At 34.1% G+C, this 142,560-nt stretch overlaps 14 protein-coding genes and 1 non-coding gene across 25 annotated transcripts; 11 read left to right on the forward strand and 4 right to left on the reverse strand.

Moving 5' to 3' along the window:
• Positions 1-24,140: 24,140 nt before the first annotated feature.
• On the forward strand, positions 24,141-25,118 carry LOC110665852 (ethylene-responsive transcription factor WIN1-like). The gene is made up of 2 exons (XM_021826128.2): positions 24,141-24,308; positions 24,400-25,118. The coding sequence occupies exons 1-2, from the start codon at positions 24,229-24,231 to the stop codon at positions 24,911-24,913; spliced, it is 594 nt and encodes a 197-aa protein (XP_021681820.2). The 5' UTR covers positions 24,141-24,228; the 3' UTR covers positions 24,914-25,118.
• A 2,775-nt stretch (positions 25,119-27,893) lies between these two features.
• LOC110665842 (uncharacterized) lies at positions 27,894-31,989 on the forward strand. The gene is made up of 5 exons (XM_021826117.2): positions 27,894-28,065; positions 28,881-28,994; positions 29,670-29,749; positions 30,843-30,967; positions 31,645-31,989. Exons 1-5 carry the CDS (start codon positions 28,013-28,015, stop codon positions 31,714-31,716), a joined length of 444 nt encoding a protein of 147 aa, XP_021681809.1. The 5' UTR covers positions 27,894-28,012; the 3' UTR covers positions 31,717-31,989.
• A 943-nt stretch (positions 31,990-32,932) lies between these two features.
• LOC110665831 (SPX domain-containing protein 1-like) lies at positions 32,933-34,812 on the forward strand. The gene is made up of 3 exons (XM_021826103.2): positions 32,933-33,439; positions 33,549-33,672; positions 34,487-34,812. Exons 1-3 carry the CDS (start codon positions 33,152-33,154, stop codon positions 34,654-34,656), a joined length of 582 nt encoding a protein of 193 aa, XP_021681795.2. The 5' UTR covers positions 32,933-33,151; the 3' UTR covers positions 34,657-34,812.
• Positions 34,813-49,680: 14,868 nt separating this feature from the next.
• LOC110665840 (uncharacterized) lies at positions 49,681-51,319 on the forward strand. The gene is made up of 2 exons (XM_021826115.2): positions 49,681-49,929; positions 50,415-51,319. The coding sequence occupies exon 2, from the start codon at positions 50,417-50,419 to the stop codon at positions 51,125-51,127; it is 711 nt and encodes a 236-aa protein (XP_021681807.1). The 5' UTR covers positions 49,681-49,929; positions 50,415-50,416; the 3' UTR covers positions 51,128-51,319.
• A 589-nt stretch (positions 51,320-51,908) lies between these two features.
• On the forward strand, positions 51,909-53,371 carry LOC110665841 (embryo-specific protein ATS3B). The gene is made up of 3 exons (XM_021826116.2): positions 51,909-52,285; positions 52,675-52,782; positions 52,964-53,371. Exons 1-3 carry the CDS (start codon positions 52,148-52,150, stop codon positions 53,225-53,227), a joined length of 510 nt encoding a protein of 169 aa, XP_021681808.1. The 5' UTR covers positions 51,909-52,147; the 3' UTR covers positions 53,228-53,371.
• A 2,182-nt stretch (positions 53,372-55,553) lies between these two features.
• Positions 55,554-61,930, forward strand: LOC110665839 (DEAD-box ATP-dependent RNA helicase 15). Its single transcript, XM_021826112.2, has 12 exons — positions 55,554-55,703; positions 55,815-55,935; positions 56,817-56,917; positions 57,268-57,440; positions 57,592-57,823; positions 57,937-58,055; positions 60,151-60,207; positions 60,294-60,478; positions 60,780-60,924; positions 61,054-61,137; positions 61,274-61,337; positions 61,586-61,930. Exons 2-12 carry the CDS (start codon positions 55,820-55,822, stop codon positions 61,594-61,596), a joined length of 1,287 nt encoding a protein of 428 aa, XP_021681804.1. The 5' UTR covers positions 55,554-55,703; positions 55,815-55,819; the 3' UTR covers positions 61,597-61,930.
• Positions 61,931-63,401: 1,471 nt separating this feature from the next.
• On the forward strand, positions 63,402-68,657 carry LOC110665850 (probable polygalacturonase At3g15720). Of its 2 annotated transcripts, none has more exons than XM_058149139.1 (10): positions 63,402-64,492; positions 64,840-64,943; positions 65,763-66,000; positions 66,628-66,747; positions 66,929-67,063; positions 67,177-67,561; positions 67,647-67,728; positions 67,833-67,941; positions 68,132-68,245; positions 68,354-68,657. In XM_058149139.1, exons 4-10 carry the CDS (start codon positions 66,658-66,660, stop codon positions 68,582-68,584), a joined length of 1,146 nt encoding a protein of 381 aa, XP_058005122.1. In that variant the 5' UTR covers positions 63,402-64,492; positions 64,840-64,943; positions 65,763-66,000; positions 66,628-66,657; the 3' UTR covers positions 68,585-68,657. The 2 variants fall into 2 exon arrangements, with proteins under 2 accessions (XP_058005122.1, XP_058005083.1); XM_058149100.1 differs by having other exon boundaries at positions 65,763-65,980.
• Positions 68,658-69,654: 997 nt separating this feature from the next.
• LOC110665848 (aspartic proteinase CDR1-like) lies at positions 69,655-71,090 on the reverse strand. Its single transcript, XM_021826125.2, has one exon. The coding sequence runs from the start codon at positions 71,003-71,005 to the stop codon at positions 69,656-69,658; it is 1,350 nt and encodes a 449-aa protein (XP_021681817.2). The 5' UTR covers positions 71,006-71,090; the 3' UTR covers position 69,655.
• Positions 71,091-89,567: 18,477 nt separating this feature from the next.
• LOC131169698 (small nucleolar RNA R71) lies at positions 89,568-89,674 on the forward strand. Its single transcript, XR_009140598.1, has one exon. It is a non-coding gene; the product is annotated as a small nucleolar RNA R71 (small nucleolar RNA).
• A 19,421-nt stretch (positions 89,675-109,095) lies between these two features.
• LOC110643849 (RHOMBOID-like protein 5) lies at positions 109,096-111,264 on the forward strand. 2 transcript variants are annotated; one of them, XR_002492718.2, is made up of 6 exons: positions 109,096-109,391; positions 109,795-109,958; positions 110,052-110,215; positions 110,308-110,564; positions 110,661-110,804; positions 111,125-111,264. XR_002492718.2 is itself a non-coding variant. In XM_021796363.2 (5 exons), the coding sequence occupies exons 1-5, from the start codon at positions 109,117-109,119 to the stop codon at positions 110,728-110,730; spliced, it is 930 nt and encodes a 309-aa protein (XP_021652055.2). In that variant the 5' UTR covers positions 109,096-109,116; the 3' UTR covers positions 110,731-110,889. The 2 variants fall into 2 exon arrangements, 1 of the variants encoding a protein (XP_021652055.2); XM_021796363.2 differs by lacking the exon at positions 111,125-111,264 and having other exon boundaries at positions 110,661-110,889.
• LOC110643850 (DCC family protein At1g52590, chloroplastic) lies at positions 109,617-120,214 on the reverse strand. 5 transcript variants are annotated; one of them, XR_009149568.1, is made up of 8 exons: positions 119,927-120,212; positions 119,788-119,845; positions 119,411-119,518; positions 118,807-118,899; positions 118,614-118,689; positions 110,665-110,744; positions 110,343-110,476; positions 109,617-110,202 (listed from the first exon to the last, which is right to left on the reverse strand). XR_009149568.1 is itself a non-coding variant. In XM_058149047.1 (6 exons), the coding sequence occupies exons 1-6, from the start codon at positions 120,102-120,104 to the stop codon at positions 110,739-110,741; spliced, it is 519 nt and encodes a 172-aa protein (XP_058005030.1). In that variant the 5' UTR covers positions 120,105-120,212; the 3' UTR covers positions 109,617-110,738. The 5 variants fall into 5 exon arrangements, 3 of the variants coding, with proteins under 3 accessions (XP_058005030.1, XP_058005022.1, XP_058005016.1); XR_009149566.1 differs by having other exon boundaries at positions 110,343-110,744; XM_058149047.1 differs by having other exon boundaries at positions 109,617-110,744.
• A 1,120-nt stretch (positions 120,215-121,334) lies between these two features.
• On the forward strand, positions 121,335-125,511 carry LOC110643848 (uncharacterized). Of its 3 annotated transcripts, XM_021796360.2 has the most exons (10): positions 121,386-121,524; positions 121,808-121,869; positions 122,059-122,144; positions 122,315-122,427; positions 123,564-123,635; positions 124,124-124,159; positions 124,524-124,569; positions 124,740-124,827; positions 124,967-125,024; positions 125,195-125,511. In XM_021796360.2, the coding sequence occupies exons 2-10, from the start codon at positions 121,829-121,831 to the stop codon at positions 125,243-125,245; spliced, it is 591 nt and encodes a 196-aa protein (XP_021652052.2). In that variant the 5' UTR covers positions 121,386-121,524; positions 121,808-121,828; the 3' UTR covers positions 125,246-125,511. The 3 variants fall into 3 exon arrangements, with proteins under 3 accessions (XP_021652054.2, XP_021652052.2, XP_021652053.2); XM_021796361.2 differs by lacking the exon at positions 121,808-121,869 and having other exon boundaries at positions 121,387-121,524; XM_021796362.2 differs by lacking the exons at positions 121,808-121,869; positions 122,059-122,144 and having other exon boundaries at positions 121,335-121,524.
• Positions 125,512-128,623: 3,112 nt separating this feature from the next.
• Positions 128,624-133,588, forward strand: LOC110643847 (pentatricopeptide repeat-containing protein At1g80150, mitochondrial). The gene is made up of 3 exons (XM_021796359.2): positions 128,624-130,604; positions 130,968-131,046; positions 133,069-133,588. Exon 1 carries the CDS (start codon positions 129,178-129,180, stop codon positions 130,378-130,380), a length of 1,203 nt encoding a protein of 400 aa, XP_021652051.2. The 5' UTR covers positions 128,624-129,177; the 3' UTR covers positions 130,381-130,604; positions 130,968-131,046; positions 133,069-133,588.
• Positions 133,589-134,173: 585 nt separating this feature from the next.
• LOC110643854 (O-fucosyltransferase 13) lies at positions 134,174-138,007 on the reverse strand. 2 transcript variants are annotated; one of them, XM_021796369.2, is made up of 6 exons: positions 137,664-138,007; positions 137,476-137,555; positions 136,356-136,426; positions 136,177-136,265; positions 135,163-135,384; positions 134,174-135,005 (listed from the first exon to the last, which is right to left on the reverse strand). In XM_021796369.2, the coding sequence occupies exons 1-6, from the start codon at positions 137,789-137,791 to the stop codon at positions 134,273-134,275; spliced, it is 1,323 nt and encodes a 440-aa protein (XP_021652061.2). In that variant the 5' UTR covers positions 137,792-138,007; the 3' UTR covers positions 134,174-134,272. The 2 variants fall into 2 exon arrangements, with proteins under 2 accessions (XP_021652061.2, XP_021652062.2); XM_021796370.2 differs by having other exon boundaries at positions 136,356-136,461; positions 137,664-137,719.
• Positions 138,008-138,948: 941 nt separating this feature from the next.
• On the reverse strand, positions 138,949-142,230 carry LOC110643851 (probable disease resistance protein At5g63020). 2 transcript variants are annotated; one of them, XM_058149072.1, is made up of 2 exons: positions 140,434-142,230; positions 139,755-139,975 (listed from the first exon to the last, which is right to left on the reverse strand). In XM_058149072.1, exons 1-2 carry the CDS (start codon positions 142,064-142,066, stop codon positions 139,905-139,907), a joined length of 1,704 nt encoding a protein of 567 aa, XP_058005055.1. In that variant the 5' UTR covers positions 142,067-142,230; the 3' UTR covers positions 139,755-139,904. The 2 variants fall into 2 exon arrangements, with proteins under 2 accessions (XP_021652057.2, XP_058005055.1); XM_021796365.2 differs by having other exon boundaries at positions 138,949-142,226.
• Between the last annotated feature and the right edge of the window lie 330 nt (positions 142,231-142,560).

Here is a 142,560-nt window from a genome sequence, read left to right on the forward strand (position 1 = left end):
TATCGTGATAGTTTAGCTTAGGATCTAATTTTCTAAAAGCCACAGGTTCCCAAATTGCCCCTACTGTAAACAGTAGAGCCCCATTCTATAACCATGATATTATCGGGAAAATTCCACGAGTGTCACAGTGGATAGAACAAGTTTCAATTTGAGCAGAAGCCTTCACGGATACTAACGGGGTAGAACCCACGGGTACCGCTACACGACTCCCTCATACTTTCCTAAAAGGGTAAGAAAGCCCGGGTGTAGGGCCAAAGTGTGTGAGGACATCGTGTGAGTGTTCAGTGTGTGAAGGGACACCTTTACCTCTTCCCAATTCAGGGGCATTTTATTTTTCCGTTTTTCCCTTTTTTTTCCTTTTTTTGAAACGAAGAGCACTGTAGGAAATAAAACAGGCAAAACAAGCAAAATAGTTAGCCGCAATAACAATAATTAACGTATAAAACATCGCTGAATGAGCCCATCTAACTATAATTTGATCAGACAAAATTAAATCTACTTTTGGACCACTAGACCGGGGTTAAGTCAGTCTTTGTACTTCCCCAGTGGAGTCGCCAAGCTGTCGCAAGGGATTTTGCGGTCGCCTGGACGATCACTCACCGAAGTGGGAAAGAGTGAGAAGTCACCACCTTAGTTTTGAGGGAAACTAAAGAAAACCATTTGTGAAAATAAATTGAAATGAAACCACTTCAAGACAGAGATTCTAGGTTCAGGGTCCGTAAACGGGTGGAGAAGGTGTTAGGCACCCCACCTCGTCCCTTAATAAGGGTAAGTAGATTTAATTTTGTATTAGTTAGGAGGGCTTAAATGGACATGTTAATCCTTTTGTCAAAAGGAGATTTTAATTTTTCACTAAATGCGGATCACCCAGATACATAAGTAAATGAGACAACCTTAGTGAATTGACGTCGCATATCATTTTTGGTTTTGGGTTTGTTTTGCGTGTAGGTTAAAATTAGGTGTGAGAATCGGATAAGAACTCTCCTCCGATCTCTCTTAAATTCTGAGAGGAGATCGGATAAGAATCCTCCTCCGGTCTCTTTTGGGGTATTTAAAATTTAGGATTGAGGATCGGATAAGAACTCTCCTCCGATCTCTTTTAAGTATTCATTAAAATTTTAGCTCAGGGATCGGATAAGAATTTTCCTCCAATTTCTATTTAATGTTTATTAAAATTTTGAGTTGAGACCGGATAAGAACTCTCCTCCGATCTCTATTTAATATTTATTAAAATTTTGAGTTGAGACCGGATAAGAACTCTCCTCCGATCTCTATTTATTTTGAATTTTGAGTTGAGAATCGGATAAGAACTCTCTTAGATCTCTATTAAGTATTTATTTAAATTTTGATTTGAGACCGGATAAGAACTCTCCTACGATCTCTATTTAATTAAAGTTTTGACTTGAGAATCGGATAATAAACATCTTCAGATCTCCTTTTAAATTAACAGGAACCTTAATGGGATCTTTCCGATCTCCCAAATTTTAATTTCAGCTACATGTCATAACGTCCTAAAGCTAAGGATTCTGACGTTCTAAGGTGTTGGGGGGTAAGGCTTCTAATTGATATTTTGTGACTAAATAAGAGAAAATTGGACTGAATTTTCTTGACTTCCCTAAAGTCACTTCACGGTACCTATTAATGTCCGATCTATTATGTTTCGTTTACTTTGGTTTTATTCCACTTTATGGCATCTTGCCGAATTGCCGTTTACGTCAGCCTAATAGTTTGGCTATTTTCTGGCGTGTTATTGAACTCTCTCTCTTAAAGAGACCCTCAAGTTGCAGTTATCTACATTTTACCCAACCACTTACACGCTACTAGGAACTAGAAAATTTGCATTCAGAAACGACGAAGGTTAATAAAATGATGGACTGATCACTAAAGAAATAAACTCGAGAGTAACATTCTTTAAGGTTCTTTGGCACTAAATGAACTTGGAGAAAATCACATGCATAAAAAAAGAAGCAAAGAAAATGCGAAAAGTAAACGTAAACACTTAACAAAACGGCAATATGAGCTCTTACATGAGAGCCAAATCTATTGAAATAACTATGGGGTGACAAATAGTAATAAGACAATGATGATTAGCTTGAGGGTGATGTTAGTTGTGAAGGGTGCTTAGCTAAAATGCAATCAGATTAAGATAAAAACCGAGTGAAATGAAATTGAGCTTGGATAATGGGAATGAAGACAGAGATAATAAAAGGCTGAAAGTGAGAGTGTGACCAGATAATGAACAAACTGAAAATGTAGAGTTTCAGTATTCAGAATCCTTTTCAAGAAAACACTTCAGAAAACTAGTTTCAAAAGTCTTTCTAATCAAAACTTCAAAGTAGCAGAGTAACAAACTGAATCAAGTTTCAGAGTTCTTCCGCTATAATAACTACCTCTCTTTTTTTGCCCTTCCCTTGAACAGTTTTTCATGCAGGTATTTATAGGAACCGGGTGCTCCCCATGAAGGGTCAGGATTTATTTTGAGGGAGATGGAGGGTCAAGATTTCGAAGGACATGATCGGATATTCAGGAATTAAAGAGAATCAAAATGAATGGCCGAGATCACTCTTTCAGAATATTTGTCCTTTTCTTCTTTCAATCTGACGGTCTCAAATCCTCTTGTCCGGAGCGATCTGAGGGCTAAGAGCGAAAGGCGCTGGTCTTGTCGTCTCCTCTCTTGATCCAAGGGCTCCGGGTTCGTCCTTACAAGTGAAATCAACGGTGGAGATTGGGATGTACAGGACTGTCATGACATACCCTGGCACCTGTCAGCATTGCGGGCGATTCTTAGGCGTGCGGTGGAGATCTCGTCTGCCACGCTTTAACTACCTCGGCTCTGATTCTGACGACGGTTATTTGGGGATTTGTCTTATTCTTTTTGCCTTCCAATCCCTCCCATGCTCCTATCCCGATCTCTCTTGCTGATCCCCCATTTTCCGATCTCTATTCTTCAGATCCCTTAATCAGCCCTGGTCCGGTCGAAGCATTAATTCCTCTCGATTCCCAAAACGTCTGCTTCGTTTTTTGCTTAGCAATAAATGCCCGATTTTCCCCTATATATACCCCTGACAGAAGGAAACCCCCCTCATTCGATTTTCCTTTCTTGCTTTTTCTTTCTTGTTTTAACTATTCCGGCAGTAATTCCGGCTACGACTGTGGCTTTTGATCTTTTTCCGATGGACTTCTTTATCCACCGACTGAAAATTTACGATCCCGGTGATCGAATAATCGTGAAAACCTTAACTGATGATGGTGAGAGAACTGAATCGATTGACCGATTTGGGTTGCGGACTTCAATCGTGCCGATCTCGAGTCGCTCAACTGGAATAATCAGCGAACCGATTTCGGGTGAGCTGATTACTAATGTTTGGCCGATCCCTGGCGATCGCTCTTTCGAGCTTATTCGGCTTCTCACCACATTGGGTGTTAAACGATTTCCCTCCACATTGGGTGTTAAACGGAGTTAAGCTACGATCGGCGACACCCTGTGGATCAGTCACAATGTTGGCTATTGACATAGGCTTCTTTAGATAGGATGTTCCGCTGATCTTTAGAGGTCGGCCTTTTGATGTAATCAGATGTAATCCGATCTTGAGATCGCCCAAATGATGTAATCTGATTTTTGGAAGTGTACTCCGATCTCTTGAGATCGCCCAAATGATGTAATCCGATCTTTTGGAAATAAAGATTTTATTTTGTCAATTATTATCTTATTAATTATTTTCCAAGCTCTAATATGATTATCCGATCTGTAATTCGAAACACCTGGATCTACCGCTCTATAATTAACCGATCTCTTTATGGAATCTTGGGAATATTCGTGAGACGTGTCAGAACAGCTGGTGAGTCCCGCTAACCGATGCGCCGCCTTGAACCTCTTGAGCATTAAATGCTCGGACGAGTATAAATAGGGGTAGGGGTTAGCCAGTTTCTCACTTTATGCCATTTTCTGTCTCTCGCAAGCAATTCCAAAACTCTCCCGATTTTTCAAGCTCTTCCGACTCCGTTCAAGCTCCGGTAAGGGTTTTAATCCTCCTTTTAGCTTTAAGTTCTTTGTTTTTCTTAAAAATGAGCGGCGCCGAAGGTCAGAGAGCAGCAAGCCCACCTTCCGTCCACGTTTCATGGTCGTCTGATGAAGAAGAGGTGGTCGGGCCGAGCGCACAACCAGAACCTCTTAGGGTCTCCGCTCCAGCCCGGGGGCGGATCGCACCATCCAGGCATGCACCTCCTTCGGGGAGGGAGAATCTTCCTATGGACGAGCTGCCGTCGATCTTGTAAGAAACCGATCTGCAGTCGTTTAGCCAGGAGTACAATATTCGTCCTGATTCGTACGAACTTATCCGGTGTCACGGCGATCACCGAGCCGATCACTTCTTTGAAGAGAATGACATGGTTATGGTATACGAGGAACAGTTAAAGGCCGGCCTTCGGTTCCCTCTGGATGACTTCTTCAAGGAGGTCCTAAAACTTCACCGAGTGTGCATTGCTCAAGTTCACCCTAACTCGTGGCGGATCTTAGTAGCCTTCCGAGGCCTATGCCGAGCTAAGGGAATCAGACCTACGGCTAAGGTGTTCGCCGAACTGCACAGGCTAACTGGCCGAAAGGACGACGAGCCTTTGGTTCTTTCGGTGAAGCCTCATTGCGAGCTCTTCACCGATCGCCCTCCTCCCTTAAAAATTGGAAGAACCGCTTCTTTATTACGAGGAGCAAAACCCGACTGCTTTGAGGACTTCCCCGTGTTGGTGGCACGGGGCCCTTGCTTCAAGCGCATTACCACGAACCGGGAGGAAAGCTTAATAGTGATGGATCTGAAGAATCAGCTGCCACTCAAAAGTATTCCTATTTAGATCACGGTGGCCGAAATGCACCATTGGACCATCTGGTGCTCACCGGCCAAGATCGCGAACTTCCGCTCTCTGACCTCGGCACTGGTATTTTCTACATCTCAGATCTTAGGACCTTAGCGATCTCACTGACCTCTTCTTTGTGCAGGTATGGCGGGTGATGAGGGTTTTAGGAAGCGGAAGAAAGAAAGAGAGATCTCCCGGAAAGTAAAGGAGATGAAACGTTCGGAAATGCTTCGAACTCCCGGCCATGAACCAGAGGAGACGCAAGGAGGCCCGTCCCGACCTTCGGGGCCGCCGATCACTGAAGCTGTCCGATCTCCTCCTCAACAGGAAGAGCCGGCTCCACCTCCTCCAGTTGCTCTAAGCACAGAAAGGGGTCCTTCTCAATCTTCTGTGAGAGCCTCTTCTCGTGGCGCTCAAACGTTGATCGAGTCCCTGAAGAATAACCTGACTGTTCGGGAGAACCCCGGTTTTGCCAAAGTCTTGGGGTCTTCCATCTGCCTTCGGGAGGATCGGGACAGGCTATCCCCGGACAGCCTTGACGATAACTTGACTCGCTCCATGAGCCTGAACGTGGAGTGTCTGGTGAACCAGACCATAGTTCGGGAAAAGGCTCATCGCCTGGGCAAGGAGATCGAGAAGAAGAATCAGGAAGTGACTTCCCTCCGATCCCAACTCGCATCCGCTCAGGATTACATATCTCAAGTTGAGGGGCGGGCAAAGTTCTATGAAGACAGGCTGGCCAAACAGAATCATGTTCTGGCTGAAAGGGATCGTGCTCTCGGGGAAGTCCAGGCGCTCCGGGCCAACGAAGCTTCTCAGGTTGCTCAACTTATCGAGGAGCTTAAGGCGAAAGACGAAGAAATGGTGACAGGGATAGCTGGTGCCTATGTGAATGCTCACAAGGACCTCTTGGCCGAACTCCAGAAGCGTTACCCAGAAGAGGACTTCTCTTGGATGGCCGACCTGGCTCCCGAGGGCGAGGGTGAGGATAGTGAAGAGGAAGGAGAGGATGAGCGAAATGTAGATCAAGCTGGGGGTGATCCCCCAGCCGAATAACTTGTACAAATTTTGCGATGAAATAGAATGCCTTTTTGTTCGATGAATGGTTGTGATCGGAAAATTTCTAAACACTTGATTGTCTGAGTATATTGAAACAACTGAAAACTTTTATTATCCTAAGTGTGAGAGATCGAAAAATACAGCATGCATGAGATTGCTAAACGGAACTCAATTGAAAATTTTGGCTTGAACATCTAAGATCGGGATCTTCATTAAACCAGATTAGAACCTTAGCTTGGTTATTTCTAAACTTTTAAAAGAGAGGTCGATCGTAAATATTGGCAGCAAGGTTCTAGTGTTAGTTCAATTTCGTCTGACAAGAGAGATCGGGAATGTAGTTAACTGGTCAGGATATTTGACAATGGGCTTGAGAGATCGGTGAATGATTTGAAAGACCGGTAAAGCTTTGACTGATATGAGGACTTAGCATTGACTCAACTTTCTGTGAAGAGAGATCGGAACCGTGGTTAGATGGCAAGGAGAGACTTAGTGCTAGGGATCGGTTTCGAAGTTTATTGATTCTGGGGATCGGCCAAAATATGGTGTCGACAGCTCGTAAACACCATTAATTCGGAATGCAACCTTAACTTTATTAAATGATTTTCTATAATATTTATAAGGGAGAGATCGGAAATAAGACCGAATGACACGGAGACCTGATGTTGGTTTGATTTCCTTTGACGAAAGATCGGAAATGTGATTGAATGGCGTGGGACTTGATATTGGTTTGAGAGATCGGAACTGAGGTTGAACGACATAGAGACTTGGCATTGGTTTGATCTCTTTGAAGAGAGATCGGTAATGAATCGAATGACATGGAGACTTGGTGTTGGTTCGACCTCCTTTAACGAGAGGTTTAGAATGAGATTGGATGGCATGGAGACTTAATCTTGGTGTGGTCTCTTTTGTCGAGAGATCAGAAATGAGATTGGATGACATGGAGACTTAACATTGGCGTGGTCTCTCATGTCGAGAGATCGGAAATGAGTTTGACTAGATGTGGAATCGGTTTATTGCCTGATCGAGTCTCTTGTAACCGAAGAGTGTTAGGGGGTCAATTTCAAAGTTTATTGACTTCGGTGATCGGCCAAAATATGGTGTCGACACATTAATAGAGAATGGAGAAAATTTCAATATGCGATTTCTCTTTCAGATATGAAAAGTGTAAGAAGCTTTATGATCTTTCTTTAATTAATTGTTAAATTATAAAAATTTTAATTAAAGAAATTAATTGAAAATAACAACTTCATAATGGGTTTGTTTGCTCAATGAAAATCATAATAAGTTTGTTTGCTCAATCACCGAAGTTCAATGAAAAAAAAAAAATGGAGGAGGGAAACACCAATTTTTGCCTCCAAAACTGATAAGTGGTATTAAGGACATTTTATATTCTTAAAAACCTTTTAATCGACGTTAAATGCAGATCAACTTGTTCTAATAACCTTTATTGTTAAAAAAAATAAAAAGGTCGCCGTCGAGTCACTGCCCACAAGGCACCACGTTTATCATATTCTATGTCAGAATGGGTCCGAGGAGATAATTGCCCAGCCCGGCAGGAAGTAGTGGTATAGATGAAAGAAAGAGTTTCATCTTGGCCGTTGACTAAATTAAAAGAAAGGATAAGGATGGCCCACCTCAAAAATCCATTATCCGCGGTGTAACATGTCTTTCGACCGAGAGATTATTATAGCAAAGTGCTGTCAATACCAGTGTTAAACATATCAGAATTGCAAATTTTTAGTGTATTGCATTATAAAATAGGCATTTATTTTATTATATTAAATTAAGATCATGATATATATATATTCTGTTGAATTTAGAAAAATTTTCGTTAAATACATATTTTCAAATAATATTAAAAATTAATTGAAAATATTTCAATTATGAAAAATTTAAAATAATTAATGAAAATTTCAAACTCCTTTTAATGCAATATTTTCAAAAAATGTATGGCCTTTCCAGCCCATTTGTTAAAGGAAATGATCGAAGTTACGTACGTGGCTGAGTCCACCGCATAGCCGTTCAATTATTGTACAAAAACCAAACTCAAGAAGAATGATTTGGTCCAACACATACAGTTGAGGCTTAATTAGATAACTCAATCTACATTAAAAACTTTTTCAATGTTTTAACTTTTGAGTGGCAGAAACAGCGCATTAGCTATGAATCGTGGCCTTGACTACCGGATCTTGCTTTCAATGCCACCACAATATTATAGTTAACTAGCTTCATTATTATATAATGTCAATTCTATGCTCTTCAATTCGATCTTCATCACGTTCACGCATCGATCTGTTATCATGTGAGTGTATTAAAAAAAAGAATTAATCAAAGAAGAATAAATTTAAAAATATTTATAAAAAGAAGTGAATTTTACTGAATTGTCTTGAGTAGAATAAAAAATGTTAATTAATAAAGTTATAACGTCATTTTAAATAACATCTTGTATTTAATTTACGTTATTATATTGAGACGTTACTAATATTGGCGTTTTTACGTTGGTATCCTATTAATACTAATATTTTAGTGATTGGGTTTGTAATGCTAATAATATTAGTGTTTTGATGTTTTATCATATGGTACATAAAGTTCAATTTTGCTTGGATGCCATTTTGCATTCAAGCTTAACACTGAAATTTATCTTTTTGATTATTTATTATTATTATTATTATTATTATTATTATTATTATTATTATTATTATATTCTTTTGGTTCTTTTTGTTACGACCCAACTTATGGGACGGACCGGCACAAAGACTTGGGCTAGCCTAAAGCCCCTGAGGCCCGTAGTAAGCCTAACTATTCCTCAACCCAACTCTAAGGCCCATTTGGGCCCAATTTCAAGAATTCAACCAGACAAAGTTCGGCTATAAAATGGACCATTCAACGGGGAGTTTTTGACTCGTCCAACCTGTAAACACAATATATAATAAATTGGAGAGCTCAGCTCACTCTCCACATAATCAAAATGTCATAACTCAAATGGGAGCTCAGCTCCCTTATCCAATCCCATCATGCATACAGTTAATAATTTTACAGGTCCAACATAACTTTTATAATGCAGGCCCAAAATAAAAATAAGTGTTTCTAACACATGCGGAGTCTAAAATTTAACTCAATTGTACAAAATACATTAAATACTATTAATGGACCTGCGAAGAAGAAGAGCGGGTTAGCCACAATAAATAATCCTCCTGTAGCTTGAAAAAATAGATGAAAAGGAGTGAGCGTTCGACTCAGAGAGTAAAATACTAATTTTAATCATAATCTCTATAACTATCTAAAGTTAATGCACCCTGTGGAGTGAAATGCAACATCGTCATAATTTTCATATCATAATAACAAAAAGGTAATTTGGAGCACTCACACACCTAACACTGTCAAGCAATACATATATGGGAGCTGATCCCCTATACAGCCCTCTTAATCCAACCTCTACCAGCGAGTGTCTCTCAAGCCGAACTTTCGCTTAATAAATCAAATGCAGAGTCCCAGCGAGTGACTCTCAAGCCGTGTCTACACCGAAGGACCGGGTCCCAGTGAGTATCTCTCAAGTCGTGTCTACCCATCTTATCTATATCCAATACCATACCACACGCACGCCACGCACGCACACTGCTCCAAATTACCACAAACAACATCCATGGCACTTCAACAATTATGAATGAAATGTAAAATTTGCCTAGTGTTTAACTACATAGATACATATTTATAAGTGATGCATGGGCATGTTTGAACATATAATAATGTTGAAATTATAATTAAAATTGATATTTTACTCATAGACTTAACCGAAGTCACTGTGGCAGCTAGGCGGAGGAGGAAGGCTGTCCCGGCTCACCTTACAATTTTATAGCAATTATTTAATATATTTGACTCAATACAAGCTTGGAAAAGACCAAAGACACCCTAGGTCGTGCCGAAAATCCGACAGAGTCTCCCCTATACCTAGGACCTACCCAACCTGCAAAAGGGTTCAAAATACACTTCTATATCCACAAATCATATATCCACAACTCAATCACATCACATGGCCCCTCCTGGGCCCATCCAAACAGTCAACAATCACAATGTGAAAAATTACAGTTTAGTCATTATAATTAATCCTTTTCGCAAAAACTACCCAAATGAACTCTAAAAATTCTAAAACTTTGCCCCGAGGTCCTTAGCATTATTACTAAGCTAATGCAAAAGGAATTATAATTTTCTAAGCTACCACAAATATTTTATAGATTTTTAATCAAATTCAAGCACTAGATAATTAAGAAAAAGTAAGGTTTGGGTTTACCTATGCTGATTCTAACCCTAGAAACGCGCTCGGGACGTCTGACAATAGTGGGGTAGCCAAAATCTCGACCCAATTTTGAGACTTTTTCGGTAGCCTGTCTGCTCGGCGCGAAATTTACAGACCTAGACAATCATTGAATTTTCTCAAATTGAAGATACTTACACGAAGCTCACAACAAGGGGGTTAGTAAATAATTTTTACGAAGTTTTCTAAGCTCATTTAGTACTCGAAAAAACACTACAAAATTTTGTGAGACCCACCGAAAAACGATATCGGAAAATTTTGAAATTGATATTGCCGCGAAGCTCTCGACGAGTGGAGCACTCTGGTATTCTCGGTCTTCTCGTGGGGTTCACAGTTTGCGAGAAATTTAGCCCAAAAGTTGAAATGAGCTAAAATTTTTCGGATAAAAATTGGGCAAGCCACTCGATGGATTTTGGTGTTCTTAATGTGTATAGAAAGCTCTCGAAGTGTAGATGGGTTTTGACACAAGACTCGGTCCGATAGGTGGCCAGATTGGCCGGATTTTAACCGGGAAGGCGAAATGGGGCGCGCGCACTGGGTGGGTTTCGCGTGACTTTTCCGGTGGCCTAGAGGCTTGAAGGCAGTGGGGGAGGTGCGCCGGAGTGTGGGGGAGGGCTGGGTGGCGGCTGGCGGGCGAAGGGCGAAGGGAGGAGAGAGAAAACGAGAGAGAGAGGAGACGTCGAGGACACGCGAAGAGGAAAGAAAAAGAGGAAGAGGGCAGGTCCAATTTGGTCAGGTTCGATTCAGTCGGTCTGATTCAGGACACAAAAATTTGAATTTTTACTCTGCCTTGGGACCGAAAACGTGGCCCAAAAATTTTGAAAAAATTTTAGAAACTCAGAAAAATTCGTAGAGTCTAAATATATTTTTAGTTTTGTCATGTGGTCTTTAAATTAATTTTTAAAAATCATCAAAGTTTTATATTTTTGGAAAATTGAACCCGATTTCTAAAATCTGAAAAATTTCAAATAATTTCCTAAAATTTAAATAAAATAAAATATAAATAATTACCCATAAAATAATAAATTTAAATTTAGGGGTGTTACATTCTTCCCCCCTTACAGAATATTCGTTCTCGAATTTTACACAAGGTAGAATAAAAGATCAGAATTACACATTAAATAAATAAGAGTACTTGTTACGTATGTCCCGCTCTGACTCCAAGGTGCACTTTTCCACTGACTGGCTCTTCCACAAAACTTTAACCATAGGGATCTGTTTATGTAACACCCTCCCTGTAGCAACTTCGTGCATTCTATTGTCCCGGTGACCAGTGTCGGTCCGGACAGCTAGAACGTCTGGAAAAATATTTAAACTAAAGTGAGGAACCATAATTAACTCAAATATTAATAAGAAAAATTTAGGAAAAATTTTAGAAATAAAATATAACCAAGTTAAATGAGCCGGTGCCCTAGCGATGGGTAACCTAGTGAGAAGTTGCGGTTCTCGCAACTAGGAGCCCTAGACCCAGGAAAAAAATTCATAAAATAATTTTTGGGACTCCAGAGAAGGGTCATTGAGGTTCCTATGGCATTAGAATGCCAAGAAAATATTTAGAAAAATTTTTCAATCGGTACAGACAATTTTGACCCGTTAAGCCAAACGGAGGGCATTTTGGTTATTTCGTCTTCAGAGATGATTTTTGGCCGACTTGTCCAGTTAAGCAAATAATTATTATGATATAAAATGTGAATAAATATTACTAAAAATTGAATTGAAAATGAGTAGAAAAGAGAAGAAAAAAAATGAATTAAATGGGAATTTATGACATCACATGATGTCATTAGTGTGCCTTCACCCAATTACATGATGACACGTGGCATAAACTAACTTAAAAGAGACCAAATGGGCTGGAAAACAAAGAGAAAAATTCCAGCAACCATTTTCTTTCCAAACCAACGGGAAATTAGAGAAAGAGAAAGGGAAAGAGAAGAGAAACCTCCATGGAAGCTTAGGAAAGCTTGAGATAACTCATCTTGGTCTTCACAAAAAATTATTTCTACACTTTGGGAAAGCTAAATACAGTAAAAGGAAGAAGAAAGGAGGAGCTTTGATAAGTTTGAAATTCATTCCATTAGAGGTTAGTGACTTAAATTCATGTCTCTCTTAAAATTTATGTTGAAAAGGTATAATTGAGTGCAAAATTGCAAAGAAATTTGTTAAATATCTTGTGTATGCCCATCCCAAAGTTTTGGGCAGTCTTGAACCTAGTAGAGTTTTGAAGATTTCTTAGAGTTAAATTGCAAATTTGGCTGCCTTTAACATCAATACAATGCTTAGGACATTGGAAGATATGTAAATGCATGACTTGAAATATTAGGGTTAGGGTTTGGGCATAAATTGGAGACCTTAATCTTTTAATGGTGAAAGTATGTTTTAATGGTCAAATACTGACCATTTGGCTGTGTGTAACTTAGAAATGAAGTGGTTTATGTAGTGGGAATTGAGATTGGAGTGGCTGCCTTAGGTGACCTGCAGGTTTGGATCTGAGTCCAGCATGTTTGGACTGCCATAACTTAAATTGTAGAGGTTCAATTGGTGTTTGGCCAATTGGACATGAAACTAGACACAAAATGGCACAACTTTGGTGAAGAAACCATGCCCATAAAACCAAACCAAGTGGACCAAAAACTTGCTCAAATCCGGGTGACCTGCAGGCTGTTTCTGCAGAGTGACCAAATGAACAGTGATTGTTCATTTGGCCATAACTCAATGTAGAAAGGTCAATTGACCTGAAATTTTACCAGCAACAAGCTGAGATATAGACCAACAACTTTCATGAAGAAACCTACCCCAAATTATGACAAGAACCTATTCAACAATTGAGTTGCAGTCACTGTTCACTGCACTGTAGATATGGTCAGCCCTGAAAATTTTTAATCCGGCCAGTTGTGGTTTTTGGATCATAACTTGAGCTACAAAACTCCAAATAGAGTGATTAAAAAAAAATAAATTCAACTAGACAAAATAAGGAACAACTTTCATGTTTATCATTTTTCCAAATTCCCACTGCAACAGTAACTAATGGAACAGTAAAAATAAGGTATCAAAACTGAAAATTCTGCCCCATTAACTTTAAACTTAGAAATGGTATCGGCAACCAATACCAACAAATTTTGAATGCAAAATGTGGTATGTTGGGAGTATTAAAACCAATGTACCTATTTTCTATGCAAAAGTCAACATTTTGGTTGACCAATGAAATGAATGGTAATCATAAAAATTCAATTTCAAAGAATTACATAAATGAAAGTGTGAAATGCCCTAGTAGGCCTAATGTGATTGGTTTGGATAGGTTGGCATGCCAATAGGGTTCTGTTAGCAGTACTGCATATGGCTTCATGCTATTCTGTATTTCATGGCTTCCCATGCCATTCTGTGACATAATAGCCTTTGGCTATGATATTGAGTTGTTATACTCGGGTTTAATCCCCAATAATTATCACAGCTTATTAGCTGTTCTGTTGCACACCGGGAGACACAATATGACTGATGGTGTGATGGTCCAAGGTACTTAGTACCCAGTACCAGTTTACCCGTTTATCCAGTCCAGTCAACTAGTATAGGTTACTCGGGCAGTATTAATAAATCTTACCAAACTTCAATTGAATAATATTGCAATAAACATTTGAGACTTAGTTCACCCAAAAATGTAAACATACATTATGTATACATGTTTTTATTTTATTTTATATGGTCACCACTAAGCAGAATTGCTTAGCGTGTCACTTTTGCCACGCGCAGGTACTAGAGACATAGCTGGGGAGTCCAGCAGACCTCACACAGGGTGAGCCTTCATATCTGCACTCAGAGTTCAGAGTCACCTCACATTGCAGTGCATTTGGTAGGACCTTAGGCCATTTTGATATTTTGATATTTTGTATTTTGTAACCTTCTGAAATGTATATTATAAATTCATGTAATTATGCTTTTGATGTAAATATCTATGAAACATGTTCAGTAATAAATTGAGCATTTTTTTTTTGAATTGATTGTGGTTTGAATTTAATTGAATTTTGAGATATTGAAGTGAATTGAGAAATTGTTGAGAACATATTGGAGGTTGATTGAGAATAAGGTGATGATATTATTGGGAGTGTTTTTAACAGGTTCAGAAGAACTGTTTTTCCAATTTATAGCAGGCACTCTGCCGGATTTTCTATAAAATTTGCGGAAAAATTTAGATTTATCAAAAATTACAAATAAATGAATTAAAAGAGATTAATTGAAATTGAAATATGAATTGGTGTTCCGACACACTGAGTGGCATAACTTGCTCGGCTACACTGTAGAAGGGTAAGGGGTGTCACAGTTTATATCTTAGCTGCCTCACTTGGTAGTCCACTATGGCTACAGGTTGCTCCTCAAACATCAAGTCTTCCTTCAGCTCTATTATATCCGGCTATAGCATATGAGAAGGATCAGGTATGTATTTCCTGAGCATGAGATGTGAAATACAGGATGAACATGAGAAATGTTAGGTGGTAACTCCAACCGATAGGCAACTGCTCCAACTCTATCAGTAACCTCAAAAGGTCCGATATATCAAGGTGTCAACTTGCCCTTCTTCCCAAATCTCTTGACTCCCTTCATCGGAGAAACCTTCAGGAATACGTAATCGCCTACTGCAAACTCCACATCCCTCCGTCTGGGATCTGCATAACTCTTCTGCCTACTGAAAGCTGTTTTCAATCGTTCCCTGATTAAAAGAATCATCTCTGAAGTGTACTGCACTAGGTCTACATCATGCACCTTAGCTTCTCCCATTTCCATCCAACACAAAGGAGACCTAGACTTTCTATCATATAGCTCCTTATAGGGTGTCATCCCTATGCTGGAATGATAACTGTTGTTATAGGCAAACTCCACCAAGGGTAGCTGATCATCCCATTAACCTCCAAAATCCAAAACACATATGCGAAACATGTTTTCTAATGTTTGAATTGTCTTTTCGGACTGCCTGTCTATCTGAGGGTAGAAGGCAGTACTGAAGTTTAACTGTGTGCGAAGTGCCTCCTGCAACTTTCTCCAAAATCGAGAAGTGAACTGGGGCCCTCTGTCAGATATTATGGAAGCAGAAACTCCATGCAATCTGACTATTTCTCGAACATAGAGCCGAGCATACTGTGTAACAGAATATGTGGTTTTCACAGGCAAGAAATGAGCTGATTTGGTTAGATGATCTATAATTACCCATATCGAATCATATCCCCGCGTGGTACGAGGCAACCCAATTACAAAATTTATAGTGATCATTTCCCACTTCCATTATGGGATAGGGAGCTCTTGCAGCTTCCCTGATGGCCTCTGGTATTCAAACTTCCTTCTGACAAGTCAAGCACTTGGACATAAAGTCTGCTATGTCTTTCTTCATGTCATTCCACCAGTAGCTATCTTTCACATCATGGTACATCTTAGTGGAGCCTGGGTGGACATTGTATAGTGTATAGTGTGCCTCTCGCATGATTTCATTTCTAAGATTGTCCATGTCGGGCACACATATCTTGGAACCTTGCATAAGGGTGCCATCATTGGCAAATCCAAACTCACCACCTTCACCCTGCTGTACGCTTTCTATGATCTTCATCAATTGCTAGTCTTTGTGCTGGGAAACTCTGACTCTGTCTCGCAGGTTTGGTCTCATTGAAAAATGGGCCAACAATACCCCCTTATCTAAAAGATCTAAGATCAGACCTTGATCCATCAACTCATGCACTTCCTGAATCAACGGTCTCTTCTCCGCTGATATGTGGGCCAAGCTGCCAAAAGATTTTCTGATCAAAGCATCTGCTACTACATTGGCCTTCCCAGGGTGGTACTGGATGGTACAATCATAGTCCTTCAGAAGCTCCATCCATCTCCTCTGTCTCAAATTTAAATCCCTCTGTTGGAAGATGTACTTCAAACTCTTGTGGTCGGTGTATATCTCGCACACTTCACTATACAGGTAGTGTCTCCAGATCTTTAGTGCAAAGACTACAGCCGCCATTTCCAAATCATGGGTGGGGTAGTTCTGCTTATGCCTATTTAGCTGCCTTGAAGAATAAGCCACTACTTTTCCATTCTGCATTAAAACACACCCTAAGCTAACTCTGAAGGCATCACAGTACATGGTATATGCTTCACCACTCATCGGTAATGTCAATACAGGGGTGGTGGTTAGACACTCCTTAAGCTTCTGGAAGGTCTCCTCACAATCATTTGTCCAAATGAATGGAACATTCTTTCGAGTTAACTTAGTTAGGGGAGTTGCTATCTTGGAAAAATCCTGCACAAACTGCCTATAGTAGCTAGCTAGGCCTAAAAAAATTCGCACCTCAGTGACTGTTGTAGGCCTAAGTCAATCAGTTATAGTATCAATTTTCTTGGGATCCACTTGAATGCCTTCACTAGAAACCACATGTCCCAAGAATGAGATGCTTTCTAGGCAAAATTCACATTTTGAAAATTTGGTATATAGCTGGTGCTCCCTCAAAATCTGCAACACCATCCTCAAATGCTACACGTGTTCTTTCTTGGTTTGAGAGTATACCAAAATGTCATCTATGAATATGATAACAAAATGGTCCAGGAATGGCCTGAACACCCTGTTTATCAAGTCCATAAAGGCCGCTGGTGCATTAGTGAGTCAAAAAGACATTACTAAGAACTCATAATAACCATATCTTGTCCTGAATATTGTCTTGGACATATCCTCATTCCTGATTCTCAACTGATGGTAGCCTGATCATAGGTCTATTTTGGAAAAGAATCTAGCCCCTTGGAGCTGATCAAACAGATCATCGATCCGAGGAAGTGGGTACTTGTTCTTCACATTCACCTTGTTCAACTGTCTATAATCAATACACAACCTCAAGGACCCATCTTTCTTTCTTACAAATAGAACAAGAGCGCCCCAGGGTGAAGTGCTCGGACATATGAAACCCTTGTCCAAAAGCTCCAGTAGTTGCTCCTTTAGCTCTTTCAATTCTACTGGTGCCATCCTGTAATACGGCATTGATATGGGGTTTGTACCCGGCACAACATCAATGCAGAACTCTATTTCCCTTCCTGGTGGCAACCCTGGAAGCTTCTCAGGGAAGACATCCATGAATTCTCTAACAACAGGAATATTTTCCATGTTAACACCTTCCACAGATGAATCTCTCACCAATGCCAAATACCCTTGACATCCTCAATATTTTTCTAGCACTAATTGCTGACACCAAATTATATGGAGCCACGCTCCTGTCACCATCAAAGCTAAACTCCTCTACACCAGGTATGTGGAAATACACCTTTTTATTCCTATAGTCTAAAGTGGCATAATGAGTTGCCAATCAATCCATTCCCAAAATTACATCGAAATCCATTACTGGTAGAGGAACCAAGTCTGCTAGGAGGATCCTTCTATCCACTACTACTGGGCTACCCGAAAAAACCATATCCACATCTATGTTGTCACTAAGCGTGGTAGTTACAGACAAAAGGCATTCTAAAGTTGTAGGATTCCTACCCAATCTCATGGTAAAAACAGGGGAGACAAATGAGTGCGTAGCACTTGGATCTATCAAAACACAAGCCTCATAGGAACAAACTAGAAGAATACCTGCCACAACTGCATTGGAAGCTTAAGCATCCTAGTGGGTCAAGGTAAAAACTCAAGCTTGACCCCTACCCTGCATTGCAGAAATCCTGAAATTGACTTCTACCTCCTGGCCTTCCTCCAAATCCACGTCCTCCTTGTCCTCGGCCCTGTTGGCCACTGAACTGACTGCCTGCCATGTTGGAATCTCCAGGATACAACTAACGAGGAACATTTGCAACATAACCCTGTGACCCCATGTGTGGCTCGCTAAACACTGGACATTCTCTAGTAAAGTGACCCTGCTGGCCACATCGGAAACATACTCCTGAACCCATCATACAAGGTCCTGAATGTCCTCTTCCACACTGTGTGCAAGGTGCCAAGGAGGATCCTGAACCAGACCCAGAATTGCTATAATTGGAACTGTGACCATTGTTGGATCCGTACCCTGGTCTAAATTCTTGAGATTTGTGTTTAAAACCACCATCTTGTTGCTTCTACCTCTTCCTCTGTAATGACTTTGGCTGCCACTATCCGTGGTACCTGTGTAGGGAACACCTGAAGAACCTTCTGCTTTATTCTTCTTTGCCCTTCCACTGTCATCTCTTGTATAGCTAATCTCAATCTGTCGGGCTCGATCAACTACCCTATCAAAAGACTGATCAAACATCATGGCCAGGTTTGCATACCTCATGTCCAGCCCCTTTAGGAACCTCTTTACCTTCATACTTTCTGTAGCCACTGTTGTAGGGACATACCTGCTCAGTTTTAGAAATTCTGTAGCATATTCATCTATGGATCTGCCATTCTGTCTTAAGGCCTCAAAGGCCCACTGCTTTTGGTCTCTGAAGCTTTCTGGCACAAACCTGCTGATAAACAGTTCCAAAAACTGAGTCCAAGACAAACCTTCAATCTGAGGTAATGTAACACCCTAGGCAAATCCCACATCGGCAAAACACGGAAGAGATGCTGGGTTTATAAGTTGGTGGTTCATAACCCCTAGCGACGCGTTTTAAAACCCTGAGGGCTTCCGCCCAGAGCGGACAATATCACTAGTGGGACCGGCCATTACATTTTGTGGTATTAGAGCCACTCCACGTGCGACCTTGAGCGATGGTGGGGCAAACCTCAGCGAGGACGCTGAGTCCCATAAGGGGGGTGGATTGTAACACCCTAGGAAAATCTCACATCGGAAAAACATGGGAGAGATGCTGGGTTTATAGGTTGGTGGTTCGTAACCCCTAGCGACGCGTTCTAAAACCGTGAGGGCTTCGGCCCAGAGTGGACAATATCACTAGTGAGCCGGGCCATTATAGGTAATATGTAGTCATTCATCCATTGCCTAGGCATAGGCCCCATGACATGCTACACACACTCTATAAGCCTCCTATCAGTCAACTACAACTCCATCCCTGCCTGTATGCAGGAATCCAAAAACTGATAAGCATCGTCTGACACATCATTAGTACCAGGCATCAACTTCTTGAAATTTATTATTTGTTTGTAAGGTTCCCCTCTTGATGCGGTGGACTGCTGCTGTTGGGGAGGATGGACCATTTACTGTGCCATCATATCGATGGTTCTCTGCAATCCTGCTAAGGTAGCTGCCATTGGGTCCATGGGACCTTGGGCCTAAAAGACTATTCCTGAACTGATGGCGGCTGCTCTTTTACTTAAACAGCTCTAGGCCTCCTATCCTGCCTCCTCGGGGTAGGCACCTCATCTTGTGCCGACACCTAGTCTAGCACATCCTGTTCTAGGGCAGTGGCAGCTCTCTTGCTTCTACGCATTTTCCTGAAATTCAGCAGCCACAAAAATTCAAAACGGCATATTACATAGATCTATAGACTCATATTTACACACAATTATACAAAGCAGAAACTAGAAGCAAAGATGATAATGCAAGGACGAATGTGGACCCTATTCTCCGCATGTAACTCATATTAGACTTTTCCCAATACTTTAGACATATATTCCCTATGAATCAAGAGCCTAAGCTTTGATACTACATTTTTCATGATCCAATCTATGGGCCGGACCAGCACTGGGACCTGGGCTAGCCTAAAGCCCCCGAGGCCCATAGTAAGCCTAACTATTCCTTAACCCAACTCTAAGGCCCATTTGGGCCCAATTTCAAAAATTTAACCGGACAGAGTCCGGCCATAAAATGGACCATTTAACGGAGAGTTTTTGACTCGGCCGACCTGTAAACACAATATATAATAAATTGGGGCACTCAGCTTACCCTCCACATAATCAAAATGTCATAACTCAAATGGGAGCTCAGCTCCCTCATCCAATCCCATCATGCATACAGTTAATAATTTTACAAGTCCAACATAAATTTTATAATACATGCCCAAAATGAAAATAAGTGCTTCTAACACATGCAGAGTTTAAAATTTAACTCAATTGTATAAAATACATTAAATACTATTAATGGACCTGCGAAGAAGAATAGCAGGTTAGCCATAACAAATAATCCTCCTGTAGCCTGGAAAAATAGATGAACAGGAGTGAGCGTTCGACTCAGAGAGTAAAATACTAATTTTAATCATAATCTCTATAACTATCTAAAGCTAATGCACCATGTGGAGTGAAATGCAACATCGTCATAATTTTCATATCATAACAGTAAAAAGGCAATTTGGAGTACTCACACACCCAACACTGTCAAGCAATACATATATGGGAGCTGATCCCCTATACAGCCCTCTTAATCCAACCTCTGCCAGCGAGTGTCTCTCAAGCTGGACTTTCACTTAATAAACCAAATGCGAGGTCCCAGCGAGTGTCTCTCAAGCCGTGTCTACCCCGAAGGACCGGGTCCTAGCGAGTGTCTCTCAACCCGTGTCTACTCGTCCTGTCCATGTCCAATACCATACCACACGCACGCCACGCACGCACACTGCTCCAAATTACCACAAACAATATCCATGGCATTTCAACAATTATGATTGCAATATAAAACGTGCATAATGTTTAACTACATAGATACATATTTATAAGTGATGCATGGGCATGCTTGAACATATAATAATATTAAAATTATAATTAAAATTAATATTTTACTCGCAGACTTAACCGAAGTCACTGTGGCGGCTGGGTGAAGGAGGAAGGCTGTCCCGACTCACCTGACAATTTCATAGCAATTATTTAATATATTTGACTCGATACAAGCTTGAAAAAGATCAAAGACACCCTAGGTCGTGCCGAAAATCCGGCAGAGTCTCTCCTATACCTAGAACCTACCCAACCTGTAAAAGGGTTCAAAATACACTTTTATATCTACAAATCATATATCCACAACTTAATCACATCACATGGCCCCTCCTGGGCCCATCCAAATAGTCAACAATCACAATGTAAAAAATTACAGTTTAATCCTTATAATTAATCATTTTTGCAAAAACTATCCAAATGAACTCTAAAAATTCTAAAACTTTGCCCCGCGGTCCTTAGCATTATTACTAAAACTCAACTCAACTCAACTCAACTAAGCCTTTATCCCAAAAATTTGGGGTCGGCTATATGGATTCACTTTTTCCACTCTGAACGATTTTGGGTTAAATCCTCAGAAATGTGTAATACTTCTAAGTCATGTTGTACTACTCTCCTCCAAGTCAATTTAGGTCTACCCCTTTTTTTCTTTCTATCCTCTAACCTAATGTGCTCTACTTGTCTAACTGGAGCCTCCGTATGTCTATGCTTCACATGACCAAACCACCTTAATCTCCCTTCTCTCAACTTATCTTCAATTGGCACCACTCCTACCTTTTCTCTAATACTTTCATTATGGATTTTATCTAGTCTAGTATGGCCACTCATCCACCTTAACATTCTCATCTCTGCAACTCTTAACTTAGATGCATACGACTCTTTCAGTGCCCAACACTCACTACCATATAACATAGCCGGTCGTATGGCTGTACGGTAAAATTTTCCTTTTAATTTATTGGGAATCTTACGATCACATAAAACTCCTGTGGCACGTCTCCACTTCAACCATCCGGCTTTAATCCTATGACTAACATCCTTCTCACATCCCCCATCTACTTGAAGGACTGAGCCTAGATATTTAAAGTGATTACTTTGGAACAGTACCACTCCATTCAAACTAACTCCTTCCCTATCACCAGTTTGGCCTTCACTTAACTTGCAATGCATGTATTCTGTCTTCGTTCTACTTAACTTAAAACCCTTTGACTCTAGAGTACTTCTCCAAAGTTATAGCTTCCTATTGACTCCTTCTCGTGTCTCATCTATCAGAACAATATCATCCGCAAACATCATGCACCAAGGAATACTCTATTGTATATGTTTCGTCAGTTCATCTAAAACTAATGTAAAAAGGTAAGGGCTTATGGCTGATCCTTGGTATAATCCAATTGAGATCGGAAAATCTCTTGTGTCCCCTCCCACTGTGCGCACAATAGTAGTTGCTCCTTCATACATATCTTTCAATACTTGTATGTACCTAATAGATACCCTCTTTTGTTCTAACACATTCCATAAGACCTCTCTTGGAACACTATCATAAGCCTTCTCCAAATCAATAAAAACCATGTGTAGATCTTTCTTCACATCTCTATATTTCTCCATCAAGCTTCTAATGAGAAAGATCGCTTCCATAGTTGAACGACCGGGCATGAAACCAAGCTAATGCAAAATGAATTATAATTTTCTAAGCTACCATGAATATTTTATAGATTTTTAATCAAATTCAAGCTCTAGATAATTAAGAAAAAATAAGGTTTAGGTTTACCTATGCCGATTCCGACCCCGGGAACACGCTCGGGACGTCTGACAACGGTGAGGTAGCCAAAATCTCGACTCAATTCCGAGACTTTTTTGATAGCATGTCTGCCCGGCCCAAAATTTATAGATCCGGACAATCGTTGAATATATTAAAATAAATAAAAATAAGAAAATAATAATAAATATTAAATTAATTAAGTAAAAGAGATGTAGACCAAGAAAATCATACCGTTTTTTTTACAAATTAAAATAATAGACTAAACATCATACAAACTTAATTTTTCTAATATAACAAAATAAATCAATATAATATTAAGCTTCATAATAATACACTATCATTTATAAAAACAATTCAGTTATTATTACAACTGAAACATAACATAAAACAATTAAAATTTTTTATAACTTCTATTCTGCATTCTCTCCATTGTTTTTTTAGCTGCTATAAATTTTCTATAAGGCCTCAGCTTCTTCACAAGGTCAGGTATGTTAAATTCATTACCAATTGCAACAGTTGATTCATTTAAAAATTCTGCACATGGTCAGGTAGGTTTTTATTGCTACGTGGACGTTATTTTTACTAGAGTCCATGCAAAAAAAATCAAAAGGTATAATAATAATAAAATATAAATATATAAGATATAATAATAAATAATATATAATATATACTAAAAAAATTAAAATATTATAATAATAAAAATATAATAAAATAAGATATAATAGAATTATCGACATAATTAATATGTATATATATTTAAAATAGAATAATCTATATAATAATATAATATATTATAAAATTTAAATAAATAACTTCTAAAATTAAAATTAAAATTAAAATTAAAATAATATAAAATTATAATAATATAATAATAATAAACAATAAGAAAAAAATAAATTTCTATAATAAGCTTGGATGTTATTCAAAATGGCATCTGAGCAAAATTGAATTTTATGATCCATACGGCAAAGCGTTATGCCAAAGCAAATTACCTAAATACTAGTATTAGTAGCGTCTTAATGTCAATACACTAGAATTGATAGCGTCCCAATATAAAAATATAAATTAAATAGCATTTTTAACTCTGTTAACTATCATTTTTTATTCTACCTACACAACTCAGTAAAGTTCACCCATTTGTAAATTCTCCCAAACTCATCTCTCTTTGGTTAATTCTTTCCCATTACTTTGCCACCTCAAAGTAAATATATATGCACGATCTGCTATTCTTTGCATTAAACAACTTGCTTAATATATATGCATGATCTGCTATTCTTTGCATTAAACAACTTGCTCTTTCTGTCTGCTATATATGGATTTTCAGCTTTCCAATATTTATCAATCGGAAAATTTTAATTAAATCTCATGAAATCAATATATTTACTTATGTGAATTCCACTGTACAATCAGCTCCGACTAAAACTTTCTGAAAAAATGAGATGTAAAATGGCCAAAATTCAAATCTTAGTAACTCTTTCTCTTTTAAAAAATTTGCACACTAGAAAATAAAAAGATAGATAGCCTTTTGAGCATGTTTGATGAATTTCTCAACACAGGATATGTTATATATAACATGAGCAGTGTAGCTGTGGTTTTTTTGTACCACTAGTTCCTCATTAACTTCTCTCTCTCTCTCTCTCTCTCTCTCTCTCTCTCTCTCAAGATATAGCAGTCAGAGACAGCAAAATGGTACAATCTAAGAAGTTCAGAGGTGTTAGGCAGCGCCACTGGGGCTCATGGGTCTCTGAGATTCGTCACCCGTTATTGTACCTTTCAAGAACTATATATTCATCTTCTAATAAATAATTAATTTCCTTGATTAATTAACTGTTGTTCTTGTTGTGGTTTGTTATATAGGAAAAAAAGGGTGTGGCTGGGAACTTTTGGGACTGCTGAAGAGGCAGCGAGAGCCTACGACGAAGCAGCAGTTTTAATGTGTGGTCATAATGCCAAAACGAACTTCCCTGTGGTCACAGATCAACAAGGCAATCACAAGTTTTCCTTCTCATCTTCTCCTGTTCCTCCTTCCACTGCCCCTATTACTACTCCACTGTCTTCCTCGCTTGGAGCAAAACTCAGCAAATCTTGGAAATCTTCATCTTCTCTCACTTGTCTAAGGCTTGATAATGAGACATGCCGAATTGGAGTATGGCAAAAGCGTGCAGGGCCACATTCTGATTCGAATTGGGTTATGATTGTTGAGCTTGGAAAGAAGGATGGACAAGCATCAGAGTCTAAATTGCCTGGCTGGCAGACATGTACGCCAGAGAAAAGGGTAGGGGAAGAAGGTGATGGTGGTGGTGGCAGTGATGTAGGTGAGGAAAACAGGGTTTCATTGCAGATGATAGAGGAACTACTCAACTGGAACTAAACTATAGATTGCCATTTGAGGAATTCTTCACGGGGCTCAAGCGACATCGGAGCTGATTAATTAGCCAGCTTGCCATATTATTCCATGTGAAAATTCTGTTCGATTACATAGTGTAATTTGCTTGTTCAAAGTTGGAACCAGTTGCTTTAAGTTCATGAGTAGTTAGGAGATAGTAATATTGTCTGCATATGATTTTTTTTTTCTTGGATTTAGTCCATCATAGACTGGAGACAAAATATATATGGAGATACATTTATTAAATATATAAGTTTCATATATTTACGGCTTAGATTCATAATTAACATAGTTTATATGGATTTTTCTTACATTAAATGTCAATTTAAGAGACAAGATATATGATACCATGAATTTTTTTTACATTAAATATTAATTCAAGAGACAAGATATATGATATGACTCATCTATTAAATATATTGATCCCACATAATGATATCGTAGATTTAGTGGATCAAACAAGAATTTCTTCACACACAAAGGTTTCATAAATATAAGAACATTACAAGTGAACTTTTTTTCTTTCCCCAGAGAGGAATTAATAATATAGATTTGATAACAAGACAACCATTTTTGATACCTTTTACTCAGAGAAAGAAAAAAGAAACTATCTTTCCAGTTAAAACAAATTGTGATATCCTTTACCACAAAAATGTAATAATTCCATGTGGTGATGGAGATTTGAAGAGAATTGTTAAAGGCAACAACATAAGTACTTGCAAGGAAATAATGATAAGGGCAACACATTGGAGAAGAAGTGGGGACATGTCCTGGCTGGTGGCCTATAGGTATCATCAATTCCCATTGTGCAGTGGTGTTCCTTCTGATCTCTGATTCATATGTAATGAAGATGCTACTCTTTTCTTCTATGCAAAAACTGTGAAAGTACGTGATAATGGTGATCTTAATTATTCGGCTATCTATATGAAGAAGAGTTAGGTATCTTTATCTTTCATATTTCTCTTTTGGCTGGGGCAAAACTATTCAGTTTAATTAGCACTAATAATAATTGCCCTAGCTACCTAGAGAGTACATACCAAAATTTATAATAATAATAATAATTTATTATAAAAAAAATCCAAACATATTAATAATTTTAAAAAAATTAAATATGAAAAAAGTATAGTAGATAGAATGGACAAATCATGTTTATTGTAAGTGTTTTTCAAAATTAAATAATATTACTTAGAGTTTAAAAATAATTTAGATAAGTTGAGTAAATATTAAAAGGATATATTATATTTATTAATTAATTTATTATACTGATATTAATATGTTACTATAAGAAATATTAAATTTAATTGCAATGATTTTTACTGTTAAATGTAGAAAATTTATTACTATAAATTTATGGTAGCAATATATAAATTGTTAATATAAAATTGTGACAATAAATATTTTATAACAAAATTATACTTGTTATAAAAAAATTATTAACAGTAATAATTATTATTATAAAAAAATTTTAATGATAGCAATAATAATTTTTATATTTTTTTATGTACTATTAGTAATAATTGGTCATATTTATGTTATATGTTAGTTTTATATACAACAAAATTAATATTATTGTAATATTTTTATCGTTAATTCTAATATTTGTTGTAGTATAATATTAAATTAGAAATTATTAATTATATAATATAAATTTAATATTTGTTAAATAATATATAATAAAATAGTATGTAATACAATTTAATATACTAACATTAAAAAATTAAATATCAATATATAAAAGTTACTAATTACATAACATAAGTTTAATATTCATTAAATAACATTTAAAGATAAATAGTATACCATTTATTTAGAACTGATTAAACTTTAAATTCTTAATTTTCTATGTCTATCACGGCTTAAATCGGATTGGATCCAGAGAAAAAGCTTTCGAAAATAAGGAACAAGAATATATATTCTTGCAGGGAGAAGAGGAAAAATTCTTAGATAAGACTACAAAGGATTCAAACTAAAATCAATTGAATTTTTTTAAAATTTTCAGTTTAATTTATAAAATTTTCGGTTTTGAAGATAAAAAAAAATTAAATAGTGATTTATATAGTCAAATCGAACCGAATCGATTTTTGAATTAATTTATTTTTATGAAAAATTTATGAATTATATTTAATTATATATATATATTAATTGTTTAATTTCATTGATTAATGGTTATTAGGTTTAAACCAAAGTTAAAATTAGACCAAATAACTTGAAAATCAAGTCTAAATTAAAAAATCAATCAAAAATCAAACCGAATCAAAAAAAATAGATTTTTTCAATTTTGGTTTGATTCGATTTCTAAAATTGATTTTTAAATTAATTATTTAATTTGAACCGATTAAGACCCACAAAGGATAGAAACTAAAAACAAATATAAAAATTACAAGGAAATATAGTCAAATATAAAAAGAGAGAGAAGAGACTAAAATTTGATTTCAATTAGAAATTCAATTTAGTTTTTTCAATAATTTAGTTCAATTTAATTTTAATAAATTTAATTAGATATTTTAAAAAATTAATTGATAAAATTAAATTAAATAATTTATTTTTTAATTAATTATTTTTATAAAAATTAAATTTAAAATAATTCAATCTGAAATTTAAATCGATAAATTAAATTAAAATAAATTAAACTAAATTTAATATATAAAAAAATTATGATATATTTATAAAAAAAATTATTTTTATAAAATTAATTTTCATTACATTGTAGAGAAATTTTATGTCACTGTGAGTTAAGTGCATACAATTTAATAATTTGCCAAGTAATTGGGCCAATAGTATGGTTATTATTGGTCAATAATCAATTAATCTTCCCTTAACGCAAAAGGTCGAAATATAAGGGGTCATTTGCATTTGTCAGATAGGTAAGGGGCTAAAAGATAAATAAACGAATCATTGAGGCATAATTGCAAATTCATATTTTTCTGGGTAGCTTTTTTTTTTTTTTTTTATCAGATGGGTAGCTTTGATGAGTTGTTATGAAGACGCAAAAATTCCGAGTTCTCTTTGAAGCAGAAAACCAAACAGAGACGAGGAGAAAAGAGGGGAAAGGAAGGGAAAAGGAAGGAAAGAGACCCAGAAAACATGATACTTGCGGTATTATTCGCAAATGTTGAAGGCAACATCTTGATTGAACGGTACGCGTAAATCTCATCCCACGTGTCCTATAATCACACGCATCTTTCTTGATGCATCTCACTCTCATTAGATCAGTTTAACCTTACTTTTGAGCTACCGTTTCCTTTTTCTTTTTGTTTAATTTTTTCGATTTTGGAGACAATTTTCTTGGTTTTGAATACCCTTTTAGTTAGATCTTGCTGGGTTTTTGTTGAATTTGAATTCTGTAAATGGCGCGGTTCCCATTTTACTCTGCTCAAAATTCTTAGTGATTTATATACCATGTTATTGATTTGTGCTTTTGAGTTCTTGTTTGATCCAACTTTTGAGGGGATTCAAATGGCTTCTTGTTGGTTGTTTCAGCTAGCGTGGTACCCAGAAGGGTATGGTATAATTTCTTTTGAAACATATACATCTTGAGTGGTAAAAGCCTGCGACTGCATGTGTTTGATTCTTGAGAGAGAGGCCATGAGAAAACGCTAATAATTAGGAACTTAGGACCATTTCCAGTTGTTCTCGTACCATGACCACATTTTGGTGGGACAAACGCTGGATGATGTACATAAATAGAGTCTTGAGTTTACTGATAAGCAACAGAAACATCTAATGCTAAAGAAATAATCCGCCTTTGCTGTGTTATTCTAGAGGGAGGAATATTAGTAACACTAGTTATTATAAGCTTAAAAAAATGATGTGTTTGTGCGTAGAAATTGTCTTGTTGAAGACAGGAGTCAGCCATCATTTTAACCATCCTGATGATCTCAGTAGGGGTTTTTTAGGATGTGATCAAAATGGTCATCATATTTATTCAAGTGTTTTAATAATATATTTGCAGGTTTAGTGGAGTTCCAGCTGAGGAACGGCTGCATTGGAGATCATTCTTAGTTAAGCTGGGGGCAGATAATCTTAAAGGTGTAAAAAATGAAGAGCTTCTTGTTGCATCCCATAAGTATGTATACCTTTGTTATTTTAAGAGTATCTATTTAGATGCAACTAATAGTTTGAATTAAAGTGTGTTTTTAATTTGGAAAAGATATGTTACATCTATATCCAAGGATGATTGTATCAATTATAAAGTGCCATTTGTTTGCTTGTTGGATCCACAGTTTCTAGAGTTACAGTTTCCATTTTCCTAGAGCCACTGATGTTTGGACTGTGGCTTTAACATCTTTGTTGATCGCCAAGAAGAAACCTTGAAAACTGCCTTGAGAATGTAGCTAATATGTGTATGAAATACTTCATTCTATTACTGTGTTATGGCCATAATTTTAATTAAAGTCGTGCAAATTGCAATATAAAACTAGAACTCTGCATTGTTTTCAAATTTAAATCAACAAGGTGTCTTTTGTTTGAGAAAATTGTATTTTTAAAAATTTTGAACGTTTTCTGTGTGTTAAATTGAACTTTCTGCTACTTAATTCTGTCATTTGTTTGTTATTAACAAAATTATTTGCATTTATGATCTTAATTATATTTATATAAATTGGAACCTATAGGCATTTGGAAGCAAAGAAAATTTGATATCTTCCGTTTGATTTGTTGATGTTCCAATTAACTACTTCTTGTAGTATTTCTCTTGCATTGTAAAATCATTTTAGGATTCATTGAAATGTTTTCTTACCAGGTCAGTTTACATCGTATACACAGTACTTGGGGATGTCAGCATTTTTGTTGTTGGCAAGGATGAGTATGATGAACTTGCCTGTGAGTATATGTTCCTTCTTTTACCCCTTGTTGTTAATGCAAAGATGTGTAGTCAGTTAAGCTTATCGATGAAAAAAAATCATTCTGAGGTTTAAGACCCTCTAGTTTTAGCGACTTGCAATCAAAGCTTTCATTTTTGGCTCTCTTGACGTAAAGTCTCTTGATTTAAAGTTTCTGACATTCTGTGAGGACCAGGCTCAGACTAGCTTGGCAATTATAACAGCCTGTTAGAATGCAAAGTTGATGTTTTAACTTAGAAGTAAAGGAAAATTTTTTAATACCTCTGTTTCCTGGGAAATTGTGGTGGCAACTGTCTGGACTGTAATGTGAAAGTTCTTTTTAGAAAAAAAAAATGGTTTCAACAGATTTAATTCGGAAATTCAGTTTAGTTTTTTCAATAATTTAGCTTGGTTCGATTTTTTATTTTAACAAATTTAATTTATTTAATTGAATATTTTGAGAAAATAATTGATAAAACTGAATCTAATAGTTTAGTTTTTTTAATTAATTACTTTTATGGAAATTAAATTTAAAATGAGTCCACAATAAATTCAATATGAGGCTCAAACTGAAAAATCAAACTAAAATAAATTGAACTAAATTGATTTGGCTTGATTTAGTCTGTTAATTTTTTTTTTCGTTTTTCTAATTCAGTTCAATTCTATTTTCTCCTTAATTCCCTTTGATATGGTTTGGTCTATTAAAAATTTTGATTTATTCATTTTTTTAATTTTCAAATCGAACCAAACAGAACAATGCTCATCTTTAGTGGGATTTTGTCATTGGCAGGGAAACCTGCCATTAGCAGAAAATGTGAGCACAAGGTGGCTAGAGTTTTTTTTTGTTTCTTTCCTTTTTGATACAAAGGTGGGAGAGACCCCATAAAAACAGCATACGAGAATGCAAAGTTGATGTTTTAATTTAGAAGTAAAGGAAAATTTTTTTATACCTCTGTTTCCTGAGAAATTGTGGTGGCAACTGTCTGGACTGTAATTTGAAAGTTCTTTTTTAGGGAAAAAAAAAAGGAAAGATCTGAGAGATACAGATAGTGTGACTGATAGTATCACTACTGATCGTCTGGGTTTTTCTGTAGTGGCAGAAGTCATTTTTGCTATCACATCAGCCGTGAAGGATGTATGTGGGAAGCCTCCAACTGAGCGCCTTTTCCTTGACAAGTATGGGAAGATATGCTTATGCCTAGATGAAATTGTTTGGAAGGTAAAAGTGATAAGTTGAAAAATTCTTATTGTCTATTTGGCATCGAGGTTAAAACTGCTTTTTCATTGGTTTACAATTTTTATGACCAATTCATGTCAACTATTTTAGATTTTTTTTATTGCTTTCTGTTAGCATCAAGATAGTGCTTTTCTTTAACAGTAGTTGCAACAATAATGAATAATACCAAATACATTTAGAATCTTTAAAACAAGTGGGAAACCATAAATTTTCTGAGATATTCCTGAGGGTTTTGTCCATCCTTAATATAATTTCATTGATCAATGCTGACATCGTAAATTGTTGATCATATATGATAATTGCTGGACATATTTCTAATCTTTTATTTGGCTAGAAGCATGTGGTGAATCCTTTCTTTGATTATTTCATTATAGGTAGGGTAGCTCAGACTCTTTAAATTTGGTTATGACCCCATAATTCATGTCAGCACTACCTTGTTGTGGATGTCTTGATTTTGCTATTTCAGTAACATGGCATCTAAGCATTGCTATGTCCTGGTGTGGCAGTTATGTAATTTTGCGTACTGTCTGCTGGACAACTATGCATTTTGCTTCTGCTATTCTTACATCTTCATTTGTTCCTGCTATTTCTTACATCTTCAATTGTTCCTGCTATTTCTTACATCTTCAAATACTCATTTTCTTTTTCATTTTTTGAAGGGATTGCTGGAGAATACAGACAAAGATAGAATTAGAAGAGTAATGAGATTAAAACCTCCTACAGAGTTCTGAGTCCAGAATCTGCTTGCAGTGACGAGGCAAATGGAGTTGGAAAGATATATTTTTGTATAATATGGACATCATGCTGGATTTTATTGTCTCCATGTGATCATCGTTGTTCTTGATCCATACTATACTTTTTTTTTATGCTCTACAGAAGGCTGTTAGATCCAAGTATTGTGTTTTCCTTATTGGTGACCTTTTATATTATTTGCTGTATCAATATATTTACTTTGATGTGAATGCCATAAAACTGCTTAAAAAAATATTGAAGTGATTAAGACATCCGAAAATCCCTTCACTCTACAATGCTTTAAATTTTTTGGAAAGAATCCTTAGAGATGAATGCACTGTCGACTATTTCTAATTTGAAAGTTTGAGATGCTCAATTAGAATTTTGTTTTGGAGCATTCAAGATTCTCAAAAGCGTGAGGCATGGTGGTCTGATTGAGAAATAGCAAGAGCTTAATGTATGCTGTTTTGGCGGAAGTTGCTTATTGTGGTTGAAATGTTCTTTCCCTTACCAGAGACTGATTTAACGAGTTTAATAATTATTGAATTAAATATTTATATTTAAATTTATATATTTATTATATATATTTAAATATTTAATTTAATAATTATAAAATTTCTCTCATATCGGATTGAGTTCCTATATCAGATCAAGTTTATATTAGATGTAATTTTTTACTTTATTAGGACGAGAAACTTATATGAAGTTGGCTTATGATATCATCTGACCATAATACCATCCAGTGGGACCTTAGGGTAGTCTAATTTATAAGTACAAAGTACACACAAGTTCGAAAGTGTCCACTTCTGCAACTCATAAAAAATACATTTGAACGGCTTCGGAGAAACCCCCAATAAATTTCATGTTCCAAATAGATGGAGAGTGCCCAGTGGGCCGGCTACGCAATGTCTATAATTAATTAAGTCCCACTAGCCACAAAAATTCAAGTTTAGTTAAATTCCAAGCTATAATACTTGTCATTACAAACTTAAACTGTGTGGATTTTTGAAAATGCAGCCACATTCTTGAGCCCATCGTTGTAATGTTCCCCATTAAAGAGTCGTCCACAGCACAAACGACATTAACTAGATGGCTGGGAGAAACAGACAATAATGTATAGTAAACCATTTTCGATTGGTCTAAGGAAAGATCCTGCGCTGTTCTCTCAGGACAGATTTTACTTCTAATCAAAATTCACGACTCTGATAAGAAAATGCTTCAACTGAGTATATATGGGTTCCGCCTTACCATACATTTCACATAGCATTTCGATTGGTTCGAGGATACATTCGCTTGGTTAAGCATAAATTCGACCTTTGAGAATATTTCCTCTAGGACAAAAAGAATATGCTGGCATAAACTTCATTATATGTGAAAATGTTTTCCCACATTCTCTTCTCCAACATTGGAGCCAAGACAAGAAGGTGGTGAAAGATGAAATACGGAAAGAGGCTTCGTGATGAGATTGAGAGAACCTTTCCTGAATGGAAAGGTCAGTTCATATCTTACAAGAAGTTGAAGAAGCAGTTGAAGCTGATTAATCCAAGATCGTCCAAGGGAAAATTAATTAATGCTAGATGGCCAAGGTTTGCCACCAGAAGATTTTTGGAAGTGAATAATATGAGACTCAGCATTGGATTTATCAGATTATTAGATAATGAACTCAATAAAATTAATATGTTTTATTTTGATAAAGAGGAAGACTATATTATTAGATTAAAGGTACTTGTCTGCTTAGATTCATAAAATTTGATGGGTTTTGGTCATTCTTTTCTTTGCTAGTGTAAAATAATTTGGTTGGAAACAGTTACAACATGGGTTGGTATTGCAGGAGCTGCAAGTTAGAGCAGAAAACTTGGCTAGTGATGAAGAGAAGCTACAAGTGCAGAAGGATATCTTAAAATTTCATGGAGAAATGGTTCTACTGCTCCATTACAGTGTCCTTAACTTCACAGGTACATCCTCTTTTTTTCCCTCCTTATTGATGAAGATGTTGAACACATATGGAGCCAATAAACTGGAAATTTCTTATAATTTATGACAGAATGTTCAAAAAATTTCAAGGAGCCTTCAAGTTTATGAGAAACTATACAAAAATTGAGAAAGGATTTGGAAGGATTCTCAGTTGAGGTCAACTGGATCATAATGAACTTTCATGAAATGATTGTTTGGTTCATTGTTCAATTGAATTTTTATTTCATTAAATTCCATTATGTTATGTTGCATTCTATCAGTAACTAGGCCTCTTTTTGGGGATTCAAGTTTACCTTGCTTCTAACTAAATCAGAAGCAAGGATCCTAAAACTAACATCCTTCATGTTGAGCTTCAAAACCAGAAACAAATAACTGAAGCATTTTCAGAGCCAGAGGTAGAATTTGTCTTTTTAAATGCTGCTTAGCCAATTTCATCCAGCTTAAACAAGATTAAGAGTAGTCATTAGACCATTAGACAGCTTAATAGAGTTGCATGTCTTTTTCTGCCCAGAAAAACTGCGGCCCCTGAAATTTTTGTGCCATTTTCTTTCCCAAAAAAGGGGGGAGGGATGGCCTTGCATTCTTGTTGGAAGCTAGAGATTTCAACCAACCAAGATTGTACATTCTCTCATTAATGCCAGAGCAGAATATTTTATTTCCATGGACAGATTTAAAATTTGAAAACTCACGATCCTATATGTAACATTTTGATTGTTGGCTTTTCTTGTGAGTGTGTATATATATATATATATATATATATGTTCTGTAAATGGGTTCTTAATGCTCAAAAAACAGGACTTATCAAGATTGTCAAGAAGCACAACAAGCGGACAGGCACAACCTTTCAGTTTTCCTCCATGCCAAGGGTTATGCAGCAACCATTCTTCTCCACTGATCTGCTTTACAAGCTTATGAGGGAATGTGAAGCAATGCTCGGTCGTCTCTTTCTTCCACAAGACCCTTGATGCCATTCCCAAGTTGGCTTAGTTCATGTACTTGGGGGCAATCGAGCCCTTCACTTCTCATATTTTTTTCCTTTTCTATGGCTTGTATTAGATGGCATTGCCAGCTAATTTATCATGTTTGTGTATATAGTACATCAGCACAATATCCTCTAATAAAATTGTTATGGAAATCAATAATATATATTAATATATTTAAGCTTAGAAATGTATATGCAAAATTTGACATTTTTCTTGGCTAATACTTTGATAAATGTACTTTAACTTCTTTATTATTTAGCCATGTGGCAACGTGTTGATGTGCATTCTTCCTATTCAGCTGGCAACGTTAAGGCTTTCATCAGGTCAGGCTTTAAGGAAGCCAGACGAGGACCAATTTCTCTCTCAATTGTGTAATATGCTTCTAATCCAGTCACAACAGAAACAGAAATGGCCAAAAAATCACAAGAAATGCTTGAGAGAACAGGATACTTGGGGCTTGCAGCTCTCCACCAACTCAAGGTATCAAAATCTTGGCTCCATGTTAAGACACCATCTTCCAGATACAAATCCAGATCTGACTTTGCAGGATAGTTATTAGCTTCAACAAACTGCTGGTACTCTTGTAATAAATCAGAACAACCATAAGAAGCTTGCTTGGAAGAATCCTGTCCTGAGTTAAAAGAAGTTGAATCAGTCATGGATTCCTGCTTTGAGAAAAATGAGTTAAGTAATCACCATAGAGACCATCAATGACGTTTATAACAGTTGTCAGATCTGTGCAGGCAACATTTACACCATTCCTTGACAAATAAACTCTAGTTACTTCATCTTGCACCGAGGATTCATTACTGTAGCCATCGCCAAAACCATGAACATATTCTTCAAATAATTGTCAAGCTTCTCAAGCATTTTCTCAGCTATGGAGCTGATAAAACTGTCTGAACCAAATGATGACTGTGCTAAACTTGCACAACCTCTTGAAGTTCATGAAGATATAGGTTTGCAATTGGCTGTCAGCACCTTCGACCTTCTTCCACTCATCAGCAGTAAGCTTTTCATAGCCATCATACACATCTTTGCTCCATTCCCCGTTGGCCTCAAACTCTAAAGCTCCCTTCAGGTTAGTGTACTTATTTTTCCAAGTATACACTGTCTTTCCAAAACTCATAAAATTGATCAATCTTAAGCATAATTTCAGATATACCCTTGAAAGCATCCTCCACCATTAACTTAAAGACATCAGCACAACAATACAGGCGAAACTGCTGAAAACCAAATGCAAGTTTCCTCTTTTCTTGCACAAAATTTTTCATCATGTCAACTCTTTCATCAACATACCAACAGTTTTCCGAAGTAATATTGGATATTTTGTGGCCTGTGTCCCAGTCAGTTAAACACTTCAAATGGCTTCAGGCAAGCAATCATCATCAAATGAACTATTAATAGGCCTAAAACTGATTACCCAGAATTCCAACCAATATCAATGAAATGTGCAGTTAAGCACATATACTCACCAGCTACTGGACATCTCAATGAAACAACTGAAAGGCTAATTTGTCCAGCCAAATTTCTCAAAAACCTTTTAGTTATTGTCTTCTCTTCCTCATAAATGTTAAGGCACTCAGCTTGGACTGCTTCAGCACATAACTTAATGTTAGTTAACGTTTGAATTGGCATGCCGGTCACTGGTAAAATATTCTGAACGCAAGTAAAAAACGCCACAGTTCTTAGATGTTCTTTTCCTTCAAAATCAATATAACAGTTGTTAAAACTCTCAGAATCAGAGTCTACAAAAAATTCATCATCACCAGCACTGCCACAATGACATTAACGATGGCTAGCATCACAGCTCCCTTCGACGTCCTTATCCCCACTGCCACGATGGCGTTTATGATGGCTAGCATCAAAGTACTCTATTGATTCTTCTCGTGTCTCATCGATGATATTGTTATTATAGATGAGACACGAGAAGAGTCAATAGAAAGTTAGAACTTTGGAGAAGTACTCTATGTAAAAAGGTTTTAAGTTAAGTAGAACGAAAACAAAACACATGCATTATAAGTTCAGTGAAGCCAAACTGGTGATAGGAAAGGAGTTAGTTTGAATAGAGTGATACTGTCCCAAAGTAATCGCTTTAAATATGTAGGCTCAGTCCCTTCAAGTAGATGATGGATGCGAGGAGGATGTTAGTAATAGGATTAAAGCCGGGTGGTTGAAGTGGAGATGTGACACGGAAGTTTTATGTGATCAGTAAAATTCCCAATAAGTTGAAAAAAAAATTTTACAGTACAGTCATACGACCGGGTATATTATATGATAGTAAGTGTTGGGCATTGAAAGAGTCGTATGCGTCTAAGATAAGAGTTGCAGGGATGAGAATATTAAGGTGGATGAGTGGCCATACTAAACTAGATAAAGTCCGTAATTAGAGTATTAGAGAAAATGTAGGAGTGGTGCCAATCGAAGATAAGTTGAGAGAAAAAAGATTGAGATGATTTGATCATGTAAAGCGTAGACATACGGAGGCTCCAGTTAGACAAGTAGAGCACGTAAGGTTAGAGGATAGAAAGAAAAAAAGGAGTAGACTTAAATTGACTTAGAGGAAAGTAGTACAACATAACCTAGAAGCATTACACATTTCTGAGGATTTAATCCAAAATTGTTTAGAGTGGAGAAAGCGAATCCATATAGCCGACCCCAAATTTTTGAAATAAATGCTTAGTTAAGTTGAGTTGAGCTAACAAGCAAAAGCAGATCATCATCGGGCCCCAAAAAAAAAAACAGATAGCCTAAAACCATAAACGTCAAAAACACACTTGAATACGGAGAAAAATAATATAACAATCTTCAAATAAAGAAACAAAAAATGCATACACATGGGACTAGAAAGCTAAAATCTTGATGAACAGGTTTGGACTCGATTCCATAAGAATAAACAAATTTCCATTAGATAAATTTATTTGTTTTGTTTGGTTTTTATGGGTAGATTATTGGACGTTCGATTTTCTTGTAGTAATTTCAACAAACAACAATCAGGCATATGTAGAGCACAAATCAAGAAAGTAAAATCAATACATTAGAGAACAAACCTGTGACCATATTGACAAAAAAAAAAAAAAAAAATTCTTATTCCCTCTCTCTTTATGCAGGCACTGGGATTTGGGAGAAGAGTTTCTCAGTTAAGTAGTAATTTTACATCCATAAAAGATTACAAGTTACAGGGAAAGTAGCGCCAAAAATAGAGAGCATCATCCTGATTTGCGCAGGAAATATCCTAGCTAGTGCCCAGTACCCAACAATATTTTGCATTTTTTTAAAATAAAATTTTACAATATTAAAAGGTATAAAATTAAAATATATTTATTATATATAATAAAAAAGAGAGTTAAATTAATAAAATAATATTTTATAAATTAAAGAAAATTAATAAAAAATAAAAAATTGGCTAATCTAATCAAATATTTAAATTATTATTGTGAATTAATTCATCTAATTAAGTCAATTACTAAAATAGAAATTAATGTGAAAATATAAGAATAAATTAATAAAATTTAAAAGTTTGACAAAATTTAAAAAAATTTATTTTTTTATAATCTGTCCTATAAATAATACATAACATATATTAATTATATATATATAATAAAAAATAAAAATGTAACACCCTTAATTTTTAAATTACTTATTTTATGGGTCAATATTAATATTTTATTTTATTAAAATTTTGAAAAATTATTTAAATTTTTTTTGAATTTTAGAAATCGGGTTTGATTTTTCAAAATCAATAAACTTTGTTAATTTTCACAAATTTATTTAAAAACCACGTGGCAAAACTAAAAATATATTTAGATTTTACAAATCTTTCTGAGTTTTCTGAAATTTTTCTGAATTTTTTGGCCTTATTTTTTATCCTAAGGCAGAGTAAAAATTCAATTTTTGATATTTTGAATCGGACAGACCAAATCGAACTAAACCGGATTCGACCGATCAAATCGGAGCGGCCCTCTCCTTTTTCCTCCCCTCCCACGTCACTCCTGATACCCTCCCCTTCCCATCGCGATTTCTCTCTCCTTCCTCCTCCCCTCACTAGCAACCGCCACCCCTCCTTCCCCAGCTCACCGACGCACCTCCAGAAACCTCCCCCCACTGCTTACCGTCGCTCCAGTGGCCAGAAAAGCAAGCGCGAAGCTCCTTCAACGCGCCACACGACTTCTCATTTTCCTGGCCAAAATCTAGTTGATTCGGCTACCGATTGAATCGGGTCTTGTTTCAAAACCCATCTATACCTCAAGAGCTTTTCATAAACACTAAGAACACAAAAATCTATTGAGCGGTTTGTCCAATTTTTGCTCAGAAAATTTTGGCCCATTTTGACTTTTGGGCTAGATTTCTCACAAATCGTGAACCCCACAAAAAATCCGAGAGTACCGGAGTGCTCCCCTCGATAAGAGCTTTGCGGCAATACCCATTTCAAAATTTTTCGATACCATTTTTCTGTGGATCCCACCGAACTTCGCAGTATTTTTCTGGATATTAAATGAGCTTAATAAATTCCATAAAAATTATGTACTAACTCCCGTGTTTTGGGCTTCATGTAGGTACATTCAATTCGCGAAAATTCGACTATTGATCGGGTCTACATTTTTAGGTTGGACAAACAGGCAACCGAAGCTACTTCAGAACCAGGTCAAGATTATAGGCCACTCCATAGTTTTTAGACATCCCGAATACATTTCCAGTATCAGAATTGGCGTAGGTAAGCCCAAACCTTAAGTTTTCTTAATTATTTAGTTTTTGGGTTTAGATTAAAAATCTATAAAATATTCGTGGGTAGTTAGAAAATTATAATTCCTTTTGTATTAGCTTAGTAATATTGCTAAGGACTGCGGGGCAAAATTTTAGAATTTTTAGAGCTCATTTGGATAGTTTTTGCAAAACGGATTAGTTGTAGGGATTAAATTGTAATCTTTCAAAATTGTGACTGTTGACTATTTGGATGGGCCTAGGAGGGGCCATATGATGTGATTGATATATAATTATGTGATTTATGGATATAGAAGTGTATTTTGAGCCATTTTGCAGGATAGGTAGGTCCTAGGTATAGAGGGAATTCTGCCGGATTTTCGACACAACTTAAGGTGTCTTTGGTTCTTTTTAAGCTTATATTGAGTCAATTATATTAAATAATTGTAATATAATTCTCAGGTGAGCTAGGACAACCTTCCTCCTCCGTCCAACTACCATAGTGATCTCGATTTACGTCTATGAGTAAAATATTGATTTTAATTATAATTTCAATATTATTATATGTTCAGGCATGCCCATGCATCACTTATAAATATGTATTTATGTAGTTAAATACTAGGTAAGTTTATATTGCATCTTTATTTGATGAAATGTTATACATGTTGTTTTATGGTATTTTAGAGCAGTGTGCGTGTGTTGGCGTGCTTGTGGTGTGTGATATTGGATATGGATAGGACGGGTAGACGTGGCTGAAGCTTAACTCGCTGGGACCCGATCCTTTTATGGATAAGCCGAGGTAGGCATAGCTCGAGATGATCTCGCTGCCCCTGCATTTGGTCTATTAAGAGAAAGTTCGGCTTGAGATGTACTCGCTGGTAGAGGTTGGATTGAGAGAGCTGTAAAGGGAATCAGCTCCCATATATGTACTGTTTGAATATTATGTGGGTGTGTGAGTGCTCCAAATTATCTTTTTATTATTTATGATGTGATTTGTATGAAAACTATGAAGGTGTTGCATTCCACTCTTTATGATGCATTAACTTTAGATAGCTATAGAAATTATACTTAAAATCGATATTTTACTCTCTGAGTCGAACGCTTATTACTGTTCATCTATTTTTCCAAGATATAGGAGGTTCTTTATTAAGTTTAACCTGCTCTCTTCTTCGCAGGGCTACTATCAGCATTTAATTGTATTTTATTCTTTTATTTTGTTCTAGAACTCCGTATGTATGTATTATTATTATTAGTGATGTATTCATTTGGATCTATTATGTATGTATTAACTGGAACTGTAGGCATGATATATGAGTATGCATGGATGATCATTGGGTTGAGTGAGGGAGCTGAGCTCCCATTTGAATTAGTATTGTTATGAGTAGGTGGATGGTGAGCTGAGCTCCCCAGATTGTTATATATATATTGTGCTTACAGGTCAGGTGAGTTAAAAACTCACCGTTGGATGGTCAATGTTATGGCCAGACTCTATCCCGTTGATTTCTTGAAATTGGGCTCAATATGGACCTTAGGATTGGATTAAGGAATAGTTAAGCTTACTACGGGCCTCAGGGACATTAGGCTGGCCTAGGTCCTATTGTCGGTCCTGCCCATCGGTTGGGTCATGACAATTATGGTATCAGAGCTAGATGCTCCCCCAGTACAGTGTGTCGAGTGAGGACACTCAATTTTTAAGGAGGAGAAGAGGCCATCGTGAAAGACCAATTGGTATGCCACCGAAGCGGTAAATCATTACTTAGGATGGATGGGAGACCCATCCCACATCAGAATGGGAGCAGAAAGTAATGATATATAAAATGAGGGAACTAATCACTAGAGGTGTCTTTTGGTGGAATGGCCTGGAGAATTGGAAGAACTCCAGGGTCAAGCGTGCTCGCTTGAGAGAAATCCTAGAATGGGTGACCCCCTAGGAAGTTCTACATTCTACCTATGGGACAAAACCGTGAGGCTTATGACCAAAGCGAACAATATTTCTAGTGGTTGGAGCCTAACCATTACAATTGGTATCAGAGCTTAGGCTCCAGATTCATGAGGAATATATGTCTAAGGTTTTAAGAAGAGTCTAGTAGGAGTCACATGCGGAGAATAGGGTCTACATTCATCTTTGCATTGTCATCATTGCTTCTAGATTCTGCTTCATATAACTGTGTGCAATTATGAGTCTATAGAGTTGTATAACATGTTGTTTTGAAATTTGTGGGTTAATGCCGCTGAATTTCAGAAAAACGCATAGAAGCAGAAGAGCTATCACTGCACCAGAATGGGATATGCCAGATGAAGTGTCGGCACAGGATGAGGCGCCTACCCCGAGGAGGCAGGGCAAGAGACCTAGAGCTGCTCAAGTGGAAGAGCAACAGCTACTAGTTCAGGAACAATCCTTTGTGGCCCAGGGTCCTATGGACCCAATGGTAGCTACCATAGCAGGTTTACAGAGGACCATCGATATGATGACATAGTATATGGTCTACCCTCCACAACAGCAGTAGCTCACAGCACCAAAAGTAGAACCTTACAAGCAGATCATCAACTTTAAGAAGTTAGTGCCAGACACTTATGATGTAACAGATGATGCCTATTGATTTTTAGATTCACACAGACAAGCAACGGTGGAGCTACAGTTATCAGATAGGAGATTAATATAATGTGTGTAGCGTGTATTGGCACTCATACCTATGTGGTGGATGTCCGATTATGTGCTTCCCCATATTGAAGGGTTATCTTGGACGCAGTTTGTGGATTTGTTTATTAGCAGATTTGTGCCAGAAAGCTTCAGAGATCAGAAGCAGTGGGCCTTTAAGGCCTTAAGGTAGAATGGCAGACCTATAGATGAATATACTTCGAAATTTTTGAAACTGAGTAGGTATGCACCTACAGCAGTGGCTACAGAGAGCATGAAGGTAAAGAGGTTCCTGAAGGGATTAGACAGAAAATATGCAAACCTGGCTATGTTGTCAGATTAGCTATTTGATATAGTAGTTGATCGAGCCTTACATATTGAAATCAGCTATGCAGGAGATGACAGAGGAAGGGCAAAGAAGAATAGAGCAGAGGGTTCTTCAGGTGTTCCCTACATGAATACTATGGATAGTGGCGGCCAGAGTTATTACAGAGGAAGAATTAGAAACAACAAGAAAAGTGGTTTTAAACACAGATCTCGAGGATTCAGACCAGTGTACGGATCCAGTAGTAGTCACAATTCGGGTTATAACAGTTCTGGGTCTGGTTCATGATCCTCCTTGGCACCCTGCACACAGTGTGGAAGAGGACATTCAGGATCTTGTATGATAAGTTCAGGAGGATGTTTTTGGTGTGGCCAGCAGGGTCACTTTGCTAGAGAATGCCTTATATTCAGTGGGTCACAGATGGGTTCACAGGGCTCTGTTGCAAACGTTCCTCGTTAATTGTATCCTGGTGCTTCTAGCATGGCGAGCAGTCAGTTCAGTGGCCAACAGAGCCGAGGACAAGGAGGACGTGGGTTTGGGGGTAGGTCAGAAGGTAAAAGTCAACTTCAGGGTTCTGTAGTGTAAGGTAGGGGTTAGGCTTGGGTTTTCACCTTGACCCACTAGTATGTTCAAGCTTCCATTGCAGTTGTAGCAGATATTCTTCTAGTTTGTTCTTATAAAGCTCATGTTTTGATAAATTCGGGTGCTACGCACTCATTTGTCTCTCCCGTTTTTGCCATAAGGTTGGGTAAGAACACTACAACTTTAGAATGCCCATTGTCTGTAGCTACCCCTCTTAGTAACAACATAGGCATAGATATGGTTTTTCTAGGTAGCCTAGTGGTAGTGGATGGAAGGATCCTCCCGGCGGACTTGGTTCCTCTACTAGTAATGGATTTTGATGTAATTTTGGGAATGGATTGGGTAGCAACTCATTATGCCACTTTAGACTGTAGGAACAAAAAGGTATACTTTCATATACCTAGTGTGGAAGAGTTTAGCTTTGATGGTGATAGGAGTGCGGCTCCATATAACTTGGTGTCAGCAATTAGTGCCAGGAAGATGTTGAGGCGTGGATCTCAGGGGTATTTGATATTGGTGAGAGACACATCAGTTGAAGGTGTTAATATGGAGGATGTTAATGTTGTTAGAGAATTTATGGACATTTTTCCTGAGGAGCTTCCAAGGTTGCCCTTAGAAAGAAAAATAGAATCCTGCATAGATATTGTGCTGGATACAAACCCCATTTTTATGCCACCTTATAGGATGGTACCAGCAGAATTGAATGAGCTAAAGGAGCAGCAACAAGTGCTTCTAGACAAGGGTTTCATACGTCCAAGCACTTTATCTTTGGGTGCTCTTGTTCTGTTTGTGAAGAAGAAGGATGGATCCCTAAGATTGTGCATTGATTACAGGCAGCTAAATAAGGTGACCATCAAGAATAAATATCCACTTCCTCGGATTGATGACCTGTTCGACTAGTTGCAAGGAGTTAGGTACTTCTCCAAAATAGATCTAAGGTCAGGTTATGATAAGCTAAGAATCTAGGGTGAGGATGTGCCCAAGACAGCGTTCAGGACAAGATATGGTCATTATGAGTTCTTGGTGATGTCTTTTGGACTCACTAACACACTAGCGGCCTTTATAGACTTGATGAGAAGGGTGTTCAGACCGTTCCTGGACCATTTTGTTATCATATTTATAAATGACATTCTGATATATTCTCGGACCGAGGAAGAACATGTGTGGCATTTGAGGATGGTGTTGTAGACTTTGAGGGAGCACCAACTGTATGCAAAATTTTTAAAATGCGAATTCTGGCTACAGATTTTTGGGACACGTAGTTTCTAGTGAAGGTATTCAAGTAGATCCCAAGAAAGTTGAGGCAGTAACTGATTGGCTTAGGCCTATAACCGTCACTGAAGTACAAAGTTTTTTAGGTCTGGTAGGTTATTATAGGAGTTTTGTGCATAACTTCTCCAGGATAGTAGCACCCCTAACTAAGCTAACTCAGAAGAATGTTCCGTTCATCTGGATTGATGAATGTGAGGAGAGTTTCCAGAAGCTTAAGGAATGTTTAACTACAGCCCCTGTGTTGACATTATCGATAAGTGGTGAAGGATATACTGTGTGTTGTGATGCCTCAAGAGTTGGATTGGGGTGTGTTTTAATACAACATAGAAAGGTAGTGGCTTATGCATCAAGGCAGCTTAAGAGGCAAGAGCAGAACTACCCCACCTATGATTTGGAAATGACGGCTGTGGTATTTGCATTGAAGATCTATAGACATTATTTGTATAGTGAAGTGTGCGAGATATACACCGACCATAAGAGTTTGAAGTACATCTTCCAATAGAGGGATTTAAACTTAAGGCAGAGGAGATGGATGGAGCTTTTGAAGAACTATGATTGTAGCATCCAAAATCATCCTGGGAAGGCCAATGTGGTAGCAAATGCTCTAAGCAGAAAATCTTCCAGCAACTTGGTGCACATATCAGCAGAAAGGAGATCGTTGATTCAGGAAATACATGAGTTGATGGATCAAAGTATGATATTGGATATTTTAGATGAGGGGGTACTATTGGTCCATTTTTAAGTAAGACCAGACCTGCGAGACAAAATTAGAGTTTCCCAGCACAGAGACCCACAATTGATGAACATTATAAAAAGAGTACAGCAGGGTGAAGGTTGTGAATTTGGATTTGCTAATAATGGTGCTCTTATGTAAGGTTCCAGGATATGTGTGCTCGACGTGGACAACCTCAGGAATGGGATCATGCAAGAGGCACACTATACACCCTACAATGTCCATCCAGGCTCCACCAAGATGTACCATGATGTGAAAGATAGCTACTGGTGGAATGGCATGAAGAGAGACATAGCAGACTTTGTGTCCAAGTTATTAACCTGTCAGAGGGTGAAATTTGAACACCAAAGGCCATCAAGAAAGCTACAGGAGATCCCTATCTCAGAGTGAAAGTGGGAAATGATTACCATAGACTTTGTAATTGGGTTGCATCATACCATGCGGGGATATGATTCGATATGGGTAATTGTGGATCGTCTGACTAAATCAAGTCATTTCTTGCCTATGCGAACCACCTATTCTGTTGCACAAAACTCTAAGCTCTATATTCGAGAAATAGTCAGATTGCATAGAGTTCCTACTTTCATAATATCTGACAGATGGCCCCAGTTCACTTCTCGATTTTGGAGAAAGTTGCAGGAGGCACTTGGCATACAGTTAAGCTTTAGTACCGCCTTTCACCCTCAGACAAATGGGCAGTCTAAAAGGACAATTCAGACAATGAAAGATATACTTTGTATGTGTGTCCTGGATTTTAGAGGTCAATGGGATGATCAGCTATCCTTGGTAGAGTTTGCCTATAACAACAGCTATCATTCCAGTATCGGGATGGCACCTTATGAGGCACTGCATGGTAGAAAGTGTAGGTCTCCTCTGTGTTGGATGGAAATAGGAGAAGTAAGGGTGCATGATGTAGACCTAGTACAATACACTTCTGAGATAGTTCCTTTAATCAGGGAATGATTGAAAATAACTTTCAGTAGGCAGAAGAGTTATACAGATCTTAGACGGAGGGATGTAGAGTTTGCAGTAGGCGATTACGTATTCCTTAAGGTCTCTTCGATGAAAAGAGTTATGAGATTTAGAAAGAATGGCAAGTTGGCACCTCGATATATTGGACCTTTTGAGCTTACTGACAGAGTCAGAGCAGTTGCCTATTGATTGGAGTTACCACCCATCATTTCTCATGTCCACCCTGTGTTTCACATCTCCATGCTCAGGAAATACATACTTAATCCTTCTCATGTGCTGCAACCGGATACAGTAGAGTTGAATGAAGACTTGACTTTCGAGGAGCAGCCAATAGCCATAGTAGACTACCAAGTAGACAGCTAAAGTAAAAATAGATCCCTATGGTTAAGGTTTTGTAGAGGAGCCAATCAGTAGAAGAATACACCTGGGAGTCAGAGCGGGACATGCATAGCAAGTACCCTTATTTGTTTAATATGCAATTCTGTTCTTTTATTATGCCTTGTGTAAAATTCGATGACGAATTTTCTGTAAGGGGGGAAGAATATAACACCCCTAATTTTTAAATTACTTATTTTATGGGTCAATATTAATATTTTATTTTATTAAAATTTTGGAAAATTATTTGAAATTTTTTTGAATTTTAGAAATCGAGTTTGATTTTTCAAAATCAATAAACTTTGTTAATTTTTACAAATTAATTTAAAGACCACGTGACAAAAGTAAAAATATATTTAGACTCTATAAATTTTTATGAGTTTTTTGAATTTTTGGGCCTCGTTTTTTATCCTAAGGTAGAGTAAAAAATTTAATTTTAAGTATTTTAAATCGAACCAGCCGAATCGAACTAGATCGAGTCAGACCAGTCGAATCGGACTGGCCCTCTCCTTTTTCCTCCCCTCCCGCGTCGTGCCCGATACCTTCCCCTTCCCATTGCGATTTCTCTCTCCTCCCTCCTCTCCTCGCCGGCCAGCCACCACCCCTCCTTCCCCAGCTCACCAGCGCACCTCTAGAGACCTCCCCCACGGTCGAATGCCACTCGAGTGGCCAGAAAAGCGAGCACGAAGCTCCTTCAATGCGCCATGCGACTTCTCTTTTTCCTGGCTAAAATCTAGTCGATCCGGCTACTGATTGGACCGAGTCTTGTCCCAAAACCCATCTGCACCTCAAGAGCTTTCCATAGACACCAAGAACACAAAAATCCATTGAGTAATTTATCCAATTTTTGCCTGAAAAGTTTTAGTCAATTTTGACTTTTGGATTAGATTTTCTCGCAAACTATGAACCCCACAAAAAATCTGAGAGTACCGGAGTGCTCCTCTCTACGAGAGTTTTGCGGCAATACCCATTTCAAAATTTTTCGACACCTTTTTCCTGTGGATCACATGGAACTCGTAGTATTTTTTCAGGCATTAAATGAGCTTAATAAATTTCATAAAAATTATGTACTAACCCCCATGTTATGGGCTTCACCTAGGTACATTTGATTCGCTGAAATTCGACTATCAATCGGGTTTACATTTTCGGCCTGGACAGACTGGCGGTCAAAGCTACTTCAGAATCGGGTCAAGATTATAAGCTATCCCACCATTTTCAGACGTCCCGGATACATTTTGAGTATCAAAATTGGCGTAAGTAAGTTTGAACCCTAAGTTTCTTTAATTATTTAGTTTCGGGTTTAGATTAAAAATCCATAAAATGTTCGTGAGTAGTTAGAAAATTATAATTCCTTTTGTATTAGCTTAGTAATATTGCTAAAGACAGCGGGATAAAATTTTAGAATTTTTAGAACTCATTTGGGTAGTTTTTACAAAACGGGTTAGTTGTAAGGGTTAAATTATAATCTTCCAAAATTGTGACTTTGACTGTTTGGATGAGCCCAGGAGGGGCCATGTGATGTGATTGAGATATAATTGTGTGATTTGTGGATATAGAAGTGTATGTTGAGCCCTTTTGCAAAATGGGTAGATCCTAGGTATAGGAGAAACTCTGCCGAATTTTTGGTACAACTTAATGTGTCTTTGATGCTTTTTAAGCTTATATTGAGTTAGTTATTTTAATTAATTGTAATATAATTCTCAGGTGAGCTAGGACAGCCTTCCTCCTCCGTCCAGCCACCACAGTGACCTCGGTTTACGTCTGTGAGTAAAATATTGATTTTAATTATAATTTTAATATTATTATATGTTCAGGCATGCCCATGTATCACTTATAAATATATATTTATGTAGTTAAATACTAGGCACGTTTTTTATTACATCTTTATTTGATGAAATGCTGTGGATGTTGTTTTATGGTAATTTGAAGCAGTGTGCGTGTGTTGGCGTGCATGTGCTGTGTGATATTAGATATGGATATGACAAGTAGACGTGGTTGGAGCTTAACTCGCTGAGACCCGATCCTTTTATGGATAAGCCGAGGTAGGCACGGCTCGAGATGATCTCACTAACCCTCGCATTTGGTCTATTAAGAGAAAGTCCGGCTTGAGATGTACTCGTTGGCAAAGGTTGGATTAAGAGAGCTGTATAGGAAATCAGCTCCCATATATGTACTGTTTGAATATTATGTGAGTGTGTGAGTGCTCCAAATTACCTTTTTGTTATTTATGATGTGATTTATATGAAAACTATGAAGGTATTGTATTCCACTATTTAGGATGCATTAGCTTTAAATAGCTATAGAAATTATACTTAAAATCGATATTTTACGCTCTGAGTCAAACGCTCACTCCTGTTCATTTATTTTTCCAGGATACAGTAAGTCCTTTATTGAGTTTGACCTGCTCTCTTCTTCACAGGGCTACTATCGGCATTTAATTGTGTTTTGTTCTTTTATTCTGTTCTATAACTTAACATGTATTATTATTATTAGTGATGTATTCATTTAGATCTGTTATGTATGTATTAACTAGTACTGTAAGCATGATATATGAGTATGCATGGATGATCATTGAGTTGAGTGAGGGAGCAAAGCTCCCATTTGAATTAGTATTGTTATGAGTAGGTGGAGGGTGAGCTGAGCTCCCCAAATTGTTTTATATATATATATATATATATATATATATATATATATATATATATATTGTACTTACAGGTCGGGTGAGTCAAAAACTCTCCGTTGAATGATTTATATTATGGCCGGACTCTGTCCGGTTAATTTCTTGAAATTTGGCTCAATATGAGTCTTAGGATTGGATTAAGGAATAATTAGACTTACTATGAGTCTCAGGGGCTTTACGCTGGCCCAGGTCTTAGTGCCGGTCTAACCAATAGATTAGATCGTGACAATAAATTTATATAATTTTACTAAATATAAAACTAATAAATGAGTGTATACTGTATTAGATATATAAAGCAATAAATAAGATAATTGAATAACTATTTAAAGTTATTTATATGTAGGTTTTGATTGTTTTAAAGGAAATATTTTTTAAAAAAATATTTTTCATATATTTTAGTGCTCAAAGTATTTAAGAAAATAAATTAATAGAGAATTTTTTTTAATTAAAAAAATAAATTATTTTTAACCAAAATAACTTCCTTCTTTCAAGATAATAAGTCGTTTTTATTTTTTAAATTTTAATAATTTTATTAAAATATAAAAAATATTTATGTAAATACATATTATTGTTTTAATTTTATAATTAAATAATAAAAAATATTTTTATAAAAAATATTTTTTATATATAAATTATTATTTTAAAATAATAATTTTAGGATTTTTATTACCTTAGATTATTCAAGACTACGTAGTTTTGTGAACTTAAGAAACCTAAAACGCTCATTAGTTCTCTTATTTCTTTTCCATATTTCCACTGAGCTTCCCACATACAACTCGTTTCCCGGTCATCATTTTTGGGTTGACATCGGTCACTTCGCCGAGTGGTGAACGAGTGCCTACCTTCTGGTTATTCTTTTCTCCCTTGCCGTCGACGGTTGTTGCTGTCTTGGTGCGAGTTTGAGTATTTGTGCTGCTGCTATCCTCCACGCAGCTTGCCTTTCGGATTCTTTGTGCTGCTGCCCTTCACGACCTCAGGTTCGTTTTTTTTTTTTTTTTTTCCCTTTTTTGATTGGTAAATACCCACTGAAATTGATGAAATTGGGCAATAATGGTTGAGATTTGTGTATTTTTTCCTGGGTTAACGTTGGAGATTATGGTGGGAAGAGAAGATGACTTGGGGGTTCTCCCAACTGCTGCATATATATCTCCATCTTTGAAGCCTTCTTAATTATTATGCTGATTTTTTCTTAAAATTTGCTGCTTTATCTTTTCAGTTGTGTTTGTTTTATTGTGAAACTTATGAGTCTTTTGAATCAGATTGTAATTAAATAGCAAGTTGTATGATTTATTTCATGAAATCAGTCTGTGTTTTATTGTAATTAGAGTATGCAAGCAGTTGCCAAGGCCATTTATGTGAATGTTGGAATTTCTAATCTAACTGCTCCTCACAGGAGAAGTGTTCTGAAATTGCTTTTTGTTGTACCATATATAATAATTATGTTTGCTGTTCCTTTGAATAGGAATGAGTCGATTACAGGGACAAAAACGAAAACAGACAGATTCAAATTCTCCAGCTCAATCTCTGACGGAACAAGAACGTATACTCTATAATGTGATACGAAGCAAACAAGATATGGGCATCTGGACACGAGACATGAAAAGAGAAACTAACCTTCCAGACAATGTGGTTAATAAATCACTAAAGGTACTTCAGGCCAAGAATTTGATAAAAGAGGTGGTAAACATCCAAAATAAGGGGAGGAAGCATTACATGGCAACAGAATTTGAACCATCAAAGGAAATCACTGGAGGGGCATGGTATGTTGAAGGGAACCTTGATACAGAGTTTATACAGATTCTGAAAGAGCAGTGCACAAAGCAAATATACAAGCTGAAAGTTGCCACATTAGAGGGAGTTACAGACTCTATCAAAAGGAGTGGAGTCTTGAATGTTGAGTTAACAAAGCAGCAAATTGATGAAATTTTGAAGGCGTTAGTTTTGGACAATGAGATCATAGAACTTAAGAGTAATGGCATGGGTGAATTTGCTTCTATTCCAGTTGGCAAAATTTGTTATAAATGCATTAGTAAAGGGAACATTGGAGGGGAACCAAGGACTGGGGCAATGGCTTCTATACCATGTGGAGTTTGTCCACGGATACGTCAATGTACACCTGATGGCATCATCTCTCCTCAAACTTGTGTCTACTATAGCAAGTGGTTGGATTTTTAATTTGATTGTTTCAGCTAAAAAAATTCAGGCATGGTTTTGCATATTTAATCACCCCCAAAGTTTCATTTAATGGATACCATCAATAGTCTCTTGAGTGATTGAAACATTTAGTATGGCTTCTTGAGAGTTTTCTCCCCATTTTGTTTTTCTGTATTTATGGTTGATTGGAATGCAATGCTATTATGCCTATCATTCTCAGTCTTGACACATTGGTCTGTTTGATTGAACATTGAAGTTTCACCTTAGTCTCCCAGCAGTTGCAATAAAATTTTGTTGCAATACTTTCTTTGCTCTTTGGGTGATGTGGGTTAGATGCTGCTGTTTTTATGTTAAATCTGAAGGATATCAACCTGATCATGATTCTATTTAGCTAAAGGAATTATGCATTATTTAGAATTGGAGGTTCTGATAAGAGCTTTGACAAATCTTCTGACTGATGAACTAATGATAAGCACATCACTGATATCTCTTTGGATCGGCTGGCATCTAGGCTACTTTTGGGTAATCAGGGATGCTAAATCAATATTATTTTATTTTACAAGTGGCCGCTAAACAACATGGAAAATTAAGCATTGCATAGTTCAATAACTTTCCAATCGATTGACGTGTTTATTGAGAAGCCACAAAAGTCCTAATCATTCTTCCAGATAAAGATACATTCTCTTGAAAGAAAGCAGCACTAACCGCTAAAGTTGCAAACTTCCTCTCAAAGTAGGTCGATTTGTTCGTTTCCCAGCCTGGATTCTATACATGGAGGCTTAAATAATAAGAAATTTTTTTAATTTTGCAGTTGGAAATTACCAAGAACAGCCCACTAAAAGTGGCATTTCCTTTTGCGCTCAGGACAATCCATAATTCACATGTCTATTAGAAGAAATTAAAAGACTTATATACCCTTGTTTGCTGGAAAGTTCTTTGATTTATAGTCATAGTGTGCCACGCTGCTACGGGAACTTGGAACCTATCCGGACTCCAGTGTCTCAGACGCGGTCTTCGTCTCTCCCTCTCTGATCAGTTCAGATGCTTGTTGGGAAAATGATCAAAGGCAGAGCAGTGACATTTTTGCTCTTCTTGGCCTTTATATTCACCCCTTCGCAAGCGAGGTCAATCATTCCTCTGCCGCAGCCTTTCAGATCCTTCAAGATCAACACCACCCAGGTATGAATATGTTCTGCAAATTAATGTATATGTATGTATTCATTCCAAAAGCAAAATTTCCTTAAATTTGATCCTTCTGAAAGGGAATCGATGAGTGAGAGAGAATGAGGATTCTTTGTTGTTAGATCATGATTATTCCTTTTTTTTTTTAGAAAAATCTTGATTATCCTACAAAAGAAATAAAAATATCTTGATATGGAGCTGCTTTCTATTGGTTTATATAATTCCAACATTACCCATGTATAGAATAGAATTGAAGAATTTCAGACAACTTGAGGTTACAGAGATTATTTTTGATTCTTGTTAATTAGTATTTCTTGAAGTTTATTATTATTATTATTATTATTTGAAATCTAAATCAACTAATGCTTTGTAAATCTGAAATTCAGAATGCCAATAGCTGTTCTTACACAGTTCAGATAACGACAAGCTGTTCCTCAACACGGTATACCCGAGACCATATCAGTCTCGCATTTGGAGACGCTTATGGCAATCAGGTTAGCATCCTTCTGTGAAATAAATGGAAATTACCCTTAATTGTGTCAGTAGCTCAATGATCAGTTATTGATTAAAAGGGAAAGAGTTTAAAGACTGAATTTCTGAAAACCCTTTTCAGGAATATTCAAGAATTAATTAAAATGATCAACTAATTGCTCCCATTTGTATCTGAATGATCAGGTTTATGTTCCCAGAATAGATGATCCATATTCAGCAACATTTGAGAGTTGCTCTACAGATACGTTTCAGATAAAGGGGCCTTGCACATACCAGATTTGCTATTTGTACCTCTACAGGAGTGGCTATGATGGCTGGAAACCAAATAGTGTGACTGTGTATGGGTATAACACTAGGTCAATTACATTTACCTACAACACTTTTATTCCTAGTGGTGTTTGGTATGGCTTTAATTATTGCAATGGAGCCTCCTCAGCCTCCATTTGAACTTTACTGGTAGGGTTTTTGTCCTGTCATTTTGGGGTGTTGCATGGTGGTACAAGTTGTAAGCAGTCAGCAGTAAGCACAGCACAGAGCTTTCTCTCACATCTCCATTCTAAATGAGAATAAAAGGTCTCTATTCTAAGACAATGTGATCGTATTGGAAGGGTGAGGTTGGCTTATTGATATTGGTCCTTGTAATTGTTGTTTTTTGAGCAGGTGGTGCCAATTATTGACAATGATAATACTCCACCCACTGACTCTGCAGGGCCAGGCCAGCACATGTTCAAATGATAAGATTTTTTTTTTTATTTTATCTAAAGATGGTAATAGATTTCATTTAAAAAGAGAGATATTACAGTGACGGGCTCTAAACAAACAAACAGAAAAGAGGCCCAACAAAAAGAAGAGACCCAAAGCTCACAGAAAACAGAAGCCCAAGGAAATTTGACACGCCTTGATCCATAACTTTATGGTTAGGCCCAAAACCCAGACAATGAAACCCTAGGCCTTGGTAGAGTCGAGCCGTAGAAACCTGGGAGACGCCATGGAATGATATTGCTAAAACAAAGGAACCTGTGCTGAGGAATCCTCAGGGTAGGGTAAACATTCAGTTCAATCGAATTGAACTGAATATAATTAAATTATGAAAATTAAATTATATATTTTAAAAATTAAATTAAAATTGATAAAAAATTAAATCGAATTGAATAGTTTAATTTTAATTCGATTTAATTTAAACCGGTCAGTTTTATTTTTTATTATTTTTGAATATGAACTTAATTTTTAAGTTATTTGATCTTATTTTGACATTGGTTTGAACCTAATAATCATTAATCAATGAAATTAAATAATTTATATATATAAAATTACGTATAATTCATAAATTTTCCATAAAAATAAATTAATTCAAAGATAATAAAACTATTTGATTTGGTTTGATTTAATTGATTTTTTCTCTTCAAAATCGAATTGAATCAAAATAACCAAAGTTTTCATAATATAAAATTGAACTGAACCGAATTATTTTAAAAATTGAATTAAATTATCAAATTAAAGTCGTTCAATTCAATTTATTCGGTTTGAACAAAATGGTTCTCACCCCTAATCTCACCATTTGAGACTATAATAAACTAGAAAAACCCAAACGAGGCCAAAGGGAACCTCAACAATCATATATCGCCCATGAATTGTATGAAACGAAACAGGATATTGATCTCAAAGGCTCTTCCTAGTGCAGGGCAGGGCTATCGGCATTCTTCGCAGCCATAGAGGGACCGTGAGGTGAAAGCTATCCGATATGCAGTCACTGTCCCCAGAGATGCCTGCAATATAGCCGAATCCTTCTCCCAACAACATAATGGACTAGCTCGCACCGAGCAATAAAGGAGACGCGAAGGCCATAACATGCAAGTCGAGACCAAATTCAACAGCATGTCCTTCTATTCAAATTCAACAAAAATTGATCAAATAAAATATCTAATTAATTAAATAAAAAATTAGTATTCAATCCTTAAGATTTGATAAAATTATTGTATTTTTAAAATTAAATTAATTTATTTCTCTCACCTAATTCTATCAATATATCCATTTTTACCTTTTTTTATTACTTAAAATAATCAAAGTTTTAAGATATTCTGAAATTTCATAAACATTATATATCAGTAAAAAGTTATTTAAACAAAAAGTTAAAGAAATTTTTTTTAAATAACCAAATAATTTTTATTTGAAAAATTAATTTCTAGAAAACTTTTTATTGAAAATATATTTTTTTTAAAAATATTTTTTTAAAAAAAGTTTTGAAAGAAAGTATTTCTGAAATTATAAACTCTTTCACACTTTTGACTGCTTCTTCTGATTATTGAATAGTTGACAAAAAAAATAAATGAATGATAATAAAATTAAATATTATAAACTAAATAATTTAGTTTTAAAAATAGAAGAATTAATTCATCAATTTTAAATTAGCTAATTTATTAGTTGGAATTACTTTGGAATTTTTAATAATTATTAACAATAATTTTATTTTATTTTCAAAGAAAAGATATGATATTAAATTAATTAAAAATAAAAAGTTAAATTATTGTAAATTAAAATATAATCAATGAATTTTATTTTAAATTATTTTTAAAATTATAAAATTTTGAATTTAAATTTTAATTGAAGTTAATTGTATTAAAAAAATAAAAAATATATTTATAATTTGGCTAAATTCATTTTGTAAAATATATTTTTTAATTAAAAATATAAGGATATATGCTAAGCCAGGTCATTTTGTGAAAATATATTTTTTTCAAAACGACACGCACGAATTTGGGCTGAACGGAAAGGATAATTTCGTCATTTGAAGCGCTTGCCCTTTCTTCTTATATCCTCTCCTTCACTCTATTCAAAACCCTAGTCAGCTCCCCTCACTCTCACTTTCTCTTCCATTTTCTGCTTATTTCTTTCAAAGCCCTACTACACTCTTCGAGCTCTTAAGGTAAGCTTAGAGCTCTACAAGGAACTTAATCCTGGAAATTTGATCCTCAGATTATCAAAACCTTAATCCGGGAAATTTTATTAAATTTGCTGTGTATTTGTATGCTTACAGGCAAAATGGGTGAAGCAAAAGAAAACGACGCCTACGAGGAGGAGCTGCTCGACTACGAGGAAGAGGTCGAAAATGCCCCAGACTCCGTCTCCGCTAAGGCCGCTGCTGAATCTGCTAAGAAGTTCGTTTGTTTTCTCTCTTTGCTGCTCGCGTGCTACGTTTTCCATTTTTGCAACCTATTGATTTGCAAGTTTGCTATTTATATTTTGAGTAGCTATTTGCTCCTAGTTTTAGTTTAATTTTACAAAAACTAATGAAAATGTTTCAGTTAAATTTCTTTATGTTAAATGCTATTTTTTTTCCTAGATTGGTAGTTTCTTTTTAAAAGTGGAAATTTTGGTATTATCTTTGTACTATTATCTTTCTTTCTTTGTTTCACGTGTTAAGAAAACTGCATATTATCTGTATTCTCTTTTGAGCATGTGCACTACGCTTTAGGACTCTTGAAGCCATTGATATTATTTTTTTGGCCTGAAAGTATGGTTGGCAATATAAATAATAACGTCAAAAGTTCATGTTGTACAACTATAGTAGGATAAACGTTTTCTTTTCTCATTTATTTATTTGTTTATGTTTTGGATTTTGGGGGAGAAGAGAGGGAAAATAATTTTTTTTTTCGCAGGGGGGGGGGGGGGGGGGTGGGGGTGGAGGGAGGATTTTAGCAGGAAATAAATTTCACGCGAATACCAAGTACTTGTAAAAGTGTGGTTGTGGTCTCTTCCCCCTTTGATTCTTCATATTCTTGTTGAAAGTCATTTTGATGGGTTACTTAAATCCTTTTTTTTTTTTTGTCCCTTTTCTTTTCTTGGTATTTTTTGGTTGCCAGTGGTATGGCTTATATTCTTCATGTTCATTTTGTGATGAAGGAGGGTTATGTGCATGCCTTTTTCATTTTCAGTTTATCTGAAATTCCTTGTACAAGTGGATGATCTTCTTATATTGATTTATAATGAAAATATCTCCTGTATTTTTGTTGATTATTGATTTACTTTGTAAAAACAGGGGCTACGTTGGAATTCACAGTTCCGGATTCAGAGACTTCCTGTTGAAGCCAGAGCTTCTACGAGCCATTGTAGATTCTGGATTTGAACATCCTTCAGAAGGCAAATTCTTTAGCCATGCCTTTATCTACTCTCACTTTTTTTTTTTTAAATTTTTAATTGATGAAATTATGGTGACTTCCCAATTTCCAGTGTTTATTCTTTTTTTCTGACTGTACAATTAATGTGGCTGACAAATTTACTATTTCACAATGTGCATTCATGCTGGGCTTTTTCCGCTTATTTTGACTTGTTCTATTTTACATTTACAGGTAACTATTACTAACTATAATTGCTGAAAGTCATAATTTCAGCAAGAAAACTGGTCTTGGTAAAACTTTCCTTTAAAAGGATCTGGAAGGTCTTTATACTTACTGAGGATTCGTCCACTACGATTTTGTTTCCTTCATCAGTGCAACATGAATGCATTCCTCAAGCTATACTAGGAATGGATGTCATTTGCCAAGCAAAATCTGGGATGGGGAAGACTGCTGTTTTTGTTCTGTCCACTTTGCAGCAGATTGAGCCTGTTGCTGGTCAAGTTGCTGCACTTGTTCTTTGCCACACAAGAGAATTAGCATACCAGGTATGTCCTCCTAGTTTTGATATATATATTTTGGAAGTTTATGGTTCTCAAGTGTGACTAATCTGTGAAGATTTTTTCATTTTGGATATCAGTGTTGTCTTTTTTTTTTTTTTTCTAAAGATTCATTGGCTTGTGTTGTTAATTGTTATAGATATGCCATGAATTTGAGAGGTTCAGTACATATTTGCCCGACATAAAGGTTGCTGTCTTTTATGGTGGTGTCCATATCAAGGTTCACAAGGATATACTAAAAAATGAATGCCCTCATATTGTTGTTGGAACTCCTGGAAGAATATTGGCTCTGGCAAGAGATAAAGACCTTGGATTGAAGAATGTGAGGCATTTTATCCTAGATGAGTGTGACAAGATGCTTGAATCACTTGGTATGTTACTTAGGTTTGATTCTATGAAGAAAAAAAAATTTTTTTCCTTTGAATTATTTATCATTTTAATATTTTTGTTGCTATTTTTTGCTGTTTGTTTTTCTCTTTTCCAGATATGAGGAGAGATGTGCAGGAGATTTTCAAGATGACTCCTCATGATAAGCAAGTAATGATGTTTTCAGCGACACTTAGCAAGGAAATTCGCCCTGTTTGCAAGAAATTTATGCAAGATGTAATGATTTCTTGCACTTAATGATATAATCTGAAATTATCTTGTTTAAGTTGTTTTTTTTTTTCCTTTGGCATTTATGTGATAATTTTGAATCTATATTTTTGGTGGCATTTGTGCCATTCTATTAGTGGAGAGACAAACTTTGTATTGATTTGTGGTTTAGATGCAAGGGTGGAACTAGAGCTTGGCACTTGGGGGTGTCAAAGATAAAATGTAAAAAAGGGATATAGGTGAAAGTCAATTGAAATGTGAGAATTGGAACTAAATTAAAAAAAAGAAAAGGTGGATGGGTTATGGTTATTAATTTTTTTTTTCCTTTCAAATTACCTTAAATTTGAGGGTGAATTTTTATTTCAGAACTGTGGTGCAGTGGGTATGATGAATAGTAAATTAATAGATAGGGAGTAAAACTAGAATGCAATAGAGTTTGCAGGGGTCATTTTGATGTAGAACAAAGAGGAAGAATCAAGAAATCAAGGATCAATATTTGAAAAGAAAATTAATTCTTAACAATTTTATTTAATCTCAATAATAATCATAGTTAAAGCTATTGAATAATATAAAGTTAGTTCTATTTATAGAGCTTACAACCATGGTTTTAAATTGCAATTGCGGCTGTGTTCGCAATCACGATCATGAGTAACGGAAACGGGCCTGTAACCCATGTAATGTAATTGTAATGGCTTGTCGCTATACAAATTTTTTTGAAAAATTTGCAAAGTTCATGAAATGAATAAATATTCAAAAATATAATTAAAACTAAGATATACAACTAAATAATAAATACAAATATATCAAATGAAGATATTTGATCTACCATTCTAATACATCACTAGTATTAATCAATTTAAAACCAAAATAACAAAAAAAATAGTAAATAATTAACTTTATTACCACCAAAATGAGTGTCTAGGAGATTTTTGATTATCTTGAATTGGGATGGGACTAGGAGCCTTGATCATTAGCTTAGGTTATAAACTTATGTACAATGTAATTAGGTTATTTAACTTGCTATGAATTAGGTTGTAAACTTACTATTTAATTTATAAAATAAATTTCAAGAGTTAATTTAAAGATTATTTATTTTTCTTAAATATTATCTTGCCAAAGCCTAAATTTATACTTAACAAATATTATTCAAGTTTAAAACTTTCTTTGTTATTATTTTCTAATTATTTATGTATTTACCTAAAAATGATTCAAAAATAGCTAAAAATTAGAAAACAATAACACACCCTTCAATCTCGTTTACTTCAAAACTACCTTGTTTATTTGATGATTCATGCTCTTGAGCTAAAAAATTTGTAAAGAAATGAATGATTTCACTTGAGTTGGTTGTGGAGAAAATTGAGAAAAAATAGCTTAGTTGCCTAGAGAGAATGAAAAGGTGTTAAAATGAATGAGCCAAGATAGTTTTTTGCTAAAAAAAAGGTTCCCCTACTGTATTACACATGAAAGAGGGAAAAAAAAAAGAAGCCAAGATTTCTTAACTGGAAAAGTAATGGCTGTTACGACCGTTATATAACGGTCGGTAACGGTCGTAACGGTCTTTATAGTTACAAATTTAAAAATCCATTAAATAATGGTTGTAATGGTAGTGGTAAGCCAAAAAACCTTTAAATAACGGCTGTTATGTAATGTAACGCCCATTATTTAAAATCATGCTTACAACTCTTAATCAATTTAGGAAGAGAGACCCTAATCAATTCTAATTAGGAACATTAAATAAAATAAATTAGAAAATAATAGACCTAATGATAATAAAATTCCTTAATATTAAAAACTCTTTCAATTTCTTAATTCTATAATAATTAAAATTCCTAAATGAAATTCTAAACTTCCCATTCTGCATTACATTTATTTGCAAATTATCTAAAATTTGATGTTGAAATTTTAATTCTAAATCCCAACCCTTTTCCTAGTTCCCCCTCTCCACGTGCTAAGTTTAATGGTTCTTTATGCTTTGCATCTAAATTACAGAGTATTTTTTTTCCCATAGATTGCATTGGCTTTTGGGTAACGCTAGCCTGCCCTGGTTTTTTTTTCTGATTCAATATTTTTTCCCATTTTTCTTTATGATGTTTTGTTCTCCCAGCCTATGGAAATTTATGTAGATGATGAGGCCAAGTTGACTCTTCATGGTCTTGTACAGGTATGTATAACATAATATTAATACCTCATTGATTGGTTATCAACATACAGTGTTACACAAATTTAATGCTTGCTTTTTCCTTGCAGCACTACATTAAATTGACTGAGATGGAGAAAAATCGCAAGTTGAATGACCTGCTTGATGCCTTGGATTTCAACCAAGTAGTCATTTTTGTCAAAAGCGTGAACAGAGCAGCTGAGCTGAACAAGTTATTGGTGGACTGCAACTTCCCCTCAATATGCATCCACTCTGGAATGTCTCAGGAAGAAAGGTATTAATTGCATGTTACATGATACTCTCTTAATGTCTAGAATTATGTATTGGCATTTGTCTATGCTTTTGATGTTATATATTTGTTTTATCAGCTGTGTTACTCATGTTTGATATCAGGATAACTTACTGTGCAAAATCTATTTGCAGTTGAGTTGCCAATATATTTTAATTGGGTTGGGTGGGTTTGTTTTATTATAGGAGGTGATTAGTCAAAGTATGAAATTGAGTTTTACATTATACTTTTTCCTTTAGTATGAAATTATTTTGGTGTCTGATATTCTGTGGTACTCTGCTTAAAGGTTGACACGGTATAAGGGTTTCAAGGAGGGGCACAAGCGAATTCTTGTGGCAACGGATTTGGTTGGAAGAGGAATTGATATTGAACGTGTTAACATTGTTATTAACTACGACATGCCAGATTCAGCTGATACCTACCTGCATAGGGTACGCTGCATGTGCATTCTAGCATTCAGTCATTAGATGGTTTGAGTAATAGCTGTGTATTCTAGAAACTGTAAATGAACTTCATTTATCTCTCATTACACTGCAATTTCAATTTGTTGACAATGATAGGTGGGTAGAGCTGGTAGGTTTGGCACCAAGGGTCTTGCAATTACATTTGTGTCATCTGCATCTGACTCTGATGTTCTGAATCAGGTAAATTATTCTCCACTAACTTTCAGCCGCACCTTTAGCACCATTTGTTAACACGTGTTTTCTTATAGTTTGTTAATAATAATAATAATAATAATAATAATAATAATAATAATAAATTACATCATAATGGTTTCAGGTCCAAGCAAGGTTTGAGGTGGACATAAAGGAGCTCCCTGAGCAGATTGATACTTCAACATATAGTAAGATCCCATTCAGTCTCTCTCTATTTCTGCCTTTTTATTTTTTTTCATATCTCTGTTTCTCCTTTAATAGTATGCTCTGTGCTGGGAGTCATTTTTTTTGTGAGCTTGGCTGGAACCATAATGTTCGATGTCAGTCTTGTGGATACGAATAATTGATATTAAATAAGATGTTTTATGAAGTATTCGCATCTCGGGTAGCTCCAATTTTCTGCCTGCTCACTTCATTTTTCTTATCTTATATGCAGTGCCATCATAACGTTCATGTGCATTGAAGTTGACAATTGATGTAATTGAGAGCTTGATGGATGTGAAAAAACCAAACAAGCATTGATTCAATATCTAGTAATATGTAGTGGATTTATGCAAAGAGTATATTTAGACTGGAGGTAGATGATGACTTCAAATGTTGAGCTTATAGCTGCGACTTTTAAAATTAAAGTTAGTACTTTCGGACATTTTTGGGTAATTTGTTGGTCCCGTATTGATTATCTTGTCTCTACTGTGTATTCTATATATTTTGGCTGCGTTATTGCATTAGATAAACTTTGTTACAGAATTATAGTTATTAATTTATACTTCTTAATCTTCAATTGTGGATGGTTTTCGCAAATGCATTTTCTCTGATCTATACCATAGCTTTGCTTTTCCTGTGCTCGGAATTCTCTTCATCCAGCGGTCTGAAATTTGAGGGTTTTAAGCCAAGTGGTCTGCCATAAGTAAGAAATCGAAAAACAGAAGGAACTTGGTGGCTTGACCTATTTTAAATCTGTGTCAAGTGCGCCAATATTTTCTGCTACCCTTTTTAGTTATAATTATCTTTCTATTTCCTAGGGATAATGTTGGATTCAGTGGAAGCTAATGGCTGATCTTATACAATTAATATATTATTATTATTATTAATAATGCTAGAATTAATAATAATAAATTGATAAATAACTAAATAATATATTTATTTTAAATTTTAGTATAAATTAATATAATATATTATAAATTAGTGGGTATGTGTGTTAGACTTGGTAATTATTCCATGACCAGGAGCAGAATACACATCAATAATTTTGATTTGCCTGGTGTAATCTCCAATGGAAATGCAGTCTTCTCTTATTAATTATGCATTAATTAACATTTATATTTATATCAATTTTATTAAAATGTGCTAACTCATTCTTGAAATAGGATTTATGAAATGAAATTACCAGAATTTGAACTCATGTACTATAAAGCAAATATATTAAACTACTAGTCTAATGGGCTTATGCAGCTTATGATTAAAGTTACTAATTAAATGGGAATGCATGAAAACACGTATGTGAATTGTAATTTTTCATTGCATTAAATGATTAAGGTTTTGTTTATTTATTGAAAATAATTTGTGTATGAAAATATTTTTTATAAATTTTTTTTAAAAAAATATTATTTAATTATAATATTAAATTAATAATATATATTTAAATTATGTACATATAAATATTTTATATTTTAATAACATTATCAAAATATAAAAAATAAAAAATAATTCTTTTTTAAAAATAACTTAATTTTTTTTATTAGAGAAATATTTATCATTGACTTAGCTTTTTTTTAAATATCTCAAATATTAAAATATATAAAAAATATATTTTTCATTAAATAAATAAAGTACTAGCATATATTTATTTATACGCACTATAAAAATCGTATAATAAAAGGCGATTAGACGGAAACACTAAAATTGATTTGGTAGAACTACAATTACAGCTTTGTCCAGTACAATTACATCACGTTGCCTTTTTATTGAAATTACACATTGGCACATGGTGTGGCAAAATGCATTGGTCCATTTGTCTTTTTCAATTGGGTTTGCTTTGTTTTCTCCGCAACATCTCGACGCACGTAGCCCATGTACCAAACGACGACGTTTTTATTGTCTTCCATTTTGTACCTTGGTTCTTTGCTCTTCATCAAATCACCATATAGGATAATGCGCATATATTTGTGGAATGTAGGTGGGTTTTGGAAGTTCTTATGGAAAAATTTAAGTTTAAGATCATTTATTTTATTTTATTTTATTTATTTATTTATTTTTGCTTTGTTATGACTTTGTAGGGTCTGCTTCACTTAGCCTTAAAAGAGAGTTATCATAATTTAAACTTTTTTTTTTATATTTAATTTCATGAATTAAAAGAAATTCTCTTAGTATTTGAAAACTTTTTTAAAATAAGGGAGTTATTAGAATTTAAACCTGATCTCTTCTTAATGTAAGTAGCTATTAACATTGCTTTTGTTATGTCTTAGATATATATATTTTTTGTGCTTTGGCTGTGCTGTGGATTATTTGTTGTGGTTTAAGTTATTGCTGAAGTTTGATCTTTTATGTCATTGATAATGCAGAATGTAAAAGAATGAATCAAAGAGAGATTATTTATATGAATGAGGATGATTTTTTTGATTATGGCGGCACATTGCTTTTTTGATTAATGGGAAAACCTTTATCATTGGGAAATATAAAAAGGATATAAATTATTGCTTTGATTCTTGATATCATGTTGTCTCTGTTTAAGTAGCATGTTGAGTGTCCATGTAATCTGCATTCAAATTGATGTCAATGGTGCTCTTTAAAAAAAAAAAAAAATTATGTTGGTTGTGTTGTTTTTTGCTATTCCCCACCATAGTTTTTGTTTTTGATCTATTGTTATCTAGAACTGAGGTTATTTAGTTGTCTTTATTTGATCACTGGAGCTTAATCAGCTATTCACAACAAATTAGCAATCTTGATTCTATAAATCTACTGTTAGAGTAGGAATGCTTTATGCTTTTAAAAAAAATAAAGGTTGCTGATTCTGTCATTATGTGCAGTCTCTAATTAATTAGGTTTGTTTTTGATTTATTTCTATAAATGAGACTATTTAGTTATGTGTAGCTAACCCATTGAGTTTATCAGCTATCCCCAGTGGAGTGGCAATGCTGATTGTAGAAATCTTTTCTATTTGGTGGTCTCTGTATTTATTGGAATTACTGTTTACCTGAGATCTTTTTTCTTCTTTTCTTCTGCAGTAAATGCCAACAAACAATCCCGTTTATCCCATGTTAGGTTCATCCTTTGGTTCAGCAGCTGAGGGAACTAGCTTTGAGGCTGCTGAAATTTCTCTTCGTTGCTGGGTGGGTTAATTGAGGTAATTCAATTGAAGGGTTTTCTTCCATTTCCTTACATGTGAAATCTAGGTGACAAAAGTTAAAAGTGTTATTAGGTTTATGCAGGATTTCCCCTTCTTTTTGGAAGTTACTAATTTTGTTGATTGATGTCATTGATTACCTTTTTTAAATCTATATTGCTTTTTTTTTTTTTTTTTTTTTTTTGGGATGTGATTTGCTCAGACTGGCTTTATCAGGTGTTTTATGCATACCATTTCTATTTAAAATTATGATGAATTGAAGCCTTTTCCTTCTGCTTTTCTTTTCTCTGGTCTGACTTATTTTGCTAATTAATATAATTTATTTTTAGCCTTTTTCACTTCTGCAGGGAGTTCCCAATAAACAATCGTGTTTATCTCATGTTTTGTGCATCCTTGGGTTTGACAGTAGAGGGAACTAGCCTCGAGGCTCTTGAATTTGCTCTTTCTATTTGTGAGTTAGTTGATGTGCATAGTTTTGCTATGGATCTAAGATACAAGGAATGTTAAAAAATCTTTGACATAATTAGTGCCCTGATACAATTGTTGTGCACAATTGTAATACAAATCACCTGACTGCTGAACCTTAAGATATTTTTTCAGGAGCACATATTTTTTTAGGGTCACTCTCTATGCTCTCTCCACAGTTAGCCTGTTATGACTTTTATTTTACAGTTTACATCAACCTTAATTTAATCAATAAATATAAAATATTAACCAACGCGAAGGTATATTTTCAGTATACATTATTGTTATCCAGTTTATTATTCTCTAAATGATAGAATCGGATTGATTAAATCAGAATTCATTTTATTAATTTATAGAATTGTGGTTAGTTACATCAACTTTTTGATTCAGTCAAATAATTAAAGAAAAATGACAAGAAAGAGAGGTTCTATCTTGAAGCCTGAACCTCTCCTTCCATTAACTTGTTTGCCTTCTACTTATGGAAGGAGAGGTTCAGGCTTCAAGATAGAGAAATGACAAGAAAAATGAATTCTTATCCATTAATGAGTCCATATAGTTGAAAAAATATTTTGTAATGTATGATATCGTTAAAATACTAAATGTATTGAATTATATCTACAGGAGAATAAGAGAGAACCATAAAGACATGTTCGTGAATGTAATCCTAAGTTGAGAGGGTGAACCATATAAATATCGGTATTTATGTGTTGTATTTGCTGTATTTCTGTGGTTTTAGCTTCCACGATTCACAACATATTATCTCTTTAATTTCTTTCTAATTAAATTATGATTCTGACATTTGTAGATTTGCAAGGCCCAGCCTAGGTTATAGGAGGCAAAAAAAGTCTTTCCTTCTGGAATAAAGCAAAAGCTTCGAAGGGAAGAGACACATTCTTGTGTTGATGATTCTGTAACCTGAACGAAGAAAACTACAACTTTGTTTCTCTTATTTATGGATAACAGAAAGGCTAACAGATTAACAGTTGCAAACAACCTTTCCAACTCATATGTTTCTCCGGCCAAGTAACTAGTCTAACTAACTTGTAATTGCTTCTCACTCTTCTGGTTCCTTGCACAGTGAACTTGTGTTAGGATGAGCTATTACCGTTTCTTTTTAAAAAATGAATATAATTTCAATTTTTTAAATCAATTTATTGTGAAGTTTAAATCAAACACAAGTAAAAAATAAAAACTAATAATTAGAGTTCGCCCAGTCGATAAGAATTAGAACATAAAACAACATTACATGCTTAGAAAAAATATATATATGACAAAAAATCAACAAATTAAATTCGATTCTTTATTTGATGGGATTTCTTGCTTTCTTTTATACATGTTCTTAATGGGAAAAAGTAAATAAAGGGATAACACTTTACATAGAAAAAAGAAAGCAGACATTACTACAACACTATCAGCTTTAGCTACCATTTCTAGAGCATAAAAATATTATAAATAGAAGGCAACATAGATGTGCAGCTGCAACTACAACTTCAAGCTATACTGTTGTTGTGGTTTAATTCGGGATCTTCTACTTGTTAATTTTATTTTCTTGGATACTAAAATGGTGAGATAAGCTATCCCTACATCTCTATATTTCTATCTATTGGGGCATCAAACTGATTTGAATTTAACATCTAGTATTTTGACTTTTTTTGTTTTTTTTTTGGCAGGATCTTTACACCATTTTCTTGGTCTTATGCATGGCTGCATTGGTGTCAAGCATGATCCCTCAACCTTTAAATGTAGTTGATTTTGGAGCCGTTGGTGATGGAACTATAGATGATTCCAAAGTATAAAATAAAGTTACTACAAGTTTATGTTTGTTTCCGGAACTAATTTCCTAGAATTAATTGGAGTATTATGCTTGGCTCTCAATTTTCATCTTTCATATGGGCTCACCTTAATCAACTTATTTAATTTAATGAATAGAAATTCATAAATGACCATTTCTGTTTGGTGTGGCCTTTATAGGCTTTTATGAATGCATGGGAAGCTGTTTGCAGAGCTACACAAGAAACTACTCTCATAATACCAGCCAGAAAGACATTTCTGCTTAATCCTGTGAAGTTTCTTGGTCCATGCAAGTCCCCTAGCATTAAAATTCTGGTACATAAATTACTAGTAAATACTTTAATTTCTTGAATTACCATGTATGAGCAAGATATACAGAAATGTAAGGTACACTTGTAAGGTACACTTTTTTTTTTCTCCAATTTTAGGTTCAGGGGAATATTGTTGCTCCAAGTAAAATGTCAGATTGGACTACACCTTACATGGGTAGTTGGATTGTCTTTGCAAGGGTAAATGGACTCAATGTGATTGGAAATGGACAAATTGATGGGCAAGGGTTTGAGTGGTGGAAATGTGCAATGAGCAGCAAATGCATGAGACCTATGGGGATGAAAATTCATACTTGCAATAACATTCAAATCTCTGGACTGAAAATATTTAACAGCCCAGCAAGGTTTCTCTCTGTATCTGATAGTAACCATGTCACCATCTCAAACCTTCAGATAACAAACCCTGAAACAAGCCCCAATACGGATGGTATGGACCTCACTCACTCAACCAATATCCATATTAGGGACTGTCAGATTTCCACAGGTATTTACACCAAATTTTTTTCCCACTAATTTCACTCTCTGTATCACAATATTCTTCTCTGAAACTTTGGTTGGTATAATTGTAGGTGATGATTGTATTGCAATTCTTTCTGGTTGCTCTTATATATTCATTTCTGGGGTGTCTTGCATTCAAGGCCATGGTATCAGGTTTGTCAAATCACTTGCTTTCTTATCTGAAAAGTCATAATGGCCGGTTAAAAATTTTAATGCACTGATAAAAATTTTCTGAATTTCATTGCTCTGAGTTGCAGTATTGGAAGCTTGGGACACAACAGACAGCGTGATACAGTGGAAGAAGTACATGTGAGGAATTGCAAATTTGGATCAAGTTTAAATGGTGCCCATATCAAAACATGGCAGGTAAAAAAAAAAAATAATAACAACAGCAACAGCTAAACCTTGATATCAAATTAGTTAGAGTCGGCTATATAGATTTTTTTTTTTTGTCTTTCATCTCTCTTTGAGACTAATTCCGCATTAATATTTAGAAATCGTAAATCTTTTGAGAATAGATCATTAATTGTCCGTCAATTATCTTTATTTCTTTCAGGGAGGATCTGGATTTGTCAGGAAGGTCTCATTTCAAGATATCACATTACTTAATACTTCAAATCCCATTAACATCGACCAATTTTATTGCCCTCATAACAAATGTGCTAATCAGGTAATTGTTGAATTTGCAATAATTTTGTACTGAGACATGTCAGGTGTGATCAGTATTTGAATAATGTGATTTTTTTTTTTTTTTTTTTTTTTTGCTGAAACTTTGCAGACGAAGGCAGTCAAAGTAAGTGATATTTCTTTTCTTAGATTTAGTGGGACTTCCTTCACAGAAACTGCAATCAACATAGCCTGCAGTGAAAGTTTGGGTTGTTTCGATATTGTTATGGATCAAATCAACATTATTTCTTCAGACGCAAACAAGAAGGTTGATTCAAAATGCTTCAATGCCCATGGAAGATCTACAAATACTGTTCCTAGAGTTGATTGTTTATCGTATTAGTCCTGTTTATTATACAGTAGCACATTTTATACGTGCACTTACTAGGTGTAATTCTCTTCTTCTCTAATAAAATTAGCCCAACTTTGCTCTTAGTTTTTTGCTCAATTTATAAAATTTATGTATATACAAACATTTTCATTTTAAATTCCAGTCTCATGCAGATGAATTTCAGCCAACAACTTGTCGTTTAACCAAAATGAATTGGTCAGCGCACTGGATTTGAAGAGATCAGATTAGCAAGTAGGGCAGATTTGGGTTGTGAAATTACATCTCATGCAGTTGATTATCGAAACACTGTAACTACACCAATGTTATTTTGGAAAACATAATGGATATTTTTTTTTTTGTATTTTTCCTTTTAAAATATTTTGGTTATTGTGAAAAAAAAAATTGTTCCTTTATAAATAATATGATTTTCTATTGTAGCATTGGAAGCTTAGGAGAAAATGCAAAGACAGATACATGTAAAAGACCACTCTCAAACGAACAACAAATGGAGTGAGGATCAAAACATAGCAAATAATGAGAGTTAATTATAATAATTAATAAATTGATTTAATTTATTAGATTTATAGAATAATTCATAAAATATTTCATTGATCATTTAAGGGTCTGGATATGCTAGACAGATCTCTCTTGAAGGAATTACGCTTAATGCAGTTGCCAATCCTATCATCCTTGATCAGTTTTACTATGATCATAAATCAGATTGCAAAAATCAAGTAACAAAATCTCGCTCTTATTTTATTAAGAAACTAAAAAGTCACAAATTAGTGATAATTAGTAAGAATAATTAATTTTTTTCAATATATATATTAATTATAGTAATAATAAAGAAATCACTAAAATGGAAATTAAAAACTTATTCTCTTCTAATAAAGTGTCATTTGGCAAAAATATAAACTTTCACTTGGTAATTTGTGTTAAACATTTTTAGAAATCAGCTTTATAATATAGATTCATCAAAATTTGGACTCTAACCAGGCTGCTTTTTCCATTGGCAAGCTATTGTATTATTTCATTTATTCCTCAAAAAGATGAAGTCTTTTTTGATGTGGAGAATATAAAATTTTAACTCTGCTTGGCACAATCAGTAGGCATGAAAAAAACAGTACTCTTTTCAAGGTCATACCCTATCAAAAAGTTCATCTGAGCCAAATTGCCAAAAATAGCTATTCCATTGGATGGAATCATGGTTAAACACAGCAATTTTTCCTCTGCTTTAGCAAATGTGTTCACTGGCTGCAGCTCCACATCCGCATTAGTGAAATGAGCAGTTATGATGGGAAGATCAACATCTCCTGAATCTCTGAAACAAATGTTGAAAATTCCCTGTGGGTCACTAACACGTTCTGCTTTAACAACTTCCTCCATTGCTGATTCCAATTCGTTATAGAATTCAGAATCAAGAAAAGTCAATGTTGTCCCGGAGTCGATAATAATATTACCTTGTTGGACATTTTTATTCCATGAATTTTTGTAAGCTAATCTCATGTTTCCCACGCTAATTGCTTCTAATGTCAGGTAATAGAATGTGTCAGGTTCTTTAGAAACCAAAGGGGTGTATGCTACAAGATCAGGATCAGACATAAGCATATCAATACCAAAATTGATCTTGCTTGTACTATAATTGGATTGCTCTGATGTGGGTACCAAGCAGTATGAGAATCTGCCGCTTATTTTACTGCTCAACTGAGAGATTAGAGAGAGAGAGCCACCTCCAAGGCCAATTATACCAGAGCCCACTTCATCAAAAGTGCCACCATTTCTAGTTCCACAGCCAAGGGCAACTGGTTGAAGGGGAACAGAGTTGCTATTCGTGGAGCCAATGGTAAATCTTTCAGTGGCAAGATGGCCATCAGTGAACGAATGGTCTCCATAGGAGTAAGTATATCCACAGTCGTTAACAATACCTCGGGCAGAGCAGACTCTAGCTTCACTATCCAATGCATTGCAAAACCTGGAGCCACACGACACTTGACGGTAACTGGAAGATCGTCTAGGATCAAAGATGGGGGACTTCTGCTGGTAACAAAGGTCACAAGGCTGGCACTGAACCCATATTAGATCACTACCTGTATCGGCTATTGCAAGTAGCTCAACAGATGGAGTTCCAATAGAAATTCTCATGAAATATTCTCCCCCGCCATGGATTATATCGGATTGGAGTGCTTTTACAAAGACTGAGTTTGGCTTGAAATGATTAGCACGCACTATGGAACGATAAAAAGAGTTCCGCAAGCGATAGAAGTAAGAATCTTTGGGGTTGTATAGAGGAGAAATGGGAGAATCGCGATGAATAAGATTTGCAGTGAAACCTGCAATACCATTACTGGCAGTGGTTTCTAAAGGTGAAAACACTGATATTATACCAAATAAGTATATAAGCAAGAACACATAAACATTAGAAATAACAGCCATTCTTTTGTGTATGAGATAGAAAAATTAGCTAATTAAGGCAGTTCTTTAAGGCCGGATTGGGATGACAGAATTTATAGCAAGTTGAATTGGAAAAACAAAGAAAGAAACTAAGGATCAAAACGTACGTAAAATGAAAGGTCAAGGGTTACAGGAGGGGAGAAAGTGGTGCATCATTACAGCGCATACTAACTGTTGATAGAAGGAAGATGTCTGGATGGGCTATTAACATCCAATCTAGGGTGCATCTAATATAAGTTCAAGCTCATATAAGAACCAGCTTAACAATCATTGGATTAGATATTGAGATATATGCAGAATTAATTAAAATGCATATATAAATTGTAGGAATCTAAATGTAAAAATTTAATTCAACAGTCCATAAGCTCATCTTCATATAAGTTTGAGCTCTCCATAGCCGCTCTTCAACCTAACTGTTTTTTCCTTTTAATCTAGTTTTAGCTCGTGGCCGCAGTCTTCAATCACCATTAACCCCGTGAATTAATAGAGATTAGTCGGTTCCTTATCTCGTTCAACTTTTTCATTGATGAGTGACTTTTGACTTAACTATGATTTTTGGGATAAGATCAGCGGTTGTGTATTTTGTCCTTAATTTACTGGCAGTGGAGATAAGTTGAATGAGTATATAAATGCTAGGGTAATTTATAATTTAGCTTTTGAGGCATCATAAAAATTATGATTTAATCTTTTTATTTTATATGAAAAATAATTTAACACATGAGACAAGTTTAGTGAATTAAAAATTATAATAGTTTAACCTATGGTAATTTTATATTTTTATAATAGCTTAATCCTCATAATTTTAATATTTAATAAATAGACACTTGCGGATTGTGTAGGTATTTTTTTTAGTTTTTAAATAATTATTATTTATTAATAAAATAAATAATAAAAATATAATATTTAAATTTAAAAAATATTAAAAATATAAAAAAAATCTTAAATTTTAAGAAAATACCTTATAAACATTTGTAGAAAATCTTGTTCACTATCTCAATTATGATCATATTATTATTACTCAATTTATTATTATATTTTTAATAAAAGGACTTTTTTATTAACATAAATATATCTTAAAAATTAATTTATTTCTCATAAAAAAAAATAAATTATAATCTTTTTTTAAGTAAATCACAGTTATTTCCTAGGTCACTGGATTAGGTCTAATCCTAATCAGGTCGGAGAGGCCCAATATAAAAGTAAAGCGCTCCTTTGTAAGATTTTCTCCATTCAAAATAGATTGAACATTCACCCTTATTTAAGAGATATAAAATTTTTTTATCACTCGTTTTGACTCATTAATAAATAAATTATAATTTTCATCATATATCAAAAACTAATTCAACAAAATAATCTTCTCTAAATTTTTTTTGGACAGGCAGTAGATTAGTAGTTCAGGGCTAATTATTAGATACATCCAGAATACTAAATAATAGTGTTCATTCTCTAACAGAGAAGTGAGTTGTCCCTATAATATAGAGAATAAATCTCACATAATTATTAAAAATGGTACATATGCACTGAGTACACCAAGTAATTTCTCATAGTTCGGAGGTCCCACTCTCACGTCTGTTGAGATTTTACTAATATTTATCCTGGGTGCGGTTGGGAATAATAATATATAGTCAACTAAATTAATCATTAAAAATTATGATCATTTCTGCGTTTTGTGTGCGTTGAAAGAGAATTAAACTGATTTCTTTTACGTTTTGCGTGCGTTTGACGGGAATTAAAGAAAAGAGAAGATAGACGGGTGCAGGCAGTAATGAGTTGAATATTTATGAGTATATAATATAATTAAATTTTGAATAAAATTATTTAAATAATATATAATTAAATTTATTAATTAATATATATAAAACAGAGTAGTGTTCTCTTGATACTGTCATATAGAATTTTAAAATGATTATATTTATGCCATCTAACAATATTTAAAACAATCAAATCTAATATTATTATATTTATGCTAAGTGGTAATATTAAATTGAATTTATTATTAAGAATTTTTTTCCTTACCATATATGTCAATTATATGAAATTAAATTTATTAAATTGATATTTATTAAATTTCATATAGTATTTATAGAATATTAATTTTTTATAATTTTAATCTTTAATTTTAATTTAATATCCTATATAATATAATATAATATATAATTGCTACTTAATTTTTAAGTTATAATCCAAAATTAACTTTTTACTATATATATATATATATATATATATATATATATATATATATATATATATATATATATAATAGACAAATTTTTTTCTGGTACTGCCACATAGGATTCTAAAATAATTATATTTATACTACATAGTAGTATTTAAAGTAGTCCAATTTTCTTCTGTGTTAAGTAGCAATGCCAAGTGGCAATATTAAATTGAATGTATTGCTAGCAATATTTTTTCCTTGTCGCATATGCTAATTATATTAAATTAAATTTATTGCTAGCAATTTTTTCCCTTACCTCATTTGTTAATTTTATTGATAGTAATTGTTTCCCTTATTTAATTTTTAAGTTATAATCTAAATTTAACTTTTTATTTCCTAAATACACATAAAAATGATCTTCAATATGCCTAAATACACATATTTTCTTTTTTATTAATATCAAAATTTAATTTCTTAAGTACAAGAAATTAAGAGAATAATATTCTATTCTTTGTAATACAGAGAATAATATTCTATTCTTTGTAATACAAATTCTATCATTTGTGAATTGTAATGATTCTTCAAAGTTGAAGTCAGGTAAAAAAGTCACTGCAAGCCATGTTTCTTCATTTGGAGGTTGTAGCACAAACATATCAATAGATCAGCACTACAACCTCAAATTTACAAATCAAACACTGGAAAGATCTATCATAAGATTCACCTTAATAAATAAAATGTCTCCCATAGTATTAAAAGAAAAAACAAATAAATAAATAAAGGCAGTTTTTATTTAACTAGCATTAGAATAGAATAATCCCGCTCTTGCAAAAGAACAAGCCTAAAAAAATAATCTTCTTAGCAAGGAAGATTTTCCGTATTCTTTGAAAATAAAGTTGAAATATTTTTCTTTTTAGAGAAATTAAGTAGAAAATCAACAATCCAAATAAAAAACAGAACACAGAACCAAGTGTAATCAAGTCAAATGAAAAAAAATATAGTAAAATTATCATAAAGAGTGGTGAAAGAAGTGAGAATCCAAAAAGAATCCCAAGGGAGATTGTCATTTTAAAGCAAAACACAAATAAAATGAAGGAGAAAAAGAAAAGAATGATAACTACAAAAAAAACTCTGCTTTTGAAACCTAATCTTTTCGGTATTTTTCTAAAGAGTTGAAATATATAACTATTATATAACTTTTAAATTTAAATATTTTTATTTTTTTAAATGAAAGGTCAACATTAAATTTTATTTATATTTTCTAAATAATTTTAATTAAATTTAATTTTTTAAAAAATATCCATTCTAAATTAAAATCAAGAATTAAAGATATTTGAATATTTGTGAGAAATTAATAATTAAATTTTTTAAAAAAGATGTCTAATTATTAAAATAAAAAATTTAAAATCCTAAATCCTAAAAAATTTAAAAAAAAGATCAAAATTAAAATTTATCTATATTTCCTAAATAGTTGTAGTATATAATTATTACATAATCTAATTTTCTAAATATAATTCTTAATTAATATGATATTTTAAATTTAAATAATGAAAAATTATTAATTACTATAACTAAGTTTAATTTTCTTTAAAATATCTACTCTAAATTAGGATCAAGATTCTTGGTGATTAATGGAAAAATGAAATGAAATAAAAATTTATTTTCATAGTTATGGCAAATAGGAAATTTAAATGACTATTCAATTTTCATTTTTTTTTATATTTTTTATAGTATATTAATAAATAATTAATATTATTACTTTGGTTAATATTAATTATGTTATATTGTTTTATTATCATTTAGAAAAATTAATTAATGATACAATTTTTTAAAATTATGATGAAGTTATTAATTTCCCAATTATACGTATATAAGTTACAAACTATTTACTTAGTTATTACTTTAATATTGTAATAAATAGCTATTATTATTATTATTATTATTATTATTATTATTATTATTATTATTATGTAGAAACCTCAATTTAATTAGATATAGGAAAAATTTTTTATTTTATATATATATATAGAGGTTATATTTAATAATTTTATTAATTAATGTAATTAATTATTACCACTACTGTTACCATTAATTGTTTTTACTATAACCATTATTATCATAATTTTATGGTTAATTAATTAAAAATATTAGACATATTTTAATAATTTTATAAAATTCTCATTTAATATTTCTTAAATTTTTAATTATTTCATTTAATTATAAAAATTTAAGAATTATATATATCTTAAAATTAATAAAATAAGTTAAAATTATGCTATGAAAGTAGTCACATGGAGTTAAACACTTTATTTTTTTTCTCTCTCTTTTTTATATATTTAATAATTTTTAATTTACTTTAATGTTATTTTATTTTTATTTATCGTATTTTAGTATTCATTTAATAAAGACAAAGTTTTAATTGTATATTGAATGCTATATAAAATGAATTGCGGAAAAATAAAATGAAATAAAAATTTATTTTCATGGTTATGGTAAATAATAAATTTATTAATATTCAATTTCCATTATTTTTTTGATATTTTTTTATAGTATATTAATAAATAATTAATATTATTAATTTAGTTAATATTAATAATGTTATGTTATATTATCTTATTATTATTTCGAAAAATTAATTAATGATACAATTTCTATAATTTATGATTAAGTTATTAATTTTGTAATTATGTACATGTAAGTTACAAATTATATAATTATTACATTTTATTATTATTATTATTATTATTATTATTATTATTATTATTATTATTATTATTATTATTATTATTATTATTATTATTACAAATGTCTAAAAAAGCTTAATTTAATTAGAAATAGGAAAAATTAAGAGTTAATCATATTAATTTATTAATTATACTGAATGAATACACATATACTAATTTATGTATATTCCATATTCGCTTTCTGATGAAGAGGTTGTTCAGATTTTATAAAATAAATTTAAGAAGAGATAGGATTTTAAATTTGTCACACTTATAGCAAGTAGCAATTTTTAATTAAATTTATTGATAATAATGTTTCTATATTTCTTAAACAGTTGCAATATATAATTATTATATAATTTTATTTTTAAATACGATTCTTAATTATTTTGATCTTTCAAATTTAAATAATAAAAAAAATATTGATTACTAAATATAATTGTCATTCATTACAAGTTTTCTATTTTTTAATTTAAAAAGTCAATGACAGTTACTTTAAAAGAAAGCGAAATATTTTTTAATATATTTACTGCAATTAAATTTAGTATTTAATTGCTAATAACTTGACAATTTAAGATATTTAATTTTAAAAATCAACTAATATTATAATGATTATCCAATTATTATTACAATTAAAAGTTTAATTTCTTTTAAAATATCTGCTCTAAATTACAATAAAGCATATTTAAATTTTTGTGAAAAATTAATAATTAATTTTTTTAAATATGTCGAATTATTAAAGGTAATACCTATCCATTAATTTTTAATTTTTTAAAAAAGAAAAGTTAATATTAAGTATTTTATGTATTTTTTAAACAAATGTAATATAATTACTAAATATAATTATCACATGTTATTATGTTTCTAATTTTTAATTTAAAAAGTCAATTGAAGTAAATTAAGACTCATATTTATTTTGAAGAAAAATTAATATTTAAAATTTTTTTTCTTCCTTTTATGCATTTAATAAATTTTAATTTACTTTAATTTTTTTTTTATTTTTATTATTTTAAAATAATTTTATTATTATTATTATTATTATTATTATTATTATTATTATTATCAAAAATAATTTATGGCTATTAAAAAAAACTTATGACTCTTAAATTCATTAATTTGAAAGTAATTATTAACTTATTTGATTAAAATTTATTACTAACATTTTAGAATTTTAATATTTTAAATAGTAACATTAAAATCTTTTTAATTGAAAAATAATATATATATATTATACTGTACATAGTGTCACAGAGGTGACTCAATCCCACATCGGCCAAGTATGGGGGAGTGACTGGGCTAATATGAAGGGGGTGGCCTTGCTTGGGTAGACGCGTTTTGGGTTGGGCAGAGGCTCGGCCCAGGAACAAAACCGTGCGGGCCGAGGCCCAAAGCGGACAATATCTACCCACGTGAGGCCCCCGTGACATTTGGTATCAGAGCCGACCCATCTTGGTCGACTCAAGCCAAGCGCACAGAGGTGTAGGCAAGGTGGCTGGACTGCAACGAGGTCGTTGCAGGATCGGGTGGGGGAGATGTCACAGAGGTGACTCAATCCCACATCGGCCAAGTATGGGGGAGTAACTGGGCTAATATGAAGGGGGTGGCCTTGCTTGGGTAGACGCGTTTTGGGTTGGGCAGAGGCTCGGCCCAGGAACAAAACCGTGCGGGCCGAGGCCCAAAGCGGACAATATCTACCCACGTGAGGCCCCCGTGACACATAGCACGGGTATTCTTCCAGTTTAAAATAAATTTGAGTTTAAAAATAATATTAGTGTCAAGTTTAATCCATTCAAATTTTACATATCTGTTTCCAGGCTAACAGATTAACAGTTGCTGACAGCCTTTCTAGCTCATATGTTTTTCCCGCCAAGTAACTAATCTAACTAACTTGTAATTGCTTCTTGATCTTCTGATTCCTTGCACAATGAACTTGTGTTAGGATGAGCTGCTACAATTTTTTTTTAAAAAAAGGAATATTATTTCAAATTTTTAATCCAATTTATTGTGAAATTTAAATCAAATATAAGTAAAAAATGACAATTAATATTTAGATTCGCCCAGTTGATAAGGATCAGAACATAAAACAACAGTACATGCTCAGAAAAAATATATATGACAACAAATCATCAAATTAAATTCGATTCTTTATTTGATGGGATTTTTGCATTCTTTTGTATATGTTCTCAATGGGAAAAAGGTAAATAAAGGGATAACACTTTCCATAGAAAAAAGAAAGCAGAGATTACTACAACATTATCAGCTTTAGCTACCATTTCTATTGCATAAAAATATTATAAATAGAAGGCAAACATAGATGTACAGCTGCAACTCTAGCTACAACCGATACTGTGGTTTAATTAGGGATCTTCTACTTGTTAATTTTATTTTCTTGGATACTAAAATGGTGAGATAATTTATCCCTACATGGGTACATATCTATGTTTCTATCTATTGAGGCATCAAACTGATTTGAATTTAACATTTTGTTTTGGAGATTTTTTTTTTTTTGCAGGATCTTTACACCATTTTCTTGGTCTTATGCATGGCTGCATTGGTGTCAGGCATGGCCCCTCAACCTCTAAATTTTGTTGATTTTGGAGCTGTCGGAGATGGAACTACAGATGATTCCAAAGCATAAAATAAAGTTACTGCAAGTTTAAGTTTGTTTGAGGACATAATTTCGTAGTTCTAATTAGAGTATATGCATGACTCTAAATTTTCAGAAGTTCTGCATCTCTTTTATATGGACTCACCTTAATCAATTTTTTTAATTTAATAAATAGAAATTCATAAATGACCATTTCTGTTTGGTGTGGCCTTTATAGGCTTTTTATGAATGCATGGGAAGCTGTTTGCAAAACTGCACAAGAAACTACTCTCATTGTACCAGCCAGAAAGACATTTCTGCTAAATCCTGTGAAGTTTCTTGGTCCATGCAAGTCCCCTAGCATTCAAATTCTGGTACATAAATTACTATTAAATACTTTAATTTCTTGAATTACCATATACGAGCAAGATATACAGACATGTGAGGTACACTTTTCTTTCTTTTTTTTTTTTTTTTTCCAATTGTAGGTTCTGGGAAATATTGTTGCACCAAGTAAAATGTCAGATTGGACTACACCTTACATGGGCAGTTGGATCGTCTTTGCAAGGGTAAATGGAGTCAAAGTGATTGGAAATGGACAAATTGATGGCCGAGGGTTTGAGTGGTGGCAATGTGCAGTGAGCAGTAATTGCATGAGACCTATGGGGATGAAATTTCATGCATGCAAGAACATTCAAATCTCTGGACTGAAAATATTTAACAGCCCAGCAAGGTTTCTCTCTGTGTCTTATTGTGACAATGTCACCATCTCAAACCTTCATATAACAAACCCTGAAACTAGCCCCAATACTGATGGCATGGACCTCACTCACTCAACCAACATCCATGTTAGGAACTGTCATCTTTCTACAGGTATTTACACCAAAATTTTTCCCCACTAATTGTTATAAATAGCTTGTATGTTAAATAGTATAAAGAGAAAGAATTCCTATATTGTTAAAATATAAAAAAGTGAAGTAATGACAAGAATGAAATTTGTATAGAATTATAAATATATATTATTCTATTATGGTACTTTGCACGTAAATATGTGAAATAAAATAATTATCTTATTATAATTTTCATAAATAAATTACGAATAAATGTGTTTATTAACAAGTAGATAAATCTATTAATAAACAGACATGTCAATTCTACGGTGTCTGTTAATAAAAAGACATGCTATTCTATACAAACAGTCACAACTATTTGTATAGGTGTCTATTAATAAACAGATATGTCTTTTATACAAACAGTTGTATCTATTGAAGATAGATAAATGTGTCAAACAGTTGTATCTATTGAAGATAGATAGATATGTCTATCTAGAAAATGTGCTATAACTTTTTATTCTTTATAAATATGGATGAGTTTTTCAATCCAGATATATATTACTTCTATTTCTTCTTCTTCTTCTTCTTCTTCTTCTCTTCTACTCTCTCTAAATTCGGTTCGTATAAAGAGTTCTTAAGGAAAATCTTCAGGAGTTGCTGTCTGCAAATTTCAGGCTTTGTTGTATCCTGGAAGTATATTGCCATAACCTTGCAGCAATCTAGTGGGGCAGTTAATACTTTAAAGATAATGATTCATCACGTCTCAAAACCTATTCTACACCCACTGCCTCAATAATTTTAAGGTATTAATCGCAATTGAGTCTAAGGCTATTTCTGTGATGAATCAAGAGTTCGTGAAACTTGATCGTTTTAAGAAACAAATTATGTTCACTACGAAGGTGAAAGTAGATCAGGAAAAGAATATGAATCGCCATGCAGAGGTCATATTCTCAACAACTCATTAGATAGGCTATAAGATTTGTTTACCTCTACCAAGTCTCCAAAGGAAATCTAGAATTCGTTAGAATTCGAATACAATAAAAAAAAGTATGGATAAATTTCTTATTATGAAATATTTTGAATTCTAAATACTTGATAATATGCATGTTATGGATAAGTCCATGAGTTGTATATCTTTGTTTCAAAGTTTAAGGATTTGAAAGTGGTAGTTACTAAATCACTACAATTAGGAAGAATAATAACACATCATACTTCTAGCTTAAATAATTATATGAAGAAATTACTTTATGCCACATATAGTGTATGCCACATATGACTTTTCTCTTAAACAGATTCAGAAGCACTTACACATTAAAAAATTTTTATGTGATAATTTGTCTTTATGTTGATGACATGCTTATAATTAGAAAAAATATAAGGTTATATTATGATACTAAAGCTCATGGTGAATGTGTTAAAAAAGGTAATAAGATTTATGTACATAAGTCGAAAAAACACTTTTTGTATGCATAAATCCTAATTTATATTGATTGTGTCTATTACTAACTAGGTGGGATATTGTTAAAAATATTAGTGATAAGAAAATTTGTCTCATTTTGAAAGGATTATGTCTGTTCATTAAAAGGCATCAAAATGAACTATTTATTATCGATAGTTATATCTATTTTAAAAGGTGTAAATGAACAAATATAATTGTTCTAAGAGATACAAAGTGAATGATTATATCTGTTCTAAAAGGTATAAGTAAACAGATGTAATTATTCTAATAGATACAAAGTGAACTGTTGTATACGTTCGAAGAGATGTAAATGCTTTATAAATAGCAGTTTTGAACAAAAAATCTATTAACTTTTCTCTTTTATCTCTTCTCTTCATTTCTACCCGCAATCAATATTATTATTCTTTAATTTATTCTTAGGAGAATTTTAAAATTTATTGTCTAGAATTCTATTTTGGCTGTGATCCTGGAGAGATCTGCTTAAACTATCCCGAACATAGACATTGGTATATAGTGATGACGGTTGTGGAATCTCTGTAAGAATTAAGTTACCATCTATGACCCTATCGAAAATTGATGCCTCAATTAGATGTCCCTTGAAAGAAATAATGAATGTGTCTAATTATTATTTGGGTGACAACTCCTGTCTATCTATGCCTTTGTGGCATAAATCCTTAGTACCATGGTAGTAGTATGGGAAAATAGTACTTATCAATAAACTTGATTCTATTTAGATTGTATAAATTGTATATCTAGAAAATGCTGTCTAAGAAAGTGGTACTTAAGTGAGACGGATATGACTCCACCATCTTTTCTAGGCATTACCTGGTGCACCTTATGCGATTTTAGTAAATAATCTTTCACTTAATGGCACATGACCCCCCGTGCCACATAAGATATGCTAGCAACCATAATATTGAACCTTGGAAAGAAATTTCAAGGATTTTTTAGATATTTAGAAAGAACTAAACTATGGATTGTTCTGTGATAAATTTCAAATTGTGCTAAAACCATATAAAGAGCTGTATCCATATAAAGAGTTGTGTCCATTGGCTAAAAGAAAAAACTGAATGAAGAAAAGCAATTCTTTTTAATAGCTATATGTATGAAGAGATAAATTTGTTAGTCAAAATATTGGTACACTTTGAGTAGTAAATATAAGAGTCTGTGTGTGTGTGCAAGTTTAGCTTGATTCTTTATTTTTGGATGCTCTCATTTTAAACAAGTTATGGAGCAATTTATTTCTGCAAATAAGGTACATAGCTAGACTGTGAATTATTTATGTAGTTCATGTTATAAACTATACAAATGCCAATTGGATAACTAGTGCTAAGGATAATAAGTCAACATTTGGTTAAGTGTCCGCTTTAGGTGGAGGTGCTGTTTCTTAGATATCAAAGAAACAAACTTGTATAACTTATTCTATGGTGGAATCCAAATTTATAACTTTAGCAAATATTGGTAAAGAAGCAGAATGGTTGAAAAACTTGTTACCAGATATTAAGTTGTAGCCACAAGCCGTGCTATCTATTTCTTTATATTGTGATAGTCAAATCATAATTGTTAAAGTTTATAGTAAAATATACAATTGAAAGTATATACATATAAGCTTAAGACATGAAAATGTAAGATAATTAGTATCCTCTAATGGTGTTATTACCATTTTTATATTAAATCCTATAATAATCTAGCAAATCCTTTAATAAAAGGGCTCTCGAGAGTTATGAACATAAGCACATGTGCTTATTAGGATTTAGAATATTCTATTAAATTTACTACTGATGAGAACTCTACTTTATAGTATTATTACTAAATAAAGTTTAAAGGGTAACAACAAGTCATTAGTAAATATTGTAATTAAGTATTTAGTGTGTTAAGTTACTAGAATGAGTATGAGTATTTATACTCCTAATGAAGTTTAATATTAATACAAAAGAAACTTCACTTATATGAACAAAGGAAATGGTGTCGCTTCAACAAAAGTGAGAATAACTTTTGTAAATGTTTATGAAAACAAGAGGTAGCACAAGGCCATATTCATGCTAAAATTTTGTTGAACTTTTTAAGTCGAACTAATTAAGTCGTATGTGTATTATTTTCGATTCTATTTAATAAGAATCTAGGTTTAAGTTAAGACCACTATGATTTCTTTAGAACTTTGAAATACTTACACTAAGGAAAAGTTTAAATCGAAAGATACTTTTCATTATGCATGAAACAATAGGATCTAACAATACAAGCTAAGTGGGGGATTATTATAAATAACTTATATGTTAGATAGTATAGAGAGAAAAAATTCCTATATTGTTAAAATATAAGCAAGTGAAGGAATGGTAAGAGTGAAATATGTATAGAATTATATATATAAATAAATATATATTATTCTATTATAGCACTTGGCACATAAATGTGTGAAATAAAATAATTATCTTATTGTAATTTTCGTAAATAAATTACGAACAGATGTATTTATTAATAAGTATATATATCTATTAATAAATAGACATATCAATTTTATACAAACAGTCACAACTGTTTGTATAGGTGTCTGTTAATAAACAGACATGTCTATTCTATACAAACAATCACAACTATTTGTATAGGTGTCTATTAATAAACAGACATATCTTTTACACAAATAGTTATATCTATTTAAGATAGGTAGATGTGTCTATCTTGAAAATGTGCTATAACTTTTTATTCTTTATAAATATGGATGAGTTTTTCAATCCAGATATATACTACTTGTATTTCTTCTTCTTCTTCTTCTTCTATTTCTTCTCTTTTGCTCTCTCTAAATTCGGTTCGTATAAAGAGCTATTAAGGAAAATTTTCAGGAGTTGCTGTTTGCAGATTTCAGGCTTTGTTGTATCCTGGAGGAATATTGCCATAACCTTGCAGTAATCTAGTAGGGGCAATTAATACCTTAAAGATAGTGATTCATCACGCCTCAAAGCTTATTCTACACCCACTGCCTCAACACTACTTTCACTTTGTCTAAAAATATTCTTCCCTGAAAGTTTAGTTGGTATAATTGTAGGTGATGATTGTATTGCAAATCTTTCTGGTTGCTCTTATGTATTCATTTGTTGAGTGTCTTGCAGTGAAGGTCATGGTGTCAGGTTTGTCAAATCATAAGCTTTCTTTTATGAAAAGTCCTAAAGGCTGGCTAAAAAAATTAATTCACTAATAAAAATGTCCTGAATTTCATTGGTTTGGATTTTAGTATTGGAAGCTTGGGACACAATGGACATCATGATATAGTGGAAGAAATACATACAAGGAATTGCACATTTGCGTCAAGTTTAAATGGAGCACATATCAAAACTTAGCAGGTAAAAAAATAATAATAAAAACAACAACTAAGCCTTAATACCAAACTAGTTGGAGTTTGTCATTCAAAAATAATAAATTTATGAGAATAAATCATTAATGGCCCTTCAATTTTCTTTATTTCTTTCTTCCATGGAGGATATGGATTTGTCATAAATGTCTCATTTCAGGATATCACATTACTTAATACTTCAAATCCCATCAACATCGACCAATTTTATTGCCCTCATGACAAATGTGCTAATTAGATAGATGTTGAATTTACAATAATTTTATCTTGAGATATGTCAAGTGTAATTAGTATTTTAATAAAGTGATTATTTTGTTTCCCTGAAACTTCACAGACGAGTGCAGTCAAAGTAAGTGATATCTCATTTCTTAGATTTAGTGGGACTTCCTTCATAGAAACTGCAATCAACATAGCCTGCAGTGAAAGTTTGGGTTGCTCCAAAATTGTTATGGATCAAATCAACATTATTTCTTCATGTGCAAACAAGAAGGTTGATTCAAAATGCTACAATGCCCATGAAAGATCTACAAATACTATTCCTAGAGTTGATTGTTTATCGTATTAGTCCTGTTTATTATGCAGTAGCACATTTTATACCTACACTTACTGGTTGTAATTCTCTTCTTTTCTAATAAAATTACCCTAGTTTCGCTCTTAGTTTTTTGCTGAATTTATAAAATTTATGTATACAAACTTATTGATGGCTGTTGAATCCACCAGAAATTAAATTAATTGAAATTACCAGTTATGAAATATTTTCTGCAGTAAGTGATAAATCCAGGTCAAACCCTAGAGACTGAATTATTAAATTTCATACACTTGTGTAATGAAAAAAGAAATAAAGGTTACGGGAGTAATTCGCAGTCCAAATCAGAAATCAAAAATCAGAAATTAAGAACTAAAATTAAATATGAAACTCTCAAATTAAACAAACTTCAGTCCAAGGTAATTCGCATTCTAATGCATTGATTCGATCATAGACAAAAGAAATACAATTATCTCTTATTGAATACTTAACGTAGATTTATCAAACAGTTAGGTAAAACCCCTAACTTCCCTATACTCATCAACTCGAACCCAGCACTCTTGTTGACTCTAATTATTAACTGAATTGATATTAAGCAATCCTCATCAAATTAATAATTACTTTAAGAAAAGGAAGTAGTTAAGCTGAACAATAATTTATGAAGCATAAATAATTTAATTTATCCTATTGTTTCCTTAGGTTATTATCGAAAACTTGGATCATAATCAATAAAACCTAATTGCTACTCACGTTCAATCTTACACAATAATTACGGATTATGAAGACGAACTTACAATTTATCTCATCAAACAATTAACTAATAGGCCTTTTTAGCGAATTATTCAATAGATAAAAAATAATGAAATCAGAAAACAATAGATATTCAAAAAGACATAAATTAAATTAAGAACCTAGTCTCACAAATCATGCAAAAGAACTTGAATCCCTTGAACTGAATTAAGAACTTAGCCACTTATGTTCATGGCTTACAGAAAATTAAAGAAAAATAAAGAAGAAAATTACAAAGAGAATGGAGAATGAAGGTCTTCTATGGTGTTTGAAGTTCTAGTTGGATGTGTTTTTTGCTACTGCCCAAAGATGCCTTTATAATAAAAAACCTGATTCCAAAGATAGGAACCAAACTAGGAAAAGTTTTGAAATTTAAAAGACAGATTTTTAGCCTGCACTCACATCTCTGCAATCAAGGCCATTTTTCAGCCACTTCCCTTTTAATTCTATCTCTTCCCTCTGCAGAAAAGTTGTAGCCCTATTTCTTAGCTTTCCAACGGGTACTCATTTGCCCAAATCTAAGGTCTGCAGCCCAAGTTATGGCCCAAAAATCGAGACTGGTTCTGATAGACAATGCAGCCCATAATGACGACTTCATTGCCATTTTTTACAATTAAAACGGCCTCATTTCGCTTTCAGCCCTTCATAGAAGTTGTAGAGGTGGCTCTTAAGATTCAATTGGGCTTAGGCTTGCTTCATTTGGACATTTGGAACTCCAGATATAAAATAAATACTAAAACTGGTCGTGACACATAAAGTCTGAGCTTTTACAATAGATCCATAGCTCATTTTGTCAACCTTGGAGACTGATTTGGGATTTGGTCCCTCTTTATTATTTGTAGTGCTCTATCTTAGCTTTTCAATGGATTAAACAGCACTCAATTTGGAGACCCACAACTTTAGAAACACTTAAAAAATACAGCAAAGGTCAAATTAATGTACATGCTGAAAATTTCTCCATTTAACACAATTATTCCAACAACTATATAAAAATATGCCTAAATGATAAATATACTTTAATCAACTGAATTATTGCATAAAAAAACACTAGAAATACTACATGTGATCGAAGCAAAATCAATAAATTATGCACTTATCAAATTCCCCCACACTTATTCTATGCTTGTCCTTAAGTATGACTTAAACTCTCAATCAACTCCACTTAGAAGTTCACTTAACTTCACCCTATCACAACATTTTCTAACAAAAGATTAAAAGTTTGAAAGAAGAGGCAAGTAAGGTAATAACCATCACAACAAATTCCATCAACACCATACCAATATATCAATAATTCTCCAATACAATACAAAATGCTTGAAATCAATTAAGCTCACACAATTAAAGTTCCATAAAATTTTAAATCAATACACACTAAAACACAAGGCTAATTTATCAAGGTACAATAATTATAGCTCTTTGCAAATCTTAGGAGAGATAAAAATGGGCTTTTTTTTTATTTGAAATTGGTACATTCTCTCTCGTCACAGTTACTTTTCTTTTTAGCCGTCACCTTCAGAAAAGTACCTTGCTCATATCCTAGCTAGCTTTTGGACTGAAAATCGACATGGGGTTCATGAAGACCCCTGGTTACTTTGCTTAACTAAATAGCGGAGTAATTTTCAAATTCAGCCTTTTATTTCCCTCAATTTATGCATCTACATATTATAAAGTACCCTGATAGATTAAACAAAGTTTTGAAATATGCATGACACTAGTTTAAAACACACATAACTAATCATTTCACCATTAAATCAAGCATAAATAATTTATGTAGGAAAAAAAATTGCTCTATGGTATGGAGAAAAGGGAAAATCTATCATTAAAGTTACTATTACCTTGCCTAAAATCTCAAAAATTCAACATAAAGTAGAAAAGTCATTTCAAGGACAAGTCACTTCTCTCCAAGAGTTCACATAGAATCATGAATCAAGCTTATGAGAATAATTTATTTATTTATTTATTTATTTTTCAAAAATTGCTGCAACAAATTTCTTCTCCCCCACACTTAAAACTTACATTGTCTCCAATGTAAAGCCCAAATGCAAAAGAAAAGAAACAAATATCCTAGAAAATAAAATAAGATAAGGGGAAAAAAAAACAAATCTGATTGTGGCTAACTAGCCACTCATGGGTTGCCTCCCAAGAAGCGCTTTTGCTTATCGTCGTTAGCTCGACATGGCAAAGCTCCTTAATCCACTGAATGCTCCTGAAACCCCTCATAAAATGGCTTGAGTTCATGACCGTTGACCTTGAACACTTTGTTAGTTCCTAAACTTTGAATTTCAACTGCATCATAAGAAAACACATTAGTAACAACAAAGGGTCCAATCCAATGAGTACGCAACTTACCAGACATCAGCTTCAATATTGAATTATACAATAAAACTTTTTGCTTCCTTAGTTTGTCATGGAATGCCTTTGTCTTTTCTTTATAGGTCCTAGAATTCTCATAAGCCTTAAGGCAAATTTCCTCTAATTCATGTAATTGTGATTTTCTTTCTAACTCATCCTCCATGCTTAACTCAAAAACATCCTACACAAATATATCAACAATATCAATAGAAAAGACAGAATGATCATCAGCAGGATACTTCATGGCATCAAAGATATTAAATTTGATAGTCTCTCCATCAAACTCTATAGTTAAGGTACCCTCATCCACATCAATTTTTGTTTTGGCAGTTTTTAGGAAAGGTCTTCCGAACAAAATCAAAGTTGACTTTAATGTGAGAGCATTATCCTCCATATCCAGAATGTAAAAATTTGTAGGAAAAATCAATTCCCCAACCTGCACCAACACATCCTTAACTACTCCCAATGGGTAAGCATTAGAATGATTAGCTAACTGAATAATGACACTGGTTTTTTTCAAAGGACCCAAATTTAAAGTTTGAAAAACTGAATTTGACATAACATTAATAGATGCTCCTAAATCTGCCATTGCACCCTCAAATCTAGAATCACCTATTTTGCTAGGAATAGAAAACGAATCTGGATCCTTACACTTAGGGGGTAATTTTCACTGAATCAACGCTGACATATTTTTCCCCACACTGATCTTCTCATTAGTACTCAACTTGTGCCTTGTAGTGCATAATTCCTTAAGGAATTTGGCATACCTGGGGATTTATTTCATTGCATCAAGTAAAGGTTTATTAACCTCTACCTTCCTGAAAGTCTCCTAAATTTCTTTCTCTTGTTCTTCTTTCTTAATCTTGGCCAACCTGCAGGGGAATGGAGGAAGAACGAAATTATTAACCTTATTCAGTTTAGGTTCAGTGTTTACCTTGACTTCAGGAACTTTAGACTCTTTTGCTCCTTGCTTTTTCTTTTTCGTTGGCTCATGTGGAGTCTGATTATCAACTTCTTTTCCACTCCGCAACATTATAGCACTCGCATTTTCTCTGGGCTTTATGACTGTTTGGGATGAAAGCTTTCCAGAACCTTGAGCTTCCAGCTTACTCACAGATGAAGCCAACTGACCAATCTGCCTCTCTATGTTTTGAATGCTATTTCTGGTCTCCTGTTGAAACTGTTGTGTATTGTTAGCCAAAGCTTTAACAATTTCATCAAGTGACATACCTTGATTTGAGGGAGGTGGAGGTGGAGGTGGAGGTGGTTGATTCACTTGTGGTCTCTGCTGCTAGTATCGGTTTTGCACTGGTTGATTCCCATAACTCAGATTGGGATGATCTCGCCATCCTGGATTATAAGTACTAGAAAATGAATCATACCTGCTTTGTGGCTGTCCATAATTCCTAATGCATTAGCATGTTGCATTGATTCGTCCTCTTGTAATGCAGGACATATGTCAGTGGCATAACCCGAACTTGAATAAACTCCACATACCTTAATAGTTTGCATATTCCCTATAGCCAATTGCCTCACCAAAGAAGTTAAATCAGAAATCTGTTTCTGAAAGTTAGATGTACTTACCTCATTAAGCTTCATAGGTGTGTGATCCATTCTCTTACCAAACTACTGAGAATTTGTTGTCATGTTAGTAATCAGCCTCCTTGCCTCTTCTGGTGTCTTGTCAACCAAAGCTCCTCCACTAGCAGCATCTATCATACTGCGGTCCATTTGTAGAAGTCCCTCGTAGAAATATTGAATCAAAAGCTGCTCACTTATTTGATGATGGGGACAGCTTGCACACAGTTTCTTAAATCGTTTCCAATACTCATACAAACTCTCTCCATTGTATTGTCAGATGCCACAAATTTCTTTTCTTATGTTGGAAGCACAGGAAGCAGGAAAATACTTCTCCAAAAATATCTGCTTCATCCCATTCCATGAGTTGACGGATCCAGAAGGAAGGTAATACAATCAATCCTTAGCTGTTCCTTCCAGTGAGAAAGGGAAAGCTCGAAGCTTAATCTTGTCCACGGAAACTCCTTGAGGTTTCATGCTGGAACACATAATATGTAATTCCTTTAAATGCTTATGTGGATCCTCACCTGCATGAACATGAAATTTAGGCAACAAATGGATTAGTCCAGATTTTAACTCAAAAGCAACATTTAAAGCAGGGTATTGAATACACAAAGGCTGTTGGTTTAGATCAGGAGCAGCCAACTCTTTCAAAGTTCTAGCAGCCATGGTTTTGTTTTCAGAATTTGAATCTAAATCCGAATCAGAATCCGAACTTAATTCCCTTGGAGATTGGACTCCTTCAGATGTACTCGGAATCTGCCTAGCTTGCTTAGCCAATTTTCTCAACTGTTTAGCTATTTTTTCTACTTCTGGATCAAAGATCAACTCACCAAATTGAGAAGTTATTGTCATAAACAAAAAGAAATCAAAGTAAAAACAGAAAAATGCCTCAAAACCCTAGAAAAAGATGGAATTTGGCCTCAAGAGGGTGGGGCCAAGAAATCCTATGGATTGATTGGTCTTAACCAGAACGTTGTTTCCTTCAAAATAGGTATGGCCTACCCTCCAAATTCAACAAAAAATCTGTCGATGAATAGTAACACCCTAATTTTTTTTGAAAACCTGAAAACAGCAACAACTCACAAACAAAATTAATAACATAATATCCTAACACTAAAAACACGAAATCTAATAAATTTCAGTTCCCGGCAATGGCGCCAAATTCTTGATGGCTGTCAAATCCACCAGAAATTAAATTAACTGAAATTACTAATTATGAAATATTTTCTACAGTAAATGATAAATCCAGGTCAAACCCTAGAGATTGAATTATTAAATTTCGTGCACTTGTGTAATAAAAAAAAAACAAAGGTTGGGGGTTGTAATTCCCAGTCCAAAGAAGAAATTAAAAATCAGAAATTAAGAACTAAAATTAAATATAAAAATCTCAAATTAAACAAACTTCAGTCCAAGGTAATTTGCATTGCAATGCATTGATTCGATCATAGACAAAAAATATACAATTATCTCTTATTGAATACTTAACGCAGATTTACTAAATAGCGAGGTAAAACCCCTAACTTCCCTATACTCATCAACTCGAGCCCAGCACTCTTATTGACTCTAATTATTAACTGAATTGGTATTAAGTAATCCTCATCAAGTTAATAATTGCTTTAAGAAAAGGAAGTATTTAAGCTGAACAACAATTTATGAAGCATAAATCATTTAATTCATCCTATTGTTTCCTTAAGTTATTATCGAAAACTTGGATCATAATCAATAAAACCTAATTGCTACTCACGTTCAATCTTACACAACAATTACGGATTATGAAGATGAACTAGCAATTGATCTCATCAAACAATTAACTAATAGGCCTTTTTAGCAATCATTCAATAGATCAAAAATAATGAAATCAGAAAACAATAGATATTTAAAAAGACATAAATTAAATTAAGAACCTGATCTCACAAATCATGCAAAAGAACTTGAATCCCTTGAACTGAATTACGAACGCCACTCATGTTCATGGCTTACAGAAAATTAAAGAAAAATAAAGAAGAAATCTAAAAAGAGAATGGAGAATAAAGGTCTTCTATGGTATTCGAAGGTCTGGTTGGATGTGTTTTTTTGCTGCTACCCAAAGATGCCTTTGAAATAAAAAACCTAATTCCAAAGATAAGAACCAAATTAGGAAAAGTTTTGAAATTCAAAAGACAGATTTTCAGCCTGCACTCACGTCTTTGCATTCAAGGCCATTTTTCAGCCACTTCCCTTTCGAATATATCTCTTCGCTCTTCAGGAAAGTTATAGCCCTATTTCTTCCAACGGGTACTCATTTGCCCAAATCCGAGGTCTGCGGCCCAAGTTATCACCCAAAAACTGAGACTGCTTTTGACATATAGTCTAGCCCATAATGACGAATTCATTGCCATTTTTTACAATTAAAACGGCATTATCTCGCTTCCAGCCCTGCATAGAAGTTGTAGAGGTGGCTCTTAAGATTCAATTGGGCTTAGGCTTACTTCATTTGGACATCTGAAACTCCAGATACAAAATAAATATTAAAACTGATCGTGACACATTAAGTCTGGGCTTTTGTAATAGATTCATAGCTCATTTTGTCAATCTTGGAGACTGATTGGGGCTTTGGTCACTCTTTATCATTTGTAGTGCTCTATCTTAGCTTTTCAATGGATTAAACAGTACTCAATTTGGAGACCCACAACTTTAGAAGCACCTAAAAAATACAGCAAATGTCAAATTAATGCACATGCTGAAAATATGCTTAAATAATAAATATACTTTAATCAACTGAATTATGCGTAAAAACACTAGAAACACTAAATGTGATGGGAGCAAAATTAATAAATTATACACTTATCACTTATTCTTTTTAGATTCCAATCTTATATAGATGAATTTCAGCAAACAACTTGTCGTTTAACAAAAAAAAAAGAATTTTGTCAGTGCACTAGATTTGAAGGTTGTGAAATTACATCTCATGCAGTTGATTATAGAAATATCTATGTATAGCTTACAAGTGTAATTGTAATTTTCTTCATCCTTGTTATAACGGTTTTTATGGTATAATCGACTTCAATTGAGACTCGAACTCAATATCTCATAATTTTGGAGGTGATTCCGGTACAATTAAGCTAAAGCTCATTGGTTGGTTATAATAGTTTTCCCAAATACTATGCGTTCACAAGCTCATCAAATTAGACTTTTGGTCACTATTCTGTCATAGAAATTAGAAATCACAACTGGGTGCATCATCAATATGAAGTGTCCTATTTTATGTAACTTATTATGTCATTGGATTTTGGACAGGAACATCAAAGATGTTTTTGATTTATTCACAAGATTCAGTTCATATACTTTGTTGGAAGTCGGAACGGGAATTTCTCGTTATATTCATGGTTGTAGCACTGGCAAGCTGGAGAACAACCATTGAAGCAATACAGGCAACTTATTGTAGTACTGCAGATGTGATGCAGTATAGCTGACTCCAACTAGTTGGAATTAAGGCTTAGTTGTTGTATGAATGCTAGAATAATTGTTGATTGGCATAACACTGCAACTATATCATTGTTATTTTGGAAAACGTAATGGATATGTTCTGATGAAATATTGAAAGGCTTTTCAGAAAGCTTGGGAAAGCATTTGCAATGGGGATGCAAGTGCTCCAATCCTAGTCACACCAGCTGAAAGAACATTTTTGTTGAGTCCTGTGAAGTTTGAAGGTCCATGCGAATCTTCTCCCATTAACTTCAAGGTAATTTATGTTATGTAAAGACAGTGCATATGAAGCATTAATTAATGGTTATTCACTTGTTCTTCAAGTAAATGAAAGTCAAATATTTAAGGGTTGTGCTAATTATACCTGGGAGTTTCAGGTTTTAGGAAATATTATTGCACCAAGTGACATTGATACGTGAGATGGCGAAGATATGGAAAATTGGCTGCTGTTCTCAAATGTGAATGGGCTTATAGTCGATGGCAATGGAAAAATCGATGGGCAGGAAGCAATTTGGTGGCAAAAAGCTGACAATCTAAACACAATACTCACTGTAAGTAATTAAACCTATTAATAAAATAAGACATCAAAATATTAAATTTAACTTTTATTAATGATTTTTAATTATATTAAAAAATTTTTTTTTTTTCAAAATTACGGTTTAATGATTTTCATCAATTGTACATAGGACCAAATTTGATGTAGTTATACTTTATTTCCTTATCAATTTTCTCTTCTTTTTTCACATGGTTTTTATATGCAGTGACTTAATTGCGCCGTTAAATAATTATATATAATACAAATTTCATTTCTTAATTTTTTCAATTTTTACAATATAATTTGCTATTGTTAGTAAACAATATTTACACCACAAGTCAAAAAAAAAAATTAAATATAAATTAAATTATTTTGGTCTCTTTGGTAAATCTGTTTTATAGTTTAAATTAAAAATATTTTCTTTGTATAAATGAATTAAGATGATGTATTAGTAAAAAAATAGTAATCATTAAAATATATTTTATTAAGAAATATATTACTAAATGATCAATGTTATATAATACTTTGTTACCAAAATAAAAATAAATAAAAATAAATTGAATTTCATACAAATATTAGTGAATTTGTTTGATTTAATGCAACATATATGGTTAATGCCTAAGTTCAATTCACACCATTCTTGTATGAATCTACTGAAGCTATAAAATAATGAAAATAAATATAAATACAAATATATATAATTTTATTCAAGATGTTTAAATAGATTATTAGAATATGAGAGAAATTTGAATAAAGGAAATGATGTTTGCATTTGGAAATGAGTGATTATCATAAAAGAAAATACAGTTTGAGGAATGCATTTTCTCCTCTTTCTTTCTTTTCTCTCTTTAATTTAATATTTAAACAAGAGAATTCAATAGGAAATCTTTTTTTTTTTCGAAAGATATAGTTGTATTAAAGAAGGCCTTAAAAAAGAACCAGAGATACAAGTACCATATATGGCCATGGCCAAAAATAAGGAAACCAGCTATTACATAGAGGAAGCTAAGCCCAGTTCAAGAATTCCCCAAGCATTTACCAAACAGCATAGTACAATAATAGCCTAAGCATTTACTAAACAGCAGAGGAAATGCATCGGACTTGAGCCCAAACCGCAAAGACCCTTGGGCACCAAGCAACCGGGCAAGGAGACCCCAAATAAGTGGATCCACAGCATCAACAACCAGCGCCGTCATCCCACAGATTGCCCGACCATAGAGGCTCTTCCAATGGTGGTTGCTCCAACAAGCAAAGGGAAAACTCGTCCACTACCAAGCATCACCACCAAAAGCAGGACTATAGCTAGGAATCCAATTGAACTCTATGAAGCATAGCCATGGAGACCAAGAAAACCAATTAACCTAGGAAGAAGTAGCAGGAGAGGAAGAATAGGGAGGAGGTAAAGCCCGATCAGCCTCTCAATCTCGTATGGCCAGAGGGTGGCGGCTCCTAATCGTTCGGCTCTTTCAACCCTGGAGGATGCCTCCTCGCCTTTCACCACCATTGAAACTTCAACCCATCACTTCACCTCACAACCAAACGTCCAAACAGGGCATGCAACCCATCAAGCTAAAAGGAACAACGCGAAGAACAGAGAATAGGAATAATAGCACCACAACCAAAGCCCCACGTGCAACCACAGATCTGCAAAATACCAAACCAAAAAATATCTACAACCCAACCCAGAAAATGGGTAGGCTAAACCCACATTTTCGGGCTGGTGAAGGAACTCCCCCCCTTCCCGGAAGGGGCAGGTGAGGCCTCGGACAGGCAAGAGCAGCTACTCGAGAGTTTGAGGGACGAAGCTTCTCTTCAGAAAGAGAGAGAGAGAGAGAGAGAGAGAGTTAAGCCTACTTAGTACAATCAGTAGTGTGAGAGAAATAATGCTCTTTTCAAGGTCATACCTATCAAAAAGTCCATATGAGCTAAATTTCCAAAAATAGCAAGAGAATCATGGTTAAGCACAACAGATCTTCTTCTGCTTTGCAAATGTGTTCAATGACTTCTACATCTGTATTAGTGAAATGAGCGGAGATAATGGGAAGATCAACATCCCTTAAATCTCTGAAACTAATGTGGAAAATTCAGTGCGAGTCGCTAACACTTCTGCTTTTACAATTTCCTCCACGGCCCCAGTACTGGTTCCAATTTGTTAAAAAAAATTCAGAATCAAGAAAGGACGCTGTTGTCAATGTTACCTTCTTGGACATTTCCATTCCATGAATATTTTTTAGGCCAACCTCTTGTTTTTTTATACTAATTACTTTTAGCGTCAAGTAATAGGAAGTTTCAGTTCTTTAGAAACCAAAGGGTGGATACTAGAAGATCAGAATAAAAAATGAGCATATCAATACCAAAATTGGATCTTAATTGTACTGTAATTTGATTGTTCTGATGCTGGGTATTAGAGCCCACTCATTTTAGTTAAGGCAGTGCTTGAAAGGATTTGAATGGTAGCATTTTATGGCATTTATCAGTGGAGCACGGGTTTGGATATAACATTTGAACCTAGAGGTGGTTAACGTCGTGTAACATTTTTTCTTTTAAATTTTTTTATCATTTAAAAAAATTTTTAATTTTTAATTTAATTAGACTAATAAAAAATTTATCTTTAAAATTATGAGAATATTAACTTATTCAAAATTTTATTTAATTAGACTAACAAAAATATTAATAAATGACAGACTTAACATTTAGATATAGAAAATCAATTACACTTGAATATTTTATGCCCCTCACTTTTAATTTGATTTTTTTTGAATTCTTATTTTAAATTTAAAGAAATATATACTAGCCATTAATTTTTTTTATTGGCTAATAAAAAATAACATTTAAATTATAGGAATATAGACCCATTAAATTTTTTTTAATATTAAATAAAAAAATCAATCTTTTAAAATTTTATTATAAATTTTTAGGAAATAAATATAAAAATTTATTAAGTACATGATCACATTTAAATTACTCTAAATTAAAATTAAAATTTTAAGGGAATTATTAGAAATTAACTCATTAATTTTTTAATTAGACTAATAAAAAAATAATTTTAAAATGTTTTTATAATTTTTGTAGAGACCGAATGAGAGAGTTTATTAAGGTAAATTAGTCTAAATTAAAAATTAAAATTATAAAAAAAGTAGTCGCTAATTGAGTGAGTCTTCTAACCCACTCAAATTTAAAAAAAATATATAAAAAAATATATATATAATATAAAAATATATTTAATAATGTTTAATAAATTGATTTAATCGAAGTTAATAAAAAAAATATTAATTGAAGTCAGTTTTATAGTTTTAGTTTTAACTAATATATATAAAACAGTTAAATTTAGATATTTGTAATTATATAATTCAGTTAAAATTTTTTATTTTTAAACTTTTAAATGATATACAAAAGTTTGAGATATACTTAAGTTTTATGTTAAATTCAATTTCAAGTCATATCTCCTAATTCTAACAAAAATTTACATAATCAAGTATGTATATAAATCTCTAACCAATTCTATTCACCTGATGTATAATTCTCATTATCAACTTAAGCATTATAGCGTTGATTAAATAATTCACTCAGTGTTTTTCGTTATTATCTTGTAAATTTAATATCTAAACTTATTATTTTATATATGTAAAAGAGGATAATAACATCAATTATTTTACATAAATTTATTATTATTATTGTTAATATTATTATTTTAGAACTGTTTTCATATGTGTAATGCTATAAATTTTAAACATGAAATCCATCTGTCTAACACAAATTGAAATTATTTACAATGATGCTATAACACGAGGATGATACTAATGGTTATATCCATAATATGTATTATCTTGTGAGATAAATTTTAAGATTATAGCAAGATCTTTTTTTTTAATTATTTACAATAATATTTTCATATCAATAACAGTTATAAATTTAAAATTGTAATGAAAATTTATTATTGTCACGGCCCAACCTATGGGCCGGACCGGCACTAGGACCTGGGCCAGCCTAAAGCCCCCGAGGCCCGTAGTAAGCCTAACTATTCACTTAACCCAACTCTAAGGCTCATTTGGGCCCAATTTCAAGAAATCAACCGGACGGAGTCCGGCCATAAAGTGGACCTTTCAACGGGGAGTTTTTGACTCACCCGACCTGTAAACAAAATATAACATCAATTGGGGAGCTCAGCTCACCCTCCACATACTCATCATCATAAAAATAAATGGGAGCTCAGCTCCCTCATCCAATCCATCAATCATGCATAGAATATTTTTACAGGTCCACATAACAATTATATTACAGACCCGAATCATTTAAATATTTCTAACACATGCGGAAAATCTAGGAGTAAATAAAATTACACAAATATTGAATAACAACCTGCGAAGAAGAAAAGCAGGTTAACCACAATAAAATCCTCCTGTAGCCTGAAAAAATATTGAACAGGAGTGAGCGTTCGACTCAGAGAGTAAAATATCAATTTTAACCATAATCTCTATAACTATCTAGAACTAGTGCACCCTGTAGAGTGAAATGCAGCATTAGCAATAAATTCATATCATAACATCAAAAAGGTAATTTTGGAGCACTCACACACCCTGTAACATCAATCATAATATATGGGAGCTGATCCCCTATACAGCTCTCTTAAATCCAACCTGGTGCCAGCGAAGAACTCAGCTAGGACTTCCACTTAATAATCAAATCGGGGTCCCAGCGAAGAACTCAAGCCGTGTCTACCCCGAAGGACCGGGTCCCAGCGAAGATCTCAAGCCGTGTCTACCCGTCCTATCCATAGTCCACACCACATCACACACACGCCAACGCACGCACACTGCTCCAAATTACCACAACAACATCCATGGCACGCTAACAGTTATGAATGCAACATAAATCGTGCCTAGAGTTTAACTACATAAATATATGCATATAAGTGATGCATGGGCATGCTTGAACATATAATAATATCGAAATTATAATTAAAATTAATATTTTACTCACAGACTTGACGATGGTCACTGAGGCGGCTGGGCGGAGGAAGAAGGCTGTCCCGGCTCACCTGACAATTTTATTACAATCATTTAATAAATTTGACTCAATACAAACAAAGAAAAAGACCAATACATCCTAAGTCGTGCCGAAAATCCGGCAGAGTCTCCCCTATACCTAGGACCTACCCAACCTGCAAAATGGCTCAAAACACACTTTTATATTTACAATCCATATATCCACAGCTCAATCATATCACACAGCCCCTCCTGGGCCCATCAAATCAATCATCCATCACAGTATGTAATATTTCAATTTAATCCTTATAATTGACCATTTTTGCAAAAACTGCCCAAATAAGCTCTAAAAATTCTAAAACTTTGCCCCGCGGTCCTTAGCAATATTACTAAGATATTGCAAAAAGAATCATAATTTTCTAAGCTACCACGAATATTTTATGGATTTTTAATCCTATTTAAGCACTAGAAAATTACGAAAAAGTAAGGTTCGGGTTTACCTTTGCCAATTCCGACTTCGGGAACGCGCTCGGGACGTCTGACAATGGGGGGCTAGCCAAAACCTCGGTGCAATTCGGAGACTTTTCCGGTAACGGGTCTGTCTGGCCGGAATTTCGCAGACCCGGTCAACTGTCGAATTTCCACGAATCGAGGATACCTACACGAAGCCCATAACACGGGGGTTAGTACATAAATTTTTCAGAATTTTCTAAGCTCATTAAATGCTCGGAAAAATACTGCGAAGTTCCGTGGGACCCACCGAAAAACGGTGTCGAAAAAATTTGAAATTTATGTCACCGCGAAGCTCTCGACGAGTGGAGCATTCTGGTACCCTCGGTTTTCTCGTGGGATTCACGATTTTCAAGAAATCTAGCCCAAAAATCGAAATGGACTAAAAACTTCCCGAGCAAAAATTGGACAAACCGCTCGATGGATTTCTGCGTTCTTGGTGTCTATAGAAAGCTCTCGCCGAGTAGATGATTTTAGACACAAGACCCGGTCCAATTGGTGGCCGGATCGGCTGGATTTTGGCCGGGAAAGCCGAAATGCCGCGCGGGCGAGGGAGGGAATTCGCGCGCGGTTTCCAGCCGTTAGCGCGGCCGGCCGGGAGGCTGGTGGCGCACGGCCTACTGGGTGGGTGGGGAGGTGGTGGCCGGCAAGGGCAGGAGGAGAGAGAAAAGAGAGAGAGAAGGGGAGGAGGTCGACGCGCGCGGGGAAGGAAAGAAGAAGAAGGAAAAGGCCGGTCCGGTTCGACCGGTCCGATTCGATTCGGCCGGTCCGATTCAAGATACAAAATTTTGAATTTTTATTCTGCCTCGGGACCGAAAATGAGGTCCAAAAATTCTGAAAAAATTCCAGAAAACTCAGAAAAATACGTAGACTCCAAATATATTTTTAGTTTTGCCACATGGTCTTTAAATTAATTTTTAAAAATCATCAAAGTTTATATTTTCGGAAAATCGAACCCGATTTTTAAAATCCGAAAAATCTCAAAAAAATTCCTAAAATTTAAATAAAATTAAAATATCAAAAATGCTCATAAATTTAAAATTTTTGGGGTGTTACATTCTTCCCCCCTACAGAAAATTCGTCCTCGAATTTTACACAAGGCAGAATAAAGCACATGATTATACATTGAACAAATAAGGGTACTTGCTACACATGTCCCGTTCTGACTCCCAGGTGCACTCTTCCACTGACTGACTCTTCCACAAAACCTTAACCATAGGGATCTGTTTGGATCTCAGCTGCCTCACTTGGTAGTCCACTATGGCTACAGGCTGCTCCTCAAATGTCAAGTTCTCTTTTAGCTCTATCACATCCGGCTGTAGTACATGAGAAGGATCGGGAATGTATTTCCTGAGCATGGAGATGTGAAACACGGGATGAACGTGAGAGAGGTTGGGTGGTAGCTCCAACCGGTAGGCAACTGCTCCAACTCTATCAGTAACCTCAAAAGGTCCAATATACCGAGGTGCCAACTTGCCCTTCTTTCCAAATCTCATGACTCCCTTCATTGGAGAAACCTTCAGGAATACATAGTCGCCCACTGCAAACTCCACATCCCTCCGTCTGGGGTCTGCATAACTCTTTTGCCTACTGAAAGCTGTTTTCAGTCGTTCCCTGATTAAAGGAACTACCTCTGAAGTGTACTGCACTAGGTCTACATCATGCACCTTCGCTTCCCCCATTTCTGTCCAACACAGAGGAGACCTACACTTTCTTCCATATAGTGCCTCATAGGGTGCCATCCCTATGCTGGAGTGATAACTGTTGTTATAGGCAAACTCCACCAAAGCTAGCTGCTCATCCCATTGACCTCCAAAATCCAAGACACTCATGCGAAGCATGTCTTCCAGTGTTTGGATTGTCCTTTCGGACTGTCCGTCTGTCTGAGGGTGGAAAGCTGTACTGAAGTTCAACTGTGTGCCAAGTGCCTCCTGCAACTTTCTCCAAAACCGAGAAGTGAACTGGGGCCTCGCCGATATTATGGAAGCTGGAACTCCATGCAATCTGACTATTTCTCGAATGTAGAGCCGGGCATACTGTGCCACAGAATATATAGTCTTCACAGGTAAGAAGTGAGCTGATTTGGTTAAGCGGTCTATAATTACCCATATTGAATCATATCCTTGCGTGGTACGAGGAAACCCAGTCACAAAATCTATAGTGATCATTTCCCACTTCCATTCTGGGATAGGGAGCTCTTGCAGCTTCCCTGACGGTCTCTGGTGTTCAAACTTCACCTTCTGACAAGTCAAGCACTTGGACACAAAGTCTGCTATGTCTCTCTTCATGCCATTCCACCAATAGCTATCTTTCACATCATGGTACATCTTGGTGGAACCTGGGTGGACACTGTACAGTGTGTAGTGTACCTCTCGCATGATTTCATTCCTGAGGTTGTCCACATCGGGCACACATATCCTAAAACCTTGCACTAGGGCGCCATCATTGGCAAATCCAAACTCACCACCTTCACCTTGCTGTACTCTTTCTACAATCTTCATCAATTGTTGGTCTCTGTGCTGGGAAACTCTAACTCTGTCCCTCAAGTCTGGCCTCACTGAAAAGTGAGCCAACAATACCCCCTCATCTGAAAGATCTAGGATTAAACCTTGATCCATCAACTCATGTACCTCCTAAATCAATGGTCTCTTCTCTATTGAAATGTGTGCCAAATTGCCAGAAGATTTTCTGCTCAAGGCATCTGCCACAACATTGGCCTTTCCAGGGTGGTACTGGATGGTGCAATCATAGTCTTTCAGAAGCTCCATCCATCTCCTCTGTCTCAAGTTTAAATCCCTATGTTGGAAGATGTACTTCAAGCTCTTGTGGTTGGTGTATATCTCGCACACTTCACCATACAGATAGTGTCTCCAGATCTTTAGTGCAAAGATTACAGCCGCCATTTCCAAATCATGGGTGGGGTAGTTCTGCTCATGCCTCTTCAGCTACCTTAAAGCATAAGCCACTACCTTTCCATTCTGCATCAAAACACACCCTAGGCCAACTCTGGAGGCGTCACAGTACATGGTGTATCCTTCACCACTCATAGGTAGTGTCAACACAAGGGCAGTGGTTAGACACTCCTTAAGCTTCTGGAAGCTCTTCTCACAGTCATCTGTCCAAATAAATGGAACATTCTTCTGAGTTAACTTAGTTAGGGGAGCCGCTATCCTGGAAAAATCTTGCACAAAACGCCTATAGTAGCCAGCTAAACCTAGAAAACTTTGCACCTCAGTGACTGTTGTAGGCCTAAGCCAATCAGTTACAGCTTCAATTTTCTTGGGATCCACTTGAATGCCGTCACTAGAAACCACGTGTCCCAAGAATGAGATGCTTTCTAGCCAAAATTCACATTTTGAAAATTTGGCATATAGCTGGTGCTCCCTCAACGTCTGCAACACCATCCTCAAGTGCCACACGTGTTCTTCCTCGGTCTGAGGGTATACCAAAATGTCATCTATGAATACGATGACAAAACGGTCCAAAAATGGCTTGAACACCCTGTTCATCAAGTCCATGAAGGCTGCTGGTGCATTAGTGAGTCCAAAAGACATCACCAAGAACTCATAATGACCATATCTTGTCCTGAAAGCCGTTTTGGACACGTCCTCATTCCTGATTCTCAATTGATGGTAGCCTGATCGCAGGTCTATTTTGGAAAAGAATCTAGCCCCTTGGAGCTGGTCAAACAAATCATCGATCCGAGGAAGTGGATACTTGTTCTTCACAGTCACTTTGTTCAACTGTCTGTAGTCGATACACAACCTCAATGACCCATCCTTCTTTCTCACAAATAGAACAGGAGTGCCCCAAGGTGAAGTGCTCGGACGTATAAAACCCTTGTCCAAAAGCTCCTGTAGTTGCTCCTTCAGCTCTTTCAATTCTGCTGGTGCCATCCTGTAAGGTGGCATTGATATGGGGTTTGTACCCGGAACAACATCAATGCAGAACTCTATTCCCCTTTCTGGTGGCAACCCTGGAAGCTCTTCAGAGAAGACATCCATAAATTCTCTGACAACAGGAACATTTTCCGTGCTGACACCTTCTACAGATGTATCTCTCACCAATGCCAAATACCCTTGGCATCCACGCCTCAACATTTTTCTAGCACTAATTGCTGACACCAAGTTATATGGAGCCACGCTCCTGTCACCATCAAAGCTAAACTCTTCCACACCAGGTATGTGGAAACGCACCTTTTTGTTCCTGCAGTCTAAGGTGGCATAATGAGTTGCCAACCAGTCCATTCCCAAAATTACATCAAAATCAATCACTGGTAGAGGAACCAAGTCGGCTGGGAGGATCTTTCCATCCACCACTACTGGGCTACCCGGAAAAACCATATCTACATCTATGTTGTCACTAAGTGGGGTAGCTACCGACAAAGGACATTCTAAGGTTGTAGGGTTTCTACCCAACCTCATGGCAAACACAGGGGAGACAAATGAGTGCATAGCACCCGGATCTATTAAAACACGAGCCTCATAGGAACAGACCAGAAGAATACCTGCCACAACTGCATTTGAAGCTTGAGCATCCTGGTGGGTCAGGGTAAAAACCCGAGCTTGACCCCTACCCTGAGTGGCAGAACCCTGATACTGACTTCTACCTCCTGATCTGCCTCCAAATCCACGTCCCCCTTGTCCTCGGCCCTGTTGGCCACTAAACTGACTGCCTGCCATGCTGGAAGCACCCGGATACAACTGACGAGGAACATTCGCAACAGAACCCTGTGACCCCATCTGTGGCTCACTGAACACGGGGCATTCCCTAGCAAAGTGACCTGGTTGGCCACACCTGAAGCATACTCCTGAACCCATCATACAAGGTCCTGAATGTCCTCTTCCACACTGTGCACAAGGTGCCAAGGAGGATCCTGAACCAGACCCAGAACTGCTGTACCCTGAACTGTGACCACTGCTGGATCCATACCCTGGTCTGAACCCTCGGGATTTGTGTCTAAATCCACTCCTCTTATTTCTGCTTCTTCCTCTGTAATTAGTTTGACCACCACTATCCGTAGTACCCATATGTGGGACACCTGAAGAACCCTCTGCTCTGTTTTTCTTTGCCCTTCCGCTGTCATCCACAGCATAGCTAATCTCAATCTGTCTGGCTCGATCAACCACCACATCAAAAGACTGATCAGACATCATGGCCAGGTTTGCATACCTCCTATCCAGCCCCTTTAGGAATCTCTTCACCTTTATAGTTTCTGTAGCTACTGCTGTAGGGGCATACCTGCTCAGTTCTAGAAATTCTATAGCCTACTCATCTACAGACCTGCCATTCTGTCTTAAGGCCTCAAAGGCCCACTGCTTTTGATCCCTGAAGCTTTCTGGTACAAACCGGTTGATGAACAGTTCCACAAACTGAGTCCACGACAAACCCTCCATCTGAGGTAATATGTAGTCATTCATCCATTGTCTGGGCATAGGCCCCATGACATGCTGTATACACTCTATTAGTCTTCTATCAGTCAACTGCAACTCTGTTCCTACCTGTCTGCAGGAATCCAAAAACCGATATGCATCGTCTGACACATCATAAGTACCAGGCACCAACTTCTTAAAATTGATTATCTGTTTGTAAGGTTCTCCTCTTGGTGCGGTGGACTGCTGCTGCTGTGGAGGGTGGACCATATACTGCGCCATCATATCGATGGTCCTCTGCAACCCAGCGAGAGTAGCTGCCATGGGGTCCATGGGACCCTGTGCCATAAAGGACTGATCCTGTACTAGGGGTGGCTGCTCCTCTACTTGACTAGCTCTAGGCCTCCTACCCCGCCTCCTCGAGGCAGGCGCCTCATCCTGTGCCGACACCTCGTCAGGCACATCTGGTTCTGGTGCAGTGGCAGCTCTCCTGCTTCTACGCATTTTCCTGAAATTCAGCAGCATTAGCCCACAAAATTCAAAACTGCACATTACACAGCTCTATAGACTCATATTTATACACAATATATGGAGCAGAAACTAGAAGCAAAGGCGACAATGTAAGACGAATGTGAACCCTATTTTTCCGCATGTGACTCCTAGTAGACTCTTCCCAATACTTTAGACAAACATTCCCTAAGAATCTGGAGCCTAAGCTCTGATACCACATTTGTCACGGTCCAACCTATGGGCCAAACCGGCACTAGGACCTGGGCCAGCCTAAAGCCCCCGAGGCCTGTAGTAAGCCTAACTATTCACTTAACCCAACTCTAAGGCCCATTTGGGCCCAATTTCAAGAAATCAACCGGACGGAGTCCGGCCATAAAGTGGACCTTTCAACGGGGAGTTTTTGACTCACCCGACCTGTAAACAAAATATAACATCAATTGGGGAGCTCAGCTCACCCTCCACATACTCATCATCATAAAAATAAATGGGAGCTCAGCTCCCTCATCCAATCCATCAATCATGCATATAATATTTTTACAGGTCCACATAACAATTATATTACAGACCCGAATCATTTAAATATTTCTAACACATGCGGAAAATCTAGGAGTAAATAAAATTACACAAATATTGAATAACAACCTGCGAAGAAGAAAAGCAGGTTAACCACAATAAAATCCTCCTGTAGCCTGAAAAAATATTGAACAGGAGTGAGCGTTCGACTCAGAGAGTAAAATATCAATTTTAACCATAATCTCTATAACTATCTAGAACTAGTGCACCCTGTAGAGTGAAATGCAGCATTAGCAATAAATTCACATCATAACATCAAAAAGGTAATTTTGGAGCACTCACGCACCCTGTAACATCAATCATAATATATGGGAGCTGATCCCCTATACAGCTCTCTTAAATCCAACCTGGTGCCAGCGAAGAACTCAGCTCGGACTTCCACTTAATAACCAAATCGGGGTCCCAGCGAATAACTCAAGCCGTGTCTACCCCGAAGGACCGGGTCCCAGCGAAGATCTCAAGCCGTGTCTACCCGTCCTATCCATAGTCCACACCACATCACACACACGCCAACGCACGCACACTGCTCCAAATTACCACAACAACATCCATGGCACGCTAACAGTTATGAATGCAACATAAATCGTGCCTAGAGTTTAACTACATAAATATATGCATATAAGTGATGCATGGGCATGCTTGAACATATAATAATATCGAAATTACAATTAAAATTAATATTTTACTCACAGACTTGTGATGGTCACCGAGGCGTGGCGGAGGAAGAAGGCTGTCCCGGCTCACCTGACAATTGTATTACAATCATTTAATAAATTTGACTCAATACAAACAAAGAAAAAGACCAATACGTCCTAAGTCGTGCCGAAAATCCGGCAGAGTCTCCCCTATACCTAGGACCTACCCAACCTGCAAAATGGCTCAAAACACACTTCTATATTTACAATCCATATATCCACAGCTCAATCATATCACACAGCCCCTCCTGGGCCCATCAAATCAATCATCCATCACAGTATGTAATATTTCAATTTAATCCTTATAATTGACCATTTTTGCAAAAACTGCCCAAATAAGCTCTAAAAATTCTAAAACTTTGCCCCGCGGTCCTTAGCAATATTACTAAGATATTGCAAAAAGAATCATAATTTTCTAAGCTACCACGAATATTTTATGAATTTTTAATCCTATTTAAGCACTAGAAAATTACGAAAAAGTAAGGTTCGGGTTTACCTTTGCCAATTCCGACTTTGGGAACGCGCTCGGGACGTCTGACAATGGGGGGCTAGCCAAAACCTCGGTGCAATTCGGAGACTTTTCGATGCAGTGCATGCAGCGGAATTTGTGAACAGGTCAACTGTCGAATTTCCACGAATCGAGGATACCTACACGAAGCCCATAACACGGGGGTTAGTACATAAATTTTTCAGAATTTTCTAAGCTCATTAAATGCTCGGAAAAACACTGCGAAGTTCCGTGGGACCCACCGAAAAACGGTGTCGGAAAAATTTGAAATTTATGTCGCCGCGAAGCTCTCGACGAGTAGAGCATGCTGGTACCCTCGGTATTCTCGTGGGATTCACGGTTTTTGAGAAATCTAGCCCAAAAGTCGAAATGGGCTAAAAACTTCCCGAGCAAAAATTGGACAAACCGCTCGATGGATTTCGGCGTTCTTGGTGTCTATGGAAAGCTCTCGCCGAGTAGATGATTTTAGACACAAGACCCGGTCCAATTGGTGGCCGGATCGGCTGGATTTTAGCTGGGGAAGCCGAAACGCCGCGTGCGCGAGGGAGGGAATTCGCGCGCGGTTTCTGGCCGTTTGGGAGGCGGTGGGCCGGGAGGTCGGGTGGCGGCGGCCGTCGGTGAGGTGGGAGGTGGTGGCCGGCGGGGCGAGGAGAGAGAAAAGAGAGAGAGAAGGGGAGGAGGTCGACGAGCGCGGGGAAGGAAAGAAGAAGAAGGAAAAGGCCGGTCCGATTCGATCGGTCAGATCCGGTCTTGTTCGATTCGGCCGGTCCGATTCAAGATACAAAATTTTGAATTTTTACTCTGCCTCGGGACCGAAAACGAGGTCTAAAAATTCCGAAAAAATTCCAGAAAACTCAGAAAAATACGTAGACTCCAAATATATTTTTAGTTTTGCTACGTGGTCTTTAAATTAATTTTTAAAAATTATCAAAGTTTATATTTTCGAAAAATCGAACCCGATTTTTAAAATCCGAAAAATCTCAAAAAAATTCCTAAAATTTAAATAAAATTAAAATACCAAAAATGTTCATAAATTTAAAATTTTTGGGGTGTTACAATTATTTTATGAAATTACTTTTTTTATATTATTATTATATATTGAAAATTTGCATGAATTATGTTTTTTTTCCTTTTCAATAGATATTTATTATTATATATAATTTTTTTTAATCGAATAAAATGAATTTATTGACCCCCAGCTCCCCTGGCTATTGCCCTTTTTAGTCCTGTAATATTTTACACTTAAATATTTTACTCATAATTTGAATTTTTTAAAAATTTTTTTTATTATTTAAAAAAAAATTTAAGAATATGATTACTAATTTTTTAATTTAATTAATTTGATAAAAAAATAATCTTTTAAATTATAAGAATATTAGTTGTTTAACCAGGTTTAGCGCAAATTATTTATTATTTTAATTTAATAATATAATTTAATATATATTTTTTATATTATATATTTTCATAATCATTCTATAAAATTTTATTAATAATAAATTTTAATTAATTATAATTTTATATCAGTTGTTAATATATAAATTTTTTAATAGCAAGCAGTATAATTTTGTATTTTATAAAAAATATAAAAAATATAATATTTAATTTAAAATTTTGAAATAAGTTACAAATAAATTTTCTATTAATTTTTAAATTAGTTGATATGTACTAATAAAAGGAAAAACAAAATAGGAATAAATGCTTTTAAAATAAATGTTTAAATTTTATAAATAATTTTCTAGTGAATAATTATTTAAATATATATTAACATAATTTTATAAAAAATTCATATTTTTCTAATTTAATAAAAAATAAATAAAAATATAATTTTTTAGAGATATATAATATGATAAACAATATTTTATAATGCATAAATTTGTAAACTTGAAAATTTTAAAATTCTTAAAAGATGCCGTGAAAGAAATTTTTAATAAATTTGTTGGTATGAGATAAGATTTTAATAGTTAAAAATTAAAAACATTTAAATAAAAAATTTGATGATTAATATAATAAGTTAACTTTTTTTTAATATAAAAATAAAGAAAAAAAATTATGAAACGACAATTTTTGAAGTGTTTTTATTAAGTTAAGTGAAAAACTCTTATAAAACCATTTTTAAACTTAAAATTTAATATATGTATGGACTTCTTAGCCTTTTCAAATAATCTTTATATATATATATATATATATATATAACATACAGTTTAAGTTCTCAATTACATTCCAGTTCCTTAATTCTTTTTGAATAAAATAACTTTTTAATCTTTCACTGTAATATTTAATTCTTCAAATTTTTCAAAAATAATTTAATTATAATTGAAAAATAATAATAATAATTATTATTATTTAAAGTAAAATATTAAAAAAAATAAAAGTACATCTACAGGAACCTGAAAACTGAGAAGCGTTTGGTGCCCACTTCAATTAGCGGGAAAAGTACCTAAATTAACGATCTCCCCCTATCGAGTTCCATTCTTTACCATTCAAAACCATATTATCTGTCACCAATTCTCTATCTCTCCCTCCCTCCCTCTCTCTCTCTCTCTCTCTCTCTCTCTCTCTCTTTCCCCCCTTGTCCATTTCTTCTCGCTGCCGATGGGGAAGAGGCCACCATCGCCAGATATCGAGAAGAGCTCCTATGTTAAACATCCGCCGCCCCCGCCTTTTACCCCGCCGCCTCCAGAGCAATGGTGCTCATGGGTTGTGCCGCTCATATTTGCGGCTAATATAACCATGTTTGTTTACGCTATGTATGTGAATGATTGCCCTGCAACTACAGGATCAGATAATTGTATCCTCTATGATCTTTTAGGGAGATTTTCTTTCCAACCATTGAAAGAAAATGCTGTCCTTGGTCCTTCCGTCATTACGTAAGGTTTCTCATCCCTCTTCTCTTTCTGCAAGTTTAATTCTGCGCTCATTAAATTTGTTTCCATTGAAAATTATTCTGTTTCTTCCCTTCTCCTTTCTGTGCATGATTACTGGAATTTCTTTTGTTCTTTCTTTGTTTTCCCCCGTTTTTGCTGCTTCATAAATTGAAAAATTTTTGTTGCATGATGATATGGCCATTAAAATGGAAATGGAAAGCTTCAAGATTAGCGACTCTCTAGGATCGAGTATTTCTTTTGAACCCCTTTACAATATTCCAAAAGAAAAGAGTTATGCAGGAACAATTAGCTAAGAAATCAAGCGTCACTTTGAAATAATTGCTACTTAAGAAGACAATTAGGATTCGCAGTGTCTGTATCTCCCAATTGTTTTTATTCTTCACAGGCTGCACCGATTAGGAGCACTTGATCCAATAGCAATAGTGAACGGTGGAGAAGGATGGCGCTTCTTTTCTTGCATATGGCTACACGCTGGAGTTGCTCATCTATTCACAAACATGATGAGCCTTCTATTTATAGGAATCCCACTTGAGCAGGAATTTGGATTTTGTAAGAACTCACCATCGATGTGTAGCTACACATGATCAATGCTGCTTTTATATGTTCAATCACTATTGATACTCAAATTACTCGATGTGGCAGTGAGGATAGGAGTATTGTACGTATTGTCTGGTTTTGGTGGAAGCTTGATGTCTGCCCTTAGTCCGAAGCCGAATATATCAGTCGGTGCATCTGGTGCACTTCTTGGACTTCTGGGATCCATGCTTTCTGAGCTCTTCTTGAACTGGACAATCTATGCAAATAAGGTAAACAGCAGCTTTCAAAATATTAACTAGTAAATTTTGGCTATAAATTATCTTCTATAGCATAAGAAAATTTTCTAATCCTGTCAATTCAGTGTAAATCAGTTTCCACCCTCCTGCTAATCATTACCCTGAATCTAGCGTTCGGTCTCATTCCTCATGTGGACAATTCAGCTCATATCGGAGGATTTCTTTCAGGATTTCTTCTTGGTTTCATTCTTCTAATGCGTCCTCAATATGGATATGTAAGCCGCAGGTATATACCTGCAGGGTACGATATCAAAAGAAAACCCAAACACAAATGCTATCAATATATGATGTTGATTACAGCGTTGATCGTCCTAATTATAGGGTAAATATATAACTAAAAAAGTTCTTCGTATAATACTGTTTTCAAGATATTCATATTGAAACTATCAATTTAGCTAAAATTTCTGAGATTTGGCAGGTACCTGTGGGGCTTGACATTGCTGTATAGTGGCCGTAGATTGAAATTTTCTCATCAAAACTCCAGTTAATTAGCTAGCTAGTCCTTCAAAGAGTTCGAGACCAGCAAAATTATCCTTCTATTTATGTACACTCTTACTGACATGTAAGTTGGCATTATATATATGAAATAATTATGCGCATAATCAAATCTAATGTTTTTAAGATTCAATGGAGGCACAACATGCCTGGTATATGCTACACAGTATGAGGTAGTCCTCTTGTTTTTTTCACTATAAAAATGAAAAATCTTATAATCAGTAGATGGGTAGACTTGAACTTGAAATCGCCCCACTCCCTGCACTCTTAAATGTGGAAAAAGCTATCCCTAATTGGCACATATTCACATATTAGACCTAGGATTATGAACATTATGCATTTATAATAATATTTGCACTCATCAATGTGGCTCTGCTTTTATTTCAGGGTATGTGCTTTCTGTGAGTAAAGATGAAGGGAAACAAGACAGAAAGAAGACATCATGAAGGTTTTGTTTATTGGCTGGCTTCTATGGACATTAATACACATTTTGCTTGAGTCGTTACTCTTTCTGTGCTATGGAAGAACAATGTGAATTATATTTCTCATTTTCCAACGGCAGAATATCTAGATTGTAACAGGGAGGAGAAGCAGGATTTTACTACGAGTTTTTATTTTTATTTTTTTATTTTTTTCCTCCTGGTTTATATAGGGTAAAAATGAAGCATAAGAGAACACCAAGGCACTTTTTGTGTAAATGCAGTTTTCTTTTTTCCAAAAAAAAAAAAATTACAGCATGTTAAGAGCATGAAAATATAACATATATAACAATTGTTAAAACTTTATTTGCTTAACTACAATAATAAAGCCAGAAGAACATCAAGAACATTGCCTAATGGATGAGAAACAAGCATGCACAAATATGCATAGATTCAATTGAAAGGACTTGGATTAAGGGAAGCAAAAGCAAAGAGCTCTTTATCTTTCTCCAATATGGCAATGTCTCCTTCTCCCAGGAGCAACCATGCTTCTATTCCTTTCTCCATTCTTGCATCCATAAGCACTACTTTATTCAAGAATTGTGTTGTAGAATCATCTGATAAACCAACACCAGACACCCACATGGGCTTTCCCCATCCAAAATCAACATCATATAGACCAAAGTTACACCAACTGCTAATCGTTACATAATCCACTGCGCTGGAAAATGCTCTGCCGATCTCTTTAACCCTGTCATAAACAGTGATAATTCCTCCATCACCTTGTATATTCTTCGCAAAGTTACTGTCAATTTTCCTAATTGCTTCCCTCATTTTGCACACTAGGCTACTTAGTTTGGCCTCCTCGGGTAAGGATCGTACATGTGCCATCCAAACAAATTTTCCCATTGAAGTTTCTGGGAATGGGGCAGAGCTCTTCGCCTCAAATTCACAGCATGGGCGAATATAATTGGCCCATGATAGATGATTGATTTTGCCTGAAGCATAGCCGTGATGCGTTTGCTAAGAAATGCAGACACTACCTCAACACGAGTTGGATTTTTCATGCTTGAGCTTGTAGCTTGAGCCTTCAGACTGGCAATAGCAGATGCCTCGAATACAAGCCTCTGGATAGCAAGCTTTCCTGTTCTGATAAAGGGTTCGCAGAGGGCCATTGCAGTTGCCTCTTTTGGGAATACGCCATGCTGTGGAAAGAGAGATGGAGCATCAAAATTAGGGGATATGGTTCCTGTACTAGACTTGGATGATGCAGTGGCAGCCCAAGCTTTTAGAAATGAAGCCATAGCAGTTCCATCCATGATCATGTGTGAACAAACATGTAAAGGTGGTTTCTTGTATCATTGTAACATAAGACATAGCAGGGGATGGTTTGTACCAACTGGACCGTACTGGCAGCAAGTTAGATTCAACGATGTAAGTCAGGTTGGCTGAAATATTCAAATAGAGGAACGTTTGCTCTGGCTTCTATGTAGTGTACTTCATCATTACACTGAATGGAAAGATTATCTTTAACCGTTCCTGCAAGTGGGTAGAAAAGCGTTAAGGTTTCAGATAAGGATTGCCTCAGCACTAGTGACCTTTTCGAGATGACCTCACCGATGGGCAGATTTGTGCGGTGGTTCGAATGGTAGAGGATCATGGGAATCCCTGTGGCTAGCATAAATTGATCCAAGAGAGAGATTTTGTAGGTTTTCAGGTGGGAGGGTGTTGGTGAAGAGGGTCTAACGCACTCTTTGGAAATTCTCTTTATCTCTATACTCATTTTCAGCTTTGCTTCCATATGATGGAGAAAAGAACTTTTCTCAGAGAAGAAAACAGAGCAATATCTGAAATTATTGAAGGGAAGATCTAATATTCATTACTTGCTTTAACATATTTATACAAGTTAGACTCAAGTTTGTTTACTAAACTTCCATGATTTAAGGAAGTTTGTCTTCCAAACTCCAGCTCAAAATAAGCTCCTCCATACCTTTATACAACTTCATAACTAAACTAAGATATGAAAGATTACAAGCATTAAAATGTAATAAAATATCCTAGCACTTGCATCATCTTCTGAACAAAATAGTAGCAGTAGTTTTTTTCAATCTTCAACCCTCCTCCTTGATGCAAGTGTGGTTACAAACACCAAGGCTTGATCTCAAGAATTCAAATCTCTGTTTTTGAAGTGCCTTAGTAAATATTTATGCAGCTTGATCTTCAGCATTGCAGTATTCACAGCTTCTGCCCACAATATCGTTGGCAAATTCTTCTCAAACATGTCATATTCTTCAAAGACCTATTTTTCCATTCAATCAAACCATTTTGCTGGGGTTTGTAAGTGACAGTAAGCTGATGAATGCCTACCCCTTAAAAATATTCCTTGAACTGATTTGAAGTGAATTCATTTCTATTGTCAGACCTTAAGGTCTTGATCAAGGAACCAGATTGAGTCTCAACTGTGGCTTTGAACCTCAATAATATGCTAAAAACTTTTGATTTTTGCTTGAGGAAATAGATCCAATGATATTTGGTAAAGTGATCAATAAATAGAAGAAAATATCTGCTGCCACTATAAGAAGAAATGTTCATTGAACCACATACATCAGTATGGATGAATACTAATTTTGCAGAAGCTCTCCAAGCTAGAAATGGTGACTGACTGAGTTTACCAAATTGACAAGCTTCACAAACACTGGTGTTCTCATTTACAAAAGGCAAACCAACATCTAAATCTAAATCTTTGAGTTGTAGTAATTTTAATTATTTGAGATTTGCATGACCAAATCTCTTGCGCCACAGATAAGTTTCTTCTTTAATGTTGAGACAGCTTTCAATCTCAGTTGTTTTCCAATCTAAAGGAAAACTTCTTCTGTTCATTTTGACTGAGAACATCTTCATGCCAGTAGGATCACTGATTTCACAGGTCTTATCTTTAAACACTAGAGCATAATTTTTATCTAAGAGTTGACCAACTGAAAATATACTTTGATTGATCTCAAGAACATAAAGAACATATGAAATAATCTTTCAACCTGAAGAAGTTTGCACAGCTAATACTCCTTTGCCTTTGATATCAAGAAGTTTTCCATCTCTAATTTTGACTTTTGAAAACTAACTAGTGTCCAAGCCCTCAAAACCCTTCAAGCTTACTGTCATGTGATTAGTGCAACCACTATCAATTAGCCACACATCTTCAGCTTTAATTGAAACATCACATTTTTTTAATTTCTGTAGCAGCAAACAACTCTTCATGATTTTCTAAGTTTTCAGTAGCTTGTGCAAGCTGAGCTTGTGGATGCAGGTTTTGATTTGATGTTCATACCTTCTCATTGTGACCAAATTGTTTGCAGGTCTTACATTGAGCTCCAGGCCTATGCCAACAATAATTCTCACAATGCTTTGTTTTTTTTTTCAGTAAGGCCAAGGTGGATACTTATCTTGTGAAAAGTTTGTGCCTTTCCTTCTACCATTCTTGTTGTTACTGTCCTTCTTATCAACTTGCTGGTTCTTTGATCCTCCTTCATGTGGTCTTGATTTTTGGGCTGCAACAAGTGCTTGCTCTCCAATACTCTCTTCTTCTCTAAATGCTCTTCTCAGCTTAACGACTTGTAAAGCATTTGAAAGCCCAGTTAAAGATATTGGAGACATGTCCCAAGAGTCTTCAAGAGAAGAAAGTTTTACTTCATATTTTTCAAGAAGAGTTAATGTAACCTTCTCCACAATCCTCTTCTCTTCCAACTCTTCTCCTAACAACCTGATTTGATATACTACTTTCATAGCCCTGTCAACATAATCGTTCACCTTTTCAGTGTTCTTCATCCTCAATAGCTCAAACTCTTTTATCAAATTAAACACTTGCATCTGCCTTGTTTTGTCAAATCCTTGAAACTCTGTCTTCAACTTCTCCCAAGCTTCATGTGCTCTTTCACATGTTATGATCCTAGTGAAGATAGGATCTGTAACAGCTGCATGGATATAGGACAGGGCCTTGGAGCTTTAGCAACTTCTTCATCATGTTACCTTATCTGATTCAAGGTTGGATCCTGTCGTAATGGAGAAGGTGCTCTGTTTTCCCCTACATACTGCTATAGTCCAAGACCTTTGAGATAAGCTCTCATTTTGACAGCCAAAACTTAGTAATTTTCACCATTGAAGTGGGGTGGTGACAAAGAGGTACTACTAGAAGCCATTGATAGTGAAGAATACTAACAAAAAACTAAGTGTTTTGGGGTTAGTTTGGTGGTTTTCTCTCAAACACTCACACAGTCCCTCGAGATCAAGAACGCTCTGATACCATTTGATGGAGAAAAGAGCTTTTTTTTAGAGGAAAACAGAGCAATATCTGAAATTTTTGAAGGGAAGATCTAATATTCATTACTTACATTTTCGACTAAAGTTTGTTTACGAAACTTCCATGATTTAAGGAAGTTTGCCTTCCAAACTCCAGCTCAAAATAAGCTCCTCCATACCTTTATAACAACTTCATAACTAAAATAAGATATGAAAAATTACAAGCCTTAAAATGTAACAAAATATCCTAGCACTTAGTATCATCTTCTGAACAAAATAGCAGCAGTAGCTTTTTCAATCTTCAACACCATATGTGCTTCTCAAAGCCTTTTCCTAAGGAATGTAACAAGGGAACTGTTGAAAATGAGAGAAGAATAGAAAGCTTTAAAACTGAATTTTAACCATATAAGCCTATTCGACAACAGCTTCAAAAGTAGTGTTTAGAGTCTCTTATTTATACTATTCATTTCATTATCACAAGTATTATACTTAGATCATGAAATATTATTTACTATTTTTACCCAATATTTTTGCTTTAAAATTTCCAAATATTTCTCTGTTTTTATTTCATGCTTTAGAATTTCTCTAATTTTAATTCCTAACCTACAATTGTATTTTAAAAAAACAAAACTCTTAAAATTTTATATAAGGGATGGATTCTAATTAATAAATAAGTTAAATACATATATAAGCCTTATCCGTGATTCTATATTACCACATATATATATATATAAGAAAATTTTAAGATAAATTCTCTATTAAGATAAAAATTCCTAAGAAAATTTTAAATTAAACTCTGTTACCATATATCTACATATTCTCTACATATTAATAATTGAAATTTTTTTTAATTATCTTAGAAGTTCGTAATGTGTATAATTACAACTGAGATATGAAGAATGCTATGTGATAGAAAATGGAGAATACGAAAGCAAAGGTAAATTGAAATCTAAAATAATTTGAAAAAAAAAAAAAGAAAATATGTTTCCCTGAATTGAAATTGTATTTTCCTTATAACTCACTAGCGTCATATTCATACTATGCATAAATAATTTATAATTTTTTATTTTTTAATTTAATTTTTAATTAAATTCTAAAAAAGATAAATTATTACTATTAAGTTAATTTTCAATTAAAATTTTTTACTTATTTAATTTAATTTAAATAAATTTTATCTGTTATAATAATAAAATTTTAATTAATTATGGTGTAATTAATTAAAATACATATTTAATTATTTTTATGCATATGTTAATAGTAATTTCCATGATTACTATATTTAAAATATAATAAAATTAATTTATTTAAAAAATAATTTGAACTTCATAAAATTTTTATATTTTATCTTATAATTTATGTAAATTAATATTTATTTTTATAAATTACAAAAATATATTAAATTAATGAAAAAATAATATTATTTTAAAAATATATAAATATAAATTTTTTTTATTATTAATATAATAAAAAAATATTAAATTACTAATAATGAATTAAATTATTTAATTTAATAATATTGAGAATATATAACGTTATTATTAATTAAAAATAATATTTTATTATATTATTTTCAAAAAAAACTATTAAAATGTAAATTTTTTTATTAACCTGATATATTTTTATAAAATATTTTTTTCTCGAAAATAGTTATTGCTTCACATAAATTTGTGATGTAAAATAAATGAATTTCATAATTAAAATTTTAAAATATCATTATTTTTTATTAATATAATAAATATTAAAAATACATATTATTTTTTAAAAAATAGATCTTATAATTTTAATATTGTAACTTTAATTTTTTTTTTAATCATCTATACTCATGGCTAAATTTTCAATTTAATTATATTTACAATTTATTTTTTAAATTCAGAAGATAATTTATGCATAAAAATATAAATATTTAATTAAAATTTAATAATAATAATAATAATAATAATAATAATAATAATAATAATTAATTTTAGAAAAATGAAATTAAAAAAATTTTAAATTATTAAAATAAAAAAATAATACATACTAATTATAAATAAATTAAATCTCTATACTTTATTTACACTCTTATCTCTCCAATTTTTTAACAAATATTTCATAATAAAAATAATAGAAAATATAACAATATAATAAAAATAGTTATTAAAAATATGAAATAATTTCATGTTGTTGATTATGAAATTATAAATTAATAATTAATTTTCTTTAAATTAATTATTTATTATTATTGTTAAAGATGATATGTGATAAATAATATTTTTACATAAATAAAATTATAAAAAATAATAATAATAATTAAAAGAGAAATAAAAAAATTAGACAATAATTAATATAAAAGATAATTATTTATAAAAATTAACATGTGATAAACATTTTAAGAAAAATGTGCCACCTTACATTTTATTTAATATATATATATATATATATATATATATATATATATATTTTTTTTTTTTTTTTTGGAGACATTCCTCTCCGTATTATTAATCGAAATCACTATAGCTGAATACAAAAGAAGGTTTGGATTTATTTTTTTTTTTGTTATATTAAAAATTTTTAGAGTGAATGGAGCTATTAAATTTTTAAATTACTACATTACGAAACATATTTTCAAATATAAGATTATTAATATTTTTTTTTGTCTTGAACATTCTATACATCTCATTATTAATAATTTGAATTTAAAAACAAAAAAAAAATGAAAAAATTTGTTATAAGATCGGTTATGTATTATTATAACATACATTAAACCTGAGTTTTGCGATGCTACACTACGCTGCCGAAATGAATAGTGAAGCGGTTGGGCTGTAATGACCAAAATAGTCTCCAAGCTATCGTCCGCGGAGGCAGATGTGAAATATAATAAAATCATTAGAGTATATAAGAAAATAGAATAAATTGATAATTAAATTATTCTCAACCACCAGGTTATTAAACGACAGGAAAATTATCTCAAGTTCTAACTGTCTAGCAGCAATAAACAGAACTATGGAAATATATACAGATAATGATTACATCGTTACATCTGAAATTGTGCATATTCTCACAATTCTAGTCCTTTTGAACAGAGCAACGAACAAACAAACACAAGATCTTTCATATGTGTGCTACACAACATACATACAAATATAAGTGCAATGAGTGAGTTCTAACTTTCAATCATAATATACCTCACATGATTCTGAGCGACCAAAAATTGTGTAACGGTTGTTTGCAACATTGTCATAAACAAAATCCCTCACGAACCTGTAACCATTGAAAAGAGAATTTCAAATTAATTGATCTCCTATTGTTACTTTGAATGTTTGCCTAACCAATGTGATTTGACAAATTTGTGACAAGGAGCAGGAAGGGATGACTTACAGAGGCACAAAGTGGAGGAAAAATGCTAGCCGGGGAAATGGCAAGTCAATGTATTCCATTATCTTCAACACAGCTTCTGACTTTATATATGATCTGAGATTATCACAAAATCTTATGTTTTCCTCATTCAATCCCTTTTTTATATGCCCTAAATTATTGGAACACTATAATTTCTTCCTCAATAAATCTGCCGCTATCATTTGGTTGGAAAAATGTAATTTGTCTACAAGAATTCACATCAAATGTGATTTTGAGTCTGAATTTCTGCTGTCAGTTGCATTTCTCCTATTTATATCCATCTTCTCCACAGAAGAATGAGCCACTGAGGAAACTCAGAGGCATTGTAACAAAACTCAATCCTTATGCTTAACAAAAAGAACATTAACCAACTATAATCCTATTCCTACCAAAGAGGGAACCTATTCCCAGAGGGAAAATATGAATACCTCTCAAGATATGGGAGTTGCCCATTTCTTGTTGTGAGTTCAGACATTTAATACTATACCCAACATTTAATACTATACCCAGCAATGCCCCAATGTTTAACCCTTATTCAGATTTTTCTCAAGAAAACAATTAGAAGTTGTATGTGCATACTGCATACCTGTCCTTTTCAACAAGTACAACACTTGAAATATCATCAGGTGCTCTTCCAGACCTCCTTAGCAGCTTGCTACCTGCGTCACTCTGGAGAGCTTCATACCTGATTCTCCTGTGCATGGCCAACAAAAACAAGAAACGAAGAGCCTCTGAGAAGAAGAGGGAAAAATTAAACCCAAAAGGCATCATAATCATCTAAATCCTCATTTATAATATCAGACTAGCAAATCAAAATCCCATTTACATCTTCTACCAAAAAATCATTTAGGCAAATAGTTTCCCCAGGAAAGCACTGAATTGGGGTAAGAATTGATTAAAACTCATTAGAAACGGTGAACAAAGATTAAATCTTGAAAGAAGAAAAGCAATTTTAACACTGACCTATTCCGATCATTGTCACGCACAAACCTCACTCCTCCATTGCAAAGGTTGCACACACCTGACAAAACACAAAATTTAAAGAAGTCCATTAGAGCACAGACAATATGGGAAATTGGATCCTTCTTGTTCAGTGTTATACCATCGAACAACATGATGGGTCTGGAGTCTCCGTCAAAGAAGCTCTCGGTTGCCTTGACCCAGTCGACCGTTTCATCTCTTGGAGGGGATAGCTTAGCAAGGGTAGCCATTCTGCGTCTCACGTGCACAGTCGGTCCCACGCTTAATCGCGCACACCCGCCGGGAGTAACTAGCGCCATTGAAAAGCAGTAATCTCAGTTAACTGAGACAATCTCGCAGTTATAGAAGATAGAAGAGAGGGAGACTCAGGAATGGAAGTACGCAAATACCCTATTCCATGTTTGGTCGCACGTTCGGTTTCGTTAGGGTCAAAGAGGCAAAGCCGATAATTGCAATTTCTCTGTTGAGCCGAAGTGACACTATTCCGTGTTTGGTCGCACGTGGGGTTTGAGAGACCACTAGTTGCTGTGGCTCAAAATTAAAATCGTATATAAGGTCAAGTAACAAATAAGATACTGTCTCCCCTCTTCCATAATAATAATAATAATAATAATAATAATAATAATAATGTTTTTAAATTTTAATTTATATTTTAAAAACCTTTTAATTTTAGTTTAGCAAAAAATATTACTCTATAAGCTATAAATCAGAACAAACACTTAAGATATCTCAATTTAATAGGTAAAAATGATATTAATTTTAAGTAAACACTTAAATTAAAATTTCCCATACTAAAAATGATATTAATTTTAAGTAAACACTTAAATTAAAATTTCCCATACTTCAATAAATTAATTAAAAAAATTTTAATATAATTTTTAAGCGTGTATATATACTGTCTCATTAATATATATTAGTATATTTGACCTTGATTATAATTGAGTTTAAATTTTTTTAATTAATTATAATTAAATCATGGTTAATGTAAATTGACAAAAAAAATTAAGGGAAATGTTTTATTTATTTATAATTATAATATAATTAAGGAAATAATTTTTAATTATAACTTAAAATATTTAGAAAGAGAAAATCAATGAAATTGGACTAAAACATGAGAAATTGATATAATTAGAAAAATAAATAAATTAATATAAACATAAATATTAATGTAGTTATAAAATAAAATTAATTAATTAACATAATTATCGAAAACTAATATACTTAAAAAGAAAAAACAATACGATTAATTTCTCAATTTTTTCTCTATAAATATTTTTAAATAAAATACATAATATATTCATTTTTTTCTTTTAATAATTAATTTATAATTTCATTTAATTTTGTTAAATTAATAAGTAATTAATTTTTAAAAAAGAATTAATTTGGCCAGTTTAAAACGGAAATTTGAAATCATTGCGGTCCGGTTCAGTCCTTGCCACGAACCAAAATGGTCCATCCCGATCCGGAACCGGCCCGTTCTGTGGGTGAGCAATTCGCAACTTAAGCGAGCAGAACTGCAGAAGAACCAGGGGCAGGGCAAAGCCAAACGCGAAACGAAGATAGCAAAAGCTGGTCTTAAAGACTTTGAAAACGCAGAGGACAACCAGAGAGGAAAGCAAAGCGAAGAAACTGAAGCAAAAATGGGGTGGATCGGAGATACCGTGGATTCCATTAAATCCATCCAGATCCGTCAGCTCCTCACTCAGGCCGTCAGTCTAGGTCAGTCTCTACTTTTATGTATGCGTGAAAAATATATGCATGATCATGCAATTCTCCTCTTATATCGAGTAATGGAGGTGCGGAGATACTGAGAGGAATTCGTAATTTCTAAAGTTTAATTTGGGTGCTGTTTGAATGTAGCTAAGATATTTGAACTATAACTTGTCAAAAAGTTTTGATTTTTTTTGTTAATTGGCCTTCAATAGTTAAAGTTTGGCACTTTATTACTCGTGTGTTTCCTTTGCTTGATTTGCTTCTGTGATTCTCTTATAACTGCCCGAAGGAGCTGTAATTGACACTGAGGATGGGAGGAATATTTTGTATAATAGTTGAGACTAAAGAGCGGTAAGCCTAAAACTGGATCTTAATGAAGTATTGAGCTTAATAAACTGGTGCAATTTGTAGGCTTTATGTTGACTTGGGTTTCTTTATTTTGTTGGAAATAACTCAGCATTATCTGATAGATGCAAAATTCCATTGGAATTATGGTTTTTTTTTTTTTGGATTATGCACGTTTGAGAATTTGTTTTTCAGGAAAAATCAAGTACTACTACTATATTTTGTGGTTGGATCAAGTTTAGCATGCATATGGTTTAAGTTGTCTTCCCTCCACTTTGAAGGTTTGGAATTTGCTATATTAGTGTTAACATATTCTGATCAGATAGTGCTGCAGACATTTGGCTTTGTAAAGAAAGCTGCATATCTAAAGAACAAAAATTGAAAATTACGATTTCTAGTGGTTTCCCATCTGCTAGAGTATGGTCTATTCAGTATCTGCTTTTGGTTTCAGGAATGATTGTTACATCTGCACTAATAATATGGAAGGCATTGATGTGCATCACTGGTAGTGAGTCTCCTGTGGTGGTTGTTCTATCTGGAAGTATGGAGCCTGGCTTTAAGAGGGTAATTCAAACTAAATGATTTTGTTAATATCTATAAAATCTGCTTAATAATTAAAAGAGGAAATGTGTCCTTTATTTTGTCAAAGATGGAGGATAAGGAATATCAATTTCTGTGAGAGGCCTTCTTCTTCTTCTTCTTCTTCTTTTCTTTTTTGGTGATGGCTTGTCTTCTTTTAGAGCAAAATTTAATCATCCATGCATATTTACTTTATGGTTTTTATCTTCTCTTTTGAAGATCTACTTTGATTTTGAGCATCTTTATATACTCTGTAAGTTTGGTATTAAGATTTTTTTTTTTTTTTTTTTGTATTCTTGAAGAGAAACATAGATTTTGATACACAAAAAGAGGAAGGAAGAAATTGAAATGAAATGTTTTATGTGTTTAGAGCTGCAACTGGGAGACCTTTCATGTTTGAATTCCCTTTGCTTATGTGCTCTTATGATATCTTATAATTGTTCCTCCCTTCCATACTTCAGGTTGATTATAATCACTGGCAAAAAATCCAGCATCATATGAATAATTTAGTTTAGATGTGACATAAATGTAACTGATGTCATTGGCATACTGCTGGTGAATGTAAATACAGAAAATTTTTGCTGAGATCTGGCATGCATCTTTACTTGTTGGTTAGCAACTTGTTTAAAATTATTTTGATAGAAAAAAGAAATTTATGGAAGTAAAAGAAAGGGGGTTCAACACTGAGAATAAGAAAATCTCTGGACCTGAAAAACTCATGGATACAGATCAACTAAGAAAGTAAGGCTTTCCAATCAAGTTTGGTAATACTTGAAAATGGAGCCATATGCCCAGAAAAGGGTCAAGAAAACCACCTTATCAACAACAGGTAAAGAAAAAAAAAACTGATTTTTTTAAAGATGCAGTCATTCCTTTCCATCGATATTGAAAATGAGTTCCAGCTGGGTAGGGAATCATTTGAATATTTTGTGTGACTAGAATAGTAATACTTCACTGAATTGTGTTATTGTATGTGTTATTATAAGTATTGTTGCTGTTTTTAAACTTTTTATTCTCGTGCTTGATGATGAGCCTGTCATATAGTGTTATCTTCACATTCTAGTTCCTTTAATTGTCCTAATTAATCATGCTGCTTGAGTAACTCTTCACTTCCTTTTCAGGGGGATATTTTGTTTTTGCACATGAGTAAAGATCCTATTCGTGCAGGGGAGATTGTTGTTTTTAATATAGATGTAAGTGCGCTCTTTTATTTTTATGCTCTGTTTTGCCATCCTTAATTGTATTTTCAGTTAGTTTGTGTTTGTTGGTTGGCTAGTGCCCATACTTCCTCTTTTATTTCTTTCTATGTCTTAAAAAAGAAGTTGTGTTTTATTTTATCATTTATACAGATTACCATAAAATCTTATCTCACCAGTTATATTGAAAGGCGAGTGGATGGAAAAATACAGCTGGTTATTTGGCATTTACTGTGAAGTACTATGTGCTGTAAACTGTTATTATTATTAGATTTCAGTTGCTAATAGCTGAGGCTGTATGTTTCATGCACATTTTAATGGTCTTTCATCTTGGGATATAAGTTATTTTTTGTTGGTGTGCTTCTATTTTTATTTGTTTTCTTATCTTTTCTTCTTCTTCTTCTTCTTCTTCTTCTTTTATATTTGCTTGTATGTTATCATTCTACTTTTGCCCTCACCATATGCATTTCTGTTTTATTGGTCAGGGCCGTGAAATTCCAATTGTCCATCGTGTAATCAAGGTAAAGATTTGGTTCCCTGTACATGCTTATTTTGACATCTTACCTGTGCTAAAAATTCCTTTTGGATAAGGCAGTCTTACTCTTGACAATAAAACTATAAGGGACATTTTGGATTACAATCTGTTTGTGCGTATCTGGGAGTGGCTGGGAGAGTGGGATAGAGACTTAGAGAGGGAGGAAATGGAGGTGGATCATGTCCTCCATTTACCTATCTATGAATTAGAGTTATTATCTGTTTGATATTTTACTATGGTGGCACGTTCTGCACCAGCTTTTGAATTGAATTTGCATCCTTGAAAATAGGAGTGGAAATTTAAATTTTCACCTTCTTGTCTGATAATCCTTGATATTGATTGTTGTGAAGGTCCATGAAAGGCAAGATACAGGGGAAGTTGAAGTCCTCACGAAAGGTGCCAGCAACTTGATCTAAGGATTAATTTGTTAAATTGACATAGTTGCTTCTTACAATGTCTACCTGTGTTTTCAAATTTTCTGCTGTTCTAAAAATTTTACCAATGTCATGAAAATTGTTATTTTATGTTCGCTGTGCTAATGTTCTCCCATGTTCTTGTTTCCTCAGGAGATAATAATTATGGGGATGACAGGCTTTTGTATGCTCAAGGTCAGCTTTGGCTGCAACGGCACCATATCATGGGGAGAGCTGTTGGGTAAGAGCTTTAACCATGGTCCCTTTTTTTTTTCTTCCTGTTTTGGAGTAGGAGATGTAGTTGGGCGTGTCTTAGAATGCTGCTCATTGTGTGTGTTGGGTACAGACTCTTAATGTTTCATACATTTTCTTATTTCCAGGTTCTTACCTTATGTTGGTTGGGTGACAATTATCATGACTGAAAAGCCTATCATCAAGGTTTGCTTTTCTCTACGAATCATTTGATAAAACTGAAATAATCATCTATTCAGGGTGAAATTGTATCTAGGATTCTTCTTTTGGTTTCATTCTCACTGTCTATGGTGCCTTTAACTACTACAAGGAAAATACCAATTCTTTTGAATTATGACCCTTGTTCTTGCATGCAGTACATTCTTATTGGTGCATTGGGATTGCTTGTCATAACTTCAAAGGACTGAAAGATGAAGCACCATGAAGGCTTGGGGGGAAATCCAAGTAAAACATTCTTGGAGTGGTTGTTGCCATTTGTTTTCCCTTGAGAGCGGATTTCCAATCTTTTTTTTCTTTTTTCGGTTAAATTAAGATGTGATAGATGTTTAAGGATGAGTAGCATCAGAACCTTGATATTGTTTGATACTTGTGTAGCTGACCTCCAGCCTAACTTCTTCCGCAGTTTTTGGTAAATTCGATTATTACTAAAATACTATTCGAATCCATTTAATCTTATCTATTTTAATTTATAATAAAAATATTAAATTTATTTATTTAAAATACATTATATAAATTTTAAAATATTTATTGTACACATTTTATTTTTTTTTAAATAAACTCTTAATTTAAAAAAAAAAAACTCTTAAATTTGATGGGGGTGAAGGTTTTTTTTTTTTTTTGAAAATATAAAAAATAAAGTAGTTTAGATATTACTTATCATTTGCTTTTAGATACATTATAATGTATTTCTTAACATTTAATAAAATCTATAAGTTAGTTTTTATATTTTTAAAACTCACCTATATGATATTTGATATTTTAATAAAACTTACAAAATATGCCTTGTTATTAAGATTAAGTCGTCATTAATTTTAGTAAAAATATTAAAATATTATTTATTATATTTTTTTATCTAAAATAATTTAGTTATTAAAATTTAATAAAATCTATAAATTAGTATTTGAAGTTAAGTGAAATTTATAGATCACTGAATATATTTTTAAAATCTACTTATTTAGTTTTTTACATTTTAATAAACTTACAAATTAATTTTTTTTGTTTAATTTTTCATTCAAATTATCATTAATTAAAAAAAAAGATTAAAATGCATTTTATTTATGAATTTTAATATGAAACAAAATAATTTTTGGGATTTTGATTTACTAACAAAATAATCCTGATGTGGCAAAACTAAAAATTTTAATTGTTTTAATTTTTAATTTTGCAAAATAAAATTTTATAATAACATATTAAACTTTTTAACATAATTAATAATTAATTTTATAAAATAATTATTAATTATAAAATTAACTATTACATAATAGAGTGAAATTTTACAAATTAACTATTAATAAATCCTAATTTCTAATTACTTTAAATCATATCTAATTTTACAAAAATAACTTTTATATTATATTGTTAAAATTTAAGATGAATTTGTAATAAAAAAATAAAAATCTTAAAGTAATTAGTTCATATTTTAATAATTATAGCTATTTATAAATTAATTCTTATATATTTATTAATTATGAAAATATAAGACTTAAAATAATTAATCTATATTTTTAATAATTATAATTTAAAGAAACTAATTTTAAATTTTATTAAATTTTGATGACTAAATTATTTTATATTAAAAATATAGTAAAAAATATTTTAATTTTTTTAATTACTAATAATTTAACTGAGATTTTAATGACAGGAACTAATTTATAAATTTGTTAATATGTTAAATATCACACCTCATCAATTAAATTATAATTTACCATTGCTTTTATTGGATTGAGAAAATGATACTATTCTTGTTTTCCCCATTCTATAGCATTAAAAGATAATACATTTTTCTTTGTGATCCATAAAGAATTATATGCATAAAAATAATTCTTCTAATACAAATTATTTTAACGTTTATTTGTGATATGTAAAAGTTTGATTTTGCCATATTGATTAAAATAGGATGAGATCAAATTCCATTAGCTTTCTACGTGGGAAATCTCTCTAGGATTATAGAGAGAGAATTTTCTCTTGAACTATTGTCCTTGTCATTTCTTTCATAAAAAGCTGAGCAATATTTTGATGGCCCTTCTCTATTCTTCAGACTAAGGAAAGGCGTGGTATCTGGCTGGATTAGGGTCTCCTCCCCTCCACAATTAGATTTGTACGTGAGTTTAGTTGCAAATCTGGGGGCAAGGGTGGTTTGAAGATGATCTACTATGAGAAAGCAATGGTCTGGTTTGTTGGTTTGGCTTCCTGGGTTATGTGCTGTGCTTGCTGGTTGTAGTTTGAAGAGTGTCGTTCTTGCTTGGTCCTTGGTCTAGGAGTGTGCTCTGTGCGAAAAGAGGACCTCTCATACTTTAGCTGTCTCGCATCTCTAGGATTCACTTCTACATTCCGGCTGGGAAGGTTGCCCTGATGACCATTGAGGGGCAAAGAGCTCTACGGGCAAATCCTCCTTTCGCTGTTAGATTTGCGTTGTGTTTAGGTGGAGAATGCTAGGAGGACTATGCTTCTGGGGAGGTGCTAAGCTTTAATGGACAACATTGGGCGCTCCTTGAAATGCTGGCGGTGTTGGCTAGATTCAATCTCTGCTTCAGCTTCTCTAGAGTTGGCAAGCCTTGGAGGTGGTTAGCGGTGTGATTTTTAGTTTTAGGCTCTTTCTCTATTAACCTAGGATTATAGATAAGGGACGAGTCGATTTGAGGATGGTTTGATTTGTTTTGGTTGAGTTGGGTCAGTTTGATTTGTTTGTTTGGGTTGGCGTTGGTTTTGTTTGTTGTTCATGCCATTTTTTGTATCCTTTGTCCTTTTGGCTTTTAATGTAAGATTGATTTTATATATATATATATATATATATATATATATATATATATATATATATATATATAAGTCATACTAAAATTATACTGTAATTTTTTTTACAATTTAGATTAATTTTATTTTCTCATTTGCTTTTTAAAAATAAATTTGTCGAGGGAAACATATAGGATACTTACAAAAATCATTATACATGAACTCAATTAATATTATTAAAATTTAAATTTATCTCAAATCTTATTAATATTATTTAAAAAATTTGAATCTATTTAATTTTATATATTTAATTAATAATTTATGTAAAAATTATTTTTATTAATATTTTATATTTAAAATATAATAATTTTATAAAATATTTATATTTTATTTTATTTAAAATAAAATATACAAAAATTATAAATATTATTGTAAAAAAATTATATTTTTATAAAATATTTTTATAAATTCAAACTTAAATCAAACTTGCTATAAATATTATTTTTTAAATTTAAATTTATTTAAAAATTAATTATATATTATTTAAATTTATTTTATTAAAATTTAACTGAATTAATACCTGAAAAATCTGACCGCTTTTCATTCCTAAATCTATCCTTATCTTAAAAAATAAAAAAATAAATAAAAAAAAAAAAAAATAAAAAAACCCGCCTGGTTGGGCACAAGCCTAAAAGCTTCTATCAGGTCTAGTTTTAGGGGCGACTTTAAGACACGAAACTGGATGGTAATCGAGTATTCCAACCAATCACAATCAACCATTATGGCTGTCCAGGCTAGCTTACCGTGAGCCTCACCTCCAAACGGCAAACGCTTAACAAAGCGAAGCCATAAAATCTGCAAAACCTAAACCCCAAAGCCTCCCTTCAAGTGAACCACAAGAGAGCCAAACCGCAAAAACAGTCATTGCTCATTTAGATCGCCCCCCCTCTCTCTCGCTCTCTACCCCGGTAATCTTGTCTCGTATCGATTTCCATTATCTACACGGACCAGTAATAGGGCTTTAGTCTTGTATATGTCACATTAGTCGGGAATGCAAGTATTCTCTTCTTATTCTTTATTTTGATCTGACTTGTTAATTCAATCTCTAACTTCCACTTTTGGGCGTTTATTACGTTTTCTCTTCTACTTGTTACCTTTGTATCCAAGGGCTTTTCAGGGTAGTGCCTAGAATCAAGGTTATAAGAGTTGGTTGTCGTTATGTTTGATAAAAGTTCTCAGTGAAAAGTATTCATACAGTAGTTCACTTCAAACTATTAATGTTTCTGGGTTTTTATGTTGGCAAATGGATATTGGAGATTTTATGATATTAATGCGTGGGGTATTGAGTTCGTTTTATGGGTATGTTTGATATTAAGGAAGAAGTCAGAACATGCTTTCTCTGCGTCCTATTCGCAGATTCTGCCGCTCTGCTGCTGCCGCCATTGCATCAACTGATAGTCGTGCTGCTGTATCTAATCACGTTTTGAATCCGAAACGTTTGGAGGAACCTGCCCTTATCAAGCTAAAAGCAGAGCGTGACCCCGAAAAGCTATTTAACCTTTTCAAGGCCAATGCTCAGAATAGGCTTGTCATTGAGAACCGATTTGCATTTGAAGACACTGTTTCTCGTTTAGCTGGTGCTCGACGGTTTGATTACATTGTGCATTTGCTTGAGCACCAAAAGACTCTTCCACAAGGCAGGCGTGAAGGCTTCATTGTGAGGATTATAATGTTGTATGGTAAGGCAGGGATGACTAAGCATGCTATAAATACCTTTTACGATATGCATTTATATGGATGTAGAAGGACAGCTAAATCTTTCAATGCTGCCCTTAAGGTTTTGACACGGACCCGTGATTTAGGAGCAATTGAGGCATTTCTTAATGAGGTTCCTGAGAAGTTCGACATTATATTGGATATTTTTTCAGTTAACATTATTATTAAGGCTTTTTGTGAAATGGGTATTTTGGATAAAGCATATTTGGTCATGGTACAGATGGAAAAGTTGGGGATAACACCTGATGTGATTACATACACAACACTTATATCAGCATTTTATAACAATAATCGATGTGAAATTGGTAATGGCTTGTGGAATCGTATGGTGCGCAGGGGGTGCTTACCCAACCTTGCAACATTTAATGTTAGGATTCAATTTCTAGTTAAGAGAAGACAATCTTGGCAAGCTAATGATGTGATGTGTTTGATGCAGAGAATTGGGATTGCACCAGATGAGGTTACTTATAATTTGGTCATCAAAGGGTTCTGTCAGGCTGGGTATCTTGAGATGGGCAAAAGGGTGTACTCTGCTTTGCATGGGAAGGGGTATAAACCCAATGTTAAAATTTATCAAACCATGGTTCATTATCTGTGTAAGGGTGGGGACTTTGATTTGGCATATACCATGTGTAAAGACTGCTTGAAAAGGAGTTGGTTTTTGAACGTCGATACCATTTATGCACTGCTTGAGGGGCTAAAAAGGAACAGACACCTTGGCAAGGCTAAGATGATTGTGACATTAGCTCAAAGAAGAGTGCCTCCTTTTTCTTCAAATCAATTGAGTTCTTTCCACTCCATATTGTCTAGAAGTTGATTCAGTTGATGGAAAGACTTGGATGAGTTTGATTATTGTAATCTACCGCTTAACAAGACTTCTGATTCTTTTCAATTGATTTTTGGTAGATTGCAAAACTAAATGGACATCAAGTCTTACTGGTTATATCAGATAAATGGCACTTCCATTTCTTCAATTATTCTATTTTACAAACTCAATAAAGTTATGGTGACAAAGTTCTAATGGATGGTGCTGTGGTTCGTGTAAGTTGCCAAATTCATGCAAAAACACTTTCTATTAATTTCAAGTACAAATATAATGGCATAAATATGTGTTTGAGTATGTGTGCATATGCATTAATTATTGAGCATCTTTTCCTTCAACCATGAGAGTATGCAACTATACATTTGGTATGCGTTCAATTGTCTAATTTCTTGTAAATTGGTGTGCCATTATCATTTTCAATTGGTATGTTTAATATATTGGTTAAATTTGAAGTTTTGGCTTTATGATACTAGATGGGTTTGTATGCTATAATGATGTGGATGATGATTTTATATGTGTTGTTTTGATTTGATGTTAGCTGATTTCTAAGGTCAGGCATGTCTCTAAATTTCTTTTGTCAGCATTATTTATGAAGAGCTTGATGGCAACAGAAGGAAGTCAATAATCTCGTTGCTACATTTTGCTTAAATGCCAATATTGGTAAGCATCATATTTTGCTTTTAAGTTAGGTTTGGCATAAACATCAATTTTTTTATGATACTTATTAAGTTCAAGTTTTAGGTTTGGCATAAACATCAATTTTTTTATGATACTTATTAAGTTCAAGTTTCAAACTTGAACTTAATATGTTACAAATGAAGTTATGAAAGTATTATATATATGTCTGTAAGCTTGCATTGCATGTGATGAGGGTGAAGGTTAGTGTTTATTTATATTTTCAAATGTTCGGTTTTATAATTGGCTGTAACCAAAAGCTATGTTTCATCTATCGGGAGATTGGATTTACTTAAACGTTGTTTTAATATTTTAGAAGGCTAGAATGTAAATCAGTTATACAATAATAACTTTTAAGTTTGTCTCTGAAGCTGATAAACATTGAGAAGTTGATTCAAAGTAAATAGGAATCAAATCATAAGATGTTTTGGAGGAACTCTTGCATATCATGCAAATAAGTGCTGAATGCTAGTATATAAAACATGGTCGAGATTCATGTAACAACTATTGAGGATTTAAAGAATTAAAATTCTCTTAACATGTTTGAAACAGTCTTCGTGGTTTGTAAAAATAGCAAGGTGGACTATCCAATGTGTGCCATTAATGATGCTGAAAGGTCACCTAGGTATTTGTTTGATGTGGGTATGTTTGTCCCATATTTCTTACTTGCTAGAAGTCATTTCTAGTGTGGCATTGAACAAAAGCTAATTACCGTAATTTTCTTGGAAGGAATATTCTGGGCATATATTGCCTAAAAGTGGGGAGATGACATAATTACATTTCCTTATTGTTACTTAGCTCCACAATTCCATTCTTCTACAATAAAAAAAGTATAACTTAATAAAAAAAAACCTCGAGATTTAATGCTAACTATGTTTTGATTTCATCAACTCAACTTAACTAAGCCTTTATCCCAAAAATTTGAGGTCGGTTATATGGATTCTCTTTCTCCACATATCATTTGAATCCATATCATAAGGTGTGTGATGAAATGTTTACACTTGTCACCTACTTGTTAAAATGGATTAAACCAATAATTTGATCTTGTAACTCCTGTATATATATACTTCTAATGATAGATAAGACTGTTTATTAGGAGAAGGAGCAGAAACATAGGAGGCCATAGTTATTAAAGGTAGGCGCGCCCCAGGCTCACAAGGCTCCAGTCCTAGCGTCTCTATAGAGGAAAGGCGGACAACATTCACAAGGCCCTGGCCTTATGCGCCTAAGCGTGCGCCTTGTTACAGGCGCAAGGCTAGAAAGGCGCCCCTTTTTTTTTTTTTTACATTCAGCGAGTACTTCCATTGACAAAAAGCACTACCACCTAACTCGAAATTTGTTGATTTAGAAGTTTTCAAAATTAGTATCGTTGGTGATAACTAGTCACCAAAATCTCATCAAACTAACATACTCAGGATTACAAACCTCTCATATTTTTATTATCAACACTACCACTTATTATCTTCTTCCAAAAAAAAAAGTTAATACTCCTTTAGTTCTTAAAGGTAAGGAAAATGATAAAGATATTGATTTTAAAGATGAATATTAAGAAGATGAAGCTGTAGAAAAAGATGAAGAAGATATAATTATTTTATAATTTCTTAACTTTAGTTATGAAAGATTAAAAGACTATTAAAGTTTTAATAATTTAGTACTTGAATGCTTATTGGTTATTATTATTTTTAGTTTTATGTTATTTGAAGTTTGATGGAATATTCATATTTATTTTACTTTTTTTTTTTTTCCTCATCTCGCTCAGGCGTGCACCTTGCGCCTTGCGCCTTGCGCCTTATGCCTAGGCTCCAGGACCACTTGGCACCTTAGTGCGCCTTGAGCCTTTAATAACTATGTAGGAGGCTATAGATTCATAAATGCATCTTCTTTTTTTTTTAATTTCTTTTGCCAAAAAAAGAAAAAAGAATGAAAGAATTTCTCCGTTCATGAATATGCAATGTCTGCTTAAATATGAAGGAATTGTTGACCCCTCACCCTGTTGTATTCTTGCAGAAGGACAGAAGTCACAAAAGAACATTGTTACGGCCAGAAAGTTAAGCTCATTGCAGAAACGAGTCTGGAATAAAGGGTACAATTGCTGAATCAATGGTAGGGGCAACAGACTGGAATTCCATTAGTTGAACTGTTGGGCAAAACCTTAAACTGAAACTCCTGGTCCTTGTCTTATTAGTGTGACAACTTGATATTGAACGAGTCTGACCTTAACAGAGTAACTTGTTGGCTAGTTGGATGTGCATGAAGTGGGATACTTGTTGGATGGATTTTAGGCTTCTGATCCTTGCATAGCCACAACATTGTTTAGGCACATTAATGCTTTTCAGGTGCCTGAACAGGGATTTTGTTCCAAATTGGGATGAATTTAGGGTGATTGTTATTGCATTTTTTTGCTTTGGCTGGTAAAAGTGTAATGTGCAAAGCTGAAATGATATTGGCCTGCTAGAATACAAAGCTCATTTTCTATATGTGGCGTGATTTTAGTTGATGAAATGGAGGAAGTTTAATTCTTTTTGCATTCATGAGATCCTATTTAGTTCCAATCAAATTTGTGCCCTGCAGAATCGGTGGGCAACTCTTTAGTCTTTGTTAGTTACAGCTAATATTTTTTACATTTGAACATAGGAATAAAAAGTTATAGCAGCTTTCCTATTCCCATTGGATTTTACTGTTCCATTATAAGGAGATATTACAGGGTTGTATTGTATACAACATAAGCCTCGTGCTCTGTATTGGAACTTATATATATATATGTATATATATATATGATAAAAAAATTAGAGCTTAATCTTTTTTTCTATGAGACATAAGTTAATTTCTGATAGATGTTTATATTCATAAAATACTCATTCTATTAAGACTCATTATTAATTAATTAATTAATTGTAATCAAAGTAATTAAATTAAATTTAAGAATCAAATTGTTACAAATTTTTAATCTATAGGGTTATAGTTTTAAATTCACTAATGTTGTATTTTAATAGAAGAATCATTATGTTACCAAAAATATGTTTCAAAGACCAATTAGCTTGTAAGAGATAAAAATTAAATTATGGTTTTTGTTATACCTGAAAGATTAAATTGGTAAAATATCACACCAAACTTTCTAAAAGGGAACAGCAACAAGCATGATATCAGATACAAAAGAAAATGTTAGTACATCACTAAAGCAGGACAGGGAAAAAAAAAAAAAAAGATGAAGTTACAGTTTAAATTCACAAAAGCAGTCAGGCAAAGCAGACCCTCTTCCCATAACAAAATCTTGCTCATGTGTTGTCCATAAGGCTTGCATCAACTCCTTCCCTTTCAAGCCCTGAAAAGTGAGTTCTGCAAAAGCTCTTCGGCTTAAGAATAGGGTTTTATATAGCCCTTTATAAGCTCGCATAGCAGCAACCATCTTATCCATGTTACCAAAATAAGTAGCCATGTATGAATCACTATTGATAGATACATAGTAATCCAAGGCAGCTTTTGTGTTCCCATGCATGCTTGTGAAATCCTCACCGTTAAGAAGGGCAGATTTTTTAAAAACCTTGGTGTATACAGACGTTAAACCTTCAATTTCCATAAGCCCATCCCCAGCGGCAAGATATATATTTGTGTTTGCAGGAATGGAAAGTGCTTGAAGTATGAGGGCTGTCTCCTTAGGCGTGAGGGGACACTTCCCCCGTTCTCTCCAAATACGGGCCAACTCTCCAGTCCATGGTTTTCCATCTCCCCTTGCAGCTTCAATGGCTTCCTTAGAGGCTGGAGAAAGGCCTGAGTATTCACATTGGCTGTATGCTACCATATCCGGTTCAAATCGAAGGTGAAGTGAGAGGAAGGGTTTTGGTATAGCTTCCAGAAGTTCTGAAGCTTTCTTTTTTAAGGATCTTGTAAGGCGTAATGAACTGTAACAAGCTTGACAAAGTGCAGCCTTTGCATACTTTGGATACCTACAAAATGAAATGACGTAATTCAAATCTTATGAAAATAACCGATACATAGAACAATATCATTTTCCCGTAAGCCTATTATCTAGGTGGTTATTCAATAGTAATAATGCTTTAGATGTGGTAACATGCATGAAAAGTCAAAGTGACAGTGTGCTACCTGTCCCTTCTTTGGCTCATTGCTGGTGTAATTGAAATATAACGGTGCTCCAATAGGGATGGAAGAACACTTTCTATGTAATCAAATTGGCCTTTGCGTTTGCTACAGTCTACATGAAAAGGTTCTTTTGGCGCGATATCTGGAGGCAATTCTTTAACAATTTTAACAAAGCCATTTATATGTTGAATGAAGTAATCAACATCAAATACATCTGCAAAGCCACTGAGGTTAAACTAATGAGTTATATACTGAAATGGTCTATAACAAAAGAATAAATTGGACTATATTAATGTAAACACAAAAAAAAAAAAAGCATCAGTGAGCCATTAGACTTTGAATTCTATGAAATCATATTAAATATATAAATCTCAGATTCTCAAAGTAATTTGGAAATTTTACCTTCACAAGAAGTCTTTATTGAGTTTATTATAATAAAACAGAGCGAATGATAAGAATGCCAACTAAGAAAATAAAAAGAAATTCAGTCTAGAAAGACCATTTGAAAAAAAAAACTCGTCTTAAAAATTTAAAATAGAACCCTCATTCAGAAAGAGATTGAGATCATGAACAAGATCTGTAAGATTGTTTTCTGTTCTATTCCTTTATTCTAATTGAATATGTCACGAATTAACTACGTCACTTCAGTATGTGCAGAATGTTCCCATGAAAACATAACATTCACAAAGAAATACTAACATAATTATTTTAAAACTAAAATATAGACAAAAAATTTTGATAACTAATTTCAATATGCAGAAAAAGAAACATTTGGTCCCTGGAAAGGAAAAATCTCAAAAAATTACTATATTACACGTTAGCCTGATAACATACTGGATCAATATACAAGGAGAAACAATAAATACTGCAGGCTCCTGTCCCTAAAATAGCTAAAATTCTGAGATTCTTATATAGAAAAAGAAATTATCTTTTGGTGTTCTTTAAAGCAGTACAGCCAAAATCATCCCTGTTAATTGTACATTCAATCTAAATATTGAAGAAATCAATGGAAGTTACCTCGATTCATTCCAATATGCAGCCGCTTCAAACTTTGGCAAAACCAATGTTGCATTTAACAGACGGGCAATGCCAACACCATCACAGAACTGCAAACATCATATGAAGAAGAAATTTACCAAAGCTGCATGTACGAATGCAGCATTTCCCACAAATATATTTATCTATTGAACACTCACATCTCGTCTCATCTGATTGAGGCCACCATAGCAATCCACACGGATATATCCATTACTCTCTACTGGTAGAGCTGCAGGATTTCAACAAAAAAACCAATGCAATTTTCTGCAATGAAAACCAATTAAACTGACTCAATTAAAAGGAAAAACAAAAAATTCATAGAATTTAATGCAACCCAAACCCTGTTATTAGCCAAAAGTACAGTCTAGATCTTCCAAAACACCAAATTGAAATAATAACAATGATTATGCTAAAATATTTATTTTATTTCTATTTAGGTTTTCGGACTTTATCTTTGTAATTAAGCATCTAAACAAGCTAATAATTTCTAATCAAGTGAATATGGCCAAAATTTTTCAGTAAATTGCTGATATGAACATTAAAATCTAATTTTCATAAATAAAATATTTGAAATGAAAGATAAAACAAAAAGTTACAATGGTAACTAAGGATGAACCCAATTCCAAGATAAAAACACCAACAATATTATTTTCAAACATGATAAAACTCAAAACAGTAAAAACAAATAGCAAAATTGTTGTAAGAATAACAAAACAATAAAACAAAAAATCCACTTTTCAATTGAATTTTTTTTTTTATTAGAAGTAAGCTCTAATGTTTATAAAGAAGTAAGCTCTAATGTTTATAAGGACATTCCGACGAGAAATTATAGCTAAATGCCTTGATTAGAAATTATTATTCTGTTTAAGTACTTGATTACCAAAAAAATTTTAAGTCTAAGCACTAAAATAGAACTGCATAAAAGTTGAACTATCAATTTTACTATCCCTACTAGATTTATTCCTAATTGCATATTAGGCCAATTGCTGACAAACTTGTTGAATATAATTCAACAATTACAAACCATTCTCAGTCTACTCTATTACAAACATTAAATATTGAAACTAGATATTGCACGCACGAATTGTATTTAACCTGAAATTGGTTTCTCCGAACGTAGCTGAAGTGAAGTGAAGCTATAGACATTAACCCAGTTACGAAAAAAGAAGTAAAGAAACTTCACTTTATATAAATATGTCAACTTCACCACTTCTACAGTGAATCAGAATTCACACACAAAAGGGAACAATTGAAAAGCAAAACAGAGCAATATTATACCATTAAGGCGTCCTTGAAGCCACGATCTGCAAGGCCTCCACTCCACAACCCTTCTAACACTCCATATATCGAATTTCCCTCTTCATTGCAGAAATTATACATATAGGTGAGTTCCCCCATTACCAATTCTATAAATCACATAAAGAGAAGAACTATTAAAAAAGATATAAATGAACATTCATACTCACGTAGATGAATCTGAAGAGGAAACCAGGGTCGAAGATAACGGCGTGGAAGGAGAAAGCAAAATGACGGCAAGGAAGAGAGAAAGAGTGAAGATAGCGATGAACAATGGCTTTACAGAGACCGCAATCATTTGATAAAGAAGATATCTATTTGTGATTTAATCTGATTATTGGAATGAAATTGGAAGGTGCTTTAGGGTTTGTGAGTATCAGATCTGAAAACTGCTTGATGGGATCGAGCGTAAGAGATCAGTAAGCCGCTGAATTATTCACAGCTCTCTGTACAGTCTCTCTCCCACATCCTTTCATCCTTCATTTTGAAAAATAACACAGTTTGGGTACTTTTTTTTTTTGGGAAGAAAGGTTAATTTTACCCTGAATTTTTTAGTCTAAATTTAAATAAGCTTATTATTAAATTTTTCTCAAATTAATCTAAATATTTTTATTTAAGTCTAAATCAATCTAATTTAGTAAAAATAAAATACTGATTTTTAAATTTTTTTTAAAACATTAATTTTATATTTTTAAATATAAAAAATATTTATTATTTATAATTAAAATAAAAAATTATAAGAAAACTCATGACAATAACACCGTAAAAAAATACATCGATAACGAATAGGTTATTCATGAAAATTATTTTATTTAAACTCAAATTTAATTAATATTATTAAAATTTAAATTTAAATCTAATTAAAACTTATTTTTAATTACTTGAATTCATTCTAAACTCGATTATTATTATTCAAAAAAATTTAAATATGTTTTAATTAATATTTTATATAAAAAATATTTCAATTTATAATTTAAAATTTTAATAATTACATAAAATATTTAAATTTTATTTTATATAAAATAAAAATTATAAAAATTTATAAATATTATTATAAAAAAATATATATTTTATCGGAATCCCTCGCAGACAAAAAATCAATCGTTGTCATCCCTTCTCCTATAATAATAAAACTCTTATCTATCTCCTCTTTCATTCATCTCTCCGTCTCCATTTTCTCTATTTTTTTTAATTTGATCATCAATTAGGGTTTTTATTTAAACTTATATCTGATTCAATCCTTAGGGAATTAATTCAAATTACCACTTTAATTAACAATTAGGATTTTAACTTCAAATTTGATAACTTCAATATCTTGGTACAGATTTTTCTCGTGCAAATATTGTCCATGTAATTCCTGAAACTTGACCTGAGGATTGATTTCCAAATTCTATGGATTCTAGATAGGGAAATGAACAATCAAACAAGAAATCCAGAAAAGGGCAATGACCCAACAAACAAGAAATCCAGAAGTTCAAATAATTGTTGAATATCCAACAAATTGAATCCAAATTTCAACAATCAACACAAATATACAATAACCCAAAAATAAATTCTATGGATTTCAGAGAGGGCAGCGAACTTCAACGGATTTTTTGAACTAAAGAGGGCCAAGGATTCTTGCACAGAAATTGAGCCATCACTAAAAACTGACCAGTCGAAGGGGGAATGAAGCAAGTTCCATAACTGCAGCGCAACAGAGCAGTCATGGAGGAATCCGACATACAAACAGAGCACAAAGGAGAGGGACTGAAATGCTGCCTATATCTTTCTCCATTGGTTAGCAACCCACAATTCATAACGAGTCAAATTATGCCCTTTATTCCTAATAAAATTACCTTCAAAATAAATAGAGAACTACAGAAGATTCATGGTTATATTGCATGGACCAATACAAGACTTTCCAGGACAGAAAATAATGCAGAAATGAAAATCAAGACCGTCTCCCAAGATCTTGGAAACCGGACTGAAAAGCAGTTTTAGAAGCTTCATCATCCCACTGAACGCTATCCCACCAGTGTTTCTCTGCTTCAATGACAACTTTACCTTTTGCGCTTTCAGTGTTGAGTGGAAGCTTCTTAAGCAATGGGCATTCAATTACAGTGATTTCCTCAAGAAATGGAAATGGCAGGGCATTCCAATATATGCTCTTCAATCGTAGCAATTGATATAATTTCAGGACTTTGAGTCTTGGAAATGGGTTTAGATTTTCTTCCTTATCCATAACCTTACCCAATTTTCCAAAGCTAATTATTTCTTCCAAATTTTCACACTTGGAGACGTATAGTTCTGTCAGGTTTGGTGCTAGAATCAGCCATGTCAAGTCCTGCAATTGAAGGCACCGTGTCACATCCACATGCCGAAGCCTGTCAAAGCTTCTCTTTCTTAACCTTGCTGGGTTATGGAGACCATCAGGAGCTTGTGATTTTGCTTTTTGTAGCAGCATATTTGTTGAAGATGAAAATTCGGCATCCATCAAATCCTGAAGAGATAAAGCTTGAGTACAGCTTAATAGTTTGTGGCTGGTGAGAAAACGATGGAGAACATAAGCATGTCTTATTGTGATGCTCAATACTTTCAGATGCTTCAATAACATTAGTCTCTCTACATTTATAGCATCTTCATCTTGCACATAACAGACTACACCACAACTAAACATTCTCAAAACTTGCAACAATGGAAAACCAGACATCATCTTTCTTGGAATGCTATGTAGGTCATAATTATGCTCCAAGTTCAAATATTTCAACTTTTTTAGAGCCATTAACTCTGAAGGCAGTTCTTTTATCTTGGCTCTTGATAAATTCAGATATTGTAATGATACCAATTTTGAAATCCCATTTGGCAAAAATTTTAATGCAGTCTCTGACAAGTCTAGAACTGTTAGTGCATTCATAAATTGAAAGAAGTCATCAGGGATAATCTTGAAATAGCCATTACCACATAGAAACAGGGTCAAAAGATCAGGACATCTAGGCACTTCTGTTAGTTGCTCAATATTGTTTTCCATCAATGACAATCTTTTTGTCCCTCTCCATCTTTCCATCTCTGGTGCTTTGGTTAATTGAGCACCTGCCTGCACCAAATATTTATGCTCTTCCTTTTCCACTTCACATGCTATCCATAGAGACATATCACGAATCACATCATGCATTTTTACAGAACTGCCATCATCTTCCAATAAACATGCATGAACAAGCATGCCAATAATAGTATACCCCTCATTGAACTCGTCCACTTGATTAACGCCATCATCCCAAAATTTCTCACAAATCCAATGCTCTATCAACCCATCCTTGGAAATTTTGTAGTCCTCAGGGAACAGAGTACAATACAGAAAACATGATTTGACTTTATAATTCGGTAAATTATCATAACTGAACTTCAAAATTGGAAATACTTCATCCCCCATACCTTGCATATTTGAGGCGGATTTTCTCAACATCTCAACGGCATACCTCCACTCTTGTGGCATTTTCTTGCAGGCCATGGCACGACCAATGGTGATGAGTGCGAGTGGCAAACCAGCACATTCTCTAGCCACATCTTCAGCTACGCCAGGAATATCTGGATCCGCACCAAGTGTGTCTGCCCCAACCTTCTCCTGAAACAATTCCCAAGCTTTTTCCCAGACCAACGGTTCAACTTTAATTATCTTTTCAGCCTCCATATTACTACACACAGCCTTGGAACGTGTTGTAAACAATATCTTGGACCTGTTCTGTCTTTTCGAGAGAGGAACCCCAACATCTTTAAGCTCAATTCGCTTCCATATATCATCTAATAGCAATACAAACTTCTTTTTCCGCAATACTTTGAAGATTTCTGCAGCTTTCTCATTAAAGCTTTTATATTGCCATTGCCCATCACTTGAAAGGCCTATCTTTTTGGCAATTTCTTCTTGAACTTTCTCAAGTCTCAAATCTTTTGACACCACTACCCAAATCACAACATCAAAATCATGGGGTGTGTCGAGGAACTTGTTATTGATTTGGGTCAAGAGGGTAGTTTTACCAACTCCCCCCATACCATATATGCCGACAAGTCCTACTTCTTCTTCTATCATGCAATTCCACACTTTATCCAACATACCTTCCAGGCCCATTGTTGGCTCGATAAGCCTTTCGATCACTGGTTCTCCAGCAGACCTCTCGACCAATACCTTGAAATCTCCTTTCCTTTTTAGATCAACCACATCTTGCAGTCTTCTAGCAACCCTTTTCCCAAAAATGTAGCTGGATTTGAGATTCTTGGAGCAACACCCTCCAAGACACAATTTCTGAATTTGTTGTGGACCATCTTGAATCAGCTCATCGACCTCAGTTATCTTAGCTTCCACCCTTAAAAGCCACCCTTGAACTTGTTCCAGCCGCTTCATATGCCCTCCTTCCTCAATACCAAGCCTTCGTATCACATCCTCCTTTAACTCCCTTAATTCTTCCCTTGCAATCTGCAAAGCTTCAAGATTATCTTCAAGTTGGCATATGTACTCTGCTTGTCCAGAAGTACAGTCCCAGCAGCGATTGATGAAGGAATCTCCGCATTGAACTTGACAAGGGCAGATGTTACCCATAGCTTGCAATTTTCAGAATTGAAAGAAAGAAAAGAATGGAAAGATAGGAGGGCTTTGAAAGAAATCTGGCAGAAGAAACTACTATCTTTCGATGTCAACGGAGAAGAAAGATCCAGTAAATCGCGGAAAATTTGGTGCAATTTTATTTTTATTTAACCCTTGGTCATCAAGGTTTACCTTTCAGGCTAATTATCAAGGTCCCTTTAACACGGTTGAAACTGCAGTTAGAAAAGTCTTTTTTGAATATATTAATTAGAATATATTAAATTTTGACTTTAAAATTTTAATATTAAATAAGTACTAAATATATTTAGATAATTAAAAAATAATATTATATAAATATTTATTTTTTATTTATGAAAAATAAAATTTATATTTTTTTATTAAAAGAACTTGTGCTTAAGAAACACCATTAATCCCTCTAATTTCACCTTTTTACAACTGTTTATGATGGAAAGATTGCAGATAGAACAAGAAAGAAGACGAGAAAATAT

This window comes from Hevea brasiliensis, chromosome 1 (genome assembly GCF_030052815.1).
Source record: "Hevea brasiliensis isolate MT/VB/25A 57/8 chromosome 1, ASM3005281v1, whole genome shotgun sequence".
Classification (NCBI taxonomy): domain Eukaryota; kingdom Viridiplantae; phylum Streptophyta; class Magnoliopsida; order Malpighiales; family Euphorbiaceae; genus Hevea; species Hevea brasiliensis.

Excerpts from the sequence above, each read along its gene's own strand:
- LOC110643847 (XM_021796359.2), top strand. The coding sequence starts at position 129,178 with ATGCTTTCTCTGCGTCCTATTCGCAGATTCTGCCGCTCTGCTGCTGCC.
- LOC110643854 (XM_021796369.2), bottom strand. The coding sequence starts at position 137,791 with ATGATTGCGGTCTCTGTAAAGCCATTGTTCATCGCTATCTTCACTCTT. Across the intron at positions 137,556-137,663 it reads TCCTCTTCAGATTCATCTAC|AGGGAAATTCGATATATGGA; the intron begins GTGAGTATGAAT and ends TCTGCAATGAAG. Across the intron at positions 135,006-135,162 it reads ATGAGCCAAAGAAGGGACAG|GTATCCAAAGTATGCAAAGG; the intron begins GTAGCACACTGT and ends TTCATTTTGTAG.
- LOC110665841 (XM_021826116.2), top strand. The coding sequence starts at position 52,148 with ATGCTTGTTGGGAAAATGATCAAAGGCAGAGCAGTGACATTTTTGCTC. Across the intron at positions 52,286-52,674 it reads TCAAGATCAACACCACCCAG|AATGCCAATAGCTGTTCTTA; the intron begins GTATGAATATGT and ends TCTGAAATTCAG. Across the intron at positions 52,783-52,963 it reads GAGACGCTTATGGCAATCAG|GTTTATGTTCCCAGAATAGA; the intron begins GTTAGCATCCTT and ends CTGAATGATCAG.
- LOC110665839 (XM_021826112.2), top strand. The coding sequence starts at position 55,820 with ATGGGTGAAGCAAAAGAAAACGACGCCTACGAGGAGGAGCTGCTCGAC. Across the intron at positions 56,918-57,267 it reads ATTTGAACATCCTTCAGAAG|TGCAACATGAATGCATTCCT; the intron begins GCAAATTCTTTA and ends TTCCTTCATCAG. Across the intron at positions 61,138-61,273 it reads ACTCTGATGTTCTGAATCAG|GTCCAAGCAAGGTTTGAGGT; the intron begins GTAAATTATTCT and ends TAATGGTTTCAG.
- LOC110643851 (XM_021796365.2), bottom strand. The coding sequence starts at position 142,066 with ATGGGTAACATCTGCCCTTGTCAAGTTCAATGCGGAGATTCCTTCATC.
- LOC110665840 (XM_021826115.2), top strand. The coding sequence starts at position 50,417 with ATGAGTCGATTACAGGGACAAAAACGAAAACAGACAGATTCAAATTCT.
- LOC110643850 (XM_058149033.1), bottom strand. The coding sequence starts at position 120,104 with ATGGCGCTAGTTACTCCCGGCGGGTGTGCGCGATTAAGCGTGGGACCG. Across the intron at positions 119,519-119,787 it reads CGTGACAATGATCGGAATAG|GAGAATCAGGTATGAAGCTC; the intron begins GTCAGTGTTAAA and ends GGCCATGCACAG. Across the intron at positions 118,690-118,806 it reads TTCCTCCACTTTGTGCCTCT|GTTCGTGAGGGATTTTGTTT; the intron begins GTAAGTCATCCC and ends CAATGGTTACAG.
- LOC110665842 (XM_021826117.2), top strand. The coding sequence starts at position 28,013 with ATGATACTTGCGGTATTATTCGCAAATGTTGAAGGCAACATCTTGATT. Across the intron at positions 28,066-28,880 it reads GGCAACATCTTGATTGAACG|GTTTAGTGGAGTTCCAGCTG; the intron begins GTACGCGTAAAT and ends ATATATTTGCAG. Across the intron at positions 28,995-29,669 it reads CTTCTTGTTGCATCCCATAA|GTCAGTTTACATCGTATACA; the intron begins GTATGTATACCT and ends TTTTCTTACCAG.
- LOC110665831 (XM_021826103.2), top strand. The coding sequence starts at position 33,152 with ATGAAATACGGAAAGAGGCTTCGTGATGAGATTGAGAGAACCTTTCCT. Across the intron at positions 33,440-33,548 it reads ACTATATTATTAGATTAAAG|GAGCTGCAAGTTAGAGCAGA; the intron begins GTACTTGTCTGC and ends TTGGTATTGCAG. Across the intron at positions 33,673-34,486 it reads CAGTGTCCTTAACTTCACAG|GACTTATCAAGATTGTCAAG; the intron begins GTACATCCTCTT and ends CTCAAAAAACAG.
- LOC110665848 (XM_021826125.2), bottom strand. The coding sequence starts at position 71,005 with ATGGCTGTTATTTCTAATGTTTATGTGTTCTTGCTTATATACTTATTT.
- LOC110643848 (XM_021796360.2), top strand. The coding sequence starts at position 121,829 with ATGGGAGGAATATTTTGTATAATAGTTGAGACTAAAGAGCG. Across the intron at positions 122,428-123,563 it reads TGGAGCCTGGCTTTAAGAGG|GGGGATATTTTGTTTTTGCA; the intron begins GTAATTCAAACT and ends CTTCCTTTTCAG. Across the intron at positions 123,636-124,123 it reads TTGTTGTTTTTAATATAGAT|GGCCGTGAAATTCCAATTGT; the intron begins GTAAGTGCGCTC and ends TTTATTGGTCAG.
- LOC110665850 (XM_058149139.1), top strand. The coding sequence starts at position 66,658 with ATGGCTGCATTGGTGTCAAGCATGATCCCTCAACCTTTAAATGTAGTT. Across the intron at positions 67,064-67,176 it reads CCCCTAGCATTAAAATTCTG|GTTCAGGGGAATATTGTTGC; the intron begins GTACATAAATTA and ends CTCCAATTTTAG. Across the intron at positions 67,562-67,646 it reads GGACTGTCAGATTTCCACAG|GTGATGATTGTATTGCAATT; the intron begins GTATTTACACCA and ends GTATAATTGTAG.
- LOC110643849 (XM_021796363.2), top strand. The coding sequence starts at position 109,117 with ATGGGGAAGAGGCCACCATCGCCAGATATCGAGAAGAGCTCCTATGTT. Across the intron at positions 110,216-110,307 it reads GGACAATCTATGCAAATAAG|TGTAAATCAGTTTCCACCCT; the intron begins GTAAACAGCAGC and ends CTGTCAATTCAG. Across the intron at positions 110,565-110,660 it reads TTGATCGTCCTAATTATAGG|GTACCTGTGGGGCTTGACAT; the intron begins GTAAATATATAA and ends GAGATTTGGCAG.
- LOC110665852 (XM_021826128.2), top strand. The coding sequence starts at position 24,229 with ATGGTACAATCTAAGAAGTTCAGAGGTGTTAGGCAGCGCCACTGGGGC. Across the intron at positions 24,309-24,399 it reads GAGATTCGTCACCCGTTATT|GAAAAAAAGGGTGTGGCTGG; the intron begins GTACCTTTCAAG and ends TTTGTTATATAG.